Raw genomic sequence first — 144179 nt, forward strand, 5'->3', positions numbered from 1 at the left:
CCCTATGGGCAGAGCTGCGCAACGGCTCACAGACAGAGCCCACAAGGACATAATACAATGCAATGCAATACAGTGTGAATTACAATACGGTATGAATTCACCACACAGGGAAACAGTGAAAACTGCTGAATACCCTGAGAATGATCAGATTAAAACTCCAGACACACACATTCGTTACATAATTATTACAATATGCATCTGGGCAAAGTGGCCATGAGAACTGATAGAATGTTGAAAAATGAAAAAATGAAATGAAAATCGCTTATTGTCACAAGTAGGCTTCAATGAAGTTACTGTGAAAAGCCCCTAGTCGCCACATACCGGAGCCTGTCCGGGGAGGCTGGTATGGGAATCGAACCGTGCTGTTGGCCTGCGTGGTCTGCTTTAAAAGCCAGCGATTTAGCCCAGTGAGCTAAACCAGCCCCATGGAATATAACGATGCAGTCACCCCATGCTGCAAATTTGACAGACAATCATTTCTGTCAAATAAAATGAACTATAACTATTATGACCCAATCACAGACAGAAAGGGGACAGAACATTAGCAATAGCAAATACCTTAAAAATAGGTGCCGATTATGAGCAAATTATTCCGGAATCATCTCTATTTCCTGTCTTTAACTACTTCCTATGCTTTGCTCTGAAGAAGCTATTTTGTTTATTTTCAACTACTCTGTATCGTGTATTTTAACTTGAAGAAAACATCAAGTGCTGCGTCAGTCATCTGTACTTGCTTGGACAAAACAAACTTTTAAAAACTCTGTATTTGCAAGCAAACTGACTTGATAAGAGACGTCTGCAATACTGACTGAATAAAGATTGGATTTACTTCACGCATGAAGCTCAGTTTTAAAGTTCTGTTGAGGGATATATCCTGCTGACACGCCAATTGATAGATATGTGACTTGATAAGAGACATCTGCAATACTGACTGAATAAAGATTGGATTACTTCACGCAGGAAACCCAGCTTTAAAGTGCTGTTGAGTGATATATCGTGCGGTGACACATAAGATATATTGACCAAAATACAGATTGATCATACCCCCTCCCCCTACTGCTGACATCTCAACTATCTATGAAGAAGTCAATAAACGGCTTCCATCTCCACATGAACCCACCCCCCCCCTCCCCCAAGAGACCCTTTCAGGATGAACTTAATCTTTTCCAGCTTCAGGAATTCTGCGAGGTTGCTTACCCAGCCCCCCGGCTTCGGTGACCCGAGCCCCTCCATTCCAACAAGATCTGTCTCCGGGCTACCAGGGAGGCAAAGGCCAAAACGTTGGCCTCTCTCATCCACTGGATTCCCGGGCTTTCCGACACCCCGAAAATCACCTCTTCTGGACTCGGGACTACCTTCACCCTCAGCACCTCGACATCACATCAGCAAAGCCCCGCCAGAATCTCTCCCACCCGCGCACCGCCCACACCTATCCTCTGGTTTAGCACAGGGCTAAATCGCTGGCTTTGAAAGCAGACCAAGGCAGGCCAGCAGCGCGGGTTCAATTCCCGCACCAGCCTCCCCGAACAGGCGCCGGAATGTGGCGACTAGGGGCTTTTCACAATAACTTCATTTGAAGCCTACTTGTGTGACAATAAGCGATTTTCATTTCATTTTTTCATTCTCCCTCCCCCCCCAAAAAGAACTGGCTCATTCTGGCCACTGTCATATGTACCCTCTGGACCACTTTAAATTGAATGAGGCTAAGCCTAGCACATGAAGAGGATAGGTTCACCCTCCTCAGAGCCTCCTCCCATAACCCATCCTCCATCTCCTCCGCCCAACTCTACCTCTTACTTCCACTTAACTTCCCCCATTGGTGCACCTTCCCAGTTTTTTAACTGCTTATAAATCGGCAAAACGCTACCCTCGCCAACTCCTGTTTTTGACACCACCATGTGCTGCTGCTCCAGGGGTGACAGTTCGGGAAAGGACGACACCTGCTTCCTAAAATAATCCCATACCTGTAAGTACAGGAACCCATTCGCGCTGGGCAGCTTATTCTCCTCTCCCAGTTCCTTTAAGCTCGGAAAGCTGCCCCCCACAAATAGGTCCCCAAACCGTTCGATCCCCGCCCACGCCACCCCTGGAACCCCTCATCCAGCCCCTCCCCCACCCCCCCCTACCCCGGGGCACATGCATGGTTCCCACAGGTTGGTGACCAACCCGAAGCACCCTCCAACCCCAGGTGCTGCCGCCACTGTTCCCGCACACTCAGGGCCGCAACCACCACCGGGCTCGCGGAGTACCGGGCCGGTGAGATCAGCAGAGTCTCTGCCAACAGTGCCCCTAAACTAATGTCCGTACAAGAGGACATTATTGCAGAATTACAATGTGGCGTGGAACCGGCACCCAATGCGATTTCGGCGCCAGAATCGATTCTCCGCCCAATCGCGTTTCCGGACTCCGGCGTCGGCAGACGGAGAATCCTGCCCTAAAGTTATATAATAATATACTGCAGATTTAAATAGTTTCATAGATTTAAAACAAATAACCAAACCTATGTTCAATTATAAATAACCACCTTTAATCAGAAAAAAAAAGTTTAAACACCTTTAAAACACTTGTTAACAAAGTTGCCAGTTGTTTTCAATGTACATCTGGGGCAGGATTCTTTGGCCGTGTCTGCCTGGCGACCAGAAATTCCTGCCTGAAGTCAATAGACCTTTATATGGTCTGCATTCTGTCCATGGCGAGCTGGCGGTGGGCGCGGCCGAACAACCCAGCTGCTGCAGTTTTAGTGCCTACCCTCAATGGGTGTTCCCAACTTGCCCCATCATAAGGAAGTGGGGCTTAACTCCTCCTACACTGCATTAGAGCCTGCACAGGCAGTCCCGCCGGAGACCCCTGGCTGCGGAAAGGAAAGGAAGCTTCGTTGCGATATCCAGGCCAGGTAAGTGCGCATTTTTCCCTTTTAGAATCAGCAGCCCATGGCTTCCCACAGGCAGCCAGAAGTTGCGGGCCATCTTGTCTGGTGTCAGTTGTCACTCAGTGGGTAGCACTCTTTCCTGTCAGACTAGAAAGTTGCGGGTTCAAGACCCACTTGGAGCACAAAATCAAGGCTGACACTTGGCAGTTCAGATGGAGTGCTGTGCTGTCACGATGCACTGCAGCAACTCACCAAGGCTCTTTCGACAGCACCTGCCAAACCCATGACTTCTAACACCGAGGAGGACAAAGATGCACTGGAACCACCACCACCTGCAAATCCCCCTCCAAGCCACACACCAACCTGATTGGAACCATATCGCTGTTCCATCATTGTTATTCAGTCAAAATCCTTCAACTCCCTTCTTAACAGCACTGTAGGTTTAGCTACACCACATGGACAGCAACTGTTCAAGAAGACAACTCATCACCACCTTCTGAAAGGCAATTAGGGATGAGCAATAAATGCTACGATGCCGCGATGCCCACATTCCATGGGTGAATAAATAATAAAGATGAAACAACAGGGGCTGGATTCTCTGCTCCCCGATGTCGAAGTCGGGTTTGGCGAGGGGTCGGAGAATGACGGCAAAATCGGGGGCGGTGCCGCTTTCACGTTGCTCCGACCCCTGAAAAGCGGCGTACTTTAGAAGTACGCCCCGCGATGCTCTGTCCCCGACTGGCCGAGTTCCTGATAGCGTGGGACACGTGTTGCCTCACCCGTCGTGAACTGAGCGTGGCGGCTGCGGACTCAGTCCGGCACCGCCACAGTCGGGGGAGGGCCGATCCATGGGCGGGGGGTGGGGGCATCATTCGAGGCTGGGGGCACTGTGGGCGGGTGGTCCGGGGCTTGCTAGGGGCTGATGGGGGTACTATTTTTGCGGTCCGGGTCTGCGGGCTGAGTCTACCATGAAGCATGGCGCGGCTGCTGTAGGCCGCCGCCATCTGCATCCGCGGACACAGACCCAGATATGCTCAGGGCCGTATCGGCAGCTAGAGCTGTGAGCTCCACACTGCTTCACTGCTAGCCTCCAGCAAAACAGCAAATTGGTGGCTGTTTTGCGCCAGTTTTCCTGCCGTAAAACACCACTGTTTTCACTCCAGCGTGGGGACTGTAGGTGCTATGTCTTTTCGTCCGACGTCATTTCGTCCAACGACACTTCGTCCACGTCTTTTGGTCCAACGTCTTTTTGTCCGCCCGTCTTTTGGTCCAACGTCACTTCGTCCAATTATCCAATTACAAATAGTTTAATTTAGTTTTTCAATGTTACTGCTCAAGGATCCTCTCCACCTATTTCGCCTCTTGAGGTTGAGTTCTGCATTTGTGCTGCTTGATCTCCAGACATTATTAAGATAAGCTGCAGGATATTCACCTATGTATGCTCCAGCGTGATGAGAGCCATTGTATCTGATGGAATATTTGATCATTTCAGACCTGTAATGTCAGAACCCACTGCCAACCAGAGGTTTTAATCACTCGACGAAAATCGAGTTTAAATCTGCTTCTTTCAGAACTGCACTCATTGTCTAAATCCAATTAGACTCCCACTTATATCTGTGTCTGTCGGAATTGTAGAATATCAAATCATCTTGTCCTCTCCCCATTATTCTCTCTCGGGTACAGTTCTGGAAATCTAACTTTTAGGGAATTTCGGGAATTTACAATTTACATCAATTTTAAGTAATTTCGGGAATTTTAAGTAATTAGTAAACTTTTAGATTTTTTCACTGCATTTTTAGATTTTTTAACTTTTTAACTGCATTTTTCAACTTGCATTTTACTTGCATTTTATCAATTACTTGCACTTTAGCAATTAAATTCATTTGCTGTATTGTACTTGCATTTTATCAATTAAATGGTTTTATACGGAGTTAATTTGTAATTGGATAATTGGACGAAGTGACGTTGGACCAAAAGATGGGCGGACAAAAAGACGTTGGACCAAAAGACGTGGACGAAGTGTCGTTGGACGAAGTGACGTCGGACGAAAAGACGCGACACGGGGACTGTAGCCACCGAAGTTGGCCATTCCCTGAATACAAAATGGAGGAACGCAAAGCATATAGGATAAAATGGACAATGTTTGCAGCGCCAGCAGGCTGCGCCTAGCAGGTGTGGATTCTGTCTGCTAAGAAAGCAGACAGCACCGAAACGAACATTCCGCATACTAATGAGGCAATCTCCGGGATAGTTTACATGTTAATGGAACGATTCCAGAGACAATGGACACAAATGGGGAAGCAACTGCAACATTGTAAAGGATACCAGACACTCAGGCACCAGCAGGCCTCGAAAACAAAGAGCCTGAAAGCCCGCCCAGTAGCTAAGGAACAGCCTCAGTATTGGGGGGATTCAAACATATCGATTGGGAAGAGACCCAATCGATTCCAAGCAGGTAAGGGAGACCGCCCAAAGGAGCGCGGATCCCTGGGACCTATAAAAGACAGGTCCCACACATGGTTCAGTCTTCTTGTCCAGCCCTCCTCTCTCCTTGACCAACACTCCTCCGTGGACCAGCACCTCGGCCAGCTTTTGCCAAGAAGACCCTGCAGGAGAGAGAGAGAGGTTCGGACAGCAGCCGCCAGCGAGTAAGTGTCTCACAACGATCGCTACCAGAGATAAACACTCCTGACCCCTTTTAACTTATACCAACCTGAAGTCTGCAGACCAGAGCAGAGCAAGAGGCCTTCTTCCCTGACCCGGCAGTTCCTTCGAGATAAGTATTAGTTTATTTAGCGGTAGGAATAGTTTAATCCTTTTAGCGTGTGCATGGGTAGCTATTATAATTGTATTATAATAAACTCAGTTGTTTGAACTTACTAATTGGTGTATGGTTTTATTGCTTTGAACTTCACCTTGAACTTGTGGCGGTATCTTAATGATACCTGGCGACTCCAGAGCTAAGTAAAGAAACAGAGCCAAATTGAGTGTTAAGCACACTCACCCAGAACGAACAACATTTAGTGGCGACATCCAGACGGGACTCGATTAGAAGTGGCCCCCCCCACTCCGAGAGTACCCAGAAATTTGAATTAGAAATCCAATTGGGAAAAGGAAAAACCACAAGTGTTCAAGGAGTTCAAATCAATAGTCATAATTCGGAAGTGTGTTTTTGCATGCGTAACTAATAGGGTTGTAAGGTTAAACCGAGAGATTTTTGTTGCGTCAAACTGTCGGGAGTTTTATAATCGGAACGTAGCGAAAGCCGTACCCATATTTTAAGCATTACCTTATTTTCCCTGTTCTAAATTAAAGAGAGAAAGAGAAAATGGCCATGCAGGCAATGGAACGCCTCATGAACCCAGAGCAGTTTGTGGTTGCAGCGACCAACAGTAGCAGAGTAGGCCAGTGTCCTGTATGGGAGCTGAAAGTCAGGAAGTACCTCAAAGGGAAAGGATGGCCCCTTTGGAGTGAGGTTTGTTTGAATGAGGAGACAGGTCCCGGGAGTATAGGACATACTTGGTGGGAGAACCTTTCTCAAATTCACAAGAAGAGTTTAGGAAAAGCACGCAAGCCGATGGCAATTGTGTCCTGTTTGGCACAATTGCGAGGCACAGAGGAGATCGTTCGGATGCTCCACAAAGAATTAGAGGAAAGGAATAGGATGTGTAAAGTGGATGTCAGGGACATCGAAAAGGAGAATCTAGAATTAAGAAGGAAGTTGGCAGAGAAGGATAGAGAGGTGGATGATGCCAAGAGGGCACATCAGTCTTGTCTAGCCCATCTGAACAATTCCCAATCCCAGTATGAGAAAGCCTATCAGGATGTGCAGCGCACAGTTCTGATCAGGGAAAATTCAGAGAAGCAGGTAGATAGTTTTTTGAAGAATAAAGGGATTAAGGGTTATGGTGTTCGGGCCGGAAAGTGGAGCTGAGTCCACAAAAGATCAGCCATGATGTAATTGAATGGCGGAGCAGGCTCGAGGGGCCAGATGGCCTACTCCTGCTCCTAGTTCTTATGTTCTTATGTTTCTTATGTTCACTGCAAAGGCAATGCTCTGACCTAAAGGTAGCTTTAAGAGCACTCCATGCTGCCGCCACTGAGCAAAGGCAAAGCACAGTGGATCATGCGAAGTGTAGGAATCAGATTGCGCAGCTGCAATCTCTGCTTTCTGTGCAGAATGGGTTCCAAGAGACATTTGGAACCCAGCTAGATGAGGAAAATGCCCCAGATTGGCAGGAATTAAGCGAAACCGCGCAGCGCTATGTTCAGGGAACATGTGCGCCAGCAGCGCAACAGAAAAGGAAAGCGCCCCAACCCCCCACAGATTAGATAGCACCCGCACCTATGAACCCAGTCACCACCCAAAGAAAGGCAACCACGAAGGCGCACCTGAGGTGACCTACACCACCCCTTAACCATAACACAACTCAGGGACGCGTGTGAGAAAATCACCCCGTTCCTCCCCACTGCAGACCCCCACCAATTTTTCGCGAAAGTGAAACAGCACGCTACCATGTACGGCCTGGATGAGCGAGAGCAAGTGAAGCTCACAGTTTTGAGTTTAGATTCATCGGTTGTAGCAGCCCTCCCCTACCCACAGAACTTTGGAGGAGGCACATTAGAGGAAATGCATACATCTATTTTAGACGCGATAGGGTACAATAGAGGAGACCCAGTCGAAGGCCTAAATAAGTGTAGGCAGAAGAGGACAGAGCACCCCACAGCATTCGCAGGAAGGCTTTGGATTAATTTCACTGCCGTTTTTGGCGATTTAGACCGAGCACATTTAACCCACGATAATATGGTTAAATGGACCCGCACCATAATCTCCCACGCCACAGATGCAGGACAGAATGTCTGCAGCAGTTATGACCCCTCAGAAGAGGCCCATAATGAAAAATGGGTATTGAAAAGATTGTCCCGCGCTTGGGAACAATCCATCCAAGGCAAGATTAAAGTTAAAACCCCAGAAGAAGCTCAGGCTGCAGCAGATATACAGGCAGTAAGAGCACACCAAAACCCCGCATGGCTAAATGAAGGAAAGAACAGCCCCCCACAGAAGTCGCAGGAATGTTACAACTGCGGACAGTTAGGGCATTTCGCAAGGGAATGCAACGGCCCACAGAGATCTCAGAGAGGCCAGCAGACAGGCACTCTGAACAGGAACAAAGCAAAGCCAATACACAGTATAGAGACGCAGTCAGGACAGACCAATGTGGACGGAACGGACTGATGGTGTTTGGGCTCCGCCACTTGGGTCTGTGACACCCTCTGTGACCGATCCGGCAGACCGTGGTCACAGCAAAAGTTAGAGGGAAGCCCATAGAATTACTTTGGGACACAGGAGGGTCCCGCACCACAATTAATTCCACCACTACAGCACAGGCAGACACGTGGCCCACTACAGCTTCAATTACACTCAGCGGCTTTACAGGCCACTCACAGCAGGGACACATTACAGCCCCTATATCAATTCAGCTAGGGAACATCTCCACCAGATACCCCGTTGTTTTGGTTAATCTACCCCGCACAGCAGAACACATACTGGGCATTGACTTCATGAATGCCCACAGCCTGTCGTTCGACCCAGTCAATCAGTGTGTCTGGAGAATGGCAAAATCTGACAGAGCACCCGCAACTCTCACAGTAGGTGAGTACGCAAACAGGATTAGCGCAGTGGGCGACTATTGTTTTGACCCGACCATGCTTTGCACGGACAAACAGGTTAGGGCAGTTTTGAACAAACACAGGACAGCATTTGCCAGTCACTGACACGACTGCGGCAGAATGACTGGACAAGTTCAAGTTACTGGACCTGACCCGAGACCACAGAGACAGTACCGATTTCCCCTAGAAGCAGAGGGAGAAATTGGAAAAGCTATAGAGAGTTTATTAGAGCAGGGTGTACTTAGGACAGTAGCCTCAACTAATAATGCACCTATTTGGCCAGTGAGGAAGCCCGACGGATCATGGCGTCTGACCATTGATTATTGGGAACTCAACAAGGTACCCCAGCAGTAGCACCCATGGTAGCAACAAGTCCCGAGACCATGCTCAAGCAGGGACTCCACTCCAAATATTTCACGGTATTGGACATTAGCAACTGCTTCTGGTCAATCCCATTGGCAAAAGCATGCCAGTACAAATTTGCCTTCACATTTAAAGGACAGCAGTACACGTGGACATGCCTCCCACAAGGATTCCACAATTCACCCTCCATTTTCCACGGACAGCTGGCAAATGGACTAGCCAAATTTTCCCGACCCGAATGTCTGGTACAGTATGTGGACGACCTATTACTGCAGACAGACACCAAGGCAGAGCACATCACGCTTCTGTCCGAGCTCCTGGAAATTTTACAAGAGATTGGATGTAAAGTTATCCCCAGAAAGGCCCAAATATTGGAGAATCAGGTGATGTATTTGGGTACAGTCATGACGCACGGCAAACGCGAGATCGAGTTCAAAAGAATTGAATCGATTGTCAAATTGCCCCTTCCCCAGAACGTTTCAGCCCTCCGGTCGTTTTTAAGACTGGTTGGGTACTGTCGGAACCATATCGATGGTTTTGCGCCAAAGGCAGCCCCACTTTCAGGCCTCCTTAAGAAAGGAGCCCCTTGAGAATGGCTTCCGCAGCATACAGAGGCTGTGGAAGAGTTAAAGAACGCCCTTAGCGCAGCACCCGCGCTACAAGTTCCAGACCAACTCTCCCCCTACGCAATAGAGGTAGCTAGCACCGATCTGACCCTCTCAGCCGTGCTCCTTCAGGAATGGCACGAGCAGCTATGACCAGTGGCTTATGCCTCACGACTTTTAGACCCCGTAGAACAGGGATTTTCAGCCTGCGAGAGGCACCTACTAGCAGTTTTTTGGGCAGTTCAGTACTTCTCGTACATTACCGGACTCAATCCCATCACCATTTTGACCGAGCACCCCCCACACAGTTACTTTTAGAGGTCGACTGAAGGACGGTTCAGTGAGCCAGATAAGGGCAGCTAGGTGGACACTACCGTTACAAGGACGGGACATTACAGTTAAACGAACCAAGACACACACATTTTTAGCCGACAACCTCCAGTGTCCAGGACAACCCCATGATTGCGAGATAGTAGCACCCCTACACAAAACAGGACCATTCATTGCCAAAACGCCCCCCAGGAAGATAGGGAATTCAAGCCAGAGCCCCCAGCACACAGACACGTGTGCCCCCTTAAAGATATATGTGGACGATTCATCCACAGTTTTAGATGGCGAACGCATCACTGGATGCGGGATTTATGTTGAAGAAGCGCAGGATCGCGCACTAGAAGAGTTTGCATTAAAACTACCAGGTCACTTAGGCGCGCAGGCAGCAGAGCTCGCGGCCATAGCGTACATAGTGGACCACCCAGATTCGTTCCCCAGCCCCGCAGACATATATTCGCACAGCTTATATGTCTGTAACAGCCTCACAGACTTTCTACCCCTGTGGAGGACAAGAGGTTTTGTCTCCGCAGACGGGAAGCCCCTTCCATCAGCCTCATTACTCCGCCATATCCTAGAGAAGGCAAAGGATAGGACGTATGGCATCATCAAAGTTAGAAGTCACCATCGATCATCCCCCCCTGGAAATGTAAAAGCCGACGGACTGGCCAAAGCAGGTTCCATGCGAGGTTACTTTTGGACACCCCCAGCTAGCGCACCAGCTAGCACCCCTGTGAGTGCAGTTCAGGTCTCACAGACAGAGATAGAAGATTTAGTACAGGCACAGAAGCAGGACGAAAATCTCCGGGAGATTTTTAAAGGAAACTTTGTGGCCTCGTAAGACAAATTCAAACACGCTTTGACCACACATGAGGGTGTGATCATAAAAGATAAATTGTATGTGGTTACTGAACAGGACAGGAATCAAATGATTGCCTTATTCCATGATGGTCATGGACACCAAGGGATCGACCCTACCACAACACACCTTAGACAACTCTGTTGGTGGCCCAACTTAAGACACGATGTTACCCACTATATAGAGAATTGTTTAATTTGTGCGCAGAATAACCCGGAGAGGTATTCAAAGAAGGCACAACTCAGCCACACTCGCCCTGTTAATGGCCCCTGGACAAACCTCTAGATCGATTTTTTAGGTCCATTGCCCCCTTGCAGGAATGGCTATAAATATGTTCTGGTGGTCATAGATACCTTTACCAAATGGGTAGAGGCATTCCCTTCACGCACCAACACAGCAAAGACAGCTGCAAAGATCCTGACCCACCACATCTTTACGAGATGGGGACTCCCCAGAAGTACAGAGTCAGATCAGGGATCTCATTTTACAGGACGGGTCATGAAGAACGTCCTGACCATATTCGGAATAAAACAGAATTTTCACATTGCGTATCACCCCCAGTCAAGCGGGATAGTGGAACGCATGAATTGGACCCTAAAATCGACCCTTAGGAAGATGGTACAGGAGAACAATTCGACTTGGGATTCAGTGCTCCCATTCGCACTAATGTTCATACGAAATACAGTTTCATCATCTACAGGTTTCACCCCACACACACTCATGGCAGGACGCCCTATGAAAGGATCAGAATTCCTTTTAGGACTCGACATGACCAGCCCAGAAGTCACGGCCCTCACACACGAGAAAGCAGTAAAATAATTAGTTGAGACTGTGAGGTCTGCACAGTTAGCAGCCGCAGTAACATTGGGAAAAAGACGGAAACAGAGCAGGGCCTGTTTCAACAAAAATGTACACCCCACAGAATTTCAGGTTGGGCAACAGGTTATGCTATCTGTTTATAACCCCAGCACGTTTTTGGCACCAAGTTTTTCCGGCCCGTACTCAATTTCGGACAAAATCAGCCCCTCAGTATACAGAATAAAATACCCAAACGGTAAGACTGCGTGGTTTCATATTAACCAGCTAAAGGCTTATGGAACACAGTTAAACCACTTTCACCATGTCCTGCTAGATGCAGCAGAACACCTTGCTCTGCCCACAAGAGACACATTTCCACCTTCCCCCTCACAGACCAGTTCCTCATCGGACTCGATCTCGACTCCGCCCACTGACTTTAGGACACGCCCCGGAACGCCCACAAGCTGCCACAGCAGAGACAGTGACAGTGACTGTGAGACTGAGGACAGCCACAGTACTCCACCCTACAGCCCCCACTTCAGCGACTACGGCCCTGACTCCAGTGACCCCATGGAGATCACTTACATCAAAAATCCAGACCCACACCCAAACCCACCACCCAACACTGACGACCCCGACAACGCTCTTTCAATTCTAGACCCCATGATTTGGCACAGGGACAATTCATGGAGACTTGTCCGCAATGACGAGAGTGACCCCTGGTCACACAATGCAAAGATTGCATGCCTGATCCATACAAGGATATGGGATCCGGGAGAAGAGGATGACTTGATGTCTGACTCCCGACACGGCAACCCCTTTGCGACCCTGTTCGCAGAGAATGAAGAGAAGTGAGGTGCCCAGATGATGTAAAAAGAGGAACCGCTTAAGAGAAGCGCTGTCCTTTCTGACGGAACCTGCACGTATGTTTGTTTGTTTGTATGTTAAATGTTTGATTTGGAGATTGGCCACTTACTTTTCAGCTGAAAAGCTTGTGACCACCTCACATGCATGTTAGTTTGTCCGCCGATATTTCTGAGAACTTCACTCAGTTGAAATGTCCTCTGCTGAACCGACAATGTTCACGACTTGTCTTCTGTTTACAGATGTTGGAGCATCTTGGCTCCTCCCCTTTTTTTTAGGTGCCCCTCTATTCTGGGAATAGAGGCTGCAATTCCACTACGACTACATTCTTGCCCATTCATTTCAGGTTGCTCAGGCAGTGGAGAAACGGCATTGAGGACCCGTCCTGTCTGAGGACCACCCCTTTGGTCAGCTAAGCTCGGGTACAGCACAGCACACCTTACCCGGGGATCCCATACAACTCTTACCCGTCGCGGCCCATACAGAACTCATTAGACCTTTTGTTTCTAAACCTTGGTTTCATTTTGTTTAAGGTAGCCCTTCGGCCACCACTCCATATGCTATTTACATCCAAGAACATTTTGGGATGGTAAATTTCAACACTCTGCAAGACGGCTCGCACTGGTTTAATAGATAAGTATATGTCTGGTCCTAAATCCGCTATTTGAAAAAAAAAATGACGGAGTCACATGGAGGTGACCATCATAAAGGGAAAATTGGAACAAGAGGACAGATATACTTAAAGTCAAGATATTAAGCTGAACACTAACAGATAATATGCTTGATCCCCCTTAGCTTTCGGATGTTCAGGAAAGGAACCGAAGCAACAACACAGCAAGATCCCAGAAGAGAAGAGAACATGAAGAACACTCGAATTGCTATGTTTTTAGCTATTGTGGCATCTGTGTGGTTGCGCATGGGCATGAAACCACTTTCCCACAGTACAACGTTTGCTAACTTCTCCCAAACCCAGACCACCTCCAGCCCAGTCAATGGTAACAGTGCCCCGACCTGATGCACCAAATTTCTGACATAGTACTCCTTGTCATATGTAATAGAATCACTTTTGGTGATTGCAGTACTATGTATCATAGTCCAGACCCTCAGGATGAGGAAATGGAGAAGGAGAGCCCACCGCTCGCGGGCCTCAACAGTGTACAGAGTACAATCCCCTATTTTCGGATTCTACCAATCCCCCGAACCCCTTGATGTATAATAAAGGATTTAATTTTGATATGAACTGTAAATAAAGATTATTGTGGATGTATTATAATGTTCTGCGCTCGACTGCCGAGTCAGAAAACGGAATGTAAAGATGCTGTTGTATGAATGAGTAAGGGTTTAGAATATTGTAGAATGTTTTAAATATGAGATGAGAGTAGTTTATTGAGATAGTTAGAGGTTCCCGATTCGAATTGGTAATGCATGTCCCCTTTGACATAGCGCCACTCAGAAATTGTTAGTTAAATTTTTTTTTGCCATAGTTGAGGAAAGAATAGAAACCATGGAACTCGCTGAGGTCAGGGGACCCAAAGACACCATAGTTAGGTGATCCTTCATGATTTCTCATGAGGATCACAAGGAGGGAGTGTAGGCACCGAAGTTGGCCATTCCCTAAATACAAAATGGAGGAACGCAAAGCATACAGGATAAAATGGACAATGTTTGCAGCACCAGCAGGCTGCCCCTAGCAGGTGTGGATTCTGTCTGCCAAGAAAGCAGACAGCACCGAAACGAACATTCCGCATACTAATGAGGCAATCTCCGAGATAGTTAGCATGTTAATGGAATGATTCCAGAGACAATGGACACAAATGGGGAAGTAACTGCAACATTGTAAAGGATACCAGACACCCAGGCACCAGCAGGGTTCGAAAACAAAGAGCCTGAAGGCCCGCCCAGTAGCTAAGGAACAGCCTCAGTATTGGGGGGATTCAAACATATCGTTTGGGAAGAGACCCAATCAATTCCAAGCAGGTAAGGGAGTCTGCCTAAAGGGGCGCGGATCCCTGGGACCTATAAAAGACAGGTCCCACACATGGTTCAGTCTTCTTGTCCAGCCCTCCTCTTTCCTTGACCAGCCCTCCTCCATGGATCAGCACCTCGACCAGCTTTTGCCAAGAAGACCCTGAAGGAGAGAGAGAGAGGTTCGGACAGCATCCGCCAGCAAGTAAGTGTCTCACAACGATCGCTACCAGAGATAAACACTCCTGACCCCTTTTAACTTATACCAACCTGAAGTCTGCAGAGCAGAGCAAGAGGCCTTCTTCCCTGACCCGGCAGTTCCTTTGAGATAAGTATTAGTTTATTTAGCGGTAGGAATAGTTTCATCCTTTTAACGTGTGCATGGGTAGTTATTATAATTGTATTATAATAAACTCAGTTGTTTGAACTTACTAATTGGTGTATGGTTTTATTGCTTTGAACTTCACCTTGAACTTGTGGCGGTATCTTAACGATACCTGGCGATTCCAGAGCTAATTAAAGAAACAGAGCCAAATTGAGTGTTAAGCACACTCACCCAGAACGAGCAACAGGACTTAGTCTCCCAAAGGAGAATCCAGCCCCAGGTTACAACACTTTACACCTGGAAATCATTCCGCAGTTGTGGAAAACGACGACGTAGATGTGACTATTATTTTTACTCTTACAAAATGGCTGTCCTTTGAAGAAAATTTACCTTCCTCCCACACCACCTTCCCTGTCAAACACTCGTACTGTGATCTAAAAATGCACTGATGCCTGCAATGAGCAGAAGATGGATTTTAGCTTAAATAGTAAAGTCTTATCAATAAAATATTCTCAAGTTCAAAATTCTCTTCATTCTCAAAGGTCCTACACATTCCACGAAATGTACTTTTTTAGTGCATTGAATGTTAACTCTTCGAAAGGGTCAGCCTTTGCCCAGTTGGTAGTTCTCTCATTTCCGAGGCTGTGGGCCTAACTCTAGAGATGTGAGTATGTAATCCAGGTTGATACCTCACTGGAGTACTGCGAGTGTATTGCACTGTTGACAGTGCCATCTTTTGGATCAGGCATTAAACTGAGTTCCAATCTGCTCTGTGCGGTGACATTAAGGATCACGTCACATCAAAGATGAAAGGGGAAATCAGCTCCCTAGTCTTCTGGCTAATTTTGGTTCTTCAACCAACACCTAAAATAATATTATCTCATTGCTGCCTGTGGGAGCTTGCTTTTTGCTAATTGGCTGCCATGTTTCCAATATTACAACAGTGACTGTAGTTTATTGGTTGTTACACACAGGAGGTGGTGGCATAGTCGTATTCAGCAGTAATGCTCTGGGAACCCGGGTTCAAATCCCACCTGGGCAGATGGTGAAATTTGAATCCAACAAAAAAATCTGGAATGGAATCTAATGATGATGAAACGATTGTCGTAAAATCCGTCTGGTTCACTGATGTCCTTTAGGGAAGGAAATCTGCCATCCTGATTTGGTCTGACCCGAGTGTGAATCCAGACCCACAGGAATGTGGTTGACTCTTAACTGCCCTCTGAAATGGCCCAGTCACTTTAAGGGCAATTAGGGATGGGCAACAAATGCTGGCCCAGCCGGCGTTAGCCATATCGCCCATGAATTTAAAAAGACACCATTAGGATGTGTAAGGGACTTTAAATCATTCATTTTTTGATTAGAGTAAAGCTTGTCAGACAGCACTGTGGTGCAGTAGTTAGCACTGCTGCCTCATAGCGCCGTGGTCTCAGGTTTGATCCTGGCCTTGGGTCACTGTCCGCGTGGAGTTTGCACATTCTCCACGTGTTTGTGTGGGTTTCGCCCCCACAACCCAAACATGTGCAGGGTAGGTGGATTGGCCACACTAAATTGCTCCTTAATTGGAAAAAATGAATTGGGTACGCTAAATTTAATAAAAAGACCTGTCATGCTCTCATCATATGCCTGTAAACCCTAATAGTAAGATGGATACTTTAGTTCTTTTTAAAAAAGCAACATGGAGTGGATAATTTATCTTAACAAAATGAAACTCAGGGGAGCCAAACGACTTATTTTGTCGGCTCGAAACAGCAAAGGATTATCTCATGTCTGAATAGGCCTCAGTAAAAAACATTAAAATGTAAATGTCCTTGTGGAAACCATTGAAAAGAATAAGGATGCAAAAAGATAACTTGCGGAATTTATAATTATCTGGTTATTTACAGAAATCAACAAAGTGCAATGTGAAGGATCCATTTTATCACAAGCAGGTAAGATCAGCCACCATCGTGTGACAATGTTGACATCAAATCTTTTGTGTGGTCAACGGAAGCATTGACTATGTGGTCACATGATCAAAACTGGCTTGAGATATCAAATATTTTATTATTCTGGGAACAAGATCTGGAGTAACTGAAAGGTAGGGATGGCAAAATCCTTCCCAAATGGGTTGCAAATGACAATGGTTTCATGGTCATCATTGGACTTTTAAATTCTAGATTTTTATTGAAATCAAGTTTCACCATCTGACATAGTGGGATTCGACCCCGGGTCCCAGGGACATTACCCAAGGTCGCCAGAGTACTAGTCCAGTGATAACCACTACACCACCATATCCACTATGAAAGCAGATATCTTTTATCCCTCCAGTAGGAGGCCAGGGAGTACCTAGCCTGATGTAGAATAAGGAACTCCGGTTATAAGATAACAACAGAAAATATTGAAAGTGCACAGCAGGTTGGTCAGTACCTGAAAGAGGAAGAGTGGGCAGTTCTTTAGGTGAAATTCTTCATCAAACACCTACTCATTGTCTCCACCTTATGCATGATGGATTGAGACTATGAGCAGACACAATGGGACAAATAGCCTCCTATACTATTCTGTTATCCTATGATTTCACATCATGCACGAAAATCTTGTTCAAAGGAGGGTTTGGAAAAACATGACCTTGAATATTCTTATCACGCACGATAATCAGACCAAGAACACCGCATGTGGTGTTTAGTGTTAAGTGGATGGAAAACTCATTAGGAGGCAAGATCCATAATTAATGGTGAGCAGCCACCACGACAGCTCGATTTACACCTTCCACCAGGCTCCTGAGCTTCCCCAGGAGAGTATGATAAAGCTAGGCTGATTGAAGTAGGCAGAAGGCCAGGCCCAAGTGAAAGTGAGGAGAGTGCGGCTGTGCCATCTCATTTAGTAAAAATGGAAAAGTCTTCCTCTGGCCAAAGTCTAATTAATAGATCTCTCAGAAGATGCTTTCCTTAATTGCAAATCCCAATTAGGAGAGATGCTTTTTTCAATTAAAACTTTTCTGGTCATCCTAAATATGTGAGGAAATATTGTGGTTCTCACCCTTGGTATCCTGAGCACTGTGTAGATATGGGGGGGGGGCATGGGATGTGAGGGGTGGAGGCAGACGTGATGTTATGTAGACATGGTCACTGCTGTCCCAAAGCTTTTGCAACTGCTTCAGGTTGTTGATGCGATGAATCTTAATTGAATAAATACCAGTTGGAATCCTATTTCCCAAATGGAACACCGTCTTTTACAGGTAAAGCCAGATGCCACGTTTTCATACCTGAAACAATTACCCAACTCTCTCTTTATCTCTCGTCCTTTCCCCCAATCTATCCCCATTGCCTCATACTTATTCCTTGAGTTTTACTTTTTCTGCTTTTCCCCGCCCTCTTTCTTGGTGCCTTTTCTACTGCGCCACCTTAAATTTGAGGAACTCCTTCTTCCCCAAGTTCCCCCTTCCTCTTTCAATGGGCTGTTTAAAACCCTAGAGTTGTGTCATCGAGCCTCTCCGAGTAGGTTTAACTCGTCTTCTCTCATAAGGTGTCCTGCACTATGCATTTTCAGTGTGATGTATCAATAATGAAAAGAGATCATCACCCGTTATACCCAGTGGGGGGGTTCACAATTAGGTGAACGTTAACAGATAGAAAATCTTGTGGCCTGTCACATTCTTGCTCAAATTTCAGTTATGCACTCCAGCCATGTGAAGCTTCCCATGGGGTGTGCTAAATCATAAAAATTTATCCCCCCAAAATATACGGGCTGGAATTTTCTGACCGTTGGGATTCTCTTTTCCCGCTGTCAGCGCACCCAGCGCTCGTGGGTTTCCCGGCCGCGTGGGGCGGCTTCAGTGGGAAATTCCATTGACAAGGGACGGGAAGAGAGAATTCCCCCCTTCCTCTGTTTTGATCTCTCGGTTTCCATCTGGAGGTGATCAAGAGAATTAGACAGTCAGTATGGTTTTATTCTGTGACCTTCCAGTCGCACTGCTTCTTTTTGCAATGTAACAACCTTCACTGTTTTCTGTACTGATCACACTCCTTATCACATGTGGTTTTCATAGCCTGTAAATCCCTGAGGAAAACTTAAGCAGAGACATTTCTAGTAATGCACCATTATATATCACCTTGTTACACATTTTTATAGGGGTTTTAATAGGAAACATTAAAATATTTATTTCCGTGAGTGCCATCCTCATACCAATAAAAACAAAAGAAAATAGATAAAGGTGCAAAAAAATTGCCATGTGCGACAAAATGAAAAGGGATAAATGGAAGTGCAAAAGGATAAATACTTAAAAGTTTTATTTCCTGGTTGGTTTTCTGAGTTAATCCAGAAATTGTCAAAAAAAGGCACCTCTCCATTGTCTCCTTTACAATGGAGTGAACATTTGCTGGTGTTTATTGAAACACAGGGTAGATTTTCCCTTCAAGTATTTGTCCTATTCCTTCTTGAAGGTTGCACTGGAATCTGTATCCACCACCCTATCAGACAACACGTTCAAAATCCTCATCACTCATTTCCTAAAAAGAAAAGATTTTCCTCTTGGTACCTCTGGTTCTCACATTTAAGTCTGTGCTGCTGGTGGTCAATCCTGTTCACTTTTCATAGGGGCCGAATGGTGATCCATATTGGGATGTAGCCAATCCAGATACAGGTCAATGAGTGGGCTATGTTCCTTCTAAGCTGGGTGGCACACAAAGGCCCACAATGCACTGTGCAGTGAAACAGACAGGGTTGTGCACGACCGATGTTTGTGGAAATATAGCAGTGCAGCAATCTTCAAGCGACTGTATGATCAAACAGGCTTGTACAACAAAGAGAAAGTAGATGGAACATTGTAACTCGGTGAAGGTAATGCTAAGGTAATGATTGGCGGATGTGATTCATGCTGACACAACCTCATTTATATAAATAAGCAAAATACAGCAGATGCTGGAATCTGAAACAAGAGCAGAGGATGCTGGAACATCTCAGTAGGCCTGGCAGCATCTGTAGGGAGAGAAAACAGTGTTAACGTTTCAAGTCCGTTTGACTCTTCATCAGAACTGAAGATAGGGAGAATGTGTCAGATATTAAAGTGTAGCGGTGAGAGATTGCAACACGATATAGCAACTTTAAGAACAAAAGACAGATAGCCTGGTGTGGGGGAGGTTTATTGCATTGAGACAATAAATGCGTGCGATATGTTGAAAAAGAGGTTTAAGATGTAGGAGAAAGGTCGCAGTCTAAAGTTGTTCAATGCAACGTTGAGGCCGGAGGTCTGTAATGTGCCCAATTGGAAGATGGGTTGCTGCTCCTCCAGCTTACATTGGGCTTCACTGAAGCATTGCAGTAGGCCAAGGATGGACATGTGGGCATGAGAGCAAGGTGGTGAGTTAAAATGGCAAGCAGCAGGAAGGTTGGGGTCATGCTTGTGGACTGAGGGAAGGTCTTCTGCAAAGCCATCACCCAGTCTGTGTTTAGTCTCCTCAGTGTAGAGTAGATGGCATTGGGAGCAGCGAATACAATAGATCAAATTTATTGGCCATTGCCATTTGTCCAGAGAAGTTGATGAAAACTGGTACTCATAGATAAATTCAGATGACCTTTGAATGGCGTTTTACTCAGTGCTCACCGGGAGGGTCAGCCTAGATGTTGTCCACGTCCCTGGAGTCCTCGTGCCTTGAACCCATGATCTGCTGATTTAGTGGTCCAGCTGACACCAACTGATATAGGACCTCTATAAAATAGATGAAAAATGGGAACAGTTTGTGACTGGATTATGTACTTTCCTCTTACCGGGACAATGCTTTTCCAGTGGGCCATCTATTTCTTACCATTAGCTGTGATGTCAGGTCTGAATAATGAAGATTGATGGCCAATCCGGTTTTTCTCTCGAGTTATCTTTCAAGCCTGCAATGTTTGGGCCTGTTGGCCCAGACCCTCCACTGTGGATCAATGGAGTACTGAGTAATTGAGAGAAAAGCTGAAGATAGACAATGGGGTGGCGTGGAGAGTTCAGATTAAGCTGTAAAGATTTTGGAGTATCTCCCATGTGTAGATTAAGCGCAGAGCTGCAAAATACTGATCAATCTTCAGAGGCATGGGCCTTCTTATTGTCTGTGTCTCTGTGGGAGAAGATAATGATACCAGAGGGACAGCATTTCGTTTAAAACACACTACTCCGCAGTTTATCTTTACAGCACTGCAGTCACAAGCTAATAAAATAGCCATTACTTAAAATAAGAGCTTTGAATTCGCCCAGGAACCCAAAGCACAGTTCTGAAGGAAGCACTGCATTGAGCCATCCTTCTTTGATTTGTTCTAGTTTATGGTTATAATTCAGGATTGCGTTGAGGCCGGCGCGGTTCCAGGCATGCCGGGTGAATAGCCGGAAAGGCCAAAATCAAGATTGGCACCGGGCACGAACCATTTGGCGAGACAAAGCTGACCCGCTCCCAATGGCGAGTTCCGGATCCCCCCCCCCCCCCCCCCCCAAAATGGCGAGAATATCATTAACCATCATTTGCATTCATTTGAATTTCATTATCAAGATTGAAGTCGCGTGCAGCAGCCTCCCGGGAATTATCCGACTCCTCAGCGGGAAGTCATGCGGGCGTCGTTTAGTACTCCTTTTCAAAAATGTGAAGCTGGTGGAATGACTACTGAGGCGAAGTGGGTAGCCATCTCCATTTTCCGACATGCAGCTCAAGGGCACTGGAGTTGCTGCCCCAGTGCTTGAAGGGGGGGGGGGGGGGGGGCGGGGGGAGGGTGGTGGTTGTGGTTGGTCAAGGGGTTGAAGTGTTCTAGGTTGGGCATCGCCCCTGGGGGGGTGAGGGACTTTGCACCTGTGAGGCTTTCAATCCATCTTTTGGAGACCAATAGCAGGGGAAACCATAGTTGTGGCCTGTCTGTCCTACCAGGCACTTCCAGCCAGAGCCCTGCGGATGTTTCTATCCCAAAATTCAATTTTACTCCCTTTGACTGTGAGCGGCCTCTAGCTTCACAGCTGAAGGCTATTTCAAATGTTAGTTAGTTGTGTTAGCACTTCACACTTCTCAACTCTCAAGTGCCTCCTCGAGAAAACATGTGCCATGTCTCGGAGGTTGATTAGTGCATTGTATGTTCAGCAAACTGTAAAGCCTGAACTCAAAGAGCATCAGCTCCATTGAGGCAGCTGCCAGCAATCAAGCACTAAAGAGCATGGCGTCAGCACTGTGGATCTTCTCATGCCCAAAAGGTAAGTGTGTGGATGAGTGGAGGGCAGCTGATCACCGTCTCCCTAATGTTCCTGGCAGAAGTCAGGGGCCTGTGGGTTTCTGATGTGGTGGGCAGTGAATGGGCAGAGCAAGGTTTGCCAGTGGCTCATGGGATGGCACTCTGAGAAAAGGCTGGACACATAAGGGTGAGGGAGGCCTGGGGGAGTTGAGGGTCCTAATTGATTGTCGGTCTCATGTTGCTTGTGGCATTCATGTCCGGAGAAGGCGGAAGCAGCGTTGACGTAGGCTGGAGGTAGCACCCATGTGCAGGGGGCTGCTGCACACCCTGAAGACCAGGCCACCCATCAGGCTGAGGGCGGACCCAGAAGGGAACGGTTGGCCCAAGGTATACTGGCGCCGTTGGTCATTCAATTAGCTGACGGACACCGTGTGCCGCAGAAGACTGCGTCTCAGCAGGGAGACAGTGTGGCACCTGTGCCACGTCCTCACAGTTCTGGTACCCTGTAGGGAAGGAGGACACCTGCTCCTGGTGGCCATGAAGATCACCGCAGCCCTGAGCTTTTAAGCCACTGGGACATTCCAGGACCTGTGTGGCATTGTACACTCTACAGCCCACAGGTGTGTCCATGAGGTTATGGATGCTCTCTATGCTCGGGTATCCAACTATATTAACTTCCAGCTGGACCAGGCTCACCTTGATGCATGGGGTGCAGGAATTGCAGCCGACGCCAGGATGCCCCAGGTCCCGGGGGCAATGATGGCATTCATTACACCCTGCGAGCACTGGGGCATCAGGGGATGCCCTTTATTAAGAGGAAGGGGTTCCACTCCCTGAATGTTCAAATCATGTGTGACCACCTCCTCTAGATCAAGTCGCGTGACAGCTACATCCTGGGGTACTCGGAGATCTCCGGTGTCTTGAGGGCTACCCCAGGATGGTGGGTTGGCTTGTTGGGGACAAGGAATAAGCGCTGAGGTCATAGCTGATGACATTTTCGCCGAGGCCTGAGACCGAGGCGGAGACCCGTTATACTGAGGCTCATGGTGACACCCATGCTGTCATTGGGCATCAGTCTGCTGATGCCTTTACCGCTCTGGCAATGCCCTACAGTACACCACCCAGAGGGTCTGCCACTTTGTGGTGGCCTGGTATGCTCTGCACAATCTGGCACAGCAGAGGGATGGCGTGCTGGAGGAAAAAAAGGAGCAGGTGGAGGAGGAGGGGCATGCGTCCTCATCTGAGCAAGAGGATGAGGTGGTCCAGGCAGGGCTGGAGGACGAGCCGGAGGTGGAACCTGTTATGGGCCAGGGTTTAGAGAACCCCAAAGTGTATCATGGAGTTCACCTGACCAAAATTTTACTAGATTGTGGTATGGAGAGCACACGGCCCACTTTACAGGTGTGGTACAGCAGAAATGGAAAAGTATTTTTTAAAGCAAAACAATGGGCGCGATTCTCCGCTCCCACGCTGGGTGGGAGAATCGTGGGAGGGCCGCTCTGGCACCCCCCGCGATTCTCCCACCCTCCCCCCCCAAAATGGCGTGTCGCGGTTTGCGACATGCCGCTCGGAGAATCGCGGGCCGCCATTTTGCACATCGGCCTGCGATTCTCCGACCCGGATGGGCCGAGCAGCCTGCCGTTCCCGACCGGTTCACGCCGGCGGCAACCACACCTGGTCGCTGCCGGCGTGAACATGGCGCCAGCAGCTGTTTTGTGGTTTGTGGGAGGCGGAGAGGGGAGTGAGCACCACGACCGTGCTTGGGAGGGACTGGCCCGCGATCGGTGCCCACCGATCGTCGGGCCAGCGTCTCAAAGGGACGCACTCTTTCCCTTTCGCCGCCCAGCAAGATCAAGCCGCCACGTCTTGCGGGGCAGCGGAGGGGAAGACGGCAACCGCGTATGCGCAGGTTTGAGCCGTCAGCTGGCGTGACGTCAACCGCGCATGCGTGGGTTGGAGCAGGCCAACCTGCGCATGCGCGGCTGACGTTATTAGGCGCTCCGGCCACGTCATTCTCGGAGCGCCGTACCTTGATGCCAGCGACAAGGCCCGGGGGCCGAGATTTACGGCACGGCCCTCCTAGCCCCCTCGGGGGGGGGGGGGGGGGGGAGAGGGGAGAATAGTGGGCCAGGAGCGGTCTCCAACGCCATCGTGAACCTTTCCGGTTATCACGACGGCGTCGGGCCTTGCGGAGAATTCCGTCCAATGTTTATTCTATGAACTCAAGTTAACCTTTTTAAAACATACAGTGAACATCTTAGGAACCATTAATTCAAATACAACCCCCAAAGAATACAACACTAATAATCCTTAAGCTGTCCTTTTAACATCCATAAGACTTAAAAAAAACTTTTAACAGAAGCACATCAGGTTAAAGTCACTACTGAGAGCAGTTATTATTTTTAAATCACCAAAGGATTGATTTACATTCTTCAGATTACAGAGAGAGACACTGATACACCTTCTGGCTGTGACTGCAGCTTTCCAGCTCTGAAACCGAAACTAAAACACACCCTGCAGCAAACAGCCTAAAACAAAAGTAAAAAGCTGACAGACACCCCAGCTCCACCCACACTCTGACATCACTGATAAACACCCATTTCTTAAAGGTACGTTTCTTAAACACCCATTTCTTAAATGTCCTCTCACATGACAAACCAAAGGATGGAGGACAGGTGTCGGCGAGGATTGACATGTTAGAAGGATCAGGGAGGCCCTCATTGTCTCCATATTATCAGAGGTGAGGCTGTGTCCACCAGCTCAACCCGCCTCCCCACTTTCCCTCCCTCCCCATCCCCCCTCAAACCAACCATTTCCCTTCCTCCCTCGTATTCCCCATTACCCTCCCATCCCCCTACCCTCCCCCCCCCCCAACTGTTGGCTTTCCCCCCCTGCCCTACCCAATTTGAGACAGGTCATCTGGATGAAGGGGCAATGGACCCTCACCTCTTTGGCGCAGGCCAACCTCGCGGTTGGTGACTGCTCTCTCCTCAGGCAACCCAGTGATTTCCAGGGCCCATTCCTCATAAGGGGCGAGGACCCAAATCTCTTGGATTCCGACCCCCATCTTGGCCCTTTCCCATTTATTATGGGCTATCTTCTCCTGCGGGGAGAAAGAGAGGGCATTGTGAGCCGTATGCTTGATGGGTCAGGGGGTGTTGAAAATAGTTGGCATGTGTGGGCACCGCACCTGGCAATAAGGGGGCTGTGCTGGTTGGTGACAGGGGGTTCTGAGGAACAAGCTCAAAGATTGGAAGTTTGGAGGGTGTGAGCTGTCAACCAGTGATTTGGGTGGAGGAGGGGGGGTTGGGAATTAGAGCGGTAGCAGGCAGAACTGATGCCAGAAGAGAGGTGTTAACTTACCCTTACAGCTCATTGGAGATCATTTCTCTTCTTCTGACATTGGTTGGTTGTCCTGATCATGCTGCCCGCATTGAAACCCGCTGCCACTGCCCCCAGGCATATTGTTGACCCTGCTGCTGGTCCTCCGACCTCCTCTGGAGAATGGAGTGGCCAGCCTCCCATCCACAGCGTCGAGAAGCCTTGTGAAGTTGCCATCACCAAAGCAAGGAGCAGGTCTGCGCGCTGCCATGCTTGTGTGTTGACTGGGAGTGAGTTGTGAAGTAGCATTTAAAAGCAGCACCCCCTTGTCAGTGGTGAGTTGCTGAGGTGCGAGCGGGGTGGATCAGACAGCAAGACTACCAACAATGTTGAGAATCTCGTCGGGGATCCATTTTAGCACTGAATACAGGCTGAGATCTCACCAACCCGAAACGCTCTGCCAAACGTGCCCAGAATTGAATCTTTTCCGTTGAATCGTGCCCCATAACTCTGGAGGATGTTTAACCTATCCTCAGATTGCTGTTGATGTTGTGAGATAGCGGTTGTATAGAGAGGGGAATTTATTCACCTGCAGAAACACTTCATTCAATCCTTTGGAGAACCCCCCAAGCTCCTGGCAGGATATATCTGAGAGAATATTCAAGTACAGTTCTGATCCCTACCCTGGGTGGTGAGAAAGTAAAGGAACCTGCAGATCACAACAAAATGTTGTTGTATCTGTAAAATCTCAGACCAGTGCTTAATCAAATGTTTTACCCAGATATCTTTATTGACAGGCGAATAAATGCAACACAAATATAAAATCAAACCAAGTTTATTCAGTACAATATTTTAACCCCTAGATTAACCCAATAACAATCATGATCAAGATTCCCAAGTTTTGTGATACTACCCATTGCTGATGAACTCAGTTGAGCCGTGGGTCTGATTCTCTGAGTCTCGTGTTCCTCAGGCCCATCGTCGTAAAGGTGGGGCCCGCTGCCTGCTTCCTTCCTTCTTTCTCTGGTCAGTCACCTCCACGCCGAGTCTGGCTGGGGTGAGTCTTGGGTGACTATCTAACCCCCCCCCCTCCCTTTGCACCTTTCCAGAAACTTCTCAGACTTTCGGCCAATGAGGCCTCAGGAGGGGGGGGTCCCAACACCCAATGGATAAGATGGTGACCGGACCCCGGGGCTTGTCCGCAGGTGTCCATCTCCAGTGGCTTTCCTTGCATAACCTGTTGTCATATATGGTAACAGCGGGAATTCTGGGCGCCCGAAAGTCTGGTTCAATCTCAGCTACGCAAAACATATCCGTGCATACCAACAGAACCGATGATCTCCTGATGGGTGATTGACAAGGCAGGTCCAGACATGTCCTGGCAGTTTGTCTGTGTGTAGTGTATTTGACTTTAGTCAAGTCCGAATTCTCATCAGCCTTCCTGAGGTTAACTACAGTTTAATTTAAACTGTCCAATTCTTAATTTAAGATGTCCAATTTTATTGGGCCTAAAATCCAGACCTTGCCAGGATAGCACAGTTTGCAGCTGGAAAGGCAGCAGGAAGCTTGGTCAAGGCTTTTATGTGGATTCAGTAGGCATTCATATCCCTCCTTTTTCTGTAAATTCCAGCCCTACTACCCTCCCTGTGCTCCTCCAATTCTGATCATTTGCGAGTTCCTGATTGTTATCGCTCCATCATACCTCCACCGTACCTTCAGCTACCTCGGTCCTGAGCACTGGAATTCCATCCACACACCTCTTTCTCCTCCTTTAAGACACTCTTTAAAATCTGTCTCTTCGGCCCATCTGCTGTGAAACCTCCTCATGAGATGTAGGAGCAGTAGGCCATCAGGCCCATGGGGTCTGCTCCGCCATTCAATGAGGTCATGGCTGATCTGATATAATCCTCAATTCCACTTTCCCTTCATTATCCCCATAACCCAGTAAGGGAATCAAGGGTCTATCTCAGCCTTGAACACATGTGGCTCAATGTTGAACTTTGCCCGCTCCGCTCCTGCATGGCACCCTGGGATCAATTCAAATTCTGTGATAGAGATCTTTTAGCTGGAGTTAAATGGAGGATGCATTGGAGGGACTGCGCTCCAGGTTTTACAATGCCCTGCGTGGGTTTCCTCCGGGTGCTCCCGTTTCCTCCCACAGTCCAAAGATGTGGAGGTTAGATGGATTGGCCATGTTAAATTGCCCTTAGTGTGCAAAAAGATTAGTTGGGGTTACTGGGTTATAGGGATAGGTTGGGAGTGTGAGTTTGGATGGGGTGCTCTTTCCAGGGGTCGGTGCAGACTCGATGGGCCAAATGGCCTCCTTCTGCACTGTAAATTGTATGCTGTCTTTTCCCTCGCTCCTTCATGATATCAACATTTATATTAAGTCATTTAACTACCGGAGTTAAAGTTAGAATGTTCAAAGACCAAACAGATAATTTATTTTAAAAAACGACTCTGTTGGCCACTACAGACTGCACTCCAGGTTTTACAACACCCACTGGATTACTCTATCTTAGTAGGGCATGCTGCTTCAAATGAATCACTTTTTCTCTCTCATTATAAATTGGCTGCCCACAGTCACTGTTAAATTGAATGAATGTACTTGGTTAGAAGCTGCTATCATGTGACCTTCAAAGAAAATGCCAACCTGTGAGCATTTCTTACGCCATTAATAAGATATCTTCTGCTAATTCAGGCCTAGCTCCCTGGTAATAAATGAGCCACTTCACTAATCCTTGAGGGCTTCTTACCTCCTCATCTCAGTCATTATTTTCCCCCTGCTTTCCTGTTGTACAAGCCACAGTTTAGTTAAGGCTGGCTCTTTGAAGCAATGATGTACTGTGAAAACACTGGTTTTGAATTACATACATACATGAATTGATATATATATATATATATTTACATACACACTATATGTACACATATATTATATGTATTTTTAATGGAACTTTCAGTTCCTGATTTATTATTTATCAAAGGTTTTCTGAGCTATGATGGAGGGAGGGTGTGACAGTTCTGGCAGATTTAGTGGCCCCCTTGGTGAGCTCCCTTCCATAGATAATATTTTATTGATGCTCGAAAACATGAGCTCTGTAGTTTGAAATATAAATATTGGCACCTTGAACAAGCATACTCTGTATTTCGAAAGGTTAGCGAGAATACTGCCCTCTTATGTTTGTCTACTTATGAGAATGTCATACATCCCTCTTCCCCAGGAAGAAGCATGAATCTGGAAGGGCACTGGGAAAGATACAAAAAAACATTCGGAATTGACAGGATGGAACTAGCAGGAGAGACCAAGCATGCTTGGTCTGCAGGCAGGCAGTGGTGTAGTGGTATCGTCGCTGGACTAGTAACGCAAAGGCCCAGGGTAAAGCTCTGGGACCTGGCTTCTAACCCCACCATGGCAGATGGTGAAATTTGAATTCAATAAAAATCTGGCTTTACGAATATAATGAAACCATTGTCGTAAAAAAAACGCACCTGGTTCATTAATGTCCTTTAGGCCTAAATGTGACTCCAGATCCACAGCATTGAGGTTGAATCTTAAAAATACCCTGAGCCAGCCACACCCACATCCCATTAAGAAAAAGGCTGGGGATAAGGAGCCACCTAACAGGGCAGAAACAGAGAAGATGCTTCCATTTGTTCGGAGCTCTAAAATTAGAGACGGGCTGGGTTCTCCAGTCCCCCAGCCACGTGGTTCTCTACTCCGTCTGCTTGTCAATGGAAGTTCCCATGCCGCCAGTAAATCCATGGGCGGGGGTGCACTGCCAGTGGGGAAAGAGAATCCCAACGGCCGGGAAATTCCAGCCCATAAATATATGTTACTCTTCCATAAATCCAGGAAGGAACTTGTCTTTACCCAGGAGTGTGGGGAATATGGCATTGAGATAGAGGATTGGCCATGATCATATTGAATGATGGAGCAGGCTCGAAGGGCCGAATGGCCTGCTCCTGCTCCTATTTTCTATGAGTGGTTACAATATACCATCAAAGAGAGCAGTTAAGGCGAATACCAGAAATGTATTTAAGAGGAAGTCTGATGAACACTTGGGGAAGAAACAAATAGGGGGATTAGGTGAATTAATGTGGGAGGAGAATCAGGCAATGTCTGAATGCTGGAACAGACTCGATGGGCAGAATGGCCATGTTTCTGTGAGGTAAATTCAATGTGATCTGGTTTTCAGTTGATTGAATGAGTTTTAGAGTGGCCTGCCTGTAAATTATAAATGGGCAGTGAAAATTGGAAATTTAAAATAAATCCTTTCTTCCTCATTTAATTCTGTGCCTCGTGAAATGGAGACACTTGGCCATTAAGGTGTCCAATTAATTATCATGAACAGCAAATCTCAAACTATCATCGTGATCCCTTGTCCAGTATTGAATCTCGAGAGCCCAATGGCAAGTGTTTCAACTAAATAAAAAAAGTGGGCTGGATTCTCCATTGGCGGGATCCTGTGTTTTGCGGGCAGTGCACTCACGCCCGCCGATTTCCCGATGGCGTGGGGGTTCCCACAATGGGAAACTCATTGTCCAGCTGCAGGGATGGAGAATCCTGTTGTTGGCCAGAGCGCCCCACAGCCGAAAACGGGTGCAGCGGGGAGGGTGAATCCCGCCCATGAAGTGCCACCTTCATTATGTTTCTCTGTTTCACCCTCCCTTCAATTAATCAGTTGTCTAAACTGGCAAGGGGAGCATTTATACAGAGGGCACAATTTTCCCACTGCGTCGTGCCCAGCACTGATTTCATTACGTCGGGAGCATTGCGGGAGAGGCCCAAATCAGACTTTGTGCGAGGTACAAAACCGTACGCAAGTCACCCGACCTATGGCGCCAAGTGTGACCTGGATTATGCCAGCAGTTATTGGGCACATCTAAATATGTGTGGCCTTTTTGAGGCTGCATTCTCACGGTGCCCAGGAGTCACTGGCTGCACCCTTGAGGCCACAACCGGGTGGTGATTAGTACTGGTCTCTACAGGCGTGATTGCTACTCCAGGGATCTCAAAGACCATGGAGCCCCCTGGTTCATCGTACACAGGGCAGGGCAGTACCCTAGCACTTCCCCTGACACCCTGGCAGTGACAATCTGGTGCTGGATGGCAGTGTCTGGGTGCCATGCTGGCTGAGGGGGGCCATGCCCATGTAGCAGGGTTGAAGAATGTATGAAGGGTGGTGGGGAAAGTGGTATGAAGGGGCATCATAAAGGTTGGGGAGGTGAAGGTGGGGGCACCCTGAATGTGGGATGCCTGAAAGGGGGGGAGCCTTCAGCGACCCCATAGCGGGGTGTGCTCACTTGGAGGGGTGGGGGGAGGGTTAATGCCCATGTCTGTGGGAGGTGGAATTGTCCATAGATGGGGAGTGTGGGGACCCTCAAGCTCACTTAGAAATCAGGGCAACCTTTCAAAATGGCAGCCGGATCTCTGAGGGGCTCGTCTCGCTGCCAGGTTCAGCTCCCCATTGCTGAAAAAATTCCCAAGTGTGGGCTCGACCATGGAGAAACTTTCAATGTCCAAAGAAATGAGTAAGGGCTCCATCTTGTCGGAATTGGGTTGGGGAGGGGCCGGGGAGGAGGTGGGGGAGGGAGCCTGTAGATCCCGATGGCCATATTGCCTTGTGAGATCTACACAGATCTCACGAGACATTGCGATCTGGGTCCTGCCCATAATAGGTGGGACCCAGTCTCGCATGACTAAGTGAGCGCTTGACTAAGTGAGTTTAAGTACCCACTTAGCCATGCTGGCGTTGGATTAATCAGCCACCTGGCATCTATCGGCTTCGCCGAGGAGACCCCAGCCAATCGCCGTTGAGTACTAGTCCCCACAAACGTCAAATGGGGACCGGCGGAATGGTACCTGGGGGTGTCTCCCAGGCGATCAGAGGTACCGGCGTGGTTGGGCTCTGGGCAGGGTGGCAGCTTGGCACTGCTAGTGGCACCTGGGCACCTTGACGCTGCCAGCCTGGCATTCTGGAATTGCCACTTGGGCACACTGGCAGTGCCAGCCTGGCACTGTCAGTGCATCCAGGTGGCACTACCAGGCTGACAGAGGCACTGTGAGGGTGCAAGACTGGCAGTGCCAAGGTGCTAACCACGGAGCTCAGCCCATATGAGATGGGATGTGGGAGGGGCCCAAGGGCTTACCAACAGGAGAGTTCGGCATGGGGGGGGGGGGGGGGGGGGGGGGGGGGGGGGGGCGGCCCAGAGGGTTGCGCCAGGGGGTCGAGACGTTGAAATGAAATGAAATGAAAAATGAAAATGAAATGAAATGAAATGAAATGACATTGGGGCATCATTTTAAAAGGACGTTCCGATCTCTTCCTGCACTGAGGAAGAGCATTCCTCACCAGGGCACGAAAACAAGGCAGAGTGCCGTTATGTAGCTCCGCTAATCCCACCCAGAACGGACTCTGCTTTATTTTGGTTCAACCTCTCCCCAAGTGTGGGTGAATACCGGTCTGGATCTCATCCAAAACGCTGGCAGGAAATATCCCGCCAAACGCGCTCAAAATTACAGTTCGGGTCAATTCTGCGGAAGTAATTCGAAGTCCGCTTTTCCATGCATTTGGTGGGATGTTTTTCGGCGGCTGCAGTGCTGAGGTTCACCCTGTTATCCACCGGCACATTGTCGCATCCTTGGGTCTCGAGGAGTTTCTTCTGCCGAGGGCAAACCTTGGTCGATTTCCTGGAACGTCTCCTTGCAGATTGGGCCGCCATTTTGACCGGCAGTCCTGATCTCTGCACCCCCCCTGCTCTCAAGCCTCCCCTGCTTTATTGACCCCCCCTTCACCCCACCGACTTGCTCGAGGCCCCGAATGGGCAAGGCTCCCACTCCCAGGCCCGACATTTGGCAGCGCCAACATGGAACCCGGGCACCTTAAAACTGCAGGCCTGGCACCCTGGCAGTGCCACACAGACAGCGTAGCATTGAAAGGGCACAGTATGAGGGTGGCAATGTCAGGGTGCCTGGGTGGCACTGCCAGGGTGTCAGAATGAAAGTGCCAAGGTGCTTGGGTGTCAGGGGAGTGCACGGGTACTACCCTACCCTCTCCCGGACCACTAATAGCCTGCGAGACTCCCCGAGGTGCCGTCAGACCTGATCCATGTTTGTGGAAATCAGTGCCAAACGGCGCCATGTACATGCGACTGTTGAGTCCCGGGCGCTGGGTGACAAGCAGCGGCGGGTACTCAAATGTGCTTAATGGCTCATTTAAATATGCCCGTCCAGCAAGGGCATGATCCAGGTCACACCAGGCGGAGCGAGTCCGGTGACTGATGGATGGTTTCTCGCCTGACGTAGAGTCCGACTTGGGGCTCTGACGCGACATACACCCTTTGTTATTTTTTGGGTAAATCCCGCCCAGACTATTACTGACAGTCGGGAAAATTCCTGGCATATATTTGCACAGAAATTCCATTCAAAATTACACTGATCTCCACCAGCTTTGACAATCTCTGAGAATCTCATTTACTGGAATGTAAAAGTTAGTGGACATCAGAGTAAGCAACTGGCGTTGCATGGATTCCGTGGAATATTCACTAATTTCCTCCTTTAAATCCATATTTTCATAATAGCAATGTGATTAGCATATCATTTTGACAAAAATGTGGTAGCTTTACTGTTTAATGTACAGATCCTACCAAAAAGAAACATATTCAAACCCACAGAAAGTGCAGTGCAGGTGGAGAAACGTTTTGAAAAGAGCTAAAAAAAAAATAAGTCGCAGAAAATAAATGAAGAAAAAATGATTTTGGATTCTTCTGTCAGTGAATTTTTTGAAGTAATGTTATGCCTGTTCTGAATAGGTTTTCTGGTCTTTGGAGTTGGGGGTTTACTCTGCTGCCCATGCATCACGTCCCAGACACTCATCGTCATTGTGTTTGCTGGCTTAAATTGGCTCCTGGTCCAGCAACGTGTTGTGGTTAAACAATTCTCACCTTTGTGCTCAAATCCCTCCTTGGCCCAGCCCCTCTCTTTCTCTCGTAGCTTTCCCAGCTCCTCTCAACTCTTGTGTCTCCCCAGTTTTCTTCTCTCCTCTCCACCACTGGTGGGTGTCCCTTCAGCTGCCTTGGCCTCAAGCTCTGGAAACCTCTCCCGACACCTGTCGTCCTCTCTCCCTCTCCTCCTTTAAGATCCTTACACCACTTTGATCCAGCTTATTGTCAGCTGTCCTAATACCTCCTTTAGTTCTGTGTAAAATTTTATTTGAACGTTCTCTTACGAAGCATCATGGGGCCTACACAATGCAGGCAAATTTATTTTGCACATAGATACTTATATAACAAACATCTATCACTATTCAGTAACAAAGCAAGTAAGCACTCACAATGCTCCGAAACATTCCCACACACTACGGGCTGGATTCTCCAAAAATGGGGCAATGTCCCCACGCCTGTGTAAAAACACTGGCGTTTCACAGCACAATTTCCTTAAAAAAATGAAGACCCATTCACCTACGTGCAGGGAGCTGGCAGGGCCCCAGAGTGCTTCTCGCAGCTTTTGGGCCCCCGCACTTCCTGTTCCGAGCCCGCGCATGCACACGGCGGCGGCCGATAGCGGTCGTGCTGAACGCGATGGCGGACTCAGCCGGCGGACCAGGACCAACAAAGAAGGTCCCAACGATCTACCCCATGACGCTCCATCAAATCCGCCCGATCGCACCCCGGCTGCCCATAAGGCCCCCCCCCCCCCCCCCCCCCCCGGTACTTGATTACCCCCCGCCCCCCCACCAGGGCGGCCGCAGACTTTGTCCGCAGCCGCCGCGTGAGAGTCCCAACTGGCCAGACGTGGTTAGAACCACGCCGTCAGTAATTCGGCCGGTCGGGACAGGAGCATCACTGGGAGGGCCTCTGGCAATGGCTCCCCAGCCGCACCGCGTAAATCGCGCGCGAGCGATTCTCCATGGACGGCGCCGGGCCCGATTCGGTCGTAAAATGGATTCTCCGTCCCGACGCTAAACTGAATTTGGCGCGGTGCTGCATAGAATCCAGCCATACTTCTCAATTTACCAAGTGGCAGGCAGAACGAGCGAAGTTCCTGAGCACACATCGAGTGAACATGACTGTTGAGATCACATCGTGTCTATTACCCGTTTCTTAATTTACTAATTAGAAATCCAATTAACCAGGTCTGCCTTTCCAATTACCCAATTAACTTAACGTTTCTTCCAATCTATGGACTCCTACTAATACAATGATTAACTTTCCATTTGATTAATTCACTTGAAACCTCCATTCAGGAACATTCACCTGGCACTGGCAGCTGTTGGTTATTAAAGCTGCGGCTAAAAACACGACACATTCTCTGTTCAAAGCACTCATGAGTTTGACGATAGAATATGCTAATGAGGCATCCTCTGGAATTTCAAGCTCACTTTGCTGTCATTTCTTTTGAACGTTCACGCATGGAAGCTCCCAATTTCATAAGATGCTATTCAAAGGCATCGTTAAATTGGTGTAAGGAGAATCTGAATTGCTTGTAACAACTTGTCAGGGCATTGAAACTTTCCAACAATGTAATTATTACACAATGTTGGATGATTATAAAACAAGGGCTATAAGTTCCCACAACGCTACCTGGTTAAATATTGTCCCCTGTCTCTGTTTATAGCCGATGGTCCATGAGGGGCAACTGATTGGTTTGAAGGTTCAGGTGGACATTGCACAGTGATCTAATACAGCAGTCAGCTGTGTCTTGGAATGTGAGCTCCTGTCCCACTGCAGGGACCACAGCACAAGGGAATGCTGCACTGCCACAGATTCTGGACCTCATTCTCCGTTCCTGAGGCTAACGGCTGGATTCTCCCTTTCAGCGGCTAAGTGCGGCAAAAGCGGCGGCGAACCCTCACCGATTCCGGGACCGGTGAGGGGCTAGTAGCGGTGCCGGGTGAAACTCCCGGCTCCCGTGCCAAAAACGGCCAGAGAATGGCTGGGTCAGTGGCCGCGCATGGCGACAACCTTCAGCGGTCATCGAATCATAGAATTTACAGTGCAAACGGAGGCCATTCGGCCCATCGAGTCTGCACCGGCATTTGGAAAGAGCAACCCACCCAAGTCCACACCTCCACCGCTTCCCCGCAACCCAGCAACCCCAGCCAACCCTTTTGGACACTAAGGGTGATTTAGCATGGCCAATCCACCTAACCTGCACATCTTTGTGGGAGGAAACCGGAGCACCCGGAGGACACCTACCCAGGCACAGGAAGAATGTGCGGACTCCAGCAGGATCCAAGCCGGGAATAGAACCTGGGACCCTGGAGCTGTGAAACGACAGTGCTAACCACTGTGCTACCGTGCCGCTCCCTGGCCACCCCCTGTCACGCCGTACAACATGGCGCCGGCCGTGCATGGACACGACAAATACGATCCCACAGGTCACCCCCTGGCCACCCTCCTACCAGTCCCCCCAGCCCTTGTGGCAGCCTGGCCAGCCAGTTGCCTGGCTCCCGGACAAGTGTGGCGGTGCTGGGCACAGTCCACGGCCACAACGCTTGGTTCCTGACTGCTTAGACTACACATCAACCGCGCGGTCGGGAACTTGGCCCAGGGGGGGCGGAACATCATGGGAGGGCCATCCGATGATGTGCCAATGTAATTTCAATGGCGTGCGGCGCGCAAAACGATGATGCCATTCTGGAGGCAGCAGAGACTCGAAAACCCGGCATCAAACGGCGCCGCCCCCGATTTGGGCGTTGGAAGGGATTCTCCGCCTGATAGCCGATTGTGATATTGGTGTCAGGCGACTGAGAATCCTGCCCTAAATGTTGACGCATGAGCAGAATTCATGGAGTTCCACAACAGCAAAATTGACGCTGCACCTGGACCGATTCAGTAGCTGTTAAGGGGCTATCACCGTCACCACGAGGAACACAATCAATTCCAATGAGAAACGGTGCAGGATTTGCCGGGTTCGCGATTGACACTCAGGAAGCTGACCAGCTACAGCTGCATATACACACTTCACTACCCACACATACAATCACAGCCAACAAGATGGCAGCGAGGAGAGCAGTCCCACGATTCAACAACACCGAGCTTGAGACCCTCCTGGATGCCGTGCAGGAGAGGCGGGTCACCCTGTACCCCGGTCCGGGAAGGAGGCTGCCAGCCGCCTCCGTTTGCCGTGCCTAGGTGCAGGTGGCAGAAGCTCTAAGCACCATGAGCAACACCACCCAGGCCAGCCTGCAGTGCCGTAAAAAACTGTGCTACCTCCTCAGTGCGGCCAGGATGATCAGGCAGCACTCTGCCCCATGCACTAACCCCCCGTCCCACACACCCGTAAACCTACCCACCCCCAACCTCTATCCTGCTTTACATGCTGGCACCCATACTGGCCAACATGGCCAGGTGCCCTGGCCACTGAAGCCGGCAGCTACCCACCCCCTGGATAGCATGCGTCGGACTGTCTAACTGTGCATTTTCTGCCCCCCCCCCCAACCTGCCCTCCTCCAAAGGAGAAGGCCGTTGATAACAGCAGGGAGCAGGAGAAGATTGGAGGAGGACTGCCGAACCTGTGGACCCTCACCGCGACAGAGCAGCGGGCCCTGGACATGGTCGGCAGGCCCGAGGAAAGGGCAGTCACCGGGGTGGAGTTCGGCCTCAGGCGAGGAAGTGAGACGTCGCTGAGTTGCAGTTCCCTGTGACACGCGTGTCAACTCCCCCTCCCCAACACAACCCTCATCCACACCCACACCACCCCACACCACCCCCACATCCACTACCCCTGGCCTGCAGTCTAATCATGCATCCTGTTTTGTACAGGACCTCTTGGTGATGGGGCGGGCCCTTCTGGTGTCGCCGCCCCCAGTCACAGCCAGAACCGCCCCCCATGTGCCAAGCAGCGATGCTGACACTGACACGGAGGGGACCCATATCCCCAAAGCCCAGGACACCCTGGAGCTCGAGTCTGACGTTGACGCAGATTTCCTGTCACAGCTGTCTCCACCACACCCTACCATCTCAGAGACATTCACCTCGGTCGGGCATTTCAGTGAAGAGGCTCCTGGGACCCTATCTGGTGCGCACTACACAAATTCTCCGGTATAGCAGGTGGAGGTAGGAACTCCCGAAGGAGCAGATGGTCGGAGGGTGGCTGCCTCTAGGGACTAGCTGCCGTCCAAATGGGTTTCTGGCGTTTGAAACTGACTGAATCATTGATCGTGGAGATGCAGTCACAAGCCAGGGACTACATGAGGGGTTGTCGGCGAGCATCAAGTATCTGCAGGCACAGGGGGAGGAGTCCAACCACGTGCAGCAGCAGGAGATGGTACCGACCATGGGTGCCACCCATGCTAACACCGCATGGGTGGCGTCTGCAATGCTGGGCCTGGGGACGAGGGTTTTGGCTATGGATCAGCATGTCCAAGGCCTGGGGAAATCTGTGGCCAAGCCCAGGACAGGATTGCCATCTCACAGGCAGCCATGTGCCAGAGCCACCTCGACATTGCTGCGGCGCTCCTGAGCGTGACCCAGTCGTGGCTGAGAATGTTGGTGGCATTGCCCAGGCAGTGGCCAAAGTGGCACAGATGGAGAGCAAGGTGGCCCAGTCCCAGAGGGAGGTAACGCCGTCACTGGCTGATATGGCACAGACCCAGAAAGTGGTGGCATAGTCGCAGTGTGATGTGGTGCAGTTCCAGATGGAGGTAGCCCACTCCCTGTGCTCAATCGCCGTGGGCGTGCAGACCCTGGCCAAGACGGCAGTGGGCCTCCAGGACTGGCAGCGCCAGGTGGTGGGGGAGCCTCAGGGATTGGCTCTGCTCGCACCCCCATTCCATGGAGCAGCCCGGGACCATCGGGCACCCCAAGGTAGGAGCAGGTGATTGTATCTGGGCCGGTGACTCCTGCAGGGGAAATGCCGGAACACCGCACCAAGTTGGAATCCCTCCCTCCTCTCCTGGATGCACTGGTGGGCAGCGGGCAGAACAGGGCGACACCATGCCACCTGGGACACCCGAGCAGCAGCCAGGCCCATCCAGGCCTTGTTTTACCAGAAGACGGCTGCCAATGGGGACCCAGGATGCAGGGCGGAAATCACAGCAGGCCGCCTCCACTCTTGATTAACCATCTGGGGAACCATCTAGATGTAGCATTAGTGCCCTTCAGGCCAGAAAATTAGGCACCAGTTAATTTGGCATGGGTGCAGGACACAGGAACGGGGAATGCAGCCTCTGTGAACTCGAATAACTAGGTCAGCAGGTATATGGTACACCCCCACCTACAAGTTCCTCGCCAATCCACTGAATTGGAAATATATCACCATTCCTTCATTATCACGGGGTTAAAATCTTGTAACTCCCTCCAAAAGAGTGTATCTACAGCACATGAACTGCAGTAGCTTAAGAAGGCCGTTCACCACCACCATTTCATTGTCAATCACAAACGCTGGTCTAGCTAGTGACGCGCACATCCTTTGAATTTGTTTTTTGAAAAGTCAACATGAATTGAGGTAAACTTCTTGGGGTTGACCTGATTAATCTCACGTAGCCTTTAAGAAAATTAATCCAAGGCCCAGGTCAACGGAGAGTTGAAAGCAGTTATAAATTTAGTGCGATCCAGGACAATGGAGGGTATTACAAATCAGGACCAAAATCTTGTATTCAACTGTGGACAGGTTGGTAAGGACAGTGAGCTGGACTGGAAGAGTCAGCAGCACATAACACAAATTTCAAGTTTGTTGCAGGTAGTTTTGGTGCTTATTACACCTTTAATCCTTCAGAATGAACCAGATTTGAACCTCACGTCTCAGAAGTGGGAAGGCAAACTATCCAATTATTCCACTATCCAAGATTCCCCCCCCCCCCCCCATTTTTAATGAGTAGTATGGAATTATGTTCCAGAGAAAGCATGTCTTCCTTGCAAGACCCCTTTAATGTATCTAATGGACTTCTGAAATGTTAGGATATATCAACAGGTACCTGAAACAATTTTTTTTCATTTGTAAAACTGTGAGGAAAGATACTTCAAACCAAGAGTGTAACTCTGACCAGTAGGTGTTTTTTAATGTAAAAACAAACTTTAATGCATACACAGAATTAACTGCATTAACATCAAAGGAAATAGCTTCACAATTATCAGTTAAACAGTTCTTAAATAAAAGGAAAAACGGCTGAACTTAATATCTAGACCTGCCACTAATTCCAATTTAGCAATGCAACACAGTTCAAATGCCACTTATAAATAAAGGTAACAAAATAGGGCACAATCTCACTTGCTTTATCATTCACTATTACATTTCTGTTATGGACTTCAGCTGATGATTCAAGTTCTCGCATCAACCTTTGAAAAAAATCAAGAGGTTTGTCCTCAAATGCCTTTGAAGTTTTGAGGGTTTTAAACTGTCATTACCAGTACTTATATGCATATAACACACTTGAGCTTTGCATCCTGATTTGTATTGGCACAATTAACAAAGCCATACCTCAAGAAATCATCTTAATACTACTTTGTTCCTGATTTCAGTTTCTCTTTGTTTAAATGATCCATTTTCAGTTCTTTACAGTCCTGGGGCGGCATTCTCCACTACCCTGCGTGACGGAGGGTGCCGGCATAGGGGAGTAGCGCCAACCACTCAGGGGTCGGGCCTCCCCAAAGGTGGGGAATTCTCCCCACCTTTGGGGGCCAGCCCCATGCCGGAGCGGTTTGCACCAGAAGACTGGTGCAAAAAACTGGCGCCCCCGGCAGCGGGGCAGGCCAAAAGGCTTTCGACGGTCGGCGCATGCGCCAGCAGTGACGTCAGCGGCAGCTGGCCGCTGATGTCACTGCCGGCGCATGCGCGATGTGGGGTTCTCTTCCGCTTCCGCCATGGCAGACGCGGAAGTAGAAAGAGTGCCGCCAGGGCACTGGCCCAGAGTCTGAGCGGGGGGCCCCGATCGCGGGCCAGGCCACCGTGAGGGCACCTCCCGGGGTTCGATCGCCCCCCGCCCCGCCCAGGACCCCGGGGGCCAGCTCGCGCCGCTGATCCCGCCGTTCCAGAGGTGGTTCAAACCTCGACGGCGGGAGAGGCCTCCCAGCGGCGGGACTTCGGCCCATCCGGGCCGGAGAATCACCGCAGGGGCCTCTCCGATCGGAGTGCCGGGATTCCGCCGCCGCCACTTCCCGGGTGGCGGAGAATCTCTGCCACAGCGGGGGCGGGATTTTAGGCGGCCCCAGGCGATTCTCCGACCCTGCTGGGGGTAGGAGAATTTCGCCCCTGATGTCTGGCTTGCTCGCAGCTAGAAAATGGAGGAATCTTTCCTCCTGATTTTGCGCCAAAAATATAGATATACAGGGCACATGATGTCAGTGTATGTGCCGGGTGTGTGACCTGCTCTCTGCTGCCACTTCTGGCCAGAAGACTACATCATTACTTTTAAAAGCTGGCTGGTGCTGACATTCTCAATTTAAAAGTTGTTCACAGTCATCGATCTGAATTTAATAGCCGGTCACAGCCATTGGGCACTTCTCCTGCGATAGGGAACAGTGTGACCCATCACTCCACGACCTTCCTGACATTTTCCCACAGCCCACCCATGGGTCACGACCCCCAGTTTGAAAAACCCTGTTCTAGCAGACTGCAAAACTACAGACGGAGCTGGTTTCTCCCATTAATTGAATCATTTGAATACCACTAGATTTCATGACCTGCTTAGCGAGGACTAAATACAATTCCTCATAAAATACCTGCTCTCCAGAGAATCTCCAGCAATCAAAATATTATTCCATTGGTCCTTTCTAAGTAACCAAGTAAATAGTTACAATCAATAACTACCTCACCTTTTATGACTTCTTAGTCGCAGCTTTAGCAGACATACTCAGTGGGATTCTCCCTTTTCGGGACTAAGTCCCCACGGCGGCGGGAGAACCGGCGCCCACCACTCTGGCATCAAGTGCGGAGGGCTTGGCGCCACTCCAGCAGGCGCTGAAGGAACTGCATGAGTTTGCGCATGCGCCGAAGGACCAGCATGATCTTGCACACACGCGGAACTACCAGCATGGTTCTGCGCATGTGCAAACCAGCCTGCATATTTTGGCGCATGTGTGGGGTGTTCTGTTCTCCGCGCTGGCCATGGTGGAGCCCTAGAGGGGCTGGTGCGGAAGGAAGGAGTGCCCCCACGGCACAGGCCCGCAGATCGGGACCCGGAGAATTGCCGGGGGGGTGCTGCCAACGGCCCCAGACTGGCGTGGTGTGAACCCCGCCCCCACCCGAAAACCAGCACCGGAGAATACAGCAGCCGGCATTGGAGCGGCGGCGTGGCATTCGTCCCACCCACTGTCTGTATGTATTTTAAACCATGGTTTTTAATAATATTACTACAGTTGAATACAATAAATAACAATTTCTATCTTTATCACAGAAAGCATGGCCATGGAATTATAGAATCACTATAGTGCAGAAGGAGGCCATTCAGCCCATCGAGTCTACACAGACCCTCTGAAAGAGCACCCACGCCCCCACCCTATCTCCATAAATCAGTAACCCCACCTAACTTTTCTGAACACTAAGGGGCAATTTATCATGGCCAATCCACCTAACCTTCACATCTTTGGGTGATGGGAGGAAACGGGAGCACCCGGAGGAAACCCATGCAGACACGAGGCCAAAGTGCAGACTCCGCACAGACAGTGACCAAGGGTGGAATTGAACCTGGATCCCTGGCGCTATGAGACAGCAGTGCTAACCATTATGCCACCGTGCCGCCCTTCACGATCTTCATGGTTGTATGCCTCCCTCTTATTGTGTCAATGAACACCTGAACATTGTTAATCTAATTCTTAATTATCTCAGTCCTGATTATAACTTCTTCCGATTCAGAGTTCCTCACCTGCCCCTCCATTCTGACCTTAGTTTGTGTTCCTATATACAGAATCCTACTAAGATTTACATGGAGTGATATTGGCAACTAAGATACAACAGTTATGAATTCCAACTAGTTTCTCCTGGAGGGCTTCTTCCAACAGATTCTCAAGCGAGCTATTTATATGCTCAGTTAATATAAAATTTATGATACTTTTGCACTAAGCCTTCTCATTAGCAGATTATATAAAGGAGAGTTTCCTTTTTTAGAAGCAAACATAGGGTAATAGACACCCATGAGTGATGATCAAGAGTCGTTCACCCACCAGGTTCCAGTTATAGGGCGTCTGAAATGATTTTATACCTATGACGCCTGAGGTCAAATTACCATCTTGATATCAATCTGGGGAATCTGGTACACAGTCTGAACTTGTAGCATGGGTTTACCCTGTTTATGTCCTTTTTTGTGCTGAGTGTTGATGTGTTCTGTTATCCCCTTACCTGTTAACATTTGCACTGAATGATTATGTCAACATTACTGTCACTAGTGTGTATGGCTGTGTATATATATCAATACTGTGTTTGTATCTATGTATAGGTATAGATTTGTATAAATATGTGTGCCTGTAGTGTACCTTGAGTGTCCCTGCTGACTACATCTGCGGGAAGTGCACCCAACTCCAGCTCCTCGAGAACTGCGTTAGGGACCTGGAGCTGGATGAACTTCGGATCATTCGGGAGGCGGAGAGGGTTATTGAGAGGAGTTATAGGGAGGTAGTCACACCTCAGGCAAAAGAAGAAGGTAGATGGGTTACCGTCAGGGGAGGGAGAGGGAACCGGCAGGCGGTGCAGGGATCCCCTGTGGTCGTTCCCCTCTATAACAAGTATACCGTTTTGGATACTGTTGCGGGGGATGACTTACCAGGGGTAAGCAATGGGGCACAGGTCTCTGGCACAGAGTCTGTCCCTGTTGCTCAGAAGGGAAGGGAGAAGAGGAACAGAGCACTTGTCATTGGGGACTCCATAGTTAGAGGAACAGACAGGAGGTTCTGTGGGAACGAAAGAGACTCATGGTTGGTGTGTTGCCTCCCAGGTGCCAGGGTTCGTGATGTCTCTGATCGTGTTTTTGGGATCCTTAAGGGGGAGGGGGAGCAGCCCCAAGTCGTGGTCCACATAGGTACCAATGACATAGGTAGGAAGAGAGATGGGAATTTGAGACAGAAATTCAGGGAGCTAGGGTGGAAGCTGAGAGCTAGAACAAACAGAGTTGTTATCTCTGGGTTGTTACCCGTGCCACGTGCTAGCGAAGTGAGAAATAAGGAGAGAGAGGAGTTGAACACGTGGCTACAGGGATGGTGCAGGAGGGAGGGTTTTGGTTTCCTGGATAATTGGGGCTCATTCTGGGGTAGGTGGGACCTCTACAAACAGGATGGTCTTCACCTGAACCAGAGGGGTACCAATATCCTGGGGGGGAGATTTGCTAATGCTCTTCGGGGGGGTTTAAACTAATTCAGCAGGGGGATGGGAACCTAAATTGTAGTCCTAGTGTACAGGATGTTGAGAGTAGTGAGGTCAGGGATAGGGTTAAAAGTTCGAAAGAGGGCACTGGCAAGCAAGACGCTGGTTTGAAGTGTGTCTACTTCAACGCCAGGAGCATCTGGAATAAGGTGGGTGAGCTTGCAGCATGGGTTGGTACCTGGGATCTCGATGTTGTGGCGATTTCGGAGACATGGGTAGAGCAGGGACAGGAAAGGTTGTTACAGGTTCCAGGATTTAGATGTTTCTGTAAGAACAGAGAAGATGGTAAAAGACGGGGGGGTGTGGCATTGTTAATCAAAGAAAGTATTACGGCGGCAGAAAGGACGTTTGAGGACTCGTCTACTGAGGTAGTATGGGCCGAGGTTAGGAACAGGAGAGGAGAGGTCACCCTGTTGGGAGTTGTCTATAGACCTCCGAATAGTTCTAGAGATGTAGAGGAAAGGATTGCAAAGATGATTCTCGACAGGAGCGAGAGTAACAGGGTAGTTGTTATGGGGGACTTTAACTTTCCAAATATTGACTGGAAATACTATAGTTCGAGTACTATAGATGGGTCAGTTTTTGTGCAGTGTGTGCAGGAGGGTTTTCTGACACATATGTAGACAGGCCAACAAGGGGCGAGGGCACATTGGATTTGGTACTGGGTAATGAACCCGGCCAGGTGTTTAGATGTAGGTGAGCACTTTGGTGATAGTGATCACAATTCGGTTATGTTTACTTTAGCAATGGGCAGGGATAGGTATATACCGCAAGGCAAGAATTATAGCTGGGGGAAAGGCAATTATGATGCTATTCGGCAAGATTTAGGATGTATAGGATGGGGAAGGAAACTGCAGGGGATGGGTACAATCGAAATGTGGAGCTTTTTCAAGGAACAGCTACTGCGTGTCCTTGATAAGTATGTACTTGTCAGGCAGGGAGGAAGTTGTCGAGCAAGGGAACCGTGGTTTACTAAGGAAGTTGAAGCACTTGTCAAGAGGAAGAAGAAGGCTTATGTTAGGATGAGACATGAAGGCTCAGTTAGGGCACTTGAGAGTTACAAGTTAGCCAGGAAGGACCTAAAGGGAGAGTTAAGAAGAGCGAGGAGAGGACACGAAAAGTCGTTGGTGGATAGGATCAAGGAAAACCCTAAGGCTTTCTATAGGTATATCAGGAACAAAAGAATGACTAGAGTAAGATTAGGGCCAATCAAGGATAGTAGTGGAAAGTTGTGTGTGGAATCAGAGGAGATAGGGGAAGCATTAAATGGATATTTTTCGTCAGTGTTTACACTGGAGAAAGACAATGTTGTCGAGGAGAATACTCAGGTTCAGACGACCAGGGTAGATGGAATTGAGGTTCACGAGGAGGAAGTGTTAGCAATTTTGGAAAGTGTAAAAATAGATAAGTCCCCTGGGCCAGATGGGATTTATCCTAGGATTCTCTGGGAAGCCAGGGAGGAGATTGCAGAACCTTTGTCCTTGATCTTTATGTCATCTTTGTCGACAGGAATAGTGCCGGAAGACTGGAGGATAGCAAATGTTGTCCCCTTGTTCAAGAAGGGGAGTAGAGACAACCCTGGTAATTATAGACCTGTGAGCCTTATTTTGGTTGTGGATAAAATGTTGGAAAAGGTTAAAAGAGATAGGGTTTATAATCATCTTGAAAAGAACAAGTTGATTAGCGATAGTCAACACGGTTTTGTGAAGGGTAGGTCATGCCTCACAAACCTTATTGAGTTTTTTGAGAAGGTGACCAAACAGGTGGATGAGGGTAAAGCGGTTGATGTGGTGTATATGGATTTCAGTAAGGCATTTGATAAGGTTCCACACGGTAGGCTATTGCAGAAAGTATGGGATTGAAGGTGATTTAGCGGTTTGGATCAGTAATTGGCTAGCTGAAAGAAGACAGAGGGTGGTGGTTGATGGCAAATGTTCATCCTGGAGTTCAGTTACTAGTGGTGTACCGCAAGGATCTGTTTTGAGCCACTGCTGTTTGTCATTTTTATAAATGACCTGGAAGAGGGTGTAGAAGGATAGGTTAGTAAATTTGCAGATGACACGAAGGTCGGTGGAGTTGTGGATAGTGCTGAAGGATGTTATTGGATACAGAGGGACATAGATAAGCTGCAGAGCTGGACTGAGAGGTGGCAGATGGAGTTTAATGCGGAAAAGTGTGAGGTGGTTCACTTTGGAAGGAGTAACAGGAATGCAGAGTACTGGGCTAATGGCAAGATTCTTGGTAGTGTAGATGAACAGAGAGATCTCGGCATCCAGGTACATAAATCCCTGAAAGTTGCCACCCAGGTTAATAGGGCAGTTAAGAAGGCATATGGTGTGCTAGCCTTTATCAGTAGGGGGATTGAGTTTCGGAGCCACAAGGTCATGCTGCAGCTGTACATAACTCTGGTGCGGCCGCTCCTGGAGTACTGCGTGCAGTTCTGGTCACCATATTATAGGAAGGATGTGGAAGCTTTGGAAAGGGTTCAGAAGAGATTTACTGAGATGTTGCCTGGTATGGAGGGAAGGTCTTACAAGGAAAGGCTCAGGGACTTGAGGTTGTTTTCGTTAGAGAGGAGAAGGCTGAGAGGTGACTTAATAGAGACATATAAGATAGTCAGAGGGTTAGATAGGGTGGACAGTGAGAGTCTCTTTCCTCGGATGGTGATGACCAACACGAGAGGACATATCTTTAAATTGAGGGGTAGTAGATATAGGACAGATGTCAGAGGCAGTTTCTTTACTCAGAGAGTAGTAGGGAGACTCGCCAACTTTAAGGGCATTTAAGTGGTCACTGGATGGACATATGGATGAAAATGGAATAGGGTAGGTCAGATAGGCTTCAGATGGTTTCACAGGTCAGCGCAATATCGAGGGCCGAAGGGCCCGTACTGCGCTGTAATGTTCTATGTTCTATGTTCTATGTATGCATATGTGGATTGCACACACGGTAGTTTCTTGTGTGGTACCTTGTCAAAAGTTTTCTGAAGTCCCATGCACCATATTTCTCCAATGTACCACATCTGTCTTTTTCCTCAAGCACTCTTGTCAGGTTTGTAAGGTACGTTCTTCTCTTCTGAAATCATTGATAGCAGCCTGTCTTCATCTAGACCTTTCCAATTATTGATTTAATTTTGATGTTGGAGGTTTCCCCTACTATAAATATTGAACTAATTGGGCTGTAACAACACTGTGCCTCAGATGGTTCTGAAGTGAACTGGGATTATTTTTATTCATTCACATGGTTTGGAAGTTGTTGGCAAGAACGACATTTATTTCCCAGCCCTAATCGCCCTTGAGGACGTGATGGTGAGTCCCGTCCTTGAACCGCAGCAGCCTGTATGGTGAAAGGGCTTCCACAGTGCTATTGGGAAAGGTTTGCCCTAGGGCCTGGGCTTTAGTTGCCCAGGCCCTAGGCTCTGGGACCCCCACCCTACAGCTCTCCATCTCTCTACTTTGCTTTCCTCCTTTAAGACACTCCTTAAAACCTACTTTCGCTCACATGACCTCGTATCTCCTTATGTTGCCGTGCTAAACTTTGTTTTATAATGCCCCTGTGGTGAATGTAATTCACACTATATATAGTTGCCAATATCACTCCATGTATATATGTTCGTTATCCACCATTGTAAGTGCAGTTGCACTATCCGACCACCAGGGGGAGTTGCTCTGGGAGTACGTGAGAGTTTGTACTGGGCTCCTCCCTTGGCTCCGCCCAGGACTCCTCCCCCTGGGACCGATGTATAAAGATCAGTGCCTTAGAGCCAGCCTGCCAATTCATCTGGAATTCAACGACGAATAGGCTGGCTCTGTTGTAAGTGTATTAAAGCCTCTGTTCAGATCCAACTACACGTGTTCGCTGAATTGATGGTTCCATCAGCCCCTATGGAGCACAATGGGATGTTTCATTGCATTAACTGCATTCTATAAATATATGTTGTTGTTAAATCAAGAACAATTTGTGGAGAAGATGAATTCCAACAACTGCTTGTTTGATTAGGACTTGATTAGATGTTGGGATTCAGGCATTGGGATTTTTAGTGTGTGTCGATACTCTCAGCTCTAACCCATTTATTGAGCAAATGATATGTCATGGTAACTAGGCGCCATGGAGGAAACATCTGTGGGGGGAAGGTTGCATTATTGTCTGCAGGTGCTTTTCCTGCTCCCCTCACTGGTATTTATAATATTAATGGGCTCTGTGTGTTAAAGTGCTGGTTTATTTGCCTTCCGATTCAACACACACTTTGCTCAGCTCCCACAGTAGATAGTGGCTAAATAAGTTTGGAAACCTGCTCAGTAATGGGTAGAACCATATCCCTCTGAACTTTGCCCAGTAAACCATCATGCAGCACCTGTTGATCCCTGGAAGTATCGACCTCGGACCACTTCACAACGGCCTTCATTGCTGGCCACCCAGCTGAGTTTTGAGTTTCCAAAAGGATTCCTATGGTAATCATGAACAGCAGCTGAGCTGTTTGGAAGGTCACCAATGGAAAGTGTGGGCTGAATGTGCAAGGCTAGCTGGTTGTTGGCAAGCCCACCTCTCATTGGCACTTCAATTTTAAGAAGTGTCAATGACCTGCATTGGCCGCCTGGAGGACCATCTGGTTCAGTACCCAGCTGTAAACATTGCTTACGTTTGGCAAAACATAGCGAGAGACGTAATCCCAGCATTTTCAAACAGAATACGAAAAAATGAAAGTGTTACCAAGGGGAGAATACAAGGTGAAAATGGTGAAACCTGTTGCAGGATATCGCAACTGGGGAATCAAACCTAGGATCCTGGTGCTGTGAAGCAACAGTGCTAACCACTGTGCTACCGTGCAACCCATTGGTCAGTTCATGGCTGATCTGTGTGTAAACTCCCCATCCATTTGCAGGACAACCTCAGAGGTTGAGCTGGCCCTTTGTGGTGAATCATAGAGGGTGAGACAATCCCCCCTCCCCCTCATCCCTCCCCTCCCCCCTCCCCCTTCCCTCCCCACCCCCTCCCCCTTCCCTCCCCACCCCCTCCCCCATCCCTCCCCACCCCCTTTCCCCTTCTCCCCCTCCCCCTCTCCCACCCCCTCCCCACCCCTCCCCCCCACCGACCCCTCAACCCCTCCCCCTCCTCAATCCCCTCCCCCTCCCACCCTTCCCTCCCCCTCTCTCCTCCCCCTCCCCTCTCTCCTCCCCCTATCTCCTCCCCCTCCCCCTCCCTTCTCCCTCCTTCTCCCCCTTCCCCTTCCCCCTCCCCCCGTTCGCCCTTCCCCTCCACCCCCCCTCCCACACCTCCCCCTCACCCTTCCCAACCCTCCTCCTCCCCTTTCCCCCTCCACCCTCCCCTCCCTCTCCCACACCTCCCCCTCCCTCCACCCATCCCCTTGCCCTCCTGCCCCCTCCACCCCTCTCCCTCCCCCTTACCTCCTCCTCCCACCCCTCCACCTCGCAACCTTCCCCCTCCCACCTCTTCCCCTCAGTAAATGAACCATCTCTATAGGGTAATCAGTGGTGAGTCAGCTCCATTTTGATCATCCAGGTTAAGTAGGTGGCTTTATTGGGGCTTTATTGGTGGCTTTATTAATCCCTGGGGAGATCCTCAGGCTGTATCATTGGTAACATTGACTTTATAGAATTCCATATTTCCTTCACATTCTCCCATCTTATCAACGTGTTCCAGCAGAAGCTCTCAGTTGTCCCCCCCCCCCCCCCCCCCCACGCCCCTTTATCCCAGGTGCAAAAGCATTGTTGGTGGTTGTGCTCCGTCACAGCAGCGAATCATGAGCATCTCAGTTGCCTTGCCACAGATATGCCCACTACACACAATTCAATGTAAGTAGGCAGCGCATCAGAACGTACAATGCCATGGAGGTATTTTATCCTTACCGGCCAAAAATAAAAGATAGACATTAATAAATTGAATTGGGGATTCAGGGACACATTCCTTCTCTGAAGCGAAGTGAGAATATGGAACTTGCTGAAACAGTGAGTGATTGGAGTGAATGACAGAGATGCATTTAAGGGGGATGTTAATTGAACACGTGAGGGAGAAAGGAATAGAAGGATCTTGAGGGGAGGTCAGTGTGAAGCATAAATACTGGACCAAAGGGTCTGTTTCTCAGCTGCAATTCTGTGTAAATTGCTAACTGTGGAAGCATTTGAGTGTCAAGCCAGGTACTTTAGGGACAAAGACATCATGTTTTAGTGTAGCAACAGTAAGAGCAATTTCACAGCCAGTTACAGAATCAATAAAGCTGCAAGAGGAGTTCTCATTGAACAGATGACTCGTTAATGACTTTCTGCTCTGGTTTTCGTCACCCCAAAGCTTTCCAGTAAAGACAGGATTTAATGCCTTGGCTTCGTCACATTAGCACTGTGGCTTCCAGCTGCTAAAAGAGGCTATCCTTCAGGAACTAGAGGAAGAATAACCTCCATTGATTCTAATAACGTAGCTTTCTATATCCCTAAGCTAGTGCTTAGTACCATGCACAGGGCAGTGTTTCAGATAGCGGAAACCTTGCAGACTGGAGATTTAAAGAGCTCTAAATAAAAAGCATGCTTCCTGCCCCTTTACCCTCTGCTTTCTCTGAATCCAACACTTTAGCATTTTGAATGCTCTTCCCAGTCCTGAACATAAAGAGAGAGCTCAGTGTCATTGCGACAGAGCTTAGAACACAATAAAGGGAGAGATGTGACATTGCAACAAAACCCTTTTACCGCTGATACAGTGAAATATCTAACTGACAATACACTGGGTTACATCATCTTTTTTCCCATCTCTTGCTTTTTAAAAAATCTCATGCGTGCCCCAATTTTAACCCACATTTCCCTTTCGGATGTGAGCCGACTCACTGCACATTTCCAGGATATTCCGTTTTTCAGATGTCATTCAGAGTTGCATTTCCCAGTTCTCATCCCCACATTCCTTACTACCCCATCTGGGCTTGGCCAGGACCACATCTGAGAGGCACCAGGACAAAAGCCTGCACCTTGAGGAGGGGAAGAAACTAAATGGCGGATGAATGTCAATAAGGCAGTGAATAAAGCAAGCAGGGCTGTTTTGGAGACAAATGAATGGTGCACAAACTTTCTAAATCACTGGCTTGTACAATTCCAGTCACTGCTCTATGCCTTGAAGACAGCTAATAGATTTACCAGATTGGTATCAGGGAATTACGTGAAGCTTATGTTGTTCTTCTCAGAGCAGGAAAGGTTATGGGGAGATTTAATAGAGATGGTCAAAATGGAGAGTTTTGAAAGAGTAGAGTAGAGTAGACTGAAGGAAAGTTCAGGGGGGAAAGAGAGACGGAGTGGTACTCACTGGATACATCTTTCAAAGAGCCAGCAATTGCATAATGTGCTTTAGGAGCAGCACGGTAGCATTGTGGATAGCACAATCGCTTCACAGCTCCAGGGTCCCAGGTTCGATTCCGGCTTGGGTCACTGTCTGTGCGGAGTCTGCACATCCTCCCCGTGTGTGCGTGGGCTTCCTCCGGTTTCCTCCCACAGCCCAAAGATGTGCAGGGTAGGTGGATTGGCAATGATAAATTGCCCTTAGTGTTCAAAATTGCTCTTAGTGTTGGGTGGGGTTACTGGGTTATGGGGATAGGGTGGAGGTGTTAACCTTGGGTAGGGTGCTCTTTCCAGGAGCCGGTGCAGACTCGATGGGCCGAATGGCCTCCTTCTGCACTGTAAATATTATGAAAATAATGAGCTGAAGGCCTCTATCCGAAGTGAAAGATACAATTTGTCCGAGGGCGGTTATGTGTCAGTTCTGTATTGAGAATTTCCACAAGTACGTGTGGTTATTTATAGCGCAGCTCGTTTTACAAGATGATGTAATGATTAACTTCTAAGTCATTCACCTGTAGTATTTAATAAAAGCAAATTATTGCGGATGCTGGAATCTGAAACCAAAGAGAAAATGCTGGAAAATCTCAGCAGGTCTTCCCTTTGCTTCCCCCTTGCCCTCCCCCCACATCTACATGCACGGTAGCATGGTGGTTAGCATAAATGCTTCACAGCTCTAAGGTCCCAGGTTCAGTTCCCGGCTGGGTCACTGTCTGTGCGGAGTCTGCACGTCCTCCCCGTGTGTGCGTGGGTTTCCTCCGGGTGCTCCGGTTTCCTCCCACAGTCCAAAGATGTGCGGGTTAGGTGGATTGGCCATGCTAAATTGCCCGTAGTGTCCTAAAAAGTAAGGTTAAGGGGGGGTTGTTGGGTTATGGGTATAGGGTGGATACATGGGTTTGAGTAGGGTGATCATTGCTCGGCACAACATCGAGGGCCGAAGGGCCTGTTCTGTGCTGTACTGTTCTATGTTCTATGTTCTATGTTCTACATCTGTCACAGTTTATCCTCTGATGTTATTTTCTCTGCAGTTTGGCCTTTCACACCTTTCATTCTCTCTGGGGGCTGCCATTTCCCCTTGGTTTCTGTGGCTATTACTCATCTTTCATTCTCACTCCACAGTATAAATATTTCCCACTTTCTCTGTCTTTATCTTTGACAAAGAGTCATCTGGACTTGAAACGTTAGAGTCTGGATTCTCTGCCCCACCGCGCCACATTTCTGCCCTCGCCTGCGGGCGGGATTCTCCGTTACGCTGGCCGGTCAATGTGGTTTTCCATTGTGGGGCAGCCCCACGCCATCGGGAACCCCCCTGGGCGCTGGCAAAATGGAGAATCACGCCGGCGGCGAATCCCGCCCCAGTCTTTTCTCTCCCTACAGATGCTGCCAGACCTGCTGAGATTTTACAGCATTTTCTCTTTAGTTTCACCTGTAGTATATATTTGATGCAGGATTGAGTCAGTCTTCTTGTTGTGACGTTTAGTCCATTTCCGAATGACTGTTGTGCCTGAGACAATCCTAGGTCCTATTGTGTGTGTGTTAAAGGAGAAAAGAAAGATTGGCATTTTACAATGTGCTTATTATGATGTCAGGATGTACCACATTGCTTCAACATCTAATGAAGTCTAAATTTAGCCACTGTTGTGCTGTAGGAGGCATAGTAGCCAATTTGCATACAGCATGCTCCGACAAACACCAATGCAATAATGGTCGGTTAAAGAATAAATTTGGACCAGGACACCAGGATGAGGGGCATGCGGGAAAGGTGTTGCTCTGTTTAGGTCCCAACAGCGTCGCCAATACTGTGGGTATTTCTATTTATCTCGGTGAAGCACAAGTTTTTCCCTTATATTGATCAAATGACCACACAACTAGTTAGTTAGTTCAAAAGATGGTTTATTTACATACACAAGAGTTATCTCAACATGCAAACACAATATCTACTACGAGTTAAACTACACCTATCAGCCACAATAACCTGTACTTAATTTCAGGGCGACTGGCGCTGTGCAAATGGATAAGGCCTTTATCTGGATTTCACTTGGCCGGTTCGAAGAAAGTGGCTCTGTCTCTGCTGGGCTCATCCATTAGGTACCGATTGTTGGTCTTGAACTTGGCTGGCTGTTCCTGCTGCAATTGGGCTGGCACAGGCCAGATCCAAAAGAGACAGAGCACATGACTATGTCCTCTTTTATCCCACTGTGATTTCGCAGAGGGCGGTCCTTAACCTTGAACCCAATAGTTCGACAGGGCTGTGATCACTCTCTTCGATTTCGGCCAATAAAGGGGCGGGTGCCTTGGTGGCTGGGTGGGTCGTTAGCGGTCATTGACCTTGGCAGATGTGCTTTCTGAGTAAGGTGAGTGGCGCCGATCAGTCTGTGCTGTACCGGTTGCTTGATTGGAGTTCTTCTGTCCTGGGAAAATGGGCCATTGAAATGCAAATGAGCGGGGCTTTCGATTAGGTCTGGTTGCCTGTGTTTTAGATACACATAGGCTGTTTATCTGTCTGAGTCCTGGGTTGGCCATAATTCCCATGGTCCTTTGCAGGTGGCCACCTTAGATGGCTACAAAGATCAAGTGGGAGGGGTGGGGATGCCTCCCTTCTGTTTTACCTGTGAGGACAGGTGGCACCTTGATTTAGTGCCCTGTCTGAAAGATGGGACCCCGGACAGTGCAGCACTCCCTCAGTATTCACACTGAAGCCATCCCAGATGTTGGACGGTGCCATCTTCCTCTTTTTTAAACATTTCTCCATATGCAGTTCAAGCTGAGGGGTTGAAAATTTCTGGTGGTTGTATCAACCCTTCATGAGTTCAGTTTGGCTTCAGTCTGTGGTATGAAAGTGAGTTTGGTACACCATCATATTTGAGACAAAGCCATAAGGATTGCTTGATGCACCATCAATTGGACACGAGACGAAGATGAGATCCAAACAAAAGGCTTTAATGCACAAGATGTGTGCCCGGCAGCAGACGTACAGAAGAATGGCCGACTGCCGGGAAGCACGGGTTCTTATATCCCGCCTTGAAGGCGGAGCTACCTACCTCTCAGCCAATCGGCTGAGAGGCACATGACTTACCCTGGCCAATGGGCAGCAAGTCCTCTGCACCAATAGCAGCTCACTTCTAAGGTACCGTAATAACCCTAGTCATACTACCACATTCACCCCTTGTTGAAAAGGAAGCGGGAGGGGGATGCTGGCATGAGGGGGGGGGGGGTGGTGTCCCGTGAGTACGTGAGACTGGTAGTATGACTAGAGATGTTTAGGCCATACCGTTGCATCGATGGCTGCCCACTGACCCGTAATTTATGTGCAAAAGGAAAAATAACAACTATGTACAGTGTGCACAATTAGGTGGGGGGGGGGGGGGATGGGTTTACAGATAAAGAACTAAAGAAAATCACAAGAGTCCATCCGCAGGCAGAAGTCCACCAGTAGGTCACATCGATTCAATCAGTCGAGTGGGCGCCTTCGATGTCCTGTTTGACATGCGCAACAGTGCCGCCGACGACGGAGCGGTGGTCGTCCGTGACTCCGGGAGCGATGATCTTGTTTCTGTGTCCATACCCCTGGTTGGAGCTAGCGGGGGACAGGCCGGTAGAGGGGGTCCCTGTCCGCTGAGCTGTGGGTGCGTCGGTGCTGGGGGCAGTGGGGGTCGGGGGGGGGGGGGGGTGGAGGTGTTGGGGGGTGTGGCCGAGATCCGGCGGGTGCCAGGTCCCGAGGGAGACCGTGTCCTGTTGGCCGTCGGGATACTCCACATTCAAGTATTGCGGATTCGCGTGGAGTAGCTGGACTCTTTCGACCAACGGGTCCGACTTGTGCACCCACATGTGTTTCCGGAGCAGAATGGGCCCGGGGGGAGCCAGCCAGGTCAGGAGCGGGGTCCCTGAGGACGACTTCCTGGGAAAAACAAGAAGACGTTCGTGAGGCGTTTGGTTAGTGGCGGTACAGAGAAGTGACCGGATTGAGTGGAGGGCGTCTGGGAGGACCTCTTGCCAGTGGGAGACTGGGAGATTTCTGGACCGTAGGGCCAGCAGGTCGGTCTTCCAGACCGTACCGTTCTCCCTCTCGCCCTGTCCGTTACCCCGGGGGTTGTAACTGGTCATCCTGCTCGAGGCGATGCCCTTGCTGAGCAGGAATTGACGCAGCTCATCACTCATAAAGGAGGACCCCCGATCGCTATGAATGTATGCGGGTTAACCGAACAGGGAGAAAATGGTGTGCAGGGCTTTCATAATGGTGGTTGTGGTCATGTCGGGGCAGGGGATGGAGACAGGGAAACGGGAGTACTTGTCAATCACGTTGAGGAAGTACGTGTTGCGGTTGTTGGAGGGGAGAGGACCTTTGAAGTCCATGCTGAGACGTTCAAAGGGGCGGGAAGCCTTTATCAGATATGCTCGTTCAGGGCGGTAGAAGTGCGGCTTGCACTCCGCGCAGATGTGGCATTCCATGGTCACTGTCCTGACCTCCTCGATGGAGTAGGGCAGGTTGCGGGTCTTTATGGAATGGTAAAAGCGGGTGGCAGAGGTCCGCGTGGAGGAACCCTGCGAACCGGAGACGGTTCACTTGTGCGTTGGCACAAGTGCTGCGGGAGAGGCCATCGGGAGGCTCGTTTAGCTTCCCAGGACGATACAAGATGTTGTAGTTGTACGTGGACAACTCAATCTTCCACCGCAAGATCTTATCGTTCTTTATCTTGCCCCTCTGTGCATTAACAAAGATGAAAGCCACTGACCGTTGGTCTGTGAGGAAGGTAAACCACCTGCCGGCCAGATAGTGCCTCCAATGTCGCACAGCTTCAACTATGGCCTGTGCTTCCTTCTCGACCGAGGAATGGCGGATTTCGGAAGCGTGGAGGGTACGGGAGAAGAAGGCCATGGGTCTGCCCGCTTGTTTGAGGGTGGCCGCCAGAGCAACATCAGACGCGTCGTTCTCGACTTGAAAGGGGAGGGACTCGTCGATAGCACGCATCGTGGCCTTTGCAATGTCTGCTTTGATGCGGCTAAAGGCCTGGCGGGCCTCCATCGACAGGGGAAACGTGGTGGACTGGATGAGGGGGCGGGCTTTGTCGGCTTAATGGGGGACCCACTGGGCATAATATGAAAAGAAGACCAAACAGCGCTTGAGGGCTTTGAGGGTGTGGGGGAGGGGGAGCTCCATCAGGGGGCGCATACGTTCGGGGTCGGGGCCTATCACTCCATTACGCACTACGTAGGATGGCTTGATGGTCGGTGCTAAACACGCACTTATTGTTATTGTTGGTCGGGTTAAGGAGTTTTGCGGTATGGAGGAATTTGCGGAGGTTGGTGTCGTGGTCCTGCTGATCGTGGCCGCCGATGGTGACATTGTCGAGATATGGGAAGGTTGCCCGTAAACCGTGTTCGTCGACCATTCGGTCCATCTCCCTTTGGAAGACCGAGACCCCGTTTGTGACACCGAAAGGAACCCTTAAAAAGTGGTAGAGTCGCCCATCCGCTTCGAACGCAGTGTACTTTCGTTCACTCGCGCGGATGGGGAGCTGATGGTAGGCGGACTTAAGGTCCACCGTGGAAAAAACCTTGTACTGCGCGATCCTGTTGACCAGGTCAGAGATACGTGGGAGAGGATACGCGGCCAGCTGCGTAAACCTGTTGATGGTCTGACTGTAGTCTATGACCATCCGATTTTTCTCCCCGGTCTTAACCACCAGCACTTGTGCTCGCCAGGGGCTGTTGCTAGCCTCGATAACCCCCTCCTTCAGAAGTCTTTGGACCTCGGACCTGATGAAGGTCCGGTCCTGGGCGCTGTACCGTCGACTCCTGGTAGCGACGGGTTTGCAATCTGGGGTGAGGTTTGCAAACAAGGATGGGGGATCGACCTTGAGGGACGCGAGGCTGCAGACAGTAAGGGGGGGCATAGGGCCGCTGAATTTGAACATTAAACTCTGGAGGTTGCACAGGAAATCTAACCCCAGGAGTGCTGCTGCGCAGAGGTGGGGAAGGATGAAGAGCTTATAGTTTTTACACTTCCTCCCCTGGACTGTGAGGTCTGCTCTGCAGCACCCTGTGGTGTGGACCGAGTGCGATCCAGAGGCCAGAGCAATTCTTTGTTTTACCGGGTAAACGGGAAGTGCACAGCGTCTTACCGTGGCGGGGTGGACGAAACTTTCCATGCTCCCGGAGTCCAGCAGGCAGCTCGTCTCGTGGCCGTTAAGAAGGATCTTCGTGGTCGCCGTGGACAGCGTGACTGTCCGTGACTGAGGCGGGTCGTGGCAGGAACTCCGAGTCGCCATCCGGCAGCGAGTGGTCACTTGCGGGGTCCTCGGTGTCGATCCAAGATGGCGGCGCCCGTCAGACCCACGTGTTGGGGGTGAACAAAACGGCGGCACTCGGGGATCGCACGTGGAGTTGGGGGCCCAAAATGGCAGCACCCGGTGGTCACTCGTGGCGGTGGGGGCAGCAAGGTCCGCGGGCCGCCTGGGGAGCGTGAGGAGCGTAGGGGGTAACCCGCAGTCTCTGCTCGGGACTGAAGCGACCGCCTTTGACTGGCAAACGGCCGCAAAATGGCCCTTTTTGCCGCAGCTTTTACAGGTTGCGGTGCAGGCCGGGTAGCGCTGGCTGGGGTGCTTAGCCTGGCCGCAGAAGTAGCAGCGGGGCCCAGTGGGTTTATCGGGGTGCCCTGCGGCACAGGCCTGAGGGGATTCCGAGTCTGCGGAGGTGAGGGGGGTCGCGTTCCATGCTGCCCAGGGTGCCGCCACGCGGCCGGAAGCGTACGGACGGGCATTGCGATTGGCGACATCTAGGGAGGAGGCGAGGGCCCGTGCCTCGGTGAGGCGTAAAGTTTCTTTCTCTAAGAGCCTCTGGCGGATCTGGGCAGATTGAATACCCGCAACGAAAGCGTGTCTAATTAAAAGTTCGGTGTGTTCGGCCGCAGAAACTTGTGGGCAGGCGCAGTTTCTCCCCAGAACAAGGAGGGCCTGGCAGAATTTGTCTAAAGACTAACCAGGGAATTGCTGTCTCGTGGCCAGTAAGTGCCGAGCGTAGACCTGGTTCACCGGCCGGATGAAATGTCCCTTAAGCAAGTCCATGGCTGCGTTATAGTCTGTTGTGTCCTCTATGAGCGTGTACACGGCGGTGCCAACGCACGAGTGAAGGATATGCAGTTTTTGTTCCCTCGTCGGGCGGTTTTCGGCAGTGCTCAAGTAACTATTGAAACACGCCAGCCAGTGTTTAAATGATGCTGTTGCATTTGCTGCGTGCGAGCTGAGTCGAAGGCACTCCGGCTTGATACGAAGCTCCATACTTTAAAACTTGTGCATTAAATTGATGCACCGTCAATTGGACACGAGACGAAGATGAGATCCAAATGATAGGCTTTAATGCACAAGATGTGTGCCCGGCAGCAGACGTACAGAAGAATGGCCAACTGCCGGGAAGCACGGGTTCTTATATCCCGCCTTGTAGGCGGAGCTACCTACCTCTCAAACAATCGGCTGAGAGTCACATGACTTACCCGGGCCAATGGGCAGCGAGTCCTCTGCACCAATAGCAGCTCACTTCTAAGGTACCGTAATACCCCTAGTCATACTACCACATTGCTGATGTGGTAAATGGAAGCCATGATGTGGAGATGCCGGCGTTGGACTGGGGTGAGCACAGTAAGAAGTCTTACAACACCAGGTTAAAGTCCAACAGGTTTGTTTCAAACACGAGCTTTCGGAGCACGGCTCCTTCTTCAGGTGAATGGAAAGGCTTGTTCCAGAAATGTTTATATAGACACAGTCAGAGATGCCCCGGAATGCGAGCACCTGCAGGCAATCAAATCATCAAAGATGCAGAGAGAGAGGTAACTCCAGGTTAAAGAGGTGTGAATTGTCCCAAGCCAGTTCAGTCGGTAGGCCTCTGCAAGTCCAGGCTTGTTGGTGGGGGCCGAATGTAATGCGACATGAATCCCAGATCCCGGTTGAGTCCGCATTCATGCGTGCGGAACTTAGCTATAAGTTTTTGCTCAGCAATTTTGCGTTGTCGCGTCTCCTGAAGGCCTCCTTGTAGAATGCTGACCCGGATATCAGAGGCTGAATGTCCTTGACTGCTGAAGTGTTCCCCAACTGGAAGGGAACAGTCCTGCCTGTTGATAGTCGCACGATGCCCGTTTATTCGTTGTCGCAGTGTCTGCATGGTCTCGCCAATGTACCACGCTTCGGGACATCCTTTCCTGCAGCGTATGAGGTAGACTACATTGGTCGAGTCGCACGAGTATGCGCCGCGTACCTGGTGGGTGGTGTTTCCACGTGTAATGGTGGTGTCCATGTCGATGATCTGGCATGTCTTGCAGAGATTACCCTGGCAGGGTTTTGTGGTGTTGTGGTTGCTGTTCTGAAGGCTGGGTAATTTGCTGCAAACAATGGTTTGTTTGAGGTTGCGCGGTTGTTTGAAGGCCAGTAGTGGGGGTGTGGGGATGACCTTGGCAAGATGTCCATCCTCGCTGATGATGTGTTGGAGGCTGCGAAGAAGATGTCGTAGTTTCTCCGCCCCAGGAAAGTACTGGACGACGAAGGGTACTCTGTCAGTGGTGTCCCGTGTTTGTCTTCTGAGGAGGTCGGTGCGGTTTTTTGCTGTGGCGCGGTGGAACTGTCGATCAATGAGTCGAGCGCCATATACCGAAACACATTAAAGAAGCCATCCCCTATGGACAAGCCCTCCGTATACACAGGATCTGCTCAGACAAGGAGGAGCGCAACAGACACCTACAGATGCTGAAAGATGCCCTCGTACGAACGGGATATGGCGCTCGACTCATTGATCGACAGTTCCACCGCGCCACAGCAAAAAACCGCACCGACCTCCTCAGAAGACAAACACGGGACACCACTGACAGAGTACCCTTCGTCGTCCAGTACTTTCCTGGGGCGGAGAAACTACGACATCTTCTTCGCAGCCTCCAACACATCATCAGCGAGGATGGACATCTTGCCAAGGTCATCCCCACACCCCCACTACTGGCCTTCAAACAACCGCGCAACCTCAAACAAACCATTGTTTGCAGCAAATTACCCAGCCTTCAGAACAGCAACCACAACACCACAAAACCCTGCCAGGGTAATCTCTGCAAGACATGCCAGATCATCGACATGGACACCACCATTACACGTGGAAACACCACCCACCAGGTACGCGGCGCATACTCGTGCGACTCGACCAATGTAGTCTACCTCATACGCTGCAGGAAAGGATGTCCCGAAGCGTGGTACATTGGCGAGACCATGCAGACACTGCGACAACGAATAAACGGGCATCGTGCGACTATCAACAGGCAGGACTGTTCCCTTCCAGTTGGGGAACACTTCAGCAGTCAAGGACATTCAGCCTCTGATATCCGGGTCAGCATTCTACAAGGAGGCCTTCAGGAGACGCGACAACGCAAAATTGCTGAGCAAAAACTTATAGCTAAGTTCCGCACGCATGAATGCGGACTCAACCGGGATCTGGGATTCATGTCGCATTACATTCGGCCCCCACCAACAAGCCTGGACTTGCAGAGGCCTACCAACTGAACTGGCTTGGGACAATTCACACCTCTTTAACCTGGAGTTACCTCTCTCTCTGCATCTTTGATGATTTGATTGCCTGCAGGTGCTCGCATTCCGGGGCATCTCTGACTGTGTCTATATAAACATTTCTGGAACAAGCCTTTCCATTCACCTGAAGAAGGAGCCGTGCTCCGAAAGCTCGTGTTTGAAACAAACCTGTTGGACTTTAACCTGGTGTTGTAAGACTTCTTACTGTGGTAAATGGAGACATGATACAGGTTCATAAAGGCTAGGCTCATAAGCTGTGTTGGTCTTAAATTTATTGTGGGTAAATATTAGTGTACAAACATGCTAAGTATGAAATTCCCTTTTCTAGGTTTTTTTTAAAATATAATTTTTATTGGAATTTTTTACAGAAAATATAAAACATAATGACAAACAATGAAATGCAACAAAATAACCCATAATAACCGTACCACCCCCAGACCGTATCGACGCATGTATCCCATCCCCCACCCCCCCAACCCCAATGAACAACAAAAGAACTTCAAAATAAATTTAAATTAAATAAACAAACATAGTCATCGTCCGCCCCCCCCCCCACCTTTTCCCTCCCCCTCCCCCTTCCCCCCTCCCCCCCGGGTTGCTGCTGCTACTGTCCCCGTACCCTATCGTTGAGCCAGAAAGTCGAGAAAAGGTTGCCACCGCCTAAAGAACCCTTGTTCCGACCCTCTCAGGGCGAATTTGACCTTCTCTAGCTTAATGAAACCCGCCATGTCATTGATCCAGGTCTCCACGCTTGGGGGCCTCGCATCCTTCCATTGTAGCAAGATCCTTCGCCGGGCTACTAGGGGCGCAAAGGCCAGCACACCGGCCTCTTTCGCCTCCTGCACTCCCGGCTCCACCCCAACCCCAAAAACCTTTTCTAGGTTTTAACAGACACATTAATCAGGTGAGTAAAACTGGATTACCAGTAGCACTTTCACCAAAAAGGGAGATAAAGCAATATTTGACATGGATGCATAGATCATCTCAACACCAATATTCACACAACCTCATATAAAGGCCATTGAAAGACAGAATGAGATTTATTCCACCTGAAATCCATATCATGTTTCAATGGGGAGCAGTCAGTACTTAGACCTGACAAACTCTGGGGAGGGGGCCAACTATTTTTAAACACTGAAACTTTCCACTCTGAGCAATTGGGAAAACTCTAATTTCAAATTGAGGTGAGGACTCTGGGTTTGTGAAGTTTTAGGTATTAAAGCATTGAGTGTTGCTGAATATAGAGAGAACATTTTGTAGAAATTACAGCAGTGACACAGCAGTGCATTTGATCAATTTGACAAAAGGAACAGCAATTAGACTGGGTATTTTGTGGTGTCTCGCCCGGGGGTGGGGGGCTGCGATTCCGTAGGGCAGAGACTCACTTTAGGTACCTGGGGGTGCAGGTTGCTCGGGAGTGGGGGAGGCTTCGCAGGTACAACATCTCTAGTTTTGTGGGGGGAATGAAAGCCGATTTGGCAAGATGGGATGGTCTCCCTCTGTCACTGGCGGATCGGGTATAGGCGGTTAAAATGAATGTGTTGCCGCGATTTCTGTTTATTTTTCAATGCCTAACGATTTTCCTGCCAAAGGCTTTTTTCAGGGAGATTGAGGGAAGGATTATCTCGTTCCTATGGGGAGGGAAGGTGGCCAGAGTGAGAAAGTTGCTGCTACAGAGGGGCAGGCAGGCAGGGGGTTTGGGTCTCCCGAACCTGATGTACTACTACTGGGCGGTGAATGTGAAGAATGTGCGGAGCTGGGTCAGGGGGGTTGATTCCCAATGGGTAGAATGGAGGAGAGTTTGTGCAGGGGGTCGGGATTGAAAGCATTAGCAACAGCGCCGCTCCTGATAGCCCCGGGGAAATACTCAGGGAGTCTGGTATTAATAGCTTTGTTGAAAATCTGGAGGCAGTTTCCACAACACTTCGGGTTGGGGGTAGGGTCAAGGCAAATGCCGATTCAGGGGAACCACAGATTTGAGCCAGGGAGGTGGGGTGGAAATTTCCGGAAATGGTAAGAAAAGGGGATTAAGACACTAAAAGATGTGTTTCTTAGGGGACGGTTTGCAGGATTGAAGGAGCTGGAAGCGAAGTATGGGCTGGAGCAGGTTCAGATACATGCAGGTTCGAGATTGTGCCAGAAAGGAGATACAGATCATCCCGGAGGAACCAGCCTCCACATCGCTGGAGGAGGTGCTGACGTCAAGGGGATTGGAGAGGGGGGTAGTGTCAGTGGTGTACGGAGCTATTTTGGAAGAGGGTTTGGTCCTGTCCAATGCTAGAGGACTACTGGCAGGAGGTTTTTAGGGTAATTTCCAAGATGGTGCATGTGAAACTGGACCCGGGCCCCTGGGAGGCCATATTCGGGGTGTCGGACCAGCCAGGGTTGGAAACGGGTGCAGTGGCAGATATCGTAGCCTTCGCCTTGTTGATCGCCCAAAAGTAGATCCTGTTGGGATGGAGAGCAGCCTCTCCACCCTGTGTCCTGGCGTGGCGGGGGGGACCGGTTGGAATTCTTGGCTCTTGAGAAGATTAAGTTTGTACTGAGGGGAAGGACGGAGAAGTTCGAAAAGTCATGGGCATTATTCATTGTGCACTTTCAAGAACTGGTGTAAAACACCACCACTTTCACGCCGGCGCAGGGATTTAGTGTCCAGAACGGCCAATCCAGCACATGATTTCACCTGGGAAAAGTCACTTGTCTGGGTTTTATGTACAGGGCTCTTTAATACAAAATAACGGAGGGAAGAATGGCCTTTACCTTTGGCCACACATCTATAAGCTGTAATGTCCGTCTTATCGGACGACTTGATAGAGGTTTATAAGATGATCAGGGGAATAGATAGAGTAGACAGTCAGAGACTTTTTCCCCAGGTGGAACAAACCATTACAAGGGGACATAAATTTAAGGTGAATGATGGAAGATATAGGGGGATGTCAGAGGTAGGTTCTTTACCCAGAGAGTAGTGGGGGCATGGAATGCACTGCCTGTGGAAATAGTTGAGTCGAAACATTAGGGACCTTCAAGTGGCTATTGGATAGGTACATGGATTACGGTAGAATAATGGAGCGGAGATAATTTGTTCTTAAGGGCAGCACGGTAGCATTGTGGATAGCACAATTGCTTCACTGCTCTAGGGTCCCAGGTTTGATTCCGGCTTGGGTCACTGTCTGTGTGGAGTCTGCACATCCTCCCCGTGTGTGCGTGGGTTTCCTCCGGGTGCTCCGGTTTCCTCCCACAGTCCAAAGATGTGCAGGTTGGGTGGATTGGCCTGATAAATTGCCCTTAGTGTCCAAAATTCTATGATAATCCATGATTAACCTAGGACAAAAGTTTGGCACAGCATTGTGGGCCGAAGGGCCTGTTCTGTGCTGTATTTCTCTATGACTCTATCTATCATCGAGATGCTAAGTGATAAACACATATCACTGCAATTTCAAAGTCCATTGAAGAGAAATGGATTTCATAGAATCATAGGATAATATAGCACAGAGAGAGACCATTGGGCCCAACATGCCAGAGCTGGCACTTGGGACAAACTATTCAATTAGTATCATTCCTTGGTTCATAGTACAGCAATTTGTTCCCTTGTCATTAGGTCCTTTAAAAAGTTACTGGGCGGGATTCTCCAGTCTTCCAGCTGCATTTTCCTGTACGGCATGCCCTCACCGGCAGCGTGATCTTCCAGTTCGGCAGCCGGCCAATGGGATTTCCCATTGTTGCCACCCCACGCCGTCAGGCAATCCGCCGGCGTGGGTGCGCTGCCAGTGGAGCGGAGGATCTCACCGACGGAGAATTCCACACACTATTCTATCTGCTACCATCACCTTTTCGGGCAATTGAATCCCTACAGTGCAGAAGGAGGCCATTTGGCCATTCAAGCCTGCACTGATTGTTTGAAAAAGCACCCTACTTAAGCATTTGATCAACTCGTAACAACTTGCTGTGTGTTTTTTTTCTTCCCTTGCCTGTGATTTTTCTGCTTTAAAATGGGATGTGAGATGATGATAGGTGACATTGTCCTATCCTGAACCAATCCATGACCAGTCAGAATTGCTCTGGTTACTATATATATCCACATTGTAAATCCGTTACTGACAACTTCCTCTGTCTGCTGTTTCTAGTGAAGTCCTTAACCCATATTAACTTCAAATTAATTCAGTACCCACTAATTAGATGTCAGGAACCTGTATCATTTGAAATCCTGTGAATACAAAATTGTCAGAATGGTTTTCATTTAAATGGGATACCAGCTGCATCATAAGATTTCTTAAACTGTGCCGAAAAGCCCTGGCATTAGGGCAGAACGGTAGCATTGTGGATAGCACAATTGCTTCACAGCTCCAGGGTCCCAGGTTCGATTCTGGCTTGAGCCACTGTCTGTGCGGAGTCTGCACATCCTCCCTGTGTGTGCGTGGGTTTCCTCTGTGTGCTCCGGTTTCCTCCCACAGTCCAAAGATGTGCAGGTTAGGTGAATTGGCCATGCTAAATTGCCCTTAGTGTCCAAAATTACCCTCAGTGTTGGGTGGGGTTACTGGGTTATGGGGATAGGGTGGAGGTGTGGACCTTGGGTGGGGGTGCTCTTTCCAAGAGCCGGTGCAGACTCGATGGGCCGAATGGCCTCCTTCTGCACTGTAAATTCTATGTCATATCTATGGCTTTGACCCCATCAGTTCGTCCTGCTGCATGAAGGGGTGTGGGAACCATTCTCCTTCTCAAGCTTAGCTGCCTCCCTGCAATGATCCTTGATCTGGAAGTAGTGAAGTAAGGAGAATGTACAATTACTTTAAATTGTCTGTGAAATTGTAATTGTATTTGAGAATGTTTGAAAAGGACTTTTCAGAGACTGCATCAATTGGAAAGGGATCAATTGAACTTTTCTTGGATAATTATAAATGTTGGCCCATGTGGCCTGACAACCCTTGATCTGCAAGCAGTACCAACAAGCTGGAAGTGAAGGTATAGAGGCTGCAAGAGCAGACACAAAGGAGAACGGCAGACACAAAGGAGAATAACATACACAAAGGTGTGCTATAGTCACAAAGGAGAGCCTCAGACAAAAAAGGGGAGCTATAAATAGAGGAGCTGAAAGATGAAGGTCCAGATGCAGACAAGGAGAAAGCAGACAGAGTTAGATAGAGACCAAATCCTAGTGAGGAGAAGAAGCACATCTCTCTCAGTAAAAAGTCTTTTTCTGTTTGCCAGTAAGGGAGGCAGAAGTTCATGGAGGTACTGTGCAAGCTGACGTAAAAAGGTCTAAAATCCGGAAACGTATTCCAAAAGCTTGGCGATGCCAACAAACTGGGTGTTGGCTGAGAAGCTACATATATTCATACACAGGATCCTGTCCTCTGCAGGCAAAAAGAACATGGCCTGTCATCAAGTCTTTTTCAATTGAACAAAAGCTTGGAGAACAGTCGTTCCCTAATTCCTTCCGGCCGGCCAATGGGATTTCCCATTGTTGCCACCCCACGCCGTCAGGCAATCCGCCGGCGTGGGTGCGCTGCCAGTGGAGCGGAGGATCTCACCGACGGAGAATTCCACACACTATTCTATCTGCTACCATCACCTTTTCGGGCAATTGAATCCCTACAGTGCAGAAGGAGGCCATTTGGCCATTCAAGCCTGCACTGATTGTTTGAAAAAGCACCCTACTTAAGCATTTGATCAACTCGTAACAACTTGCTGTGTGTTTTTTTCTTCCCTTGCCTGTGATTTTTCTGCTTTAAAATGGGATGTGAGATGATGATAGGTGACATTGTCCTATCCTGAACCAATCCATGACCAGTCAGAATTGCTCTGGTTACTATATATATCCACATTGTAAATCCGTTACTGACAACTTCCTCTGTCTGCTGTTTCTAGTGAAGTCCTTAACCCATATTAACTTCAAATTAATTCAGTACCCACTAATTAGATGTCAGGAACCTGTATCATTTGAAATCCTGTGAATACAAAATTGTCAGAATGGTTTTCATTTAAATGGGATACCAGCTGCAACATAAGATTTCTTAAACTGTGCCGAAAAGCCCTGGCATTAGGGCAGAACGGTAGCATTGTGGATAGCACAATTGCTTCACAGCTCCAGGGTCCCAGGTTCGATTCTGGCTTGAGCCACTGTCTGTGCGGAGTCTGCACATCCTCCCTGTGTGTGCGTGGGTTTCCTCTGTGTGCTCCGGTTTCCTCCCACAGTCCAAAGATGTGCAGGTTAGGTGGATTGGCCATGCTAAATTGCCCTTAGTGTCCAAAATTGCCCTCAGTGTTGGGTGTGGTTACTGGGTTATGGGGATAGGGTGGAGGTGTGGACCTTGGGTGGGGGTGCTCTTTCCAAGAGCCGGTGCAGACTCGATGGGCCGAATGGCCTCCTTCTGCACTGTAAATTCTATGTCATATCTATGGCTTTGACCCCATCAGTTCGTCCTGCTGCATGAAGGGGTGTGGGAACCATTCTCCTTCTCAAGCTTAGCTGCCTCTCTGCAATGATCCTTGATCTGGAAGTAGTGCAGTAAGGAGAATGTACAATTACTTTAAATTGTCTGTGAAATTGTAATTGTATTTGAGAATGTTTGAAAAGGACTTTTCAGAGACTGCATCAATTGGAAAGGGATCAATTGAACTTTTCTTGGATAATTAGAAATGTTGGCCCATGTGGCCTGACAACCCTTGATCTGCAAGCCGTACCAACAAGCTGGAAGTGAAGGTATAGAGGCTGCAAGAGCAGACACAAAGGAGAACGGCAGACACAAAGGAGAATAACATACACAAAGGTGTGCTATCGTCACAAAGGAGAGCCTCAGACAAAAAAGGAGAGCTATAAATAGAGGAGCTGAAAGATGAAGGTCCAGATGCAGACAAGGAGAAAGCAGACAGAGTTAGATAGAGACCAAATCCTAGTGAGGAGAAGAAGCACATCTCTCTCAGTAAAAAGTCTTTTTCTGTTTGCCAGTAAAGGAGGCAGAAGTTCATGGAGGTACTGTGCAAGCTGACGTAAAAAGGTCTAAAATCCGGAAACGTATTCCAAAAGCTTGGCGATGCCAACAAACTGGGTGTTGGCTGAGAAGCTACATATATTCATACACAGGATCCTGTCCTCTGCAGGCAAAAAGAACATGTCCTGTCATCAAGTCTTTTTCAATTGAACAAAAGCTTGGAGAACAGTCGTTCCCTAATTCTTTCCCCATGACAATGTCTCATCCAATCAAAGTTGACTTGCCATTTTTAAATTTAAAGAAACGCTTGGGTGAAGAACTTCCTTGGTGTATTCTCATTGGCAATGTCTTGACCAGTTGGTCCTGCCAACCAACCAGCCTCCCTTTTCTCTTGGAATATAAATTATTGCTCCCTTTGAAATTTTACATGCTTGCATCAGTTCTGATTAGACCAAGACAAAAATTTCAACAGTGCATCTCTTCTTGTTCAGCAATGCTGGAGGGTATAAAATTATTTTATCAAACTATCATTTTTCTTTATTGTTACACATGGTGGAAAATGTACACCAGAGAGCAATTATATGGGCCTATTTTTTTAGAGCATTAAGGGATTTATTGAAAAATATAGTCCTGGAAGTTCATTGGTGCTACACCCATTCTACAGGTGTGAAGGGGGGAACCTGATTCTTCAGATGTAGGCACAATATTCAGTGCCAGAAGTATACTGCCTGCCATTTAAGTGAGGAAGGGACAATTGGGCGCGGCCGTTTTGGCGCGGCCGTTTAGACGCAGCCGTTTGGGCGCCATGGGACAATTGGGCGCGGCCAATTTGGCGCGGCCGTTTGGGCGCAGACGACAGAAATTCTTTTAGTTTTTGTGGCTAGTAACTTGTTGCAAATTGTTGCAAGTAAATTTAAAAATCTTAAATTAGTTCATTTAGTTTAGTTCATTTGGTGATTATGAGCAAGGCTCCTCAAGTACTCAAATTTTCAAATTTAAGAACACTTTCATGTATTCTTTTATCTTTATTGTAAATTAAAAACCTTAAATTAGTTCATTTAGTTAAAAACCTTAAATTAGTTCATTTAGTTAAAAACTAAAGTTAAAAAACCTTTAGTTTAGTTCATTTGGTAATTATGAGCAAGGCTCCTCAAGTACTCGATAGCATCCATGTTTTCAAATTTAAGAACAGTTTCATGTATTCTTTTATCTGCATCTCTATACTTTTTTAGTTTTTGTGGCGGTTCATGGGCGGCTAGTAACCTTTCATAATCACTTGGATTGGTGGGGGCGTTCAATACATAATTACGCTTTCTGCTTATCATTCTCCTCAAAGCAGATATATTAGGAATGGCTGGTAGACTAGCTTGGGATATGTCTGTCAAACATTCATTAACAACTACAGTCGGTGCCTCAAGGGTTTCCTGTGCTCTCTTTTTTATTTTAGTTTTTACGAGTGCAGCAGAAGCATCATGCGAATGGCTGTTCAGCTGCCTCACCACGTTTGCAGCTTTAGTATGGAGACGTGCTTTGCACCGGTTTTTTTGCTCACAACGCCAAAATTTCACTTCGCTGTCACCTTTGCTTGTTTTGTCAAAGACGTAAAGGAATCCGTTATGAACAAATTTTTCTTTACCACGTTTCGTTGATACTGCCTCAGCCATCATATGGGTATGCAAATTAGTTTAGTTAAAAAATATATAAAAAGATGGTGATAGAACGCACCAGCATCCAACTCAACGCACCCGCACCAGCAGCCAACTCACCTGAGGCTAATTCACAAATAAAGAAATGTTATTTTGGCGCCAAAACGTCCGGCGCCAAAACAGCCGCGCCAAAACGGCCGCGCCACAACGGCCGCGCCCAAATGGCTGCGCCAAAACGTACCTAACCCCATTTAAGTACAGGGTATTATGTAGGCATCAAGGACCTGCGACTGAAGTAGGGGGCATGGTAGCACAGTGGTTAGCACAGTTGCTTCACAGCTCCAAGGTCCCAGGTTCGATTCCCGGCTTGGGTCACTGTCTGTGCGGAGTCTGAACGTTCTCCCCATGTTGCATGGAAGAACGCTTCCTCCAGGTGCTCCGGTTCCCTCCCATAGTACAATGATGTGCAGGTTAGGTGGATTGGCCACGTGAAATTGCCCTTATTGTCCAAAAAGGTTACGTTGGGTTGCTGGGTTACGGGGATATGGTGGCAGTGTGGCTTAGATAGGGTGCTCTTTCCAAGGGCCGGTACAGACTCGATGTCAAATGGCCTCCTTCTGCATTGTAAATTCTATGATTCTAGGTGTCCAACTGCGATTGGTCGGTTGAAAAGAAACCCTGGAAAACTGAACCATCAGATCTGGCATGACCCAAGGGAGAGAGGATTCATAGAAGTGTATCTTACTGGTGATATCATGCCCACGAAACCTGAAGGTGAAAGTTGTCAGATGGGATGCCTGATTCACACTGCGTGAATACAGATTAGTATATTGCTTAACAGTGTAGCGATGTAGAGTGCTTCTGCTTTTGTATCTTTGTTGCATCAACCTTTAAAGTGAAATTTACCTTTTCATTTGAAGTATGATTTTCATACTCATTCATGTTCAATTTACATTGGTTCTGATTTGCATTAAAGTAAAGGTTTTAAAAGAAGTGATGCCTTGGCGGTAATTTCTTCATTTCTGGGTCAGTCTGTATTTTTGGTTACTTTAGTTTACGCTTTCCCCATGGGGTTAGTGGCTCTATCACACATCTATCCTGACGCACAGATTGCATTCACAAACTTTTGTGACAATGCCCCACTTCCCCTTAGCTCTCTGTCAATGCCGCGAAGCAGGAACTTACACCGGTGTTGAGGCTCAACCTTTCTAACTCTCTCCGAGATGATTTCCCACCAGATTGCTCTGTGGCACTTTCTTGGCTGTCAGCCACAGTCCAATATGTACCACTCTAGCCTTTGAGGTAGAGCGATTATGGTTCAAATTCCATTCCACTAATGTAGGCTGACACCTCAGTAAAGTGCCAGAGTAGTGCCTGTATTGTTGGAGGAACTGTTATTTGAATGATACATTTAACTGAGGCACTACCTGCCCTCTCAGATGGATGCAGGAGATCCAATGGCACTATTTAAGAAAAGCAGGACATCATCCCAAGTTTCCTGGCTAATATTTATCCCTAAATCCGATTATCTGGTCATTTAGCTCAATTCTGTTGTGGGAACTGGTTGTGTATGAATTGGCTGCCTCATTTCTTTACATTACACTTATGACTGCATTCTAAAAAGACTTAATTCGCTGTGAAATGGTTTGAGGTTGCATTCTTTCATTATCTACTGATTTTCCTGCATACCACTAGAACTCTAGTTTCTGTCTTCATTGATATTCCTCCTTTGTAACTGTCAACTCTCTCCGCAATGCTGGTTAAGTTTCAACTCATCCTAAGACCCTACAGCCTGTGCCACTACCGGCAAAACTTTGAACTCCCGCCAGTCCTGTTCTCTCGAGACTTCCTGTAGCCCAATTAGGTGATTTCAAGTTTCTCATCCTTGCCTTTAACCATGAATTTGCGCAATCCTAATGTTTGTTACCTGCTAGCCTTTTGGTTTCTGTGCCTCACCTTCCTTAGTCTCCACTCATTCCACCCCAATTTTGGAGGTTGTGTATTTCACTCCTCTGTGCTCCAGAAAGTGCAGCTTCACATCCTTGACCTTCCCAACGCCTTCCCTCCTTTTGCAATCCTCCTCAAATATTTTGCTTTCACCATTTTTTACCCTCCTTCCACCCAAACCCCATTTAATTTTTCCTTTCCGCCTCACACTCAGCAGCTGCCTGTTTAATTTTTACCCTCGTCTAAAGCCCTTTGAGATAATCCCTACCAATGAAAGTTTGTGACTTTTGTGATTCTATGGAATCTGTGGAGCCCTTCGATGATAAGAGGATGCCAGGGAATCAGCAGGAAGTGACCACATTGATAACAAAGGGTGTAATCCAATGACCACGCTGCACTGTAAAAGCAGCTCGCCATGCGCAGTGAGGCTGATAGAAGCCAGTAGACCCCACTCCCAGGATCTACCCAGCTCGCCACACTTCGCGACATACGAACATAAGAACTAGGAACAGGAGTAGGCCATCTGGCCCTTCGAGCCTGCTCCGCCATTCAATGAGATCATGGCTGATCTTTTGTGGACTCAGCTCCACTTTCCCACCCGAACACCATAATGCTTTATTCCTTTATTCTTCAAAAAACTATCTATCTTTACCTTGAAAATATTTAATGAAGGAGCCTCAACTGCTTCATTGGGCAGAGAATTCCATAGATTCACAACCCTTTGGGTGAAGAAGTTCCTCGTAAACTCAGTCCTAAATCTACTTCCCCTTATTCTGAGGCTATTCCCCCTAGTTCCGCTTTCATCTGCTAGTGGAAACAACCTACCCGCATCTATCCTATCTATTCCCTTCATAATTTTATGTTTCTATAAGATCCCCCCCGCATCCTTCTAAATTCCAACAAGTACAGTCCCAGTCTACTCGTAATCCAACCCCCTCAACTCTGGGATTAACCTAGTGAATCTCCTCTGCACACCCTCCAGCGCCAGTACGTCCATTCTCAGGTAAAAAATACGTCCTTTCTCAGGTAAAATCCAATGCAATCCCATTGTGGGTGGGATCACATTTAGGCAAATCTGCACATTTCAGTTAGACTCACTCTTGGAGGGGGGGGGGGGGTGGGGGCGCGGGGGGATCTGGCCCTGTGCGTTTCTCCCACGGTGGCCTGGCCCGGGATGGGGGCCCACCAATCCGCGGGCGGGCCTGTGCCGTGGGGGCACTCTATTCCTCCACGTCGGCTCGTGTGATCCTCCGCCATGGCCGACGTGGAGATGACCCCCCCCTGCGCATGCATTGGGATGATGCCAGCACACGCTGGTGCCCCCGCGCATGCGCCAACTTGCGCCGGCTGGCGGAGGCCCTTCGGCGCCGGTTGGCGTGGCGGCAAGCCCCTTCCCTGCCAGCCGGTGCGGCACAAACCACTTTGGGGAGGCCCGGCGCCAGGGTGGTTCACGCCACTCCTTGCCGCCGGGACCCCCCGCTCTGCCATGTAGGGGAGAATCCCGCCCAGGACAACATTTAAAAATGGCATCCCGATTTCTCACTACACTGTGGAGTTGCGGCAAGCGGAGCTCCCCACTGTAAAAAATAGGGCTATTTGCAGCATGTTCTCCATTCAGGCCCCTTATACAACATGGGTTGTGTTGAATAATCACGTGTTTCTCGGCACTGCGAGCGCCTAGAAACACGCGGCTCAACGTGTACGCTAGGGGACTTTGTTCCCTTTTGGGAGAAAGTGATTTGCCAAAATTATGAAGATCAGCTTCTGAAAGGCACTTGGAAAATAATGGCCTGTTTTCAAAGGATATCAAAGTTTTTGTACTACATTCCAGGATGTCTTCTTTGGTGTTATTATAATGATAAAATACCTTGGGCTTATTTACTCTACAAGGCACCAATCACTCATAAGGGATTGGATAAACATATTGCAGGTCCATTTATTAAGACTCAGCAGATGAAAACAGTTATATTTAGATGTAGATCATGGAGGCATCAGAGCTGTGTGCGTGCTTGCAGTAATCATCTTTATTAGTGTCACAGGTAGGCTTACATTAACACTGCAATGAAGTTACTGTGAAAATCCCCTGGTCACCACACTACAGCACCTGTTCAGGTACACTGAGGGGGTATTAAATGTCCAAATCATCTAACAAGCACATCTTTCGGGACTTGTGGGAGGAAACCAGAGCACCCGGAGGAAACTCACGCAGACACGGGGAGAACGTGCAGACTCCGCAGAGACAGTGACCCAAGCCGGGAATTGAATCCAGGTCCCTGGCACTGTGAAGTAACGGTGCTAACCACTGTGCTACCATGCCACCCATACGTTTGTGTGCATGTTTGTGTGTGCATGTATGTTTGTATGTGGGCATATGCTTGTGTGTATATGTTTGTGTGTGTTTGTGTCTGTGTATGTTTGTGTGTATGTGTACTTATGTATAACTTTGTGTATGCGAGTGACTGTATATTTGTGCCCATGTGTGTTTGTGTGGCAAAGCAAAAGTGAAAATAGGAACAATCACATGACATATTCTCCTTCTACTGATGTCATGCTGATATCCCTTACAGGCACCAATGGTTAGATTCTCTCTTGTTGGAGATGGCCATTGCCTGCCACTTGTGTGGGTCGGCATAGTGGCACAGTGGTTAGCACTGCTGCCTCACAGCGCCAGGGACCTGGGTTCAATTCGGGTCTTGGCTGACTGTGGAGTTTTTACGTTCTCTCCGTGCCGGCGTGTGTTTCCTCTGGGTGCTCCAGTTTCCCCCCACAGTCCAAAGATGTGCAGGTTAGGTGGATTGACCATAAGAAATTGCCCCTTAGTGTCCAAAGATGTGCAGGTTAGCTGGGGTTATGTGGATGGGCCAGGGATTGAGCCTAGATGGGGTACCCTCTTTCAGAGGGTCGGTGCAGACTTGATGGATCGAATGGTCTTCTTCTGCACTTTATAGATCAATTATATGAACATCCTCCTATCTTTTTAAAGAAATTTTCCCCTTCCAAAGCAATACAACTATTTACATGTTCATGTCTGGCTACCATCACAGATGTGGATAAAATTGATGAATCCCTGCGTCTTTAAAGCATAAAGATAATCTAGTTGTCCACCAAGACTTTGACTGGGGATTTCTTCAATTTCTCACAGTGGTCTGTGGGACTGTCAATCTTGGATGTTGTTCCTGGCTGTTTTTGGAGGAATTTTGAGCTGAATGTAATAGAGTGCACCAGTAAATTGGCCTCTTTGTACTGCCCACAAAGACATGGGTCAAGTGATTTGCAATCTAGACTGACCTTTGGGAGACTGGATGCATTGATATGATACAAGAAAGTTAACCATGTTTCCAGGACTTTTTAACCTGGTGTGGCATCAGCAGCCTCAACAAATGAAGGAAGGAAGAGAAATTTGTGGGAAGAGATTCCAGGAAATTACTGAGTTGTGGGGAGTTAAATTTGGATCCAGAAGATTTAACCATGAGAATGTACCTAGGCCATTCCTGGAGTACATTTAAATTCTAGAAGTTGAAGAAGAGCACTCAAAGTACGCTGACTTGATCGCCAAATGAAACAAGTTGATAAAGGCATAAGAAATTAACTTTAACTTATCTGGCCAAAACCTCAAATCAACATTAGCAGTTTTATTAATTTGATTAAGAGCAAGACAGCTTTATAGCAATAGATATGCATCAGGGAATTACAGAGCAGTGACTGGTCCTCAGTACGTCAACTACACTTTGTGAAAATGTGCAGATGCCGGCGTTGAACTTGGGTGAGCACAGTAAGAAGTCTTACAACACCAGGTTAAAGTCCAACAGGTTTGTTTCAAACACTAGCTTTCGGAGCGCTGCTCCTTCCTCAGGCGAATGAAGAGGTATGTTCCAGAAACATATATATATACAAAATCAAAGATGCCAGACAATGCTTAGAATACGAGCATTTGCATGTAATCAAGTCTTTACAGATCCAGAGATAGGGGTAACCCCAGGTTAAAGAGGTGTGAATTATAGGGCAGCACGGTAGCATAGTGGTTAGCACAAATGCTTCACAGCTCCAAGGTCCCAGGTTCGATTCCCGGCTTGGGTCACTGTCTGTGTGGAGTCTGCACGTTCTCCTCGTGTGTGCATGGGTTTCCTCCGGGTGCTCTGGTTTCCTCCCACAGTCCAAACTTGTGCAGGCTAGGTGGATTGGCCATGCTAAATTGCCCTTAGTGTTAGGTGGGGTTACTGGGTTATGGGGATAGGGTGGAAGTATGGGCTTGGGTAGGGTGCTCTTTCCAAGAGCCGGTGCAGACTCGATGGGCCGAATAGCCTCCTTCTGTACTGTAAATTCTATGAATTGTCTCAAGCCAGGACAGTTGGTAGGATTTTGCAAGCCCAGGCCAGATGGTGGGGGATGAATGTAATGCAACATGAATCCCAGGTCCCGGTTGAGGCCGCACTCATGTGTGCGGAACTTGGCTATAAATTTCTGCTCAGCGATTCTGCGTTGTCGTGCGTCCTGAAGGCCGCCTTGGAGAAAGCTTACCCGGAGATCAGAGGTAATCTGACTGCTGAAGTGTTCCCCGACTGGAAGGGAACATTCCTGCCTGGTGATTGTCGCGCGTTGTCCGTTCATTCGTTGTCGCAGCGTCTGCATGGTCTTGCCAATGTATCACGCTTCGGAATATCCTTTGTGAAGTAATTCATCGTACTGTCCAAATAAGTATCTTTCGACACGCTTTATAAAAAGGGGCTGGATTAGCACAGTGGGCTAAACAGCTGGCTTGTAATGCAGAAAAAGGCAGCAGTGCGGGTTCAATTCCTGTCCCAGCCTCCCCAAAAAGGTGCTGGAATGTGGCGACTAGGGGCTTTTCACAGTAATGTCATTGAAGCCTACTTGTGACAATAAGCGATTATTATTATTAAATGACCAGCTGCATTGGCCATCCAATGGAACCAAGGTTCCACCTTCCTATTGAGGAAAGATCCCCTAGCACTATTTGAAGACAGCAGTCCATTTTGATTTGTTTCACAATCATTCAACTCTCAACTCGTATCACCAGACGAGATTAACGGGTTACTCTATGGCATTTGTGGGATCTTGCTCTGTGCAAATTGGTTTACAGGAGCTGTACACCAAAAGTAAACCATTGACCATGAAGCACTGTGGGAATGCCAAAGAAATAACAGAGGCAAGTCTTTTGTCCCATGTCTGCCTTGACTCAGTGGGAAGTGCTCTCGCCTCTGTATCAGAATGTCATGGATTTGAGTCCCTCTCCAGAGACTTGCACACTCCACCAACAGTGCAGTATGGAGGGATTACTGCACAGTTGGAGGTGTTGGCCTTTGGATGAAATGTTATCCCTCTTGAATGGTGCAAGAAACATTCATCTTTCAACCAACAGTGCTAAGGTGGAATGACTTGACCCAGAAAAGGATGGGAAAAAAATGAGGCAGGGACCTTTAATGGCACACTTCCTGGTGTCTTTACGCATTGGGTCTTGGGGCGCTCTTTGGTGAATGGAGGCATGTGCAGTTCCTGAGTAGAACCACTAGATGCCAGCACTGAGGAAAGGATATTCCTTAGCAGAGTCCATCATCTCTATGCAAAGAATGCATTTTGAATATTACAAAATCCCACCGGTACAACTCCGATCTGTCACTCCAATGGCACTCAACAAACAGTAGCCTTGAGTTAGAATCTGGACATTGAGTATCAATTTAATTCTAATATCTTCAGCATAGAAACATCAGTATCTAAAATCTGGACTTTCTTCTGAGCTGTCAACTACCTGTCTCATGGCTGCACTTAAAATAATCTTCTAAATTGTAGTGCAGTAAAACTGGACTAAGCGGTTGTTTCCATTGACTATACTTCCAGATAACAGGCACAGATACAAGCATAAAGTAATGAGTGACCACAGATTAACCAAACTTTCTTTTATAGTCCTCCACTTATTTTCAGAGTAATTATTTCAACCTGATAACAATTAAACCGTTAGCTGATTCAAAATGAGTGGTAAGACCTGCACAAGCTGTGATGAAGATGAATTTTTTATAATTATGGTTGAGTTGGCCTGATATCTAAAGTTTGGCTCAGTGGTGGAGCTTTTGCCTCTTAGCCAGAAGGTTGTGGGTTCAGATCCTCCTATAGCAACAAGTGCCTGTATTGTAAGCTGGCCATCCAATGCAATGCCGAACAATAATAGGAACACTTGTGGAGGTGCTGGCCCCTCCCAGGATGTTACAGCTTTATGGCCCGAGTTAAAGAAGAGCAAGTGAATTCTCCTAGTGTGCTGGCTGTCAGGAGAAGGAGGTAGATCACCTCTCTGCAGTTTGTGGTGGCCAATTCTGAGAGTTGAGAACCTCTACACGGTCTCATTATGTGGCAAACTGTAGTTCAGTCACCTTCATCGATTTAATAGTTATGCTGAGGGAATTGAACTATTTTGTACAATGTGTCAGGCAAATTGAAGATGCCTGTTTGCATTCATCAGTTCTGGAAGAACAGTCCACTCTGTGCCCTAATCTCTTGAGACGCATATCGCGTGGAAGGTGAACATTGACTGAAAAGGATACATATGTTGTACGTAGAGTAAAAATAAGATTCAAATGAATACTGGCACCTATGTCATCAGTGCAGCCTTTCCTGCTCCCAAACATCAGTATCTCTGCTATTATTTGTACATACCTTATCCACTTTATAGGTTCAATGTACAGGATGTGGCACTGAGCTTAACAGTAGTAGACATGAGGAATCTGCATGTTTTTACAGGAGCTAATCCTGTGAGTGACTGGGCCTGAATGCTTCAAGCATTAAATTTCTGCTACACTGGAGGAAACCTATTATTGCAAACCTTTTCTGATAGACCCATCATAATAATTGGTAACGGGAAGCTCGCACTCTGGCAAGACAAAACTTAGGTAAAGGGCGAGATAAATTGTCCCAAGTGGAAGTAATGGAGCAAACGAGAGGCTTTTACTCCAGAGTTCAGAAGGATGAAAGGTGACTCACTGAAACGTATAAAATTCTGAAGGAGTTTGACAGGGTAGATGTGGGAAGAGTCTCGAACAATGGGTCATAAGTCTCTGAATATGAGGCTGGCCATCTCAGGACGAAGACGAGGGAATATTTTTAATACAAAGTGACTGCTGGAATTCTGCCCCCCAGAGTGCTCTAGACACTCAGCCATTTGAGTACATCCCAGGCTGAATATGATACATTTATGGACAGGAAGGAAATCTGGTGAAAGGAACAAGCTGAAAGAGGTGAATAGTCTACTCCTGCTCCTTTATCTTGCATTCTTTGAAAATATAGAGTTTTGATGCTTCCCAATTTGTTCTAAGTGGTTGTCGATTTTATGTTTCAAGGAATAATATTTCCAGAACTGATGAATGCAAACAGACACCTTCAATTCATGCATTTGGATCGACGTTCTTGAGCTATCCTCTCAATTAAAATGGGCACATTGGCCAGAATTTTCCAGCCCTTCATGCCAGTGGGATTTTCCAGTCCTGCCGATGTGAACGGAGATTTAAATGCTAGTCATCCCAAAATTCCGGCCATTATGACAGTGAGATAGTGGTGATTGACCCTTTAAGGGGAACACAGCAGAGTAAGGGTCACCTGACCTGGGTGACCAATGGGACTCAAAGGGGAGAATCATCCCAGGTGGAGTTCTCTTAGGCAGGAGCCATTCCAGAATTAGTTGTAGACAAGCTGCTGCTCTTGTAGATCCTTGTAAATAAATCCTTTGCTGCTCACTGATAAAGTCTCTGAAAGTGCATCATTACAGAGGACGTTTCTCATACTTCTGCGTGTGTTACTTCCACCCCTTACATGTAGAAGAGTTCACAAAGAAGATGCAAAGGAGGTTTATACTGCCCATCTGGCTCATGTCTTCTTGGTTACCAATCCCCATGTAACATCCAATTGTTTCTGAAATGATTCAAATAGATGTAAGTGATCAAGAAGCTGAAGGCTTCCAAAACAATGAGTTGGGTTATCAGATTTGGAATGCTTTTGGAATTCCAGCTGTTTGTTTGAGTTGGTTTTGTGGGCGTCTCCAATTCAATACTCGGGGGCCCGTGGCAGATAGTCTGGCACACTACTGCTGAATGTGTACATGAGGGAATTGTAGGTGTGCTACCCTGACCTTCCATATATTAAAATTGATCAAATGGTGCAGCAGTAATTTTCAGATGGGAAAACCACTCCACCAGTAAGGTGTACTTTGTCAAATCGAATCTCCTTTTCCGTTTCTTCCTGGGTTGTGGATGATGATGGCAAGGCTGCATTCGTTTCCCTTTCCTAGTAGCACTCAGGTGGTGGCGATGTTGCTAGCCTGCTTCACCTTGGAATCACTCATTTACAAACACCAATTTGAATTACATCGAGGCCTTTAATATGGCCCTTAGTGCTCCACAGAGGCACAGGATCAAAAATGGACACGGAGGAGACATTAGGAGGGTTTCTGGCCACGTGGTGGTGTATGACTTGGAGGGGCACTAGGAGGTGAGGTGTCTCAAGAGTCTTTATTGCTCACCTTGTTCTTGGAGGTGGAGGGAATGGTCCTGGGCAGTGCTGTTGAACCTTGTTGAGTTACTCTGGTGCATCCTGTAGATCATTCAAACTGCAGTGTTTTTTCTTATTCACTGGATGTGGGCATTGCTGGCTGGGCCAGCATTTATTGCCCATCCCTAATTGCCCTTGAACTGAATGGCTTGCCAGACCATTGCAGAGGGCAATAGAGTCAACCACATGGCTGTGGAGCGTCTGGAGTCACATGTCGGCCAGACCAAGTAAGGATGGCAGATTTCCTTCCCTAAAGTAAACCAGAAGGGTTTTTAACGACAATGGTTTTAAGGTCATCATTTGATCTAATTCCAGATATGTTCATTGAATTCAAATTTTACCACTTGCCTTGATGGGATTTGAACCCGGGTCTCCAGAACATTACTCTGGGTCTCTGGATTAATAGTCCAGTGACAATATCACTGCTCCATTGCTTCCCGGTGGTGGGTGTTGAGTGCAGCATCTATTCCAACTCTCCCAAGGTGCACAGCTGGTGTAGAAATAGTCTCCGGTCTCTATTATGATATTATGGATACATAAATTCATTTGGGAAAATTATATTCAATACATTGACACCTAACCAGTTGACTCCTGCCTCAGATCTTTAACCATCTGTTAAAAAAATTATAAACTATAAAAATTTCCATCTCTGCTTACACAAGTATAACAAAAAGAATTAAATAGGTTGTGTTCAAATAATCAAATTAAATTGCTTGGAGGAGACATATGAATCAAGTGTTGTTGACACAGTGGAACTGTGTTGGTCAGGTTCGAAATGGGAGGTTTCTGACGAGCAACTTGTAATAACTTTGCAAATTGTCTCCAGTGGGCCACTGGCAAAGGGAATGAGCAAAGGCACATCTGGGACCACGAGCAGCGGTGCTAAATAGAAATTGCAAATACAAATCATAGTTCAAGGAACTGGTTTTGTGCTAATACTCCAAGGCATCTTCAGATAAAATGCCCATTTATAGTCCTTCTTTCCCACTGCATCCCCATTGGGAGAAGCTGGCAATAATTACACAGGAATCCACTGAAGCAATTACCGATCTCGTTTTTTTTGTTAAGTGCACCACATATAAGGAACGCATACGGTTCTGAGCTCTATAAATGAACAGAGCAGCTCATATATCCACTCCATATCGGGGGACTCACCTTGCTCCTGTTCTTTATATTTCCCCTCCTGCTGGATCCCCTTCCAACGACCAGAACCCCTAAAATATTTTGACTAAATTTTGGATTCCCCACTCAGTCAAAATGATTCACCCTGGACCACCATTCTAATCTCCAGCAACACAACGATGAAGGGATTTGATGGAGTAGATAAAGAAAATATTTCCACTGATAGAATGGCCAGTTACCAAAGTGCAGAGATTTAAAGGTTATTGGCAAAATAGCCAGGTACGTGATGTGGAGATTCTTTTTTATTTTATGTGGCAAGTTATTGTGATCTTGAATACGCTGCCTGAAAGGTTGATGGAAGCAGATTTAATAACTGCATTGAAAATAGAACTAAATAATTGCTCGAAGGGGAAATGTTTTCAGGTCTAGAGGAAATGGGCAGGGGAATGGGACTAATGACGGCTTTGCATCTTCACACACACTTGGTTTCCCCCAGAGGGAGTGGTGGGGGAAGTGTGAGTAGAAACCTAGAAGCTTAGAAAATAGAAGCAGGAGGAGACCATTCGGCCCTTCGAGCCTGCTCCACCATTCATTAGGATCATGGCTGATCACCAAGTTCAATATTCTGAGCCCACCTCCCCCCCATTTCCCTTTATCCCTTTAGCCCCAAGAGCTATACCTAATTCCTTTTTGAAATTACACAACATTTTGGCCTCAACTACTTTCTGTGGTAGCGAATTCCACAGATCCAGCACTCTCTGGGTGAAGAAATTTCTCCTCACCTCAGTCCTAAAAGGTTTACTTATTATTATTATTATGATGATTATTATTATCCTCAAACTATGACCCCTAGTTCTGGACTCGCCGCCATTGGGAACATTCTTTCTGAATCTATCCTGTCTAATCCTGTTAGAATTTTGTACGTTTCTACGAGATCCCGTCTCACTCTTCTAAACTCCAATATAATCCTAACCAATTTAGTCTCTCCTCATATGACAGTTCCGCCATCCCAGGAATCAGCCTGATAAACCTTTGCTGTACTCCCTCCAGAGTAAGAACATCCTTCTTCAGGTAAGGACACCAAAACTGCACACAAAACTCAAGATGTGGCCTTACCAATTCCCTATACAATCACAGTAAAACATCTCTATTCCGCTCCTCAAATCCTCTCGCAATGAAGGCCGACATACCATTTGCCTTCATTACTGCCTGCTGTACCTGTGCGCTTAATTTCAGTGACTGATGCACAAGGACACTAAGGTCTCGTTGAGTATCCTCCTCTCTTAATTTACACCCATTTAAATAATAATCTGCCTTCCTATTTTTGCTACTGAAGCGGATAGCCTCACATGTATCCACATTATTCTGCATCTGCCATGCATGTGGCCACTCATTCTGCGTGTCCAAATGCCACGGAAGCATTTCTGCATCCTCCTCACCGCTCACCCTCCCACCCAACTTTGTATCTTCAGCAAAATTGGAGATAATGCATTTAGTTCCCTCGTCCAAATCATTAATATATAATGTGTACAGTTGAGGTCCTAGCACGGAGCCCTGTGCCAATCAGAAAAATATCCATTGATTCCAACTTTTTGCTTCCTGTCTGCTAACTAGCTTTTTATCCATCTCAAGACACTATCCGTAATCCCATGCGCTTTAACTTTACATATTAACCTGCTCTGTGAAACCTTGTTGAAAGCCTTCTGAAAGTCCAAATAAACCACATCCACTAGTTCTCCCTGGTCAACTCTACTAGATACATCTTCAAAGAACTCTAGTAGATTTAACAAGCATGATTTTCCTTTCGTAAATCCATGTTGACTTTGTCTGATTACACCACTGCTTTCCAAATGCTGTGCCATGAAATCCATTGATAATGGACTCAAGCAACTTCCCTACTACCAGTGTTAGGCTCACTGGTCAATAGATCCCTGTTTTCTCTCCACCTCCCTTTTTGAATAGCAGGGTTACATTTGTTACCCTCCAATCTGTAGGATCCATTCCAGAGTAGGCTCATTATCAACCTGTTCAGCAACGCTATAAACACTCCTTCTATGGGCAACGAGTCCCAGAATGTGAATTGAACAAAGACCTTCTGCCTCAGAGGCAGGGGAAGGAACCTCCTGACTACAACTCTTGTGGCTCCTGAATAATTCTTCAAAGCAGACAAAACTGACACAATGAACTAAATGGGCTTCTTCTGCACTGTAATATATTAGAATTCTTTAAAGGCAACAGTCCTTTCTTACCTTTCATTGACTCCATTTTCCCGTGGTCCTAAAAGTCTGTAATCTTTTGTCTTTCTGGCTCCTCATTCGATTGTCAGCAAAGGAAGATTAATTCCTCACCCACCTTAGGAAATGCTTGTCTCAAACGACATAACATTGACTAACGCATTAATTTAAAGGGATGTTCCTGGCTCCAGCTAGTTCTTTGTTAATTAAGTTAATAGTTCTCTGATAAATAAGTGCCAACAATGATTCATTTTTATATTAATTCATCCATATAGTCAGAGGAAGCTTCAAATGGAATAATTGCCATTTATCCATTAAAGACAATTTTGGAGAAACTCGATCAGTGGTAAATTTGACACTTGTGCTGATGCGCTTCACACAATTTAACTGTTGCTTGGCTTGCAGAACTGGTTGTGTCTAGGAAAATACGGCAGTCAACCGGTCCCAAGAATATTCTAGAAATAAGAATGGAATGAATAGCTAAGTAACCACAGAGAGATATAAGGGACAAGGCACCATGAGAAACACTGGGTGGGATTCTCCCATTCGGCGGCAGTGTCCACGGCATCTGAAACGCCGTTGTGTTTCACGACGGTATGAACGGGCCGCTAGGTGTACCGATTATGGCCCCTACAGGTGCACGCCGCTCCAGCCTCCCATCCCGGCACGAACTGCTCGCCGCGGGAACCGCGCATGCGCAGTGGCGCAGGCAGCAACCCGCGCATGCGTGGTGGCCCCCCTCACTGTACCGGCCCCAATGCAACATGGCGCAAGTTCAGGGGCCGGCGCAGAAGAAAGTAGGCTCAGGGAGCATGAGGCCGGCCCGCCGTTCGGTGGGCTCTGATCGCGGGCCAGGCCCCATCGGATGCTCCCTTCCGGGGTCGGAGCATCCCTCCCCCTCCACAGGCTGCCCCCCAATCCAGCGCGCAGAGTTCTCGCCGGCTGCGACCAGGTGTGGACAGCGCCGGCGGGACTCTGCATTTTTAGAGCGGCTGCTCGGCCCATCCCAGGCCGAGAATTGACGGCCTGGCCGCGTACAGGCCCGCGACCGGCGCCGCGCAAAACGCGCCGGCGCCAATGGCGCCTATTCTCCGCTTCACGGAGAATCGCGTGCTGGCGTTGGGCATCTTCCCAACAAGTTATAACATCAACTGGGATTGTAACAGTTAGCACAGTGCCATGTAGAGTAACAGTGTGAGTTAGCACAGTGTCATGTAGAGTAACAGTGTGAGTTAGCACAGTGTCATGTAGAGTAACAGTGTGAGTTAGCACAGTGTCATGTAGAGTAACAGAGTGAGTTAGCACAGTGTCATGTAGAGTAACAGAGTGAGTTAGCACAGTGTCATGTAGAGTAACAGAGTGAGTTAGCACAGTGTCATGTAGAGTAACAGTGTGAGTTAGCACAGTGTCATGTAGGGTAACAGTGTGAGTTAGCACAGTGTCATGTAGAGTAACAGAGTGAGTTAGCACAGTGTCATGTAGAGTAACAGTGTGAGTTAGCACAGTGCCATGTAGAGTAACAGTGTGAGTTAGCACAGTGTCATGTAGAGTAACAGAGTGAGTTAGCACAGTGTCATGTAGAGTAACATAGTGAGTTAGCACAGTGTCATGTAGAGTAACAGTGTGAGTTAGCACAGTGTCATGTAGGGTAACAGTGTGAGTTAGCACAGTGTCATGGAGAGTAACAGAGTGAGTTAACACAGTGGCATGTAGTGTAATAGACTGAGTTAGCACAGTGTCATGTAGAGTAACAGAGTGAGTTAGCACAGTGTCATGTAATGTAACAGAATGAGTTAGTACAGTGTAATGTAGAGTAAGGAAATATTCCTTTGCTTTTTGGAAAAGTGCGGTTGAATGAAATCAAACTAAATTGGAAAGCTGTGAACCAATTAGTTCATGGAAAGAACATATTACAGAAACTTTTAGCAAAGTACAAGAAGATATTTGAAAATACTTTAAGTGGCATGATCAGAGACGAGGCACGATGCAAGATAAAACCTGATAGCGCCTCTAAATGTTTAAAGGCAAGAACTGTGCCATCTGTTATCAAATCAAAAGACAAAGTGGAACTTGGGCTAATTGATCATAGTTGGAGTGATCGAGACTGTGATGACAAGCAATTGGGCAACCCCAATTGTTCCAGTTATCAAGCCAGATGACTTAGTCAGAATCTGTGGTGATTTGAAAATGGCGATTCACCTAGTGTTGAATTCTGACCTTATCATTAATAGTAGACACATCTGCCAGATTGACGGGTGGACAATAGTCCAGTAAGATAGAATTGTCCGAAGAGTACTTCCAGATGAAGGTAGCAGCTGAGGCGCAACCTCTTCTATCTATTGTAACACACAAAGGACTGTTCAGGGACAAGTGCCACAGTTCAGAATAATGTTTACAACGGCCTGTGGTGATATGCCTGTAAGCAATATCATAGAAGGATGGTGTGACCTCCAACCAATAGGTGGCATTGCAGACGTGCCATGTGGTCTCCAGACCATGGTCATGTGACCAGGGACTCCCATGTAAGTGGAGACACATCCAGCCAACACCAGATGGTTGTAGGAAATGGTAGTAAGACATACAGGTGAACAGTCGTGCTAGCTGCAATTCCAGAGGAGTACAAAGAAACTCCATAATAACTTGCTCTGCAACAGATTGCTATCTTACCAACGTGTGATTGCATAAAGATCCTGGTTTGGACAAGTCAAGGTGTTTGGTAAAGTCCTTTGCAAGGTATAGAAGACCAAACACAATACAGCCCAAATACAAACGTCCCTGGCCTCAACGGTGTTCAATGTTATTTGGATGACATTTTAATTACCAGCAGGACTGAACAGGAGCACCTAAAGAATTTACAAGATACATTGGAGTGTCTTGAAAGATATAAGGTGGGATTCTTCATCCCATTTTCTGTCCCCCCCCCCCCCCCCCCCCCCCCCACCACCACCGGCAGCGGGATTCTCCGTCCTGGCAGCTGCATCAGTAAGTGCGCTGCCAGGGAAATGGAGGGTCCTGCTAACAGAGAATCTAGCCCACAGTCTTCGTGTCAAGAGAGAGAAATGCACATTTCTCCAATCATCAATAAGCTATGTTGGCCATGTAATTGATAGGGGCAGGCTCCACGAGGAATCTAAGATGACAGTGATTTTAGATGTGCCAAGTCCGCAGAATATATCACAACTGAAATCCTTTTTTAGGGCTCGTAAATTACCATTGAATTTTTTTTCCAAATCTTGCTACCATATCAGATTGAATTGAATTGGAATTGAATTTGATTTATTGTCACATGTACCGAGGTACAGTGAAAAGTATTGTTCTGCGCGTAGTCCAGACAGATCGTTCCAGACAAGAAAAAACATAGGACATGCATAAATACACAATGTAAATACATAGACACAGGCATCAGGTGAGCATACTGAGTGTAGTACTACTCAATAGAGAAGATGGGTGAGGAGGTGGCAGCTTTGACCAGGGGTCATCGGACTTGAAACATTAGCTCTTTTTTCTCCCTAAGATGCTGCCAGACCTGCTGGGATTTTCCAGCATTTTCTCTTTGGTTTCAGATGTGTGAAGAGATCAGTTCAGTACATTAGAGGGCCATTTAGGGGTCTGGTAACAGGGGGATTCAATTATCACACTAAGCAGTGTTGTGAATAGCTCAATTGTCTTAAATCATTTCATACATTATTATGTGCAATCCAACATTGAACTTGGACAAAAGACTGCGAAGAGGCATATGCCAAAGTCACAAATGTAGTCAAGAAATCGGAAGTCTGAATTCACTTTGACTCTAAGTTGAAAATGCAACTTGCATGTGACTCATTGGCCAATGGGGTGGGCGTAGTTGTCTCTCATATAATGCCAAACGGAGATGAAAAACCAATAGCTTTCACTTTGAGAACGTTGACAAACGCTGAACAGAATTCTGCTCAATTGGAAAAAGAAGCCTTGAGTATTATCTTCTTTCGTCAAACGATTTTGTCACTACTTGTATGGAAGACATTTTACCTTGTTAAGAGACACAGGTCTTTGACAACGTTTTTTGGTCCACACAAAGAATTACCATCTCCACCTGCAAGTCATTTGCAGAGGTGCTACCTCATTTCATCAGTGCATAATTCCGAGATTAAATGCAGAAGATTTGAGGAACATGCGAATGTCGATGTCCTATCATGTTTACCAATGTGGGACAATGCTGAATCTCAGCAGAACAAGGAAAGGTCATGGATGTAATCTTGATTATATGGTTTGGCAAACCGAAAAACTAGTCAGCGATAACGGGAGTCAGTTCATGTCAAAATAATTTGTGGACTACCTTCGAAACAATGGCATACAACACATAAAAACTATGCCTTATCATCCTTTCACAAATGCATTGGTGGTGAGGTTGTTACAGTCATTGAAGAATACCATCAAAGCTCCAAGATTGAAAGATCATTGTCTAATAGAATGAACACGTTTCTCATTTCCTATAGAAACACTGTCCATACGACCCCAAAGCTCACCGGCAATATTGTTTCTAAATCGGAAGATGTTTTTACATTGTGTACCTTGTGTTGCCCTATTGTGTATTTTCTGTTTCTTTTCATGTACTTAATGATCTGTTTGAACTGCTCACAGAAAAATACTTTTCATTGTACCTCGGTACACCTGACAATAAACAAATCCAATCCAAGTTTGATTTGCTCTTTGCGCCTGACACTTCTACCAGAGTAGAGCGACAACAAAACCAAATTACTCGCTGCGAACGGACATTCAAACCAAGAGGGTTTGGTCAAGGACAAAGAATTTTGGCAAGATGCGAAGTGGGTACCTGCCACAATACTTGCCAAGGTGCAAACCGATGACGAGAGAGTTTGAAGGAGACAGAACTATCCAAATCCTTGCGTCGAAACGAGAATTTGCAGAGTTGGTAGCTGAAAGGCCAACTTCGGACATTCAGGGTTGGGAAATCCCTGTGCCTACAACTACAACTGAGTCGAGGGCAGATTCCACAATAGCCGAACCAACCACAGCTGTTGAAGCTGAAGGAGAACCAACTTCATTGGATGATATACCTGAGCCCAGTGTGGAACACTCCCGAACGATGGATTCTGCCCATGCAGAACCAACGTCCACCTAAGAGACTCTCGCACTGCTGTATTATAAAAAGAGGGGCTGCTTTTGCTCACTGGGCTAAATCGCTGGCTTTTAAAGCAGACCAAGCAGGCCAGCAGCGCGGTTCAATTCCCGTACCAGCCTCCCCGGACAGGCGCCGGAATGTGGCGACTAGGGGCTTTTCACAGTAACTTAATTGAAGCCTACTCGTGACAATAATCGATTTTAATTTCATTTCATTTCACGTGATACGTGGTGATATCACCAGATGCACTTGGGAGATTTTCCCTCTCTTTCTCCTAAGGCTGTGAGCAGGCTATAGCTCTGCATTAAACTCTGACAACTGCTTAAGTAACCTATGGTGTGGCAAACTGGTTATCCTGGCTGTGAAGTAAAAGCAAAACCTCCTAAAACATAACAGTTACTAAACTTGTTTTAAGGATGTCGTTTAAAAAGAGTCAGATGTAATCATGACAAGTGCATACATTCACAAAGATTTGTTAAGTTGTTTTTCACTGTTGAAGTTGTGTAGTTAGTGAAATAAGAAATAGTTTAATGAAATTAAAGATTTGGGCTGGGATTTGCGGGCCCCGTCTGCGACAGGAATCATTGTGGGCCACATGGAAAATTTGACTGATGAACCAAAAGTCTGATGACTTCAGGCAGGAATTTTCAGTTCCACGACAAGAAATCCCAGTCTCAGCCTTTACCGGAGGAGGGGTGGGCGTGGCAGACAGGTATTTTACTTATATGTTCTTACACATCATTGAACTGGCCACCTTGTCCTGTCACATATAGAGTAACCAGGTGAGATAGCACAGTGGCCTGTCACATATAGGGTAACATGGTGATATAGCACAGTGGCCTGTCACATATAGGGTAACATGGTGCGATAGCACAGTGTCCTGTCACATATAGGGTAACATGGTGAGATAGCACAGTGTCCTGTCACATGAAGGGTAACATGGTGAGATAGCACAGTGTCCTGTCACATATAGGGTAACATGGTGAGATAGCACAGTGTCCTGTCACATGAAGGGTAACATGGTGAGATAGCACAGTCTACTGTCACATATAGGGCCACATGGTGAGATAGCACAGTGTCCTGTCACATATAGGGCCACATGGTGAGATAGCACAGTGTCCTGTCACATATAGGGCAACATGGTGAGATAGCACATGGCCTGTCACATATAGGGTAACATGGTGAGATAGCACAGTGTCCTGTCACATATAGGGTAACATGGTGTGATAGCACAGTGTCCTGTCACATATAGGGTAACATGGTGAGATAGCACAGCGTCCTGTCACATATAGGGTAACATGGTGAGATAGCACAGTGTCCTGTCACATATAGTGTAACATGGTGAGATAGCACAGTGTCCTGTCACATATAGGGTAACATGGTGAGATAGCACAGTCTCCTGTCACATACTGTATAGGGTAACATGGTGAGATAGCACAGTGTCCTGTCACATATAGGCTAACATGGTGAGATAGCACAGTGTCCTGTCACATATAGGGCAACATGGTGAGATAGCACATTGTCCTGTCACATATAGGCTAACATGGTGAGATAGCACAGTGGCCTGTCAGATATAGGGTAACAGGGTGATATAGCACAGTGTCCTGTCACATACAGGGTTACAGGGTGAGATAGCACAGTGTCCTGTCACATATAGGGCAACATGGTGAGACAGCAGTGTCCTGTCACATATAGGGTAACATGGTGAGATAGCACAGTGTCCTGTCACATATAGGGTAACATGGTGAGATAGCACAGTGTCCTGTCACATATAGGGTAACATGGTGAGATAGCACAGTGTCCTGTCACATATAGGGTAACATGGTGTGATAGCACAGTGTCCTGTCACATATAGGGTAACATGGTGAGATAGCACAGTGTCCTGTCACATATAGGGTAACATGGTGTGATAGCACAGTGTCCTGTCACATATAGGCTAACATGGTGAGATAGCACAGTGTCCTGTCACATATAGGCTAACATGGTGAGATAGCACAGTGTCCTGTCACATATAGGGTAACATGGTGTGATAGCACAGTGTCCTGTCACATATAGGGTAACATGGTGAGATAGCACAGTGTCCTGTCACATATAGGGTAACATGGTGAGATAGCACAGTGTCCTGTCACATATAGGGTAACATGGTGAGATAGCACAGTGTCCTGTCACATATAGGGTAACATGGTGAGATAGCACAGTGTCCTGTCACATATAGGATAACATGGTGAGATAGCACAGTGTCCTGTCACATATAGGGTAACATGGTGAGATAGCACAGTGTCCTGTCACATATAGGGCCACATGGTGAGATAGCACAGCGTCCTGTCACATATAGGGTAACATGGTGAGATAGCACAGCGTCCTGTCACATATAGGGTAACATGGTGTGATAGCACAGTGGCCTGTCACACATAGGGCCACATGGTGAGATAGCACAGCGTCCTGTCACATATAGGGTAACATGGTGAGATAGCACAGTGTCCTGTCACATATAGGGCAACATGGTGAGACAGCAGTGTCCTGTCACATATAGGGTAACATGGTGAGATAGCACAGTGTCCTGTCACATATAGGGTAACATGGTGAGATAGCACAGTGTCCTGTCACATATAGGGTAACATGGTGAGATAGCACAGTCTACTGTCACATATAGGGTAACATGGTGAGATAGCACAGTGTCCTGTCACATATAGGGTAACATGGTGAGATAGCACGGTGTCCTGTCACATATAGGGTAACATGGTGATATAGCACAGTGTCCTGTCACATATAGGGTAACAGGGTGATATAGCACAGTGTCCTGTCACATATAGGGCCACATGGTGAGATAGCACAGTGTCCTGTCACATATAGGGTAACATGGTGAGATAGCACAGTGTCCTGTCACATATAGGGTTACAGGGTGAGATAGCACAGTGTCCTGTCACATATAGGGTAACATGGTGAGATAGCACAGTGTCCTGTCACATATAGGGTAACATGGTTAGATAGCACAGTGTCCTGTCACATATAGGGTAACATGGTGTGATAGCACAGTCTCCTGTCACATATAGGGTAACATGGTGAGATAGCACAGGCCTGTCACATATAGGGTAACATGGTGTGATAGCACAGTGTCCTGTCACATATAGTGTAACATGGTGAGATAGCACAGTCTACTGTCACATATAGGGTAACATGGTGAGATAGCACAGGGTCCTGTCACATATAGGGTAACATGGTGAGATAGCACAGTGTCCTGTCACATATAGGGTAACATGGTGAGATAGCACAGTGTCCTGTCACATATAGGGTAACATGGTGAGATAGCACAGTGTCCGGTCACATATAGGGTAACATGGTGAGATAGCACAGTGTCCTGTCACATATAGGCTAACATGGTGAGATAGCACAGTGTCCTGTCACATATAGGCTAACATGGTGAGATAGCACAGTGTCCTGTCACATATAGGGCAACATGGTGAGATAGCACAGTGTCCTGTCACATATAGGGTAACATGGTGATATAGCACAGTGTCCTGTCACATATAGGGTAACATGGTGAGATAGCACAGTGGCCTGTCACATATAGGGCCACATGGTGAGATAGCACAGTGTCCTGTCACATATAGGGTAACATGGTGAGATAGCACAGTGTCCTGTCACATATAGGGCAACATGGTGAGATAGCACAGTGTCCTGTCACATATAGGGTAACATGGTGTGATAGCACAGTGTCCTGTCACATATAGGGCAACATGGTGAGATAGCACAGTGTCCTGTCACATATAGGGCAACATGGTGTGATAGCACAGTGTCCTGTCACATATAGGGTTACAGGGTGAGATAGCACAGTGTCCTGTCACATATAGGGCAACATGGTGAGACAGCAGTGTCCTGTCACATATAGGGTAACATGGTGAGATAGCACAGTGTCCTGTCACATATAGGGTAACATGGTGAGATAGCACAGTGTCCTGTCACATATAGGGTAACATGGTGAGATAGCACGGTGTCCTGTCACATATAGGGTAACATGGTGAGATAGCACAGTGTCCTGTCACATATAGGGTAACATGGTGATATAGCACAGTGTCCTGTCACATATAGTGTAACATGGTGAGATAGCACAGTCTACTGTCACATATAGGGTAACATGGTGAGATAGCACAGTGTCCTGTCACATATAGGGTAACATGGTGAGATAGCACAGTGTCCTGTCACATATAGGGTAACATGGTGAGATAGCACAGTGTCCTGTCACATATAGGGTAACATGGTGAGATAGCACAGTGTCCGGTCAATATAGGGTAACATGGTGAGATAGCACAGTGTCCTGTCACATATAGGGTAACATGGTGAGATAGCACAGTGTCCGGTCAATATAGGGTAACATGGTGAGATAGCACAGTGTCCTGTCACATATAGTGTAACATGGTGAGATAGCACAGTCTACTGTCACATATAGGGTAACATGGTGAGATAGCACAGTGTCCTGTCACATATAGGGCAACATGGTGAGATAGCACAGTGTCCTGTCACATATAGGGTAACATGGTGAGATAGCACAGTGTCCTGTCACATATAGGGTAACATGGTGAGATAGCACAGTGGCCTGTCACATATAGGGTAACATGGTGATATAGCACAGTGTCCTGTCACATATAGGGTAACATGGTGAGATAGCACAGGCCTGTCACATATAGGGTAACATGGTGAGATAGCACAGTGTCCTGTCACATATAGGGTAACATGGTGAGATAGCACAGCGTCCTGTCACATATAGGCTAACATGGTGAGATAGCACAGTGTCCTGTCACATATAGGGCAACATGGTGAGATAGCACAGTGTCCTGTCACATATAGGGTAACATGGTGATATAGCATAGTGTCCTGTCACATATAGGGTAACATGGTGAGATAGCACAGTGGCCTGTCACACATAGGGCCACATGGTGAGATAGCACAGCGTCCTGTCACATATAGGGTAACATGGTGAGATAGCACAGTGTCCTGTCACATATAGGCTAACATGGTGAGATAGCACAGTGTCCTGTCACATATAGGGCAACATGGTGAGATAGCACAGTGTCCTGTCACATATAGGGTAACATGGTGATATAGCACAGTGTCCTGTCACATATAGGGTAACATGGTGAGATAGCACAGTGGCCTGTCACATATAGGGTAACATGGTGAGATAGCACAGTGTCCTGTCACATATAGGGTAATATGGTGTGATAGCACAGTGGCCTGTCACATATAGGGCCACATGGTGAGATAGCACAGTGTCCTGTCACATATAGGGTAACATGGTGAGATAGCACAGTGTCCTGTCACATATAGGGCAACATGGTGAGATAGCACAGTGTCCTGTCACATATAGGGTTACAGGGTGAGATAGCACAGTGTCCTGTCACATATAGGGCAACATGGTGAGACAGCAGTGTCCTGTCACATATAGGGTAACATGGTGAGATAGCACAGTGTCCTGTCACATATAGGGTAACATGGTGAGATAGCACGGTGTCCTGTCACATATAGGGTAACATGGTGAGATAGCACAGTGTCCTGTCACATATAGGGTAACAGGGTGATATAGCACAGTCTCCTGTCACATACTGTATAGGGTAACATGGTGATATAGCACAGTGTCCTGTCACATATAGGGCCACATGGTGAGATAGCACAGTGTCCTGTCACATATAGGGTAACATGGTGAGATAGCACAGTGTCCTGTCACATATAGGGTTACAGGGTGAGATAGCACAGTCTCCTGTCACATATAGGGCAACATGGTGAGATAGCACAGTGTCCTGTCACATATAGGGTAACATGGTGAGATAGCACAGTGGCCTGTCACATATAGGGTTACAGGGTGAGATAGCACAGTGTCCTGTCACATATAGGGCAACATGGTTAGATAGCACAGTGTCCTGTCACATATAGGGTAACATGGTGAGATAGCACAGTGTCCTGTCACATATAGGGTAACATGGTGAGATAGCACAGTGTCCTGTCACATATAGGGCAACATGGTTAGATAGCACAGTGTCCTGTCACATATAGGGTAACATGGTGAGATAGCACAGTGTCCTGTCACATATAGGGTAACATGGTGAGATAGCACATGGCCTGTCACATATAGGGTAACATGGTGAGACAGCACAGTGTCCTGTCACATATAGGGTAACATGGTGAGATAGCACAGTGTCCTGTCACATATAGGGTAACATGGTGAGATAGCACAGTGTCCTGTCACATATAGGGTTACATGGTGATATAGCACAGTGTCCTGTCACATATAGGGTAACATGGTGAGATAGCACAGTGTCCTGTCACATATAGGGCAACATGGTGAGATAGCACAGTGTCCTGTCACATATAGGGTAACATGGTGAGATAGCACAGGCCTGTCACATATAGGGTAACAGGGTGATATAGCACAGTGTCCTGTCACATATAGGTAACATGGTGTGATAGCACAGTGTCCTGTCACATATAGGGTAACATTGAGAGATAGCATAGTGTCCTGTCACATATAGTGTAACATGGTGAGATAGCACAGTCTACTGTCACATATAGGGTAACATGGTGAGATAGCACAGTGTCCTGTCACATATAGGCTAACATGGTGAGACAGCACAGTGTCCTGTCACATATAGGGTAACATGGTGAGATAGCACAGTGGCCTGTCACATATAGGGTAACATGGTGAGATAGCACAGTGTCCTGTCACATATAGGCTAACATGGTGAGATAGCACAGTGTCCTGTCACATATAGGGCAACATGGTGAGATAGCACAGTGTCCTGTCACATATAGGGTAACATGGTGATATAGCACAGTGTCCTGTCACATATAGGGTAACATGGTGAGATAGCACAGTGTCCTGTCACATATAGGGTAACATGGTGAGATAGCACAGTGGCCTGTCACATATAGGGCCACATGGTGAGATAGCACAGTGTCCTGTCACATATAGGGCCACATGGTGAGATAGCATATTGTCCTGTCACATATAGGGTAACATGGTGAGATAGCACAGTGTCCTGTCACATATAGGGTAACATGGTGAGATAGCACAGTGTCCTGTCACATATAGGGCAACATGGTTAGATAGCACAGTGTCCTGTCACATATAGGCTAACATGGTGAAATAGCACAGTGTCCTGTCACATATAGGGCCACATGGTGAGACAGCAGTGTCCTGTCACATATAGGGTAACAGGGTGATATAGCACAGTCTCCTGTCACATATAGGGTAACATGGTGAGATAGCACAGGCCTGTCACATATAGGGTAACATGGTGAGATAGCACAGTGTCCTGTCACATATAGGGTAACATGGTGTGATAGCACAGTGTCCTGTCACATATAGGGTAACATGGTGATATAGCACAGTGTCCTGTCACATATAGGGTAACATGGTGAGATAGCACAGTGGCCTGTCACATATAGGGTAACATGGTGAGATAGCACAGTCTCCTGTCACATATAGGGTAACATGGTGAGATAGCACAGGCCTGTCACATATAGGGTAACATGGTGAGATAGCACAGTGTCCTGTCACATATAGGGTAACATGGTGAGATAGCACAGTGTCCTGTCACATATAGGGCCACATGGTGAGATAGCACAGTGTCCTGTCACATATAGGCTAACATGGTGAGATAGCACAGTGTCCTGTCACATATAGGGTAACATGGTGAGATAGCACAGTGTCCTGTCACATATAGGGCAACATGGTGAGATAGCACAGTGTCCTGTCACATATAGGGTAACAGGGTGATATAGCACAGTGTCCTGTCACATATAGGGCAACATGGTGAGATAGCACAGTGTCCTGTCACATATAGGGTAACATGGTGAGATAGCACAGGCCTGTCACATATAGGCTAACATGGTGAGACAGCACAGTGTCCTGTCACATATAGGGTAACATGGTGAGAATGCACAGTGGCCTGTCACATATAGGGCCACATGGTGAGATAGCATATTGTCCTGTCACATATAGGGTAACATGGTGAGATAGCACAGTGTCCTGTCACATATAGGGCAACATGGTTAGATAGCACAGTGTCCTGTCACATATAGGCTAACATGGTGAGATAGCACAGTGTCCTGTCACATATAGGGTAACAGGGTGATATAGCACAGTGTCCTGTCACATATAGGGTAACATGGTGAGATAGCACAGTGTCCTGTCACATATAGGGTAACATGGTGAGATAGCACAGTGTCCTGTCACATATAGGGTAACATGGTGAGATAGCACAGTGTCCTGTCACATATAGGGTAACATGGTGAGATAGCACAGTGTCCTGTCACATATAGGCTAACATGGTGAGATAGCACAGTGTCCTGTCACATATAGGGCAACATGGTGAGACAGCAGTGTCCTGTCACATATAGGGTAACAGGGTGATATAGCACAGTCTCCTGTCACATATAGGGTAACATGGTGAGATAGCACAGGCCTGTCACATATAGGGTAACATGGTGAGATAGCACAGTGTCCTGTCACATATAGGGTAACATGGTGAGACAGCACAGTGTCCTGTCACATATAGGGTAACATGGTGAGATAGCACAGTGTCCTGTCACATATAGGGTAACATGGTGAAATAGCACAGTGTCCGGTCAATATAGGGTAACATGGTGAGATAGCATTTGTAAAGCTTGTATTTGAATTTTGTGTTTAATGTCAAATGTCAAGTGTTTTCCGAATCTTAATCAATTTGCCTTCTGGGTGCTAAGCCATTGATAATAGTCCACAAGTTGGTGCTAATATCGGAGTCATCAATGATTGTAGCGGCAATGGAAATGCTTCTGTGCACAGCAGAGGGTGCTATACTGATGCAGCGTGTGCACTGCTGGGACAATGTAGATGTAGTTCAACCCCAAATCCAAAATAAGCTACATCTGATGCTGGCACTGAGTGCAAGAATTGTCAAAGTATTATGTAATCACCAGCACTGAAATCATAACCAAAGGAACGGCAAAAGTAATGAACCAAACCTGTGCTGCAAGGTGAAATGGAAATAGGAGGAAATTCCACGCCTTCGGTAATGGGGTTCCCGATGTGGCAGAGAATCGGGCATCAGGGGAAAAAACAGGGATTGGTCTCTCCGACGCTTGCCCCCCCCCCCCCCCCCCCCCCCCCCCCCCTCCCCCCCAGCTGGCGGCTGGATCAAGGTTCGTCCCCTCATGCCAGTGGAAGGATGCAAATGGGTCTGATGACCCATTTACATCCACTTAGTGGGCCGGGCACCATATTCTCCAGGCCCGTGTGATCCTCCGGTCCTCAGGACTGGGAATCACATGGGCGGGAATCACAACAGGTTTTGTCCAATGTGGTCCTGACATGATGGACCTCTCCATGGGCCACCCAAAGTCCATCCAAGGGCTACCGTCCCCGTCACAAACCAAGACCTGCCCAACGAACGCCTTCGTCCACTTCAAAGAAATTGCTGTCAATTTCCAGCTGAGCACTCCAAAATCACTCAAGTGGGAAGGTGGAGGGGGGAGGGGGGGGGGGGGGGGGGCAGATTGGAATGCACTTAGCTCGCTTTGAACTGGTTGATATTTGTAAACATTGTGGTTAATATGCTTCAGAGTTACTCACCCATGAAGGAAGATGAATGAAGCAAAGCGGACACCTGTGTGCGTGTGGAAGCTGTCAGTCACAGCCCAGTGAGGGTAACGAATGAATGGCTTGCAGCTCAAGGATCTGAAGATTTACCCACAGGTCACTGGTTTTTCTTTCAAGGAATTGACATGTGATGTTTCCACTGTCTGTAACCAGCAGGTGACTGCCCAGGTGAGTGGAACAACAGTATTTTTTTACTTCCTTTGTCTGGATTGCCCTCTAGCTTCTGATTAAAAGGGACTTCCTGACAATTTTCTCATTTCTGGGGGGCTTCCTGACAGGTTTCTCTTTTCTGGGGCATCCAGACAGGGGTCTCTTTTCTGGGGGTCGGGGGTCCGTGGGAGGGTCTCCCCATTTAGATGGTCTCTTTGGGGGGGCCTCCCTATTTAGGGGGTCCAGGTGGGCTCGGTTGAGTCACCCCTCTATTTTGGGGAAGGAGGGGCACCCAGAAAATCCAGGGGAGGGGGCTGCTTTGCGATGCGGTGGAGGGGTGGCCAGCTGGGGGACCTTGCTATTGGGATGCCTGCTGAAAATGATGGCCCAATAGCAGGATTCCCCCGAGAATCGCTGAATAGCATGGCGAAGGATAGTCAATCACTTCCTGATCTGCTCTCCTTCAGTTACAATTCACCTTCGGTGGGAGAACATACAGCTGGATTCCCCGTCGGCAAATCCTCCATTTCGCCGGCAGCGCATTCATGCCCGGGGATTTCCCGACGGCGTGCGGGTGCCCACAATGGAAAATCCCATTGGCTGGCTGCTGGGTCGGAGAATCCCGCTGCCACTGTGGGCGCGCCGCACCAAAAAACAGCTGCAACGGGATGGAGAATCCCGCTCATAGTTTCTGCAGAGAAGGTGCAAATCAATTAGTTCTTATTCACCCTTGTAAACTACACCAACCTCTCAGAGGAGACTGGTATACTTTATGTGAGAGTTTACTATTGGGGTGTAGAGTTGGATAACTAAAGGATTGAATTTCCTTGTGAACTATAGAAGCTAAGACAATGGCCATTCTAAGCTTAGAAATCAAATACATTTCCCAAATGATATGTGAAATTAAATCTCAGCAACTGATTAACATGAGAGCCTATTTATCACTATCTTTAATTACAGAGTTCATGGTTAAGAAATGCTTTTTATACTAATTACCTTTAAAGATGGGTGGAATTTAATCCCCCAGTGGGGAGATCCCCAGGCAGTGGGGGAGCGATGTGGGGGAGTGGCCTGGAATCAGGAGGGAAGGTGGCCTGTCAGCAGCAGCAGGGCCTTCTGGCATGTAGCGGTGCTGCCCAGTAAAATGCTGGTGGTCTCGCTGCAGGCTTGCGGTGTGATTGGCGGCTCTCCTGATTGGGCACACTCTGAGGGCACTGTAAGCTCTCACTGCTTACCTGAACTACCACGTTCCCCCCTCGATGGGGGATACCAGACTGGTTCCACAGATCCTCACTCACTTGTTGTGTTCCTGAGCCTCGGTCATGGTCACTTCTCCATGGTCAGTTACAGTCCCGGCAGTGGCCACGGCTCTCCCAGCTACCATTGGGATTGCCAGCCCTCTGACTGGTCAGCAGCTCCTGAGCATGGGCTCTTTACCTTTAAAGGCATGGGAGACTAGACAGCAAGTGGTTTAAGCCCATTGGGACTTCTGAGAATGGTTGTGGCTGGGTTGCCACTGACTTTATGGCCAGAGTATGATAAACATTGAAGAATAAAACCAAGAATTGATGTTACATTTAAAGAGTTAATATCACTGGGTACAGACGTTCTCAGATGGGCTAAATTTTTGATCCAGTCACTGATTACTTCCAAAGATCTTCGTAATAAGTTTTGCAGGTTAGGTGGGGTTACGTGGTTATGGGGATAGTGCGGGGGCGTGGGCCTGGATAGGGTGCTGTTTCAGAGTGTCAGTGCAGACCCAATGGGCAGAATGGCCTCTTTCTGGACTGTAAGAGTTGTGTTGACACCGGTGCAGGATTCGTGGAGATACACGACAGCAAAACAGGCTCCGCACCTGGACCGATTCAGCTACTGGCAGGGACTAACACTAGCAGAATGTGCCACGTGGATCACAATTGATTCCAATGAGAAACGGTGCTGGATTTGCTGGTTTTACGATTGATGCTCAGGAAGCTGACAAGCTGCAACTGTGTATACACACTGCACTCCCAACATGCACCATCCTGTCAACAAAATGGCAGTAAGATGCGCGGCCCCATGCTTTACCGGCACCGAGTTCGAGACGTTCCTGGACGTGATGGGGGAGAGGCGATTGACTCCATAACCTTGCCCGGGAAGGAGGCTGCCAGCCGTCGCCATTCGCCGTGCCTGGGCGCAGGTGGCAGAGGGGGTCAGCGCCTCGAGCAACACTGCCCAGACCGGCCAGCAGTGCCAGAAAAAACTGCTCGACCTCCTCAGGGCGGCCAGGGTGAGTAGGCAGCACTGTGCCCCTGGAACTAACCCCGCCCCACACACCCGTAAGCCTACCCCCCCCGACCCGACAACCCGGAGGGAGGCCAAACCCCCCCACCCTGCACCACACGCTGGTACCCACATTGGCCGTCATGGCCAGGTGCCCTGGCCACTGAATCCACCCCACCCCCTGGGCTGCATGCATCGGACTGTCTAATACTGTCATTTTCCATTTGCCACCCCTACCCACCCTACCAGGAGAAGGCTGGCCATAACCTCCGGGAGTGGGAGAAGATTGGAGGGGTCCGCCGGACCTGCGGCCCCTCACCATGGCAGAGTAGGGGCCCTGGGCATGGTCGGCAGCCCGGAGGAAAGAGAGGTTGCCGGGTGGTGTTTGATCGCCGGCGAGGAAGTGAGACCCCGCTAAGTTGCGGTTCCCCTTGACACGTGTGTCAACCCCCCCAACAGCACCCTCACCACCACCCTCACCCTACATCATCCACCCCCCCACACCACTCCCACCCCCACCCTCACCCTACACCACCCACATCATCACCCCCGCACTTTAGTGAAGAGGCTACTGAGACACTATCTGGTGCACACCACACAGCTGATCCAGTGCATCAGGTGGAGGTAGGAACACCCGAGGGGGTGGATGGTCAGCGGGTGGGCTGGCCCCAGGGGCGAGCTGCGTCCAGACGTGTTTCGGGCTTCTGGAACGGACAGTTCCATCAATTGTGGAAATGCAGTTGCAGAACCAGGGACTACATGAGGGGCTGTTGGCGAGCATCCAGCACCGTCAGGAGCAGGTGGAGGAGTACATCCGCGTGCAGGAGCTGGAGGTGGTGCTGACCATGCATGTCATCCAGGGCAACACTTCACGGCTGGCATCTGCTGTGGAGGCATTGGGGCCAAGGGTTTTGGGTGTGGATCAGCCTGTCCAAGGCCTGGGGCATTCTGTGCCAGCACTGGGTTGTCCTCCCACAGGCAGCCATGTGCGAGAGCCACCTGGAAATTGCAGCGGCTTTCCTGAGCGTGGCCAGTCACGGCAGGCCATGGCTGGGAACGTCGGTGGCATTGCTCAGGCGCTGGTTGACATGTGCAGACACAGAGTGAGGTGGCCCAATCCCAGAGGAAAATGTCGCAATCACTGATTGATATGACATAGACCCAGAAGGTGGTGGCACAGTCAATGGGTAATGTGGCGCAGTCCCAGATGGAGGTGGTCCACTCCCTGTGCTCCATGGCCGTGAGCATGCAGACCCTGGTTGAGACCAGAGTGGGCCCCCAGGACTGGCAGAGGCAGGTGGCGGGGGAGCCTCAGGGAATGGCTCCGCTCACACACCAGTCCCATGGAATAGCCTAGGGGCCATCAGGCAACCTGAGGGAGGAGGAGGTTGTGGGGCCCATGCCAGTGACTCCCACAGGGGAGGTGCCGAAATACTGCAGTACCTGTCTCCTGTCTCTGGTACATCTGGTGGGCAGCGGGCAGGACATTGCAGCACCACACGAACCGTGAAACCCGAGCAGCAGTCAGGCCCATCCAGGCCCAGTCGCCCCAGAAGATGGCCGTCAACTGGGGCCCAGGTCAGGGGGCACGAATCACAGCAGGCCGCCTCCACTCCTGCTGTACTGTCTGGGGCTCTGCCAAAATGTAGCATTATGGCCCATAAAGCCAGAAAGTTGAACACCGGTTGGGTTGGCATGGGTGCAGTGCACAGTTCAGTGATAGGGGCTAGGTCACAAATCTGTCTGTACATTGTCACATTCAACACAGGTTCACACTGTTACAACCTGCCTTGGTGATCTGGTCTGGGATGGCCATAGAGTGGGTGCCGGAGGGTGGGGGAATGGGTTGACATTGTGGATGGTTTGGGCTCCCCACTTTCCCTGCCACCCCCACACCCCCATCTCCCCCCCCCCCCGCCGACCGTCCCCATCACCGTCACCCCAGGCACCCAATGGCACCGTGCCATGGAGTGACCAGCTCACATGCAGGGATCACCCAGGTGGACGGTGGAAAGTGCTAGTGTGGGCAGGAGTCAAACATTGTCAATTGATGCAGAGAACCAGAACTCATTGCAGAGCGAGTTGTCATCATCCTCTATCCCATGGACCAGACCCACTGTTACTTCCAATCCAGGGCCCACACCCGGTAATGCAGCAGGTATGTATCACATAGGGAGTTGCAGGTGGGTAGGTGGCTGAGTGGGAGGGGTTGTGGGGGTGGGATGAGGTGTTCGTGCCCCTGGCCAGTGTCTAGACCCCCAGTCAGTGAACATGGATGCTATCAGAGCCTCCTGGGCGCATTGGCACACGTCGTACGGCCTCCTGTGCCTGCCTGGTCCACATGTTCTGGCCATCCTCCCCCTCCCCCATATCCTCCTTGTTGGTGGAGGCCTGCCATTCATCCTTCCCCCCGAGCACATCGCCCCTCTGCTGTGCGATGTTGTGGAGGATGTAGCAGATCGCCGTGATGTGGGCGACCCTCTCAGCATCATATTGGAGGAACGCTGCAGAGCGGCCCAGGCACCTGAACCGCATCTTGCAGGAGGCCGAAGCACCGCTCGATCACACTCTGCAAATCGTTACTTTTGCTCCTTTTATGCACCCCAGCTCTCTTTGGAAAACCTTTTGGTGTTTTCAGAGCAGTTTTGGGCCCCTGAGCAAGGATCTGCTGGCCTTGAAGGGGGTCCGGAGGAGGTTCACAAGAATGATCCCTGGAAGAGCTTGTCATCTGAGGAGCGGTTGAGGACTCTGGGTCATTGCTCGTTCGAATTTAGAAGAATGAGGGTGGGGGGATCTCATTGAAACTTACAGAATACCGAGAGGCCTGGATAGAATGGATGTGGAGAGGACTTTTCCAATAGTCGGAGAGACTGGAACCCGAGGGCACAGCCTCAGACTGAATGGATGATCCTTTAAAATAGAGATGAGAAGGAATTTCTTCAGCCGGAGTGTGGTGAATCTGTGGAACTCATTACTGCAGAAGGCTGTGGAGGCCAAGTCACTGAGTGTCTTTAAAACAGAGATAAATAGATTATTGATTAATAAGAGGATCAGAGGTTCTGGGGAGAAGACAGAAGAATGAAGATGAGAAACATTTGGGAATATCGAGCGGCCACCAATTCCCTCCATAACTGGTTCACTCTGCTTTGCAAGCCTTGCAGTTCAAAAGCTCTTTGTTGACTGCTTTTAGTCACTTGAACCAACTCAATGGCTTTGTCTGAGGATACCTTGGTTTCTGTCAGCAATCTCTTCTAAATAGTTAGGTTGTTGATCCCATAGACCAACCGGTCACGCAGCATCTCGCTAAGAGAAGTATCACATTCACAATGTTCCGACATCTGTCGAAGTGTGGCTACAAAAGCAGATACCATTTATCCAGGACCTCTGATGGCTGGATGAAATTTATAGCGCTGCATAATAATGGAGGGAGGGGGATTGTAATGGTCCCCAATTGATCAAAGGACTTGGAGTCCAGAGCATGTTAGGCTTTGCACAAGGTTGTGTGTTTGTTGGCCGCAAAATGTAAGTAATATAACTTTCTGTTTATCCACTGCCATGATTTAATTGGCAGCAAAAAAGAATCGAAGCCTTTCGACATATTGGCCTTAACTTTCAACCTCCGGATCAAACGGATCAATTATCCTGAATAGTGGCACAGCTATACGACTGCTGACAGCCTTTTACCTTTTCACGATTCTGAGAAGCCACGCTTACACCCGCCCCCCTTCCAATTCTCGACGACTTCCCTTTGACGAGATTGATTTATTCTCGTCGCCAATGTTGTAGAGTGAGGCAGAACGATGAGCCAGTGTTAAATCATAACAGCAATTTATTTAACTGAGAAGTGCTTCATATACAGAACAATACAACTACTACTTGGATATAGTCCCCACGACTCCCAAGCATATTCTGACCAAACCCCAACAGCCAGGACTGCACCTAATCACCCCATAGGCTGAGGTTTGTGCACTCCGCCCCCATAGGCCCGGGGCTGGTCACATGACCGGCAAAGGATCGCCCATTAAAGGGGCCACGCTACCACAAATGTCCAAGCCAAATACCCATTCCAAGGTCAATCACAACAAAACTAAATTTGAATTTGTATAGCACCATGCATACTTTCAAGGCATCATAAACTGCTTTATAACTAGTTAAGTGCTTTTGATGTAATGCTGCTTTTAGAAGTGGTAACCACAGAAGTCAATATGTGCATAGCCAGCAGCTCCCACAATTAGCAATGTGATAATGATCAGATAATTTATTTGTAAGTGATGTTGGCTGGGTGAGGGTAAATTATTGGCCAAGAGACTGGGGACAAATCCCCTGCAGTTCTTCAAAATGGGACCCGTTACATCCATTGACGGGAACATTTGTGGCCTCAGTTTAACATCAGGTCTTAAAGGCAGCACGTTAAACAGTGTAGCACACCAGCTGTCATGTAATGGAGAGTCACTTTGTAGGTTTTGTGCTCAACTCTCTGGTTTGGTATCTGAACCCACAACATGCTGACTTGAAAGCAATCGTCTGAGCAGTTGGGTTGGATTGGATTGGATTTGTTTATTGTCACGTGTACCGAGGTACAGTGAAAAGTATTTTTCTGCGAGTAGCTCAACAGATCATTAAGTACATGGGAAAAAAAGGGAATGAGTGAAAATACATAATAGGGCAACACAAGGTATACAATGTAACTACATAAGCACCGGCATCGGATGAAGCATACAGGGGTTAATGAGGTCAGTCCATAAGAGGGTCATTTAGGAGTCTGGGAACAGCGGGGAAGAAGCTGTTTTTGAGTCTGTTCGTGCGTGTTCTCAGACTTCTGTATCTCCTGCCCGATGGAAGAAGTTGGAAGAGTGAGTAAGCCGGGTGGGAGGGATCCTTGATTTTGCTGCCCGCTTTCCCCAGGCAGCAGGAGGTGTAGATGGAGTCAATGGATGGGTGGCAGGTTCGTGTGATGGACTGGGCGGTGTTCACGACTCTCTGAAGTTCCTTGCGGTCCTGGGTATGAGCAGTTGCCATACCAGGCTGTGATGCAGCCAGATAGGGTGCTTTCTATGGTGCATCTGTAAAAATTGGTAAGGGTTAATGTGTAAAGTTGCGAAAAGGTTTATGTCAAAGGAGCAGAGATTGACCGACTGGACAGTCTCAGCTTATTGGCCTTTGCCCTAGGGTCTCAGAAATGTCTGGTTGTGCCAAACTAACTGACTCCCTGCCGAGATTCATTGCCCTCATCTCCTTGTGTTATTTCCATTATACAGCCAGACCCCCCTGAAATGATAATATTCCTTCATGGACCTGAGCTGATGTGCTGTCAGTGTTGAAATGCTCTTGCCTATTGGAAAGTGTTGATTTCAGGATTATTTGTGGCTCTGGAAACTGTTGTGAATCATACATCTTGTAGTCTGTCCATAACCCAAAGTGTTGCTCTCTCAACCGTCCCTGACTGCAGAATTATCATTGGATGAGTCCTAGTGCTTCTGTTAAAAGTCAACAAGGCAAGGGCAGCAAAATAAATGTCGATGTCTATTCGAATCCTCCATAATGGTTTCGATTTAAAACTGGTAGTGATAAGCTTTGAAAGGTTCAGAAGTGCCATGTGTGTAAGCATGCCGCAAATCATTTCAATTGAAGCTGATCAGGCAGCTATTCCTGTGAGAGATCGCTCCTGGGTATGGGCTAGTTTACAGCAACATGAGGGAATCGAAGTCATCCCTTCTGTATACTCAAGGCCCATTGTTGTATCTTCATGGTGTGTCAGACAAGCGGTCAATCTGGAGGAGACTGGGTGGGAGGGTGGGGGGGTGCTTTATATTCTTCTAGGTTTAAAATTTTCTCAAAATACTTGTAGGACGCTGATTTCATTCAATGGTTGTACATCTGAAGAATGGCAAATAGGAAAACACCCTCTGAGCCTCTAGCCTCTCCCATGCAGTTTTCCCATTTGTGCTTCCACAATATTTACTCTCTCCATTCCACCCCACCAAAACACATGGGATCTCCTGGCAGAGATTTAAAAATCTGGGGTTGGATTTTCCAATAATGGGGCTATGTCCCCACGCCAGCATCAAAATGCTGGCGTTTCACTCTGGACGTTCCTTGAGAAAGTCCAGAGCGATTCTCCTACCTGCAGGGGGCTGGCAGGGCCCCGGTGAGGTTCTCGCAGCTCTGGCTGTGGATGCGGGGCCCCCGCACTTCCATCCGGGAGTCCGCGCATGCGCACGGCAGCGGCTTGCAGCGGCGTGGGACATGGCGAACTCGGAATGCGGAGCAGCATCAAAAATGTCCGTGATGCCCAATCGCTCCGCTGGCCGTCCATGATCGATTTCCCCGCCACCCACCAGGGCAGCCGCGGACTGAGTCCGCAGCCACCACCCGAGGTTCCCGGCAGCCGATATATGGTTATAACCATGGCGTCGGGATCTCAGCCAGTTTTGCGTGGAGAATAGCGGGTCGGGGGTGGGCCTCTGTAGTTCACGCGCGAGAGACTGCCGAGCGATTCTCCGGGTAAACGGCCATTCTCTGTCCCCGCGCCAAATTTGCAATCGGAGAATCCACTCTCTGATCAAAACCCAAGGCCAATTAAGGCAAGTGGCAGGGGTGGAGATCTGGAAAATTCCTCCATTCCATTCATTTTGTCATGTGAGAGTACCTTTAAGAAATGGGTGTTTATTACTGCAGTGATGTCAGAGAGTGGGTGGAGCTGGGCTGTCTGTCAGCTTTTTACTTTCGTTTTTGGCTGTTTGTGTAGGGTCTGTTTTAGTTTCATTTTCAGAGCTGGACAGCTGCAGTCACAGCCAGAAGGTGTATTAGAGTCTCTCTCTGTAATCTGAAGAATGTAAATCAATCCTTCGGTGATTTAAAATGATTAACTGCTCTCAGTAGTGACTTTAACCTGTTGTGCTTCTGCTGAAAGTTTTTTTTAAAGTCTTCTGGATGTTAAAAGGACAGCTTAAGAATTACTTAGTGTTGTATTCTTTGGGGGTTGTATTTGAATTGATGGTTGCTAAGATGTTCACTGTATGTTTTAAAAAGTTTAATTTGAGTTCATAGAATAAACATTGTTGTGCTTTAAAAAATACTTTTCCATTTCTGCTGTACCACACCTGCAGAGTGAGCAGTGTGCTCCCATACCACAATCTATTAAAAGTTGTGGGTCAGGTGCACTCCATGATACACTTTGGGGTTCTCTAAATCCTGGCCCATAACAATTTTAAGTTTACATTCCCTCAGCCATCGGAAATTACTCCACCCACTATAATATCCTCATAATTCAGTCCACTTTTGCAGAAAGAGAAAGGAATTCTCCAATAAGTTTTATTAAGTAACATGGATATCTCACCAGAGGGAAATTTGATGCTTAAAGAAAATGGATTACCAGGTTATTTAAATTAAATGACTTTGAATTAAAAAGAGTAATAATGGGTTCACTGCTTATCGAACAGTGTCAGGTTTTTGCAAGGGAAGAACCATGGTTTTTAGCTGAAGTTTCATGCTCACCAAGTTGATTTATAATCTGGAAACTCAACCGCTTTATAACAATTGTTCCCGTGTGTAATGACTTAGAACAGACCTTTGAGATTGGCCAATTGGAACTTGAGTTTCCTGATTAGTGGGCCAATCAGGGAAACTCTTCTTTATGTATAGCAGGGAGTGTCAGATCATCCGCACTCCCAGTGTAGACAGCAAGCTGAATGCAGCTGGTTGTACTGCTGTTGGTTTTGTTAATAAAAGGGATTCTGGTGAAGGGACTTCAGCCTCCGTGGACTAATTACAACGTGCAGCATTTAACAGTCACGATGGTACAGCACAGGGTGGGTGAGGGCTAGATTTGCCTCAATCCCTCGCTCAGGAAGAGCCCATACCACATCAACTGTTTCCCTCCATACGCAAACTGTCCTATGTATAGTTAATATTGTTAGGCCAGAGTAGCAGACGTGCCTAATGGCGACGACGATACTCGGAGCGGAGGAGATTTTGTGTTGCGCACATAGTGTAACGAGGCTGCAGACCTTTGTAGACTTGTTTGTAATCTCATTACAAGCTGCACACCATGAGAAACTTCCCCCTTGCTGACATAAATGGGCAAAAAGAAAAGTTCCATTCTTCTGCACTGACCTTAATTATCGCAGTTAACAGATGAAAAGTAAATTGCAATAAATTCTGACAGGCAGAAGTAAAAGGTATTGGAAATGGTAGGTGTTCTGGGAATTAATTTATGGTAATGGGCCTAATTTGAACTTTCTAAAGAAAGCCTAAGCTGATAAACACTTCCACGGAGCAGTTCCATTGAGTGCATTGGCGTCGTATCTTAACCAGCCTTCCGAATGATCATCTCTGCTATTTCAGCCATGTAAACTCAGCATGAAAGGCATTGATGTCGGGTCAAAACTACTGAACACTGAGCCTTTATCGCCAAGTTTTCAGAGAAATCCTTGAATCATTGCCATCATTTCTTTCCTCTTTGTTCAAAAGATTTTCATTAATTATGTGTTTCATTTTATAACTTCAATCAAATGGTTCAGCCCAGTCCATGAATGAACATTAATCCACAGCTCTATCGGTTAAACTGATCTGCCGTTCATTTTAAAGTCTGGCCTCGTTTTGTATCGCTTTAATATGTCAAAAAAAAATTCCATTTCAAAAGGAAAAAATAGAGGATAGATACAATTTTGAATTTAGAAAAATGCTAATAGATAAAAATTAGATTATATAAAAAAATGTAACTCCATCTGAGTTTTCAGGAGCTCTGGATCTATCTGCTGCAAATTCTCACCAGGAAAAGGAACTAACACTGCACCAACCAACACTTTCCAAGACGGATGGGAAAATAGGAGCCTTCATTACTCTCAACTTGACAAGGCCACAGGCTGTGGGTCTCAGCCAACCTGCCCCAGGTTGCTCAATTGAGTGCAACAATTTACACACAGAATCATTCTATTAATGAGGTGGATTTAACGGGAGGGGTGGGGGGGGGGGGGGGGGGGGGGGGGAGTTCAAATTTTGTGGGGCGATTCCCTTGTTTGGGCCTTGTAGCTAATGCCCATTAGCAAAACTGAGGCTGATCTCCGAGCGGAATTCCTCTGCAGTTCTACAGCCTTTCCCAGCCCATGGAGAACCTCTGCTATCTCACAGCGGAGGGACAGATGATGGAAGGGAAAGGCAAAGTCTACTGTAGCCTGGATGACAAAAGCTACAAGTATCTGGTATTTTTGCTGGATATGGCGCAGCACTAATGTTGTGTGGACTGCAGCAAAGGAAAGAAGCTGAGAACCACCTATACCTGTTAGCCCCCACAGATGCTGAACTGCCCAGACATGTTGGACCCTCCTTGCCTCTGCGATCATGCTGAAGCAGCTACAGTGGAGGAGCAGCAGGCAACCGTACACCGCCATAATTAAATGCCTTTATGTAGCTTTTGCTGCACAGTGTGCTTGTTATAAATCTGGGGTCTCCAGAATTGAACATTATCCACTCCCAAAAGCAGACCTTGGGTCCTCTATGATCTGGAGACTACCCTTATCACCCAATAAGTATTTACATACAGTATGATGTGGTCAACCAATGACAATGGGCATGATTCAGCGGCTTCGTGGCGCCCGACCTGGTGTCGGGGTGAGGCCGTTGAATCTCGTGAGAGACTTCTCGCGGATATTGTAGCACTCAAAACATCTTGCAATATTCAACAGCATCTCACATGGCGTCACGATCTGGATTTCGCTCTTGCCATGATGTTCATTTAAATATGAATTTGTTGGATTCACCCTGCGCCCACTACATGAAGGTGACACGTGGGAGACCTTGCCACGGTGCCGTTTAGTAGTGGTCCACACAAACTTGTCCCCTAACACCCCCCCCCCCCCCCCCCCCCCCCCCACCCCCGGCACCTGGGAACCTTGGCACTGCCAACCTGGCCCTCCAGATCGGCACCCTGGCAGTGTTAAAGTGGTGCTGCCAGGATGGGGAGGGGGGTGGGCACTGCCAACTGGCTCTCCAGGTCGGCACCCTGGCAGTGTCAGGGTAGTGCTGCCAGGATGGGGAGGGGGGTGGGACACCATCGGGAGTGGGGCTTGTACAACACATTAAACACCTTTTCGCAAAACCACCATGAAGCCTCTGCAATGAGGTCTGACCCCAGGAACCCGTTGCCCATCTCCCCAGCGCACCCACCCCTACCCACATGGCAGCCCACCTCTGTGGAGGGTTCCCCATCCGAGGCTCCCCCACTCCCCACCAAGCCCCGGCGTGGGGGTGGGGGGGGGGGGGGGGCAAGTACAGCACCCCCAGGCTCTTTGCCTCTGAGCAAAGGTGGCTACTCACCTCCTCGGCTCCCAACAGAAGGCTTTCCGCAAGATTCACGTTTTTCAAAAGGGGTACTAATCGGCGCCAGCGTGACCACCTGCTGGGGAGGCCGCTGAATGACCGACCGGGGGGTTGTATATGGGGTTGCTCTCATTAATTGTGTGGAAATGGGGTTTTAATGGTGATAATTGGTATCTCGCCATGCTACAACGAGATCCCGATTTTGCCTACAGGAGTGGCCCGGTTGCATAGCAAACTGTTTGGCACCTGGCGCGGATCTAGTTTTTGGCCTCTCCTGCTATTCACTGGTCATGTTACAATTGATCGAGAGCGTAATGAAGCTGGACAATCATGCTCATAGTTCAGTGAAATACAATGGGCAGGATTATCCGTTGGCTGCCACCAGATTAGGGAAACGTGATTGTGCGGAGAATCATTTTTGACGCCAAAATCATGCCGACCGCTGGTTTCATAGCAAATCGCACATCTCTGGGGCCTCGACAGCAGTGTCAATGTGTTCCACGCCGCACGTACAGTAAACACCATTGGCGTATCATTAGCGGGCTTGACTCATTATTGTCCGGGGCCTCCACGATTCTCACCTCAACCGAAGCAAACTCCTGACGCCGAGGTTTATTTATGCTTTTAAAAATCATGAAACAGGCGCTGAGAGCGTATGGAAAGTGTCCAACATCGCCATATTTTACTGATAGTCGTGCCACTGGCTGGGGGGCTTCTGCCAACGCCGGGATGAGTCGCGGGGGTTGGCCAGGAGGTGGGCTGTGGGGTCAGGTGGACGGGCACGGAACATCATTGCCGCGGCCTGCAAGGCAGCCATGCAGCTGTGCCTGCCTCTGACTGCCCACCTGTCAGCCTCCCGAGTGTAAACCACAGGTCTGCAAATCCCTCACGTATCTCATGGGAATCAGTTGTGTTCCATGTGGCACTGGTGCTAACCCCTCAACAGTCGCCGAATCGGTCCAGATGCGGCGCAAGTTTTGCTGTCGTGGAATTCCATGAATCCTGCCCAGTTGTCAAGTCTCAAGAATAGAGAATTCCACTAAATGTATCTTCCTGCCTTTTCCTTCAACATGGAAAACTACAAAATGCAGGACAGGATTCTCCGTCCCGCCAGTCCAATTTTGCTGCACGGTGCGCGCCGGCCAGCAGTGCGATTTTCCTTTCCTGCGGCTGGCCAATGCAGTTTCCCATTGTGGGCCACCCCCCGTCGTCGGGAATCGCGCATACTTGGGTGCGCTGCCGGCGGGCGGAGGGTCTCGCTGACGGAGAATCCCGCAACAGATCTCCATCCTTTTAATAGGCACCACTGTCTATACTTTAGCTGTCACGGAAGCTAGCCTATACTAATCCTTCTCTTACTACTCAGCCAAGAGACTCTTGTTCTTTCTCACTGACTGATTAGAAATTGAGATCTCTTTGCTTCACTGACTGTTCCAAAACCCAAATTTACTGTTAATTAGGGTTGCCAACTGTGATCAAATGCATCCCTGGAGGTTTAATCACATGGCTTTTCCCCATGCTCGAGCCTATTAGTCTGCCAACACATCCATCCTTGTGACACAGCCTTTCTTCGCCAACTGGAGAGCACAAAGACTCATTGCCCAATTGGATGATGCTTGACTGTCTGCCAAACAGCACCTCCTCCACCCATTTTCAATATTTTTATAGCTGATAAAAATAAATATTTGAAGAAAATGATTCAATAAAATCTTTTTTTAAATGTCCCTATAATTATTCTTCATGGTTGCATGCAGCAGTGTCCTGGAAATTGATCTTCAATCCCTGAAGACTCCAGGCCAAGTCTTGGGGGCTGGCAACCCTACTGCTGATCGGTGTGTTGATTTATTTAATGATTTAAAGATTTGACCTTTGACACCTCACTGTGACTATCAATCTGGCTACCACTTGCATTCAGTCACCTTTCTCTTTGGCTAGGGTTCCTACTAAGCTCAATGAATGAAACAAGCCCAATATTACTTGCACAATCTCCGCTGGAGTGTGCTAGCAAACTCCCATGGCCTCAAACTGAGATGGCACATCAGAAAAAGTTGTATATTTATGCGACACCTTCCGCAACGTCAGGATGTTCCAGAGTGTTTTACAGCCAATGGAGTGTAGACATTGTTGAAACCATGGCAACCAATTTGCACGCAGCAACCTTCCATAAACAGCAACGTGATAACAACCAGGTCATCTGTTTTTAGCAATAGTTTGAGGAATAAATTTTGGCCTTGACAGCGAGGCACAATTCAGATCATTATTTTTTCTGGTATTCCAGCTAATAGGTCAAAACCTCATTCAGCATCAACTGTTTCCTTTTGAGTTAACCCTTTGCAACTGAATTTCACATTATAGTCACATCATAATGCAAATTAACACAAAATCTCTTCAAGGTTAAATAAGCTTAAAATAAATCTCAAGGTGTGGTAGCAGTATTGACATTAATGGTTCAACCTTAATTGATGGGCGATATAGGCTAATCCAAGTAGAAAAGCTAAACCAAGTGATCGTGGCTCCCTGCTAGCAGATTCCAATAATTAGCATTTCTAAGATGGAGACAAATATTATTTGACTAGATCTTAATGCCTGTAAATGCAATAAGCATTAAAACTGTGTCCCTGCATAAAGCTACTTCATGGATCGGTAGGACTGTAACCTGGTCTAACATGGTCTGCGCCTGTAATTTATTATTATTAGTTTATTCTTCATTTATTATTAGTCAGGCCACTGTAGGCAGCTATCAAAAAAAGCCGAACAAAGATAAGGTACTACTTATGTTGGAAATCTCATATAAAGATAGAGAATTTTTTACACATTCATTCATGGGATGTGGGCAACACTGGTTGGGCTTGCAATTTTTGCCAATCCCTGATTGCCCTTGACCCGAATGACGTGCTCGGCCATTTCCAAGGGTATTTTAAGAATCAATCACGTTGCTCTGGGATCTGGAATCACATGCAGGACAGACCAGGTAAGGACAGCTGTTTCCCTTCCTGAAAGGACATTAATGAGCCAGAATGGGGCTGTTTAGCACAGAATGGGGCTGTTTAGCACAGGGCTAAATTGCTGGCTTTGAAAGCAGACCAAGGCAGGCCAGCAGCACGGTTCAATTCCCGTACCAGCCTCCCCGAACAGGCGCCGGAATGTGGCGACTAGGGGCTTTTCACAGTAACTTCATTGAAGCCTACTCATGACAATAAGTGATTTTCTTTCATTTTAGGGGCTGGTTTAGCTCACTGAGCTAAATCGCTGGCTTTTAAAGCACACCAGGCAGGCCAGCAGCACGGTTCGATGCTCGTACCAGCCTCCCCGGACAGGCGCCAGAATGTGGCGACTAGGGGCTTTTCACAGTAACTTCATTGAAGCCTACTCGTGACAATAAGCGATTTTCATTTTCATTTTCATTTCATTTTTTCAGATGAGTGTTTACAACAACTGACAATGGTTTCATGGTTATCCTTATTGCGTTCAAATTTCACTATTTGAACCTGGGAATGTGGATTACTAGTCCAGCAACAGTACCACTATGCCACCACCTCCAGCACCTGTGGAGACACAAACCCGTTTCAGATGTATTTCACAGGTGTTGCCTGACGGACTGAGTCCTTCCAGCATTTTCTGGTTTTCAATCAAAGGTCTGCTGTTTCCCTCGGGAGGTGCGAGTTAAGGAAACCAGCCACCTTGGGTCATCCGTACCCAGTTCCAACCCAGTTTGAGCAAGTTCATCAATATGGGACCTTTACTCCAACTGGGAAACTGGATCATTCTGGGTGGATTACAAAGCTGGAATTCGGACTCCATTTTTCAGATGAGATCAAAAACGACCATGATAAATAATTTATTTGAAAGCCACTTGAACTTCACTTTAAAATTCACCCTGGACTACCTGTTGCCAAATATAACCCATACTAAGATGGTGATATTGCTGTCAGAATTGTTTTTCTTACTTCTGAGATGGGCCCCAGCCATGTACGTGAGTTCCAATGCTGTTTGAAGTTGACATCAACAGTATAAGACAAGACTTGCAGTAGAAGCAAGTTGTTTTTCAATTCGCTTCATCATTTCCATTCTGAATTGTTCACTAATAATATCCCAGACTGCCGCTTGTTCAGATTTCTGCCAAATTGTCTCCCATTGTGTATCAATAAGAAGACATAGAGTTGATTCATTTGCAAGACTGATCATTTTTAATATCAGTTCTCCCTAAATTATAAATGGACGAGTGCAAATATTTAGATTTTAAAGGACAGATGCACTTAAATCATGCACTGAATAATTGAACTATAATGTGTGTAGATATTTATTCCCTTGCCAAATTGAGGATAGGATAGATCATTGAAGGGCAAGATACAAGAATACGGGCATTAATCCTCCAGTCTAATTACGAATTGTCTGAGACAAATGCAGAAAATGTATTATTAATGATTATTCAATGCACAACGATTCTTAAACTTTTAAGCTCCAGTCTAAAAGCATAAGCCAAAAGGGTCTACCTTCCACTAATAATTGAAAGCTGAGTTACAATAGATGGTCTTAATACATTCTGATTAATAATCATACCTTCTGCAGTAGATTCGGTCCAACATGAATTCAGTTCAAACCATGCTCAACTTTTACTTGGGTTGATTGTACATTACTTTATAATATGGAGCCCAGTTTTCTGCTGCATTCTGCTAATGCTTTATTTTAATATATTCCAACATTTTATTCTTCCATGAACATCAAGAAAGAGGCAGGGTGACCAGTCCTAATGAGGCAAGTATCTGCAATTAGCCAAATATGAATCGCGACAATGCTCCAGCTGACTTCTTTAGAAATTTTCAAGCGTATTCTTCAGAACTGCCAATGAAAAGCAAATCAAGTTAAAATTCTTCTCAAAATTAATTAACACGGACGACTGTGAGGGGGAAAAGAAAAGGTTTATGATAATCTTCAAATCAATTTTCCTACAAACCTGTAATGTCTGATGCCAATGTCCACAATGAGTGACATTTTATATAAATACTCCTCTCTTTTATTTGACCTCAGAATCTTAAGCAAATTTAAAGGATTCCATTGAAAGCTTTTCATGAAAGCTAAGCACATCCAGACAGTAAGCTGATTTATCTGAATGGCAAAATTGCTCATCAGTGTCCGAGATTCATGAGTCTTTATTGGACGGGGGAATTCATAATGCAAACTTGGATTTTCACCAACTTCTTGAGTTGTCTTCCCAGCACAGGAATCATTGTTTCATGTTGTGAGCAACTATTGTCCTGTACAGGCTCTTGATTTTAATATTTGATAATTCCCATTGCCTCATGTGTCACGTTGTTGTATTTCAAATTGGTGAATTCAGATGAAGCAATTGAGTTTTTAAAAAATATTTTTTATTCTCCTTTTTCACATTTTCTCCCAAATTTACAGCCAACAATAAACAATAATCAGTAACAAATGTAATGTCAAACCCCACATCAATAACAACGATCTCATCCTCCCACCAAACCCCAGACATTAGCCCGCATGTTAACATAAAGAAATGACAAAACGGAATCAGGACTCACCCATAGTCACCATTAACACATACAGTTCCCCACCCCCCAACTCTCCCAGCCCCCAACCTCCCTAATGTTCAATGTGATCCAATTCTCGAAAGTGCATACTGAATTATGCCCATGAATTGTAGAACCCCTCCATCCTTCCCCTCAGTTCAAATTTGCCCTTTTCAAGCATCAAGAATTCCAGCAGGTCCCCCCGCCACGCCAGAGCACAGGGTGGAGAGGTTAATCTCCACCTTAACAGGATTCACCTTCGGGCGATCAATAAGGCGAAGGCTACAACATTTGCATCCGCGCCCGTTTCCAACCCCGGCTGATCCGACACCCCGAATATGACCTCCCGAGGGCCTGGGTCCAGTTTCATGTGCATCACTTTAGAGATTGCCCTAACACCTCCTTCCAGTAATCCTCCAGCTTTGGATAGCACCAAAACATATGAACGTGATTAGCGGGACCCCCCCCCCCCCCCCCCGCAACGTTCACACACATCTTCTACCCCCTCAAAGAGCCGACTCATCCTCGCCCTTGTAAGGTGCGCTTTATACACCACCTTCAGCTGTATCAGCCCCAACCTTGCACACGAGGTGGAGGCGTTCAACCTCCGGAGCACCTCGCACCAGAACCCCTCCTCCATATCTCTCCCAACTTTTCCTCCCACTTTTCCTTGATTCCTTCTAGCGGTGCCTTCTCCTCCTCCAAAATAGCCCTGTAAACCGCCGATATTACCCCCTTCTCCAGTCCCCCTGTCGTCAGCACTTCCTCCAGCAATGTGGAAGCTGGATCTACTGGGAAGCTCCGTATCTCTTTTCTGGCAAAGACTCGAACCTGCATGTATCTAAATATTTCCCCCTGCTCCAGCCTATACTTCGCTCCCAGCTCCTTCAATCCCTCAAAACAACCCCCAAGAAACAAATCTTTTAGTGTCCTAATTCCTTTCTCCTCCCATCTCTGAAAATTTCCAGCCCACTTCCCTGGCTCAAATCTATGGTTTGATGAAGAGATTGAGTAAACCCTAGGTTGCGGTAGTTCAACTTAATCCCTCATGCCTACAGTACAATATCTTCAGTAGCTGGCCAAATGTTGTGACAGCTCGGATACGTTAGGATGCAGTAATGAAGGAGAAACTATTTCTATTTGCTGGGATTGTGGACAACCAGAGGGTATGGATCGAAGATAATTGGCAAAATAATAATAAAGAACAATAATAATAATGGAAATGCATTGTCTAGATTCAATAGTAACTTTCAAACAGAAATTGGAGAATAAGTGAAAAGAAACGGTTGGCAAAACTCTGGGGAAAGAGCATGGTGTGTGAGTTAGGAAAACAGACCTTGGACTGCATCTCTTGCTCTCCCGACATTAGATACACCAGGAACTAGAAACCATGAAGTTATTAAAGGGTGATGGCATGTAAAGGCAGTAACTGAAGGAACAGTTCCAGGTGAAGGGTCAGGGTATAAAGCCTACAATGCTGCCTCTTGGATGTTAATTGTGAGCAATTTAAGCCCTTTAAAACTGTGCAAGGGGACATCACCTAAATAGCAGGCATGTTTAGTGCACAAAGAGGACCAGGCGTAACGACAGCTGTGCGTGGGGGGGGGGGGGGGGGGTCTCCCAGGCCATTGAGGCCCCCTGCAGGTCGGGCTCTAGGCAGGCTGGTACCTTGGCAGCCCCACTGCACCCGGGAACATTGGCACTGTCACCTGGGTCATCCTGACAGTGCTAACCTGGCAGTGCCAGGGTGCCCGGTTGGCACTGCCAAGCTCGCATGGGAACTGCCAGGGTGCCAGACTGACAGTGCCAAGATGCCCAGGTGCCAGGTTGTCCATGCTAGGGATTGTGCCCAGTGGCGCCCTGACTTTAAGAGGTGGAGTGAGGTGGGGGGCTGAAGGACCTCCTAAGACATAAATTGGGTCAGTGGGGTGGGGAAGTTCGGAGGCCACAGTGGTGTGTCTGAGGAGGTTTAGAAATGGCACCCCGAGCTTGGGTAAGTGCAGCCTCAGTGGAGCACTCCCAACCAAGGCAAGAGGAAATGACACAGTCCTATTAGATAGCGGGGTCACTCTAGGCACTGCAGGAGCCGAGAAAGAACCTGCTCTCTACCCCCAAAACAGGATTCTGTTTATTGTGTGTTAAATCGTGCCCAAACCTGTTTGTAAGAGACTGTTAATTTAATCTGAATTTGTGCTAAATTATAGGCACACCTCTGCTCTGCTTTAATGCCCACTCGGTGCTTGGTTAAGTCCATTTCAAGTCATTTCATTTACAGCTTCGCAGATAAATTATTTTTGTGCAATTAGTCTGAAATGTGAGTCGGATTGAAATCCACTTCCCCTGGGTGAAAGAGGAATCGCTCGATGATAGACCCTTTCTAATTTGAGAAGAAATAAATTCTTTTGACAAGCCTTTTTTCTAAACTGATGTCAGCTTTTAGAAAGCAAGTCACATTATTAATGAGCAACAGTTAGATGAATGCACGAGGAAATGGGAGTATGGGAAGGTGTCCATTATGCTTTGCATCTAGTTTCCAATCAAGCGAATGAAACTTGCCCAATAACCTCTGTTGTCTTCCAGTCGTGCGTCAGTCCAGAGGTGGACTTAATGTCAAAAGCCTCCAAGCTGACACCCAAGAACATGAGGTGCCTCTATGGAGGGATAGGTATTTGGCGAAAGTTCACTGAGCTGAACTGAGATGGCTGACATTCATTGGATTTGTTTGTTGAAATGCCAGTGTGTAGTACTCTTGCCTCTGACTCTAAAAGCCATGGGTTCTGTCCCCACTCCTGTCGCCTGAGTGTAAAATCCCCACTGACACTGAGAGAATGCTGAACTGTCAGAGGTGCATTAAACCGATACCCAATCCATCCTTTTGAGCAGACACAAAAGATCAAAAGGTAGTCTTTTGAAGAGTGGAGGCATTCACCCTGGTCTGCTATCCAATATTTGATCCTCAGCCAATATTACTGAAATAAGGATATTTGGTCGCTATCTCGTTGATAATTATGTGATCTTACTGTGCAGCAATTGCTGCCATGTTTCGTACATTACAATAGTGACTTCACTCCAGAAATGTTTCATTGACTGTAAAGTGCTTTGGGATGTCCTGCGGGTGTCCTGCGAGGGCCATAGAAATGTAAATCTCCTCTCTCTCTTTCCCGGCTATGGGAAAGGTTTCATGTAGCAAATTGAAGCCTTGGCAGCTAGGAAGTACAATAGATGATGGTATCAGCAGCTGGACGTTTGGCACTGGTAGAGAAATGCTATTGTCATAAAAGCTTTGTTCACACTTTATGCTTGCATCAAGCTGGGCCAGTCTTTACTGTACATATGACTTTAATGGTTGGTTAGTGGGTGCCCAGTGCAGGCTAACCCTCAATGGTGTGCATATTGCCACTCACCTCAAGCGGAATATCACTACTTGGAGAGTAAGTGCTGAGCAATTGGTGCCAGGCAACAAGCATTTTTTGATCCCTGGTCAGTGCTGGGCAACTGGATCTCAGATCTGGGCAGCACTATGCACAGTGGTTAGCATAGTTGCTTCACAGCTCCAGGGTACCAGGTTTGATTCCTGGCTTAGAGTCGGAGTCTGCACGTTCTCCCCGAGTCTGCGTGGGTTTCCTCCGGATGCTCCGGTTTCCTCCCACAAGTCCAAAGATGTGCAGGTTAGGTAGATTGGCCATGCTAAATTGCCCTTAAGTGTCCAAAAAGGTCAGGTGGGGTTACTGGGTACGGGGATAGGATGGAGGTGTGGGCTTAAGTAGGGTGCTCTTTCCAAGGGCTGGTGCAGACTCGATGGGTCTGCACTGTAAATTCTATGTTTCTAAATGCCAACATCATTGGCATCAGTGCCAATGGAGCAGGAAATAGGAGGTCAAATAAGATAGAGAAAGATGAATGAAGAGAGGGAAAGAAAGCTTGGATTAAAAAGAAGAGACAGAAGGGAAAATAACGTAAAATAGAAAACAAAAAATGAAATCTATAAACAATTTACTAACTGCAAAATGACACTCTAAAGTTACAACTGTTTCCTTTTTGGGATAGAGATGTCAAACAGAACATATATCTCAATGTTAAAAAGTTAATTATGTTTGTTGGTATTCGTCTAACTTTCTGGGAGCAGTTTACTGGACGATTACTGTGCAAATACAGCTATTGCATGAACCTCACAGTAAGGTTGAGGACAAGCTGCTGTTATCATTGTTGTCAATGGCATAAATTGTCCAACAACTTGTATCTTTGTATTTAAGAAAGTTGGCGATCACTGCTGTCCAACTTTCATGGTTCTTGACAGTAGCCAACATTTTGTTCATGTGTCAATCTGAAATTGATGAGGTGTGAATGCTGCAGCTTGCTTGACAATGTACTTCTGAACAATGGTGATCACCATTAAACTCACCATTATTTTGGCAGCAAAACCTACAGGCTTTTTCATATAGAGCATCTTCTTTGCAAATTGTCGTAACTAACTGCATCAAACCTGACCGGGAAATAGGTGGAACTTTTTCATGCCTTTCAAGCGATGTTGGTGTTGTTGGCTAGGTCAGCATTTATTGCCCATCCCTAAGTGTCCCTGAGAAGATGTTGGTAAGCTGTCTTCTTCAGCCGCTGCAGTTCATGTGAAGTGGGCATGAGTGACTTGGAAGGAAACTTACAGTTGATGCCAGGCATCTGCTGTCCTTGTCCTTCTGGGTGATAGAGATTGCAGGTTTGGAAGGTGCTGTCATAGAAAACTTGACAAATTGCCTCAGGGGATCTTGTAGATTTGAATTTTGGATTTTGTTTATTGTCACATGTACCAAGGTACAGTGAAAAGTATTTTTCTGCGAGCAGCTCAGCAGATCATTAAGTACATGAAAAGAAAATAATAATAAGGCAACACAAGGTACACAATGTAACTACATAACACCAGCATCGGGTGAAGCATACAGGGGTGTAGTGTTAATGAGGTCAGTCCTTAAGAAGGTTGTTTAGGAGTCTGGTAACAGCAGGGAAGAAGCTATTTTTGAGTCTGTTCGTGCATGTTCTCAGACTTTTGTATCTCCTGCCCGATGGAACAAGTTGGAAGAGTGAATAGTGGGTCTTTGATTATGCTGCCCACTTTCCCCAGGCAGCGGGAGGTGTAGATGGCGTCAATGGATGGGAGGCAGGTTTGTGTGATGGACTGGGCTGTGTTCACGACTCTCTGAAGTTTTGTGCGGTCTTGGACCGAGCAGTTGCTATACCAGGCTGTGATGCAGCCAGATAGGATGCTTTCTATGGTGCATCTGTAAAAGTTGGTAAGAGTTAATGTGGACATGCCGAATTTCCTTAGTTTCCTGAGGAAGTATAGGCGCTATTGTGCTTTCTTTGTGGTAGTGTCGACGTGGATGGACCAGGACAGATTTTTGGAGATGTGTACCCTAGAATTTGAAACTGTTAGCCATCTCCACCTCGGCCCAGTTGATGCTGACAGGGGTGTGTGCAGTACTTTGCTTCCTGAAGTCAATGACCGGTTCTTTAGTTTTGCTGGCATTGAGGGAGGGATTGTTGTCGCTGCGCCACTTCACAAGGTTCTCTATCTCCCTCCTGTATTCTGACTCGTCGTTATTCGTGATCCGACCCACTATGGTCGTATCGTCAGCAAACTTGTAGATGGAGTTGGAACCAAATTTTGCCATGCAGTCGTGTGTGCACAGGGAGTATAGTAGAGGGCTACACATGCAGCCTTACGGAGCCCCGATATTGAGGACTATTGTGGAGGAGGTGTTGTTGTTTATTCTTACTGATTGTGGTCTGTGGGTTAGAAAGATGGTGCACACTGCAGGCACATTGTGGCGATGGTGGAAGGAGTGAATGTTTAAGGTGAGGGATGAGGGGCAATTCAAGGTGGATGATATGTCCTGGATAATCTTGAGCTTGTTGAGCATTGTAGGAGTCGTACTGATCGAGGCAAGTGTAGAGTATTTTGTCACACTCCTGACTCATGCTATGTGGATGGGCTTTGAGGAGTCAGGAGATCAGTTAATCAATACAAAAACACAGCTTCTGACCAGTTCTTGTAGCCTCATTATTTATGTGGTTGTTCCATTAACTTCCCGATCAGTATTGACCCCCGGAATATTGATGGTGGGAGTTCCAGCGATGGATACCATTGAATATCAAGGTGGGGTGGGGTGGTTTAACTCTCTCATGTTGGAATCCAACTCTTTTGTTCATGCTTGGACCGTGGCTGACATGTGGTTTGGAGTTGACTGGATCTGGTGAAAATTTATACTGAGCTACAGTGAGCAGGTTATTGGAGAGCAAGTGCTGCCAAATAGCACTACCCAATGCACCATTTCATCACTTTATCGATGATTGACAATATACCAATCGCTGGTAACTCTCCTGATTGGATTTATTCTGCTTTTTGTTTCGGCAACACTGACATTAGATGCCTGAAATGGAACATTGTCCATTTTTAGGCCTAATATTCCTCAAATCAGCTGGGAAAGAATTCCCTATTCCCAACCCCTGACTCCCCCAAACTGATTTCAAATATATTTACATAATGGTACTGGGCATATTCTTCAGAACATTATAAATAGACGTCATTCTGACTGAGCAATGTGGCTTTAACCAACACTTTAATCTGTCGTGACTATTCGTTACAGCAGATGGATGTTGAACTAGAAAAGAGGTACAAGGATACAATGAGAGATTTGAACACAGGAGTTACGATGAATTGAGGGTGAGAGAGGTGTACTGGGATTAACAGTGCTGTATAACTCCTGTCACAAAGTTTAGCGAGTTCACACTTACCACTTAAAAAAAAAAATTCATTCATGAGATGTGGGCATTACTAGCACGTCTGGCATTTATTGCCCATCCCTAATTGCCCTTGAACTGAGTGGCTTGCTTGGCCATTTCAAAGGGCAGTCAACCACAGTGATGGGGGTCTGGAGTCACATATTAGCTGGACCAGCTGAGGGCATTGGTAAACTGGATGAGTTTTTAATGACAATTGTTTCATGGCCAATAGACTTTTAATTCCAACATCTACCATGGTGGGATTTGAACCCAGGTCCCCAGAGCATTATACTGGGTTACTAGTCCAGTGAAAATACCTCTATGCCACCATCTCTTCCAACATGGCTTTTTGTGTCAGTGGCTAACCTGAATGACATTGATGTGCGAGTGGAAGTAGAAGGAATAACTATCACTGGGACAAACTGAGAGCATGTGTCACTATGATTTAGATAGAGACAAGTGAGGTAAATGTTAACTTAGATGCTCAGCCATATGGGTGGAAAAAAATATCATATTACATAGCTAACTGTAATCATAGTGAGCTATATACCTGTTACATTATTTATAACTATATTATGTTTTAAATATTGTTTCAAGATGTCGTATTCTGGTAAAAAAAAAAGCTGGGAAAGAGCTGTGATTTGTTTAATGCTGTTAGTTGCTGCAATCCAGAAAACACTGCCTGAAAGTCTGCTGGAAGGAGATTCAATAATAACCTTTTATTGTCACAAGTGTGAAGTTACTGTGCAAAGCCCCTAGTCGCCACATTCTGGCGCCTGTTCAGGTAAACTGGTATGGGAATTGAACCCACACTGCTGGCCTTGCTCTGCATCACAAACCAGCTGTCTGGCCCACTGAGCTAAACCAGCCCTAGGGACTAGAATACATTCTAGACACAGGAAAATAACTTTGGAATGCTCTAGAGAAAGAGTAGGGGTTGGGGCTAGTAGAACTTTCTAAACACATTCTAAGAGCCTGCATAGGCCCAATGGACTGAATCAGCTCTTTTTGTGGTACACCATCCAAGGGTGACCTGACTCGCATGTAGGGTGGATGATAGTGGGTTGGGTTCTTTGAAGCGTGCATTACCATGACTTTTTAATTCGGCCACAGCGTTAATATCCTATTTTATGATTTCCCGACCAGTCAGAGAGAGCAGGCCGAACCTGTCACAGGAAGGATTACTAGTTCTAGGGATTCAGCAGGGGTCAGAATGTTGGACTATCCATCAATTCCTGATATGTCAACAACCGCAGGAATGGAAAGGAGACTTGAGAAGCCCCCAAGTCTCTGACTCAGACCTCTACTGTGTAATCTGAAGGACTGAAATGAGATGATCCTCCTCAAGGACAAGAGGAAGAGGTCAGACTCTCAAACCAAGCAGGCATGAATAATGCTGGTTAAAGAAGTGAGCAGCTGGAATGTTCTACCTCCAACCTGAGTGCCCCAGGTGGGGAGGGACGGTGAGATGCGGAACACTTTCCAGTGTCAAACACTCCGCTGATTTTCTCAGCATTCTCTGCACAGCACTCAACACACCTCACAGCTCCACTCATTCCTCTATCTCATGGCACCTCCTCACATCCCCCATCTGAATAACCAACACTTGCACCCAGTTTGAGCCATCTCACACCTGTGTTTCACAGTCACCCTTCACAAATGTTGTTGTTTCCTCCTCGTAACACAATTCTTTTCTCATGCTGACAATTGTCTGCTTTCTTTCCTTGCAGGAGAGAGATTGCACAACTCCCAGGGGAGGTGGAGACCCAATGGTTGACGTGGAGGGGTCTCCAGTTTTTGTAAAATGCCTTCAAGAAATGGCAACAAGACATCGCTCGAAAGGAAGTGTGACATGCGATTCAGCTTTTCGACAGAGCACACAACAGGCAGCTCTGTTGCTACTGTCTTCAAACTTTTCACTCATATGTATCTGCTCCCAAGCGCCCTGATTAAATGAAAGAACCCTCAATATGTTTACCTAATCTCTAATATGTGATTGGAGCCATTATATCATTATAAAAGCGCAGCACCAGTGAAAGGCACCTTATTGATAGTTGGCAATGCATGCCTACCTGATCTACTGGGAAGAAGGCCCAGCTCCAGAAAGCTGCAAACATTTGTACAGACCACCGTGAGAACAAAGAACAAAGAAAATTACAGCACAGGAACAGGCTTTTCGGTCCTCCCAGCCTGCACTGATTCAGATCCTTTATCTAAACCTATCGCCTATTTTACAAGGATCTACTTCCCTCTGTTCCCCGCCCGTTCATATATCTGTCTACATGCATCTTAAATGATGCTATCATGCCCGCCTCTACCACCTCCGCTGGCAAAGTGTTCCAGGCACCCACCACCCTCTGCGTAAAATACTTTCCATGCACATCTCCCTTAAACCTTCCCCCTCTCACCTTGAAATCGTGACCCCTTGTAATTGACACCCCCACTTTTGGAAAAAGCTTGTTGCTATCCACCCTGTTCCTACCTCTCATAATTTTGTAGACCTCCATCAGGTCCCCCTCAACCTCCATCTTTCCAACAAAAACAATCCTCATCTACTCAACCGTTCTTCAGGACTAGCACCCTCCATACCAGGCAACATCCTGGTGAACCTCCTCTGCACCCTCTCTAAAGCATCCACATCCTTCTGGTAATGTGGCGACCAGAACTGCACGCAGTATTCCAAATGTGGCCTAACCAAAGTCCTATACAACTGTAACATGATCTGCCGACTCTTGTACTCAATACCTCGTCCGATGAAGGCAAGCATGTTGTATGCCTTTTTGACCACCCTATCGACCTGCGTTGCCACCTTCAGGGTACAATGGACCTGAACTCCCAGATCTCTCTGCACATCAATTTTCCCCAAGACCCTTCCATTGACCATATAGTCCGCTCCTGAATTAGATCTTCCAAAATGCATCACCTCGCATTTGTCTGGATTGAACTCCATCTGCCATTTCTCTGCCTAACTCTCCAATCTATCTATATTTTGCTGTATTCTCTGACAGTCCTCCTCGCTATCTGCAACTCCACCAATCTTAGTATCATCTGCAAACTTGCTAATCAGACCACCTATACCTTCGTCCAGATCATTTATGTATATCACAAACAACAGTGGTCCGAGCACGGATCCCTGTGGAACACCACTAGTCACCTTTCTCCATTTTGAGACACTCCCTTCCACCACTACTCTTTGTCTCCTGTTGCCCAGCCAGTTCTTTATCCATCTAGCTAGTACACCCTGAACCCCATACGACTTCACTTTTTCCATCAACCTGCCATAGGAAACTTTATCAAACGTCTCACTGAAGTCCATGTATATGACATCTACAGCCCTTCCCTCATCAATTAACAGCCTCCTGAGGCACTGGAACTCATGTGTTGAGAGAGCTGATCTTCTGCCTGTTAATGCTGTGTTGAGATTGTCTCCTCTGAGATCGACAGACAACAAGATTGCAGATGGATTAAAATGTGGGAAAGTTGGGGTGCCACAGTGACACAGTGGTTAACACTGCTGCCTCATAGCATCAGGGACCTGGGTTCAAATCCCACCTTGGGTGACTGTCAGTGTGGAGTTTGCACATTCTCCCCGTGTCTGTGTGGATTTCCTCTGGGTGCTCCAGTTTCCTCCCGCAGTCCAAATAAGTGCAGGTTCGGTGAATTGGCGGTGATAAATTTCCCTTTACTGTCCAGGGATTTGCAGGTTATGTGAGGCTTTGGGGATAGGGTGGGGGTGTGGGCCTAGGTAGGGTGCTCTTTCAGAGCGTGGGTGCAGAAATAATTCAAAACGCAGCAAGAGAAAAATAGTGGTCCCTTAAAGCCTAAGTAAAATAATAGTTTCAAGAAAATTGGACTGTATCAAAATGCAGTCTTTCGGTTAGGCAGAACTTATCTTGTCACTCAAGTGCACTGTCTAGTATGCTATGAATGATGCCAGCCCTAGTTTTTCTAGTGGCTCTGAAGACTCGGCAATTTTTTAAAATAGAAGTGGTGTCCCTTTAAATCAGTCATCTGCAAAGAGACACAAAGGAGCGAAATCAGTTTGGATGAGAAGGAGATGATTCGCAAGGGTGGTGGATGTGTTGTTGCATTACGGGATGGAAAAGACTATTTAAGGAAGGATACACTGACATTGGAGGCCGTACAGCAGTTTTACACTAGGTTGGTCCCTGGGAAGAGAGGGTTATCCAATGATGAGAAGTTGAGTAAACTGGATCTATATTCTCTTGAGTTTAGAAGAGTGAGAGATGATCTCATTGAAACATTCAAGATTATGAAGGGGCTTGACGGTATTGACACTGACAGGTTGTTTCCCGGGCTGGGGAATCTCAAACGAGGGACATAAAGGCTACCTTCAGAAAGACTCGAGGTAAAATTAGAGTAACTGCTCAATTTTGCTGTTTCCGTATCCAGTAAACTCGGGTCTAATTCGGCGAATACAGATTTAAAGAATAAAGTGATGATTTAACCGGCAGTGGAAGGACAGGACAGGGAGATGCCAACAACCTGGCTTGTGAAATGTATGGACCAGCAAAAAATAGTACAGAATATTTCTTCTTGTTCATTGCTCTCTTGTACACTGTTTAGCACATTGGATCAAGCTGTGCCTCTGAAATCTATTACGTTCGCCTGTCACTTGTAAATGGCTTATGCTTGTAAACAGAAATAGGCACATCATGCTGCAATGTTCTGTGCAATAGAAACAGGAGTCAGCCATATAGCCCCTTGAGATTGTTCCACCATTCAATTAGACCATGGCTGATTTATACCTTAACTGTGTTTACCCACCTTGTTTCTCTAATCCTTTCCTAACACAAATCTCAGTTTTGAAATAACACACAGAGGTGGTGCTCAAAACTGAATGCAGCAATTCAGATGGGGTGGAAGCAGAGTTCTGCACAACTAAGACATACCTGGATAGCTTTAGAATTTGAATTCAGTTAATTAAATAAATCGGAAGTTAAGAAAAGTTGCTCATGACAGTAATCGTGACCCTGGATTTGTTGTGACCCCCAGAACCAATGCAATGTGGTTGGCTCTTAACTGTCCTCTTGACTGGCCCAACAAGGCCATTCAGCACAATCCTTCACCACACGGCCTGTGGAGGTTCAAGAAGATGGCTTTCTCAAAGGACTTAGGGGCAGCCAATAAATTATGCCAAAATCCTGTGAATGAAAAAAAACAAAGGACTCGTCCTAACTAAAAAAAATTAGAGTCCATTCTGGGCGGGATTAGCAGGGTTGTTCCCGGTATTCCGTCCTGGCGAAGGTCTCTCCCAGGATCTACCGGCCGCGATGCGCCCCAGTTCCAGCAGGACGCGGCCGGTAGATCGCAGTCAAAGTATAAACCTCCAGCCATTTGTACTCAGACTCTCTTGAGACAAATGCTGATGTCCCAATCACCTTTTATACTTTGTTATATCTGTCCACTAATGTTCAGTGATTTCTGCACTTGAACCTCTAAATCTCTTCGCCCGTCCACAGTTTCTAGCTCCTTGAAAATATTCTAATCTATCCTTCTTAGATCTAATTCTGTGCATGTTCGACACTGAGAAGATTTATTTTCTGGTTTTCTCCTCCCTCGTGCTGTAATACTGTACCTACCAAAGGTTACCAAGCACTTGCCTCCACCTCACTCAAGTGACCATTCACTATGGGCTGGATTCTCTGTTTTTGGGACTACGTCCCCATGCCATCGTAAAAACTGTGGCCTTTCACGCCAGAAAAACAGGCGTGGAAAGATCCCACATTCATAACCCTGCAGGGGGCGAGCAGGGACATGGCATGAATCTTGCAGCTTTAGCTGCAGATACGGGCCCCCACATTTCCGGGTCAGAGGCCGCGCATATGCATGGCGGCGGCCTCCTGTGGCCACACCGTGCTCCATGGCGGACTCAGACAGCGGAATGGACCTCCCAAATAGTGTCCCAATCGGCCGCACGTCCGACCCGGACCGCCTGCCCAAAAATTGCTCAGTCCCATATGAAGCCCCCCGCTGCCCTCCGATTGACACCCCCCACCGATCATGGCGGCTGCGGACCTGAGCATCCTAAACGGCTGGGACCATGTTAGATCCACGCCATCGGGACTTCGGCTGGTCGGGTGCCGAGAATAGCGGGGCGGGCCTCCAGCAATGGCCTCAGGGGATACTGTGCTTTTGGGGGCCTGGAGAATCGGGGGACCGGCGCCTGTCCCGATTCCGTGTGCAGAAATAGATTTGTCACTCCGGCGCCGGACAAGATATTGAACGGTTGGAGAATCCAGCCTCTAATGTGAGCCCAAATATTGAGTATTGGTAAGCTTTTGGCCATGGGCATTATCACAGTTGAGTTTGACTTCCATGCTGCATCCAGCCAGGTGCATTTCCAATAGGAGTTCTTGGATAACAATTGGGAAGTGGGGATGACTTTGCCTTTTCCAGAACAGATTGGCTAAGGCCAGATGTGCCACATGTGCTACAGCTGACTAATTGAATACAGATTCATAGAACTCTAAGAACAATAGGAGGAATTAAGCCCCTTGAGGTTATTAACAGTTCACTAAGATCATGGCTGATCTGTATCCTAACTCCATTTTTCTTCCTTAGGTCCCAAAACCCTGAATAGCTTGTCTAATATAAATCCATTCATTTTGCTTTTGAGATTTTCAATTGAACGCCCACCCATCTGCCAAAGCAGATTATTGGAGCAGAACATTCCAGGTTTCAGTACCCTCTATGTGAAGTTCTTGCTAATCTTGCCTCTCAATGGCCAGCCCTAATCCTGAGGTTACAATCCCTGCTTCTGGACTCCAGCAGAGGAAATAATTGCACTCTATGTATCCCATCAACAACTTTGATTATCTTAAACACCTCAATTAGATCACCCCTGCATCTTCTATACTCAGGGGAATACAAGCTTAAGGCTGGAATTGATGGGGGTGGGGGCAAACCTCCCACCCCCTCCCACCCTAAACAGCTAGTCAGCCAGCAGTCGGTGCACCTGGAAGAAACCCACCGTCTAAGCATAGCACATTGCTGGTGATAAAACCAAACCCACAGTGAGGCTTCTGCCTCTCAGTGGAGATGTCAGCCAATCGGATTGACTGACATCGCTTGCAATCCCAGCAGCACCTGAGCTCAGTGGTGGATCACTGCTTGAACTGCAAGTAGGAGCAGGAAGAAGCGCAATGGCTGCTGGATTACCAAAAGCCTGAGGAAGCAGAAGAGGGGGTTAGTGGGAGGGGGGGAGGGGGGCAGGCATTGGAGGTATCCATTATGGGTGGTGAGTGCAATGGGCACAGAGTACCCCTGAATGATCATAGAATCTACAGTGCAGAAGGAGGCCATTCTGCCCATTGAGTCTGCACTGGCTCTTGGAAAGAGCTCCCTACTTAAGCCCACGCCTCCACCCTATCCCCGTAACCCAGTAACCCCCACCTAACCTTTTTGGACATTAAGGGCAATTTAGCATGGCCAATCCACCTAACCTGCACATCTTTGTACTGTGGGAGGAAACCGGAGCAGCAGGAGGAAACTCACGCAGACACGGGGAGAACGTGCAGACTCCGCACAGACAGTGACCCAAGCCGGGAATCGAACCTGGGACCCTGGAGCTGTGAAGCAACTGTGCTAACTGTGCTACCATGCTGCCGCTAAGTTGTAACATGGGCAGCATAACACATTTGGATGGTAACAAGTTGAATTGACCTCTAGTTCTTTATTTAAATGTTGTTGGGGGCTGGGATGTGCTGCTGATTTTGGTACCCATCCACCTATCGTATAATGGGTATTAGGTTGGGGTGGTTGGGAAGGTGGTGGATTGGGCACCCTTCGTATATTACATCCCCACCCCTCTGAATAGACCCCCAATGGAGGGTTGTAAAGTCCAGCTCTTGGTCTCTGCAACCTGACCTCATCATTTAGCCCTCTTAGCCCCAGACTGATACTTTCGTAGTTTTAGTTCCATACTTGACAAAGAGTGAAGCAGTGTCTCCTGGGTGACTAAGGACATCAGGAAAAGGTGAGAACATTTTGAAGGGCTATTTCAAGCCCTCACCTCCCTGTCACCACATGTTCCGGTGTGTCAGAAAGAGATAAAGATCTGTTGCCAAGGGCAGATCATTTTCCAAAAGACACAAGTTGTCCCTCTCTGAGGCTGGAATCCACACAGTGCTCTGATTGGCAGGAATAACATGGCCTGAGGCCACAGGTCAGCAGCATGGGTTTGTGAGCCATTACACTCAGCAATAGGACTCTGCAGGACAAAACTAGTACAGCTTCAGAATATATGTTGCTTAGTACATTGAATAAACCGGGAAAACACAACAGGCGATTTTTAGAAGAGGTGTAGTAAACTCCGAGTTCAAGGGGCCCTATGGTTTTGTCATCTTCTTATATTAAGTTCTGCTTCCCTTCAAAGCTTCTTTGTAAAATAATCTCCTTTTTTTTGGCATAGTTGCACCTTATATTTGAAGGAAGAGGAGGAGTAACAACTGCATTGACATTTTGTATGCTTGCCTCCCTCTCAGCATTGGGAGTGAACTAATTCTTACTGTATCGGTACAGCAGTTTGGGAGCTGAAATCGGCTATTGATCCCTTGAATCAACATTCCGTTCCTGTAAAATCAAATAGCCTTCTAACCCTTAGTCTTAGCAACACAGTAACAGTTGCAGGCCATTCAGCCCCTCAAGCCTATCCAACCATTAAATTAGATCAAGGCTGATCTGCTCCTCAACTGCGTTTACCCACCTTAGTTTCACAGCCCTTGGTACCCTTGCATAACAAAGATCCATTGATTCAGGCTTGGAACCTCCAATTACCTCCATCATCCATAGCCTTTTAAGGGACAGAGTTTCAGTTTTCTCTTCTTTACATACAAAAAAATTCTAGTCACTTGGACAAGGCAGTAGGGGACCATCTATGCAGGGAGTTACGTCAAGAGAACAGGCCAGAAGATTGGAAAAATAAAAAATAATGCTTACCATTGCTTCAGCAACATTATTGCTTTTATTGGTTCTTGGGTATTTGTTAGGCCAACAAGATACTAACTATGAAAATGCATATTTGGGCAATTGAGAATTCAGGTTATTGTTATGACCCAAAGCGTATTCAAATGTCAGGAGATAGGTGGATATATCCATCAAGCTGAACAGAGAATAGAGTGACCCTATTTGCATACTGAGATTAGGGGCTGATTCTCCGCAGCCCCGTGCAGAAATCACATTTGGCGCCGGGGCAGAGAATCAACGTTCCCGACCGTATCCCGACCAGCGCTGCTCTGCCGATTCTCCGGGCCCCAGAAAATTGCTCGTCCTTCAATCACGCCGCGTGACTGGGGGGCCATTACCAGAGGCCCTCCCAGTGATACTCCGATCCCGACCGGCCGTGTTCCCAACGGCATGGGGGGAGCTTTGGCGGGGGCTAGGGCGACTGGTAGGAGGTGGTCCGGGGGTGGCGAGGGGGGGTTACAGGGTACAGGGCAAGCCAGGTACGCGCGCGGCCGGCGCCATGTTGTACGGCACGACCGCTGCAGGCCGCTGCCGTGCGCATGCACGGCCACAGACCCGGCAATTCTCCGTCCGTATCTGTAGGGAAATCCGGGCGCTTTATGTGGCATGACTGCTAGCCCCCCCTATCGGTCCGGGGGCGCCGCCGACTTTTTGGTCATAGGACTAGACACATGCTCCGGACATTGCCTCCAAATCGGAGATTCCAGCCCAAGTGCTGAGACCGGGACAGAATCGGTGGACTTCTATGACAGCAAAATTGGCGCCGGTCCCGAGCAATTCTGGAACCTTTAATGGGCTAGCATTGGCACCATGTGAAACATGATCGATTCCAATGAAAAACGGTGACCGATTCACCGGGGTTGGGATTGCCACTCGAGAGGCTGATAAAGGCAGCTGCATGTTAGCACTCCACTCCCCACACACACTCATCCCAGCCAACAAGATGGCGACGGTTGTACTGGAGCACACCCATCCTGTTGATGGGCCGATTGGGGCCAGAGGATACCAATGGGGCTGGCCTGGGGGAGCACCCTTCTGACCCATGGCACTAAGTTCACAGTGGGCAGTCAGTGGCATGTGCAGCCACATGGCTGCCTTGCAGCAATGGTGGTTCATGACCGTCTACCCCGACCCCATGGCCCATCTCCAAGCCACCCCTGCCACTCCCCTCGGTCCTGGCAGAAGCCCTCCGGCCAGCGGCACAACTGTCAGCACACTATAACAATGTTGGACACTTTTTGTACCCCGTCTCTCTCCCTCAGCAGCCACGGCACCTGTTTCCCAATTTGTTAAACCACAAGTGAAACTCGCCATCGGTAATTCCTCCTAGCAAAGGTGGAGCATCACAGGAGAATACCAGGACAGGTCCATCAATCATATACCTCTGCCATTTACTGTACTTGCGCAGTAGAACGCATTGGTGCTGCCTTTGAGGCACCAGAGGATGGCATTCTGTCGGCCGCCCGGCACCGGCCACGATTTTCGCTTCACACGCGGTTCTCCGCACAATCGCGTTTCCTGATTCCGTCGTTGTCCGACAAGAGAATCCTGCCCCATATTTATGATGATTGTTTTAAGGTTAGAAAGTTTGGTCTGAAGTAATTATGGTTTAGCATGCCGTTAAAATTTCAGTTAGTCAATACTGAACAAGTCTTGATATTTTTATTAGTTTTTATAGCTGGAGTCATAATGTTCCCAACAAATCAACGATTCTAATAATTCTTACTGTGAAGATTGTAACAATGTATCCTCAAGCAGGGTACCATTGACAGAAACCTCCCAGATTTCTACATTTAACTGCGCATATGTGGATGTTAGAACTTGCTATCAATAATACACAGCATTAACAGTGAGTGCATTATCATTAGTACTTCAAATTCTGAGCTATTATATATTTTTTCTGATTTTTTTTTCTTGGAAGTTTTATGTTGTTCAAGCTGAGGGATGCCTGTATAGGAGAATAGATGCAATTCGAACTTCAAGCATGCAGTGCTAGCGTCAATCACACACAGGTCACAGGTCGTACAGGTTGACAGAGGTCACTCAACCTATGAAGAGTTTTCAATGCCATAACAGAGCAACAATATTTCATTGCCCACACAACTGTCCAGATGGCTTCCTAAGTGAGCTTCTGCTTTAGTGCTAATTAGGAGCAGGTTTGCTTTGAGGACCTGTCCCCATTTAGACTTACCCATGCCAAATTCTCCCTTCAGAAGGTGGTGGTGAGCCACTTTCTTGAACTGCTGCAGTCCATATGGTGTAGGTACACACACAGTTCTGTCGGAAGGAAGTTCTCGGACTTTGACCCACCAATAGTGGGGAAATTATGACATAGTTCCAAGTCAGAAACATGCGTGGCTTGGAGGTGAGCTTACAGGCAGTGGTATTCTCATGAATCTGTTGCCCTTTGTCCTTCTAGGTGGTAGAGGTTTGGAAAGTGCTGTTGAAGGTGCCTCGTTTGGTTGCTGCTGTGGATCTTGAGGAAAGTACAGAGTGCTGCCACTGTGCGTCAATGGTGGAGGGAGTGAATGTTGAAGGCGATGGGTGGGTGCCATTCATACGGTTTGCTTTACCTGAATGGCGTTGAGATTTTTGGGTATTTCTGGGTATCATCAGGCAAGTGGAGAGTATTCCATCACACACCTGACTTGAGTCATGTAGATGGTGGACAGGCTTTGGGGAGTCAGGAGATGAGTTACTCGCCACAGAATTCCCAGCCTCTGTTATTGTAGCCATAGTATTTATATCATCGAATTTACAGTGCAGAAGGAGGCCATTCGGCTCATCAAGTCTGCACCGGCTCTTTGAAAGAGCACCCTACCCAAGGTCAACACGTCCACCCTATCCCCATAACCCAGTAACCTCACCCAACACTAAGGGCAATTTTGGACACTAAGGGCAATTTATCATGGCCAATCCACCTAACCTGCACATCTTTGGACTGTGGGAGGAAACCAGAGCACCTGGAGGAAACCCACGCACACACAGGGAGGATGTGCAGACTCTGCACAGACAGTGACCCAAGCCGGAATCGAACCTGGGACCCTGGAGCTGTGAAGCAATTGTGCTATCCACAATGCTACCGTGCTGTCCATATGGCTAGTCCAGTTCAGTTTCTGGTCAATTGTAACCCCCAGGATGTTGAAAGAGGGGAAATCAGCCATGATAATACCATTGAATGCCAAAGGGAAATGATTAGATTCTCTCTTGCTCATGTTCAAATCAGTTTTAATCTGCTATTTAAATGACCTAAAGCACAGCTCACACTTAATGTTTTCTACAGGTATCTCACTCCCTTCTGACCAGCAGTCAGTCTGTATCAGGTCCAAGGTATGCAATTGATCAATATAGTAGATGGAAAGGCTTATACTGAACCGAGTGCACCAGTCAGTTCCAAGGGGTTGCTATCATCTTAGATAAGCACGGCCTCATTTAGAAAATAAAATCTTCCAATTAATCAGCTTTGAAAGAAATCCCACTTTTTTATTAAACCTAACTCAGCTGTCTGTGTTTCTAATTCAGGTCAGTGAATCTGGGCATGATGATGTAACCATGTTTAGATAAATGAGAGTGAATGAATCATAAGAATTTAAAGGACACAGTGTCTATTTAGATATAAAGCAAGATCGCCCACTTGCTAAAATCCTGTGTTAGTAAAACTGAGGAACAGTTCAGCTGCATGTTCAGTAACAAGCTAATCAAGTGGTCGGAAGCAGAGGATAAATAAACAACCATTTGGTTGCCTTGTGCATCCATAACATTATACTTCAGAGCTGAACACCATCTATAATCCAAGATCGTTATAGACTTAGCTCAGCACCTTCTTTCAGCCAGAACCTCCACAAGACAGCATCCAACTGTTCTTTAAATAATTCCAAGCTTTTCACTTTCGCTAACTCAGCCCATGTCTATGCCATGTGTTGATCGCTCTTTGTGTGAAAGACGTATTGATAACAGTCTTAAATTTGCCTTTCAGCAGTTTTAATTTGTGTCAATCTTGTCCTCCTGTTACCCAGGGTTTGACTATCATGTACACCCATGTGAGTATGAAATGACATTTCATTGGGTGAAATCGCTCTTGTTCAAATAGGTTTGGACGGAAGATTATTTACAATTTGAGACATGGGTGTGTGGGTGAATTTAACTTCAGCCACCCAACAGAGAGCTAACACTATATGCATATTGCACCCCACCCAATCAATATAGCATTTAATTCAGTTCAGTTATCAAAATCTGACTGGACTGTTAATTAGCTGAAGAGATGATAGCATTCTGCAAAAGAACCATGGGAGGAAATGAGGATTTTTTTTGTTTATGCAGTTCTTGGGCGCGATTCTCCCATATCCGCCAGGGCGGGGGGTCCCAGCGGGACGGAGTGGCGTGAATCACTCCAGCGTCGGCCCGCCCCAAAGGTGCTGAATCCTCCGCATCTTCAGGGGCTAGGCCGGCGCCGGAGTGGTTTGCGCCCCACCGGCTGGCGTGGAAGGCCTTTGGCGCCACGCTAGCCGTGGCCGAAGGGACTCCGCCGGCCGGCGCGAGTCCGCGCAGGTGCAGGAGCATCAGCGGTTGCTGATGTCATTCCCGAACATGCGCAGGGGGGGTTCACCTACGCGTCGCCCATCGCGGAGGCTGACATGGCCGGTGTGTAGGTAAAGAGTGCCCCACAGCACAGGCCCGCCCGCGGATCAGTGGGTCCCGATTGCGGGCCAGGCCACCGTGGGGGCACACCCCGGGGCCAGATCACCCCACGACCCTCCTCCCCAGGACCCCAGAGCCCACCCACGTCGCCAGGTCCCGCCGGTAAGGGACCTAGTCTAATCTACGCCAGCGGGACTGGCAAAGAACCAGCGAGACTTCGGCCCATCGCGGGTCGGAGAATCGGCGGGGGGGGGGCGGGGTGGGGGGGCTGCGAGCGGCCGCCGACTTGCGCAGCGCGAATCCCTCCCCCGCCAAATCTCCGGTGCTGGAGAATTCGGCAGCTGGTGGGGGCGGGATTCACGCCGTCCCCTGGAGAATCCCGCCCCTTTTTTAAGTTTAGGGTATCCAATTCATTTTTTCCAATTAAGGGGCAATTTAGCATGGCCAATCCACCTACCCAGCACATCTTTGGGTTGTGGGAGTGAAAGCCACGCAGACACAGGGAGAATGTCCAACCTCCACATGGACAGTGACCCGGGGCCGGGATCGAACCTGGGACCTCGGCGCTGTGAGGCAGCAGTGCTAACTACTGCACCACCATGCTGCCCCTATACAGAGTTACTATGATCTGGAACACATTTCCTGAAAGGTTAGTGAAAGCAGGTTCAATAATAACTTTCAAAATCAAATTTGACAAATGGGCTGCATGGAAAGATTTCTTTAGATTGCATTTATTTCAAAGTTGGGCTGACAAGTGGCTGATGTTGTTTAATGCAAATTGCATACGACATAGATTTCACAGCACAGAAACAGGCCTTTCAACCCTTACTGGTCTCCACTGGTGTTAATGCTCCATATGAGCCTCCTCCTACCTGTTTTCACGTAACTCTATCAGCATATCCTTTCACCCCTTTCTCCTTCATACTTACCATATTTCCCATAAAGATATGTACCCTATTTGCCTCAAGTACACTATGTGGTAAGAAGTTCCACATTCTCGGTAAAAATGTTTTTCCCAAATGTTTCATTGGATTGATTTGGATTCTGGCACAAATGCCAACATTTTCTCAATGTCTATTCAAATGAACCCTTTCATATCCTTGAAAATCACTGATTCCAATTCTCCAATCCCACGTTGAAGGCATCCAATTTACCGAACATCGGCATTTTAAACGATACTACGTATCCCACGCAATTCCGGCAGATAGGTGAATCGATGGGCAAGTCTGGGGTGACCGTAAATCCTCGTTGCCATTATCATTACTCATAAGGAAGCTGTCATTAACGAATGTGAGGTTATTTCCATGCTTAGAAGTACATGCCTAGCACAGCATCTCACTCCTAGTATGGACCTCGTTGGGAGGATAGGTCTCACCAGGCCCTGAGTTGGGCCTGCTTTTATCCTTAATGAGCACCAGGTAGTTGGTCTCCACCTCCCACCTTGTACTCCAGGAGTCCCGAGGAGTGATCAATGGCTATCTCCCTGTGGCCCTCGTGGGGGTTATCAGAATCCCCATTAGGTTTATCTTCAGTCTTCTTTTTTGAGAGGAAAAAGCCACAGTTTATTCATCAGAATAGACAGAAAATTACCAGGAGGGAAAATGGAAGTATGCACTAATCATGTTTGTTGATAGAACACATTAGTACTGGTGAAAAGACTGCTAAAACTATTAGAAGCAAAAAAGACAACAGGAACAACATTGTGAGATGTCTAAACAAACAATTGAGCAAAGGGTGCATTAAGTTAACAACAACTCTCATTTATCGAGGACCTTCAATGTAGTGAAAATATCCTCAGGCACCTCACAGCAGCATAACCAAGCAAAATTTAACAGTAAGCCTCAGAAGGGCAGGTGACCAAAAGCTTGGTCAAAGAGATAGTTTTAAGGGAAGAGAGATGGAGATTCGGTGAGGTTTAGGGATGAAATTCCAGAGCCTGGTGCCCAGTCAGCCAAAGCTGCCAAAGGTGGAGCGATGAATAACAGGGACATAAAAGAGGTCAGCGCTGGAGGAGCGCAAAGCCTTTAGGAGGGCTGCAGGGGCCAGGAGGTTGCAGAGATGGGAATGAGCGAATCCATGAAGGGGTTTGAAAACAAGACTGGGAATTTAAAATGGATGTATTGCAAGACCAGAGTAGCTCACTGAGCACAGGAAGAGTGGGACTCCATGTGTGCCAAGGTACAGGCAGCAAGATTTTTGATCAACCACCATACAAAAGGCAGAAGGTTGATTAGGAGAGCATTGGAATAGACGAGCCTGGATGTAACTCAGTGGCACATTTACCCAGCAAACATGCATTGGGGATTGAGTGTCATTTGTAATGAGTATTCTCCATTTGATCAAGTTGAAAGCTTCAGGGTACGCGATTCTTCTCACCCTTAGGCAGTGAAATATTGATGAAAATATACTCCCCCAAAAAATGATATTAATTCAGTTCCCTGATGCTGATGAGATCCAGTATGATTTGCTTTCCGAGTCTCAGCAGCATGTCCTACTTTCCCACTGCAATCAATCATAAACATGCTGACGATTCAAAAGAGAAAAAGCCTATAAACTGTATAATGCTGGAACCCAGAAACATAGAGAGAGTTATTAGATTTGTCCTTGTTGCTGCCAAGTAACAAACTTTCACGATAAACTTTTAATGGATATTTAAGGCGCTGGAGTGATGCTGATTGAAATACTTGTAGCCTCTTACATATTGGCAGGTTTTTCCGCTGTTGTTGCCAAGTTTAAATGCTCTGTTTATAAGAGGAGTTTGATAATTTGGCATGGAGATGTGCGTGGTGTGGGAGATGGAAACAGGGCTTTTTATGCAGCAAAAGATCTTTGTTGCCCAGGTGTCGGCATAAATATCGCCAGAGTGGGACAGGAACCTTTGAAGGATATTTTATCCCTAATGTGCCTGGGTTTTTGCCTTTCACAGGAGATTACATGGCTGGAGGAGGGGAGCAGACAGGAAGTGTCCAGTCCTGATGTTTCGGATGAGGCAGACAGACGCTGGTTCGTCTGGTCCTTCCCCGTCTGGTTATTTTTGGATATTTCCTATCCTAATCCTTAGCCTTCCCCTTTCTCATTAATTTTCTCTCCTTCTCCTCCTGTTGAGGCTGTCGACACCTTTCAGGCCAAGTCTCATATGACCGGATCATCATTTGGAAGCTTGTACTGCTGCCCGTTATTTACGAATGAGCTTATGACCATGAGTGTTAGTGGCTCAAGCACAGCGAGGCCATTGTGATGAACCTGAATCTGCCCTCACCCTTAGCCCACAGTCATGAACTTTCAGTGGGCTGTACTGGGCAGTAACCCAGAGCAGGGATGTGGACTTATCTACCCCTCTGTTTCACTCAAACCCCTTCACAGCAACGCACATTTCAGGGGCCCAGGGCAAGTATTTCATCCAAATAAACAGAAAAGTCAGGCAGGAAAAGATAGTCTGATCCATCAAGCCGGCCCCACATGCACAAATCCTGTCGCATTAATTGACTGGTCACCCAATAAATAAACCTCTTCCACTGAGTTAGAAAGTTTTTAGTTTGTCCCACTTTAGAGACTTGAGCACAAAGGTTAATAGTTTAATTTTAATTTTGGTGAATGCTCCAATGCAGCACTAACGATGAGCTGCCCTGCTGGAGATGGGCTTCTCTGCCAACTCAGGCTTTCGGAGTTCCCCATTTTTGTTTTGTAAGCTGAGGTTGTGGTCAACTACTGGCTCTGTTTGCTACAGATTGGATCACCGCGGTCCCAGCTTTGATTTCCTAGTCTGTGCTGAGCTCACAATCGAGTAGCCTATGGTCATGGACCACTGACTAAAACCCAACACCTCACATGCTGCTTGTCCAACTAGGATCGATGCACTGAGCCACCTGAAACATTGTGGGAAAGTATCCCAGAAACCCCACTCTCTGCCCACCACTTCCCCCTCCATCCCCTACCCCACCGTCACTGATGACATTCATAGCATTTACAGTGCAGAAGGAGGCCATTCGGCCCATCGAGTCTGCATCAGCTCTTGGAAAGAGCACCCTACCCAAGCCCACACCTCCACCGTATCCCCATAACCCAGTAACCCCACCCAACACTAAGGGCAATTTTGGACATTAAGGGCAATTTAGCATGGCCAACCCACCTAACCAGCACATCTTTGGACTGTGGGAGGAAACCGGAGCACCCGGAGGAAACCCACGCACACACAGGGAGAACATGCAGACTCCACACAGACAGCGACCCAAGCCGGTCATCGAACCTGGGACCCTGGAGCTGTGAAGCAATTGTGCTAACCACTATGCTACAGTGCTGCCCTTGACATAAGGTCATAAGATATAGCAGCAGAATTAGGCTATTTGATCATAGCTGATATGCTTCTCACTGTTATCTACAATGCTACACACCAAGATCTGGATGGCGAAATCAGCCAGAGCATCTCCTCTCTTGAACACAAGACCTAGGAGCAGGAGTTTACCTATTCCTATAGGAATGGTACTAGTGTCCTCCATAGTGAAAACTGAGGCAAAGTATTTCTGTGTTCCCCAAAATTAACTCACCGGTTTCATCTTCAAAGGGACCAACATTCACCTGAGCGACTCTCTTCCATTTTATGTACCAGTAGAAGCTTTTGCTATCCTTTTTGATATTCTGCACTAGTTTTTTTCTCGTAATTTACCTTAGCCCTCTTTATTACTTTTTTAGCATCCCTTTGTTGATGTTTGAAAGTTTCCCAATCTTCCAACTTACCACTGGCCTTTGCAATATGATATACTTTTGTTTTTGTCTTTATAATGTCCTTGGCCTCCTTGTTTAGTTATAGATGTTTTTTACCCCTCTCCCCATCTAACTTCCTCACTGGGATACAGTTTAGTTGTGAGAAATTGAGTATCTTCTTAAGCAACTGCCACTGTTCATCACCTGTTCTACCTTTTAGCCTTCCTGCCCAGACTACTCGGGGCAAAACTGTCCTCATGGCTATGTTGTTTCCTTTCTTTAATTCCAGAACACTAGTGTGGGACTCCACTTTCTCGCCCCCCAAACTGAATATTGAATTATACCATACCGTGGTCACTACATCCTAGTGGATCCTTAACTATGCGGCCATTAATTAATCCATCCTCATTACAGAATACCAAATCCAGAGTAGCCTGCTCCCTGGTTGGTTCCTCAACATACTCTTCCAGGAAACAATCTCTAATACATTCAATGACCTCTGCCTCCAGGCTACCCTTGCCAATTTAAAATGTGTTTTAATGTTAGAATTCCCTACTCTTCTATAATTCCTAGGTGCATACAAACATTCACCTGCTCTGTCGCTCACTTTTATTTTCTGGTCACCATCCACCACATTGCTAACCTGCACGCTTACCTCCTCCTTTGAATTGGGTTTTCTACTTTCCCCGGCAACTGAACCCTCCCCCTCTATTTAGTTTAAAGCCCTGTCTACTGCCCTAGTTACACGATTCGCTAGGACTCTGGTCCCAACATGATTCACAACAACACTGTTCCATCGGTAGGTCCCCTCTGCCCCAGTACTGGTGCCAATATCCCATGAATTCAAACCCATTTCTCCCACACCAATCTTTGAGCCACTCATTTACCTCCTGAATCTTATTGCTCGTGTGCCAATTAGCTTGTGGCTCAGATATAATCCAGAGGTTACCTTTTTGGTTCTGTTTTTTAATTTAACTCCTAACTGTGCATACTCCCTCAGCAGAACCTCTGTTCTTGCTCTACCTATGTCGTTGGACCATGACAGCTGGATCTTTACCCTCCCACTCCAGGTTCCTCTGCAACCCAGATGAGATATCCCGAAACTGAGCACCAGGCAGGCAACACAACCTGAGGGATTCTCGATCCTAGTCACAGAGCACAGTGTCAATGCCCCTAACTATACCATCCCCAATTACGACTACTTTCTCTCCCCCCACGGCATGGTGGCACAGTGGTTAGCACTTCTGCCCCACAGCTCCAGGGTCCCGGGTTAAATTCCAGCCTCAGGGGACTGTGTGGAGTCTGCACATTCTCCCCGTGTCTGTGCGTGTCTCCTCCTGGTTTCCTCACACAGTCCAAAGATGCGCAGGATAGGTGGATTGGTCAAGTTAAATTGCCCCATAGTGTCCAAAAGGTTAGGTCCGGTGCTGTGGTTACAGGGGTAGGGTGGAGGCATGGGCTTAAGTAGGGTGCTCTTTCCAAGGGCCGGCGCAGACAAGATGGGCTGAACGGCTTCCTTCTGCATTCTAAATTCTATGATTCTATGAATGGCTTCCTGTACCACGGTGCTGTGGTTTGTTCGCTTCTGCTCCCTACAGTCTCCATTCCCGTCCACACAGGGAGCAAGAATTTCAAACCTGTTGGACAGGAATAAAGGCTGAGGCTCCTGCAGCCTGACCTTCTCGCTCTTTCTACCTGCTTCACTCGCAGCCACACCCTCCTATTCATGACCACTGGCCAAATTAAAGACATTTCTGGCTCTAAAGTTTTTATAAATGAGCTAACCCCCAAGAATATGAGCAAAATGAACATGCAAGTGGCTATTGATGGAAATATTATTAGGCCTATGTTATCTGATTAATGGACTCATGTCAAATTCCTGGATTTACCAAGGAATGGTCCTACACATTTCCCATTGTTGTTGGGGATGACAGGGATGGACACAAACGCCCCTCTATCTCTGTTCCTCCACCCCTCCCAAAAACCTTTATATATTACACAGAATGGCAATGGAAAAGTGTTGTGCCCCATGTTTGTGTCCCTTGAGAAACAACGTGCCATTTCTCTGACTTCTCTGCCCCCTGAAATTTCAAACCCTTCTACGTTAACTGAAGTGTTTTCCTCTCAAAACTTCAACAGTGTGAAACCCCTTCCTCCCTGTGGTCCTTTTTTCTTCCTACTACATCCAAGCTTCTGAAGCGCAAAGCTTGCATCACTCCTTTTGGCCTTTTTTTCCTTTATGGCAATCTTGAAATAACCAGTTTGCTTTCTCAAGGAAATGGAGCTGTACTTTATTGTGTGGTAACTAATTCACGTCGTTAAAATACCTCAGTATAGAGAATGTGTTTCACTTTCCAGGCACAACTCTGAGTGAAAAACTATTTTTGAATGTTGCTGTTGAGATCAACATTGGCAGGTCATTCAGGCAAGTTTGGCCAATTCAATGGCATAGGGACTGCCCTTCCACACCAAAGAGTTTCCTTATCCATTTTTGTCCATTAGCAAAATGCTGGCATGTTTCTGGTTATTGTTGACATGCATCTATTAATCTTCGTGATAGAATTGAAGGCATGCATTGCTAAAATTTAGAGTTTGTCATTTATAGATTATTATTACAACTCAAAAGGAATATGAATTTTGATTGTGATTGAATAATCCTAGTTGGTTTGTGAGAGCAGAAAGGCCATTAACAGGATGCATTATTAGCCCATTCCCGATGGGTAGGAAGGATGCGACCCAGATTATTTTGAACTGCTTTTTGGCTCTGCAATGATGCAAACCAAATAAGTGAAGCAAGAGATTTTTCATTTCATTCACAGGGTGTGGCGTCACTGGCTAGACCAGTATTAATTGCCCATCCCTCATTGCTCTTTAGAAGGAGGTAGCGAGCTGCCAGCTTGAACCGCCGCAATCCCTGTGGTGTAGGCACATTCACAGTGCTGTTAGGGAGAGAGTTCCACAAGTCTGACCAAACAACAGTGAGCGGTGAGTGGCTAGGAGGGGAACTTGCAGGTGGTGGTGGTGTTCCCATGTATGTGCTGGTCTTGTTAAGAATCCCGCTGATGTTAAATGCGAGGATATCCCAAAACCCAGGAGGGTAACATGGAACCCAGCTTCTTAGTGGCGTATGTTTTCAATTTGGTATACTGTGAGAAAAGATATCCAAACCAGGATGAATATTCCAATCATTGTGTGATCAATTCATAAAGAATATTTGTTAACTTAAGAGGAAAAAAAAAACAAAGACTATATTGCACTACAACACTTAATTACATTGCTATCTTTACACACACAGTATTACAAGAAGTTATCCCTTGGTTCCCA

General features: G+C 47.5%; 1 long non-coding RNA gene across 3 annotated transcripts; it reads right to left on the bottom strand.

Moving 5' to 3' along the window:
* Nucleotides 1–18864: 18864 nt before the first annotated feature.
* LOC119978104 lies at nt 18865–115370 on the bottom strand. 3 transcript variants are annotated; one of them, XR_005463382.1, is made up of 5 exons: nt 115178–115370; nt 114784–115062; nt 20429–20719; nt 20227–20331; nt 18865–19601 (listed from the first exon to the last, which is right to left on the bottom strand). It is a non-coding gene; the product is annotated as an uncharacterized LOC119978104 (long non-coding RNA). The 3 variants fall into 3 exon arrangements; XR_005463381.1 differs by lacking the exon at nt 20429–20719; XR_005463383.1 differs by lacking the exons at nt 18865–19601; nt 20227–20331; nt 20429–20719 and adding an exon at nt 79646–79894.
* Nucleotides 115371–144179: the final 28809 nt, after the last annotated feature.

The sequence above is a fragment of the Scyliorhinus canicula genome, chromosome 15, assembly GCF_902713615.1.
Source record: "Scyliorhinus canicula chromosome 15, sScyCan1.1, whole genome shotgun sequence".
Lineage (NCBI taxonomy): Eukaryota > Metazoa > Chordata > Chondrichthyes > Carcharhiniformes > Scyliorhinidae > Scyliorhinus > Scyliorhinus canicula.